Source organism: Dioscorea cayenensis, chromosome 15 (assembly GCF_009730915.1).
Source record: "Dioscorea cayenensis subsp. rotundata cultivar TDr96_F1 chromosome 15, TDr96_F1_v2_PseudoChromosome.rev07_lg8_w22 25.fasta, whole genome shotgun sequence".
Lineage (NCBI taxonomy): Eukaryota > Viridiplantae > Streptophyta > Magnoliopsida > Dioscoreales > Dioscoreaceae > Dioscorea > Dioscorea cayenensis.
In genome coordinates this window covers 17,952,226-18,096,404 of record NC_052485.1, presented here as the reverse complement: position 1 = coordinate 18,096,404, position 144,179 = coordinate 17,952,226, and the positions used below count along the sequence as shown (strand labels likewise).

At 34.2% G+C, this 144,179-nt stretch overlaps 9 protein-coding genes across 16 annotated transcripts; 7 read left to right on the top strand and 2 right to left on the bottom strand.

The window, feature by feature from the left end:
- Positions 1-11,383: 11,383 nt before the first annotated feature.
- LOC120277752 lies at positions 11,384-11,992 on the top strand. Its single transcript, XM_039284595.1, has one exon. The coding sequence runs from the start codon at positions 11,384-11,386 to the stop codon at positions 11,990-11,992; it is 609 nt and encodes a 202-aa protein (XP_039140529.1).
- A 2,174-nt stretch (positions 11,993-14,166) lies between these two features.
- On the top strand, positions 14,167-15,855 carry LOC120277749. The gene has a single exon (XM_039284594.1). The coding sequence runs from the start codon at positions 14,167-14,169 to the stop codon at positions 15,853-15,855; it is 1,689 nt and encodes a 562-aa protein (XP_039140528.1).
- An 18,468-nt stretch (positions 15,856-34,323) lies between these two features.
- On the top strand, positions 34,324-45,567 carry LOC120277489 (CBBY-like protein). 2 transcript variants are annotated; one of them, XR_005541514.1, is made up of 12 exons: positions 34,324-34,640; positions 35,167-35,216; positions 35,518-35,581; positions 35,653-35,701; positions 36,704-36,772; positions 39,160-39,221; positions 41,066-41,146; positions 42,654-42,808; positions 42,937-43,021; positions 43,840-43,983; positions 44,966-45,052; positions 45,227-45,307. XR_005541514.1 is itself a non-coding variant. In XM_039284353.1 (11 exons), the coding sequence occupies exons 1-11, from the start codon at positions 34,396-34,398 to the stop codon at positions 45,324-45,326; spliced, it is 1,104 nt and encodes a 367-aa protein (XP_039140287.1). In that variant the 5' UTR covers positions 34,326-34,395; the 3' UTR covers positions 45,327-45,567. The 2 variants fall into 2 exon arrangements, 1 of the variants encoding a protein (XP_039140287.1); XM_039284353.1 differs by lacking the exon at positions 44,966-45,052 and having other exon boundaries at positions 34,326-34,640; positions 45,227-45,567.
- A 7,430-nt stretch (positions 45,568-52,997) lies between these two features.
- LOC120277976 (proteasome subunit beta type-7-A-like) lies at positions 52,998-57,930 on the top strand. Its single transcript, XM_039284852.1, has 9 exons — positions 52,998-53,100; positions 53,706-53,850; positions 54,232-54,373; positions 54,525-54,621; positions 54,712-54,781; positions 54,878-54,982; positions 57,212-57,310; positions 57,401-57,491; positions 57,609-57,930. Exons 2-9 carry the CDS (start codon positions 53,707-53,709, stop codon positions 57,689-57,691), a joined length of 831 nt encoding a protein of 276 aa, XP_039140786.1. The 5' UTR covers positions 52,998-53,100; position 53,706; the 3' UTR covers positions 57,692-57,930.
- An 8,387-nt stretch (positions 57,931-66,317) lies between these two features.
- On the bottom strand, positions 66,318-72,787 carry LOC120277009 (protein JASON-like). Of its 2 annotated transcripts, none has more exons than XM_039283750.1 (7): positions 72,498-72,787; positions 72,366-72,414; positions 72,191-72,288; positions 68,297-68,535; positions 67,442-68,219; positions 67,223-67,308; positions 66,318-66,629 (listed from the first exon to the last, which is right to left on the bottom strand). In XM_039283750.1, exons 1-7 carry the CDS (start codon positions 72,585-72,587, stop codon positions 66,560-66,562), a joined length of 1,410 nt encoding a protein of 469 aa, XP_039139684.1. In that variant the 5' UTR covers positions 72,588-72,787; the 3' UTR covers positions 66,318-66,559. The 2 variants fall into 2 exon arrangements, with proteins under 2 accessions (XP_039139684.1, XP_039139685.1); XM_039283751.1 differs by having other exon boundaries at positions 66,320-66,629; positions 67,223-67,305.
- Positions 72,788-85,633: 12,846 nt separating this feature from the next.
- On the top strand, positions 85,634-101,944 carry LOC120277125. Its single transcript, XM_039283877.1, has 6 exons — positions 85,634-85,981; positions 90,118-90,269; positions 91,167-91,277; positions 91,374-91,524; positions 101,071-101,345; positions 101,483-101,944. The coding sequence occupies exons 1-6, from the start codon at positions 85,670-85,672 to the stop codon at positions 101,721-101,723; spliced, it is 1,242 nt and encodes a 413-aa protein (XP_039139811.1). The 5' UTR covers positions 85,634-85,669; the 3' UTR covers positions 101,724-101,944.
- LOC120277124 (probable phospholipid-transporting ATPase 4) lies at positions 101,726-108,885 on the top strand. 2 transcript variants are annotated; one of them, XM_039283876.1, is made up of 16 exons: positions 101,726-101,843; positions 101,953-102,099; positions 102,203-102,252; positions 102,390-102,449; positions 103,403-103,557; positions 103,808-104,283; positions 104,360-105,855; positions 105,938-106,048; positions 106,145-106,421; positions 106,501-106,589; positions 106,681-106,762; positions 106,849-107,058; positions 107,208-107,333; positions 107,552-107,650; positions 107,747-107,938; positions 108,124-108,885. In XM_039283876.1, exons 6-16 carry the CDS (start codon positions 103,879-103,881, stop codon positions 108,799-108,801), a joined length of 3,765 nt encoding a protein of 1,254 aa, XP_039139810.1. In that variant the 5' UTR covers positions 101,726-101,843; positions 101,953-102,099; positions 102,203-102,252; positions 102,390-102,449; positions 103,403-103,557; positions 103,808-103,878; the 3' UTR covers positions 108,802-108,885. The 2 variants fall into 2 exon arrangements, with proteins under 2 accessions (XP_039139810.1, XP_039139809.1); XM_039283875.1 differs by having other exon boundaries at positions 103,403-104,283.
- Positions 108,886-118,218: 9,333 nt separating this feature from the next.
- Positions 118,219-119,663, top strand: LOC120276797 (LOB domain-containing protein 4-like). Its single transcript, XM_039283506.1, has 2 exons — positions 118,219-118,489; positions 119,286-119,663. The coding sequence occupies exons 1-2, from the start codon at positions 118,310-118,312 to the stop codon at positions 119,634-119,636; spliced, it is 531 nt and encodes a 176-aa protein (XP_039139440.1). The 5' UTR covers positions 118,219-118,309; the 3' UTR covers positions 119,637-119,663.
- Positions 119,568-126,651, bottom strand: LOC120276796 (protein FAR1-RELATED SEQUENCE 5-like). 5 transcript variants are annotated; one of them, XM_039283505.1, is made up of 8 exons: positions 124,907-126,651; positions 124,591-124,668; positions 121,078-123,124; positions 120,840-120,967; positions 120,674-120,748; positions 120,537-120,590; positions 120,332-120,385; positions 119,568-119,672 (listed from the first exon to the last, which is right to left on the bottom strand). In XM_039283505.1, exons 1-8 carry the CDS (start codon positions 126,110-126,112, stop codon positions 119,637-119,639), a joined length of 3,678 nt encoding a protein of 1,225 aa, XP_039139439.1. In that variant the 5' UTR covers positions 126,113-126,651; the 3' UTR covers positions 119,568-119,636. The 5 variants fall into 5 exon arrangements, with proteins under 5 accessions (XP_039139439.1, XP_039139436.1, XP_039139437.1 ...); XM_039283502.1 differs by lacking the exon at positions 119,568-119,672 and having other exon boundaries at positions 119,748-120,385; positions 124,907-126,404; positions 126,499-126,651; XM_039283503.1 differs by lacking the exon at positions 119,568-119,672 and having other exon boundaries at positions 119,748-120,385; positions 124,907-126,334; positions 126,499-126,651.
- Positions 126,652-144,179: the final 17,528 nt, after the last annotated feature.

The following is a 144,179-nucleotide window of genomic DNA, read 5'->3' as shown; positions in this document are numbered from 1 at the left end:
AGGCACATAACTGAAATCTAGGTATGGATCTACTGCGTTAAATAACATCTTTGTCCCCTTGCAATTAGGGTTAATACTGGGGCTTAATGTTAGGGTTTTAGGTTAATCCTTCATGGTAGAAACTTAATGTTTATGCATAATTATGGATGATAATAACAATATTATAGGAACTTGGAGAACATTTCTTATTGAAATTCCCTTTCTAATGTATGAAGTGAACAATTAATTGGAATATGCTTTAATTGGTTGAAACATAGTTCACCTTTTACAACAAAATAAACTAAATGATTTAATTGAAACTCAGAGTTAAATAAAGGAATGAACAGCTCTTGATTGAAACAACTCTTGATCAATGCTTGAAGTTTGTTTGAAGTGCGTAACTATATTTTGTTTTCTACTAGGCTTCATAGAGGCATCAAGCCTTACTAATAAATGGGTGTAATTGGCCATCAAAAGAGCATTGTCAACTATTATAGCTATTCTTGCAAAAATTCATTTAAAATTAGGAGGGAGGAAAAGTCTTGTTTTTGGTTAATATATTGAGCGCCAATCATGTTTTTGAAAGATTAGCTTCATCAAAACAAATGTGACATATATAGCAAGTAAACTTACTCTTGTTGTATTGTATTGCATTGGAAGTAACAAATATGTCTCAAGATTTGACTCTTGCTAATAGGAATGAGCAAAAGCATAGCATATTTTTCAAGGAATATTATCTATGTACACTTGATTATGTTAACTAATAACTAATTTTTTGAAAATGATTATTCAAGTATTCAAGGGTTATTGTGTGGTGCCACCAGCGTTTTGGATTTATCATTACTCATTTATCCAAAGAAATAGATAGTGGATGTAAAAGATAGTTTGTTAATAAATTTTTGTGATCCTTATTGATTTAAACACATGGAAATGTGTTAGCAGTAACTAACTTTATGCATTTTGTCATGTTTTTGGCTTGGATCATAACTTAAGTACTCTTGCCTTTGTATCTTTTCAATGATATGATCATACTTAGGGCATTAAGTTTTTTTGTTGGTATAAATCATATCTGTAAGTGGTATAAATCATATCTATAAGTAGTATTTCTTTACTGATCCATATGATTTTGCAAAAATTTTTGTCTGATTTCTTCGAATTATATGTTGGTGATTTTTGTTTATGCAGGCTAGATATCAAAATATCAAGACGATAAATATAGAGTTTGCTGGTGATATCGAAGATGAACACTTTGTTCTCCTTAGAAATATGGTAAACATTTTGGTTTGAGTTTTCATGATTATTTTTTTTTTTTTCGTTGGTTATTTGAGAGTGAAATTATCTTTCAAAACTAAAATAAATTGCTATTGAGATTCTGATTAAATGATCTGGTGGAAATTTACATGCTTTCCAACTTGTTGTAAAAGCTCTTTTGAAACTTGTGGAATTATAAAGATTATCTTTTGAAAGTAATTTGACATGTTATGTGTTTTAAATCTAGAGTATCTCTTGGTACATGATTATAGACTAGTAACCTAAAGTTGATATTGATCATTGATTTCAAGTAACGGAGTAATTTCATGGTTTGGAGTCTTTGAATCTCAATGGTTGTCAGAAGATAACTAATAAGGGAGTTGAAGTGGTAACTATCTGTTGCCCTTATCTAAAGGGTTTCTCTATCTATTGGAATGTTAGGTGATTTTTTTTAAAAAAAAAAAAAATTATACCATTATTTTTTAAAAATATTAGATTCCAAGAAATGTTATTTATACTTGTTAATTTTAGGGATGTTTCAGGATAGCTGATTTGGGCATCAAGTAGTTGATTGCAAATTGCAGACATATAGTAGATTTGAACCGAAGTGGTTGTAAGGTGATGCAACAAGTTTAAGATAAAAAGAAATAATTCTTTAGTCATTCAGTATAAGCAAAAAAGGGCAAATGCATAACCATAAGAGTTGTGCTTGTTTCTATTCTTTAATTATTTGTTTGAACCTCTTGAATGATTTGAACTATGAATCATCATCTGCTATGTTCTCATTTTGAACCCTGTATCTCAAGTACACTATTGATCAAGATCATCTTGATCGGTGTTGATCTTTGATTGTAGAACATCTCTGATCGAAGTTTATAGATGATTACAGAGCGTTACTAGAAATTAAAAGTGTTTATTTGGATTAGGTATGTCATATATTTAAGCTTACTTGCTTTGTTCCTCTTTTTCTTAATTCAATTTATAATCTGACATGCAAGATAGTAATTTGGTTTTGGTCCATGGTTTCATCTATTGTTGACCTTGTATGCATCAAAAGTTTCAGTGGTTATGAAATGCCAAATGTAGCCTATATATATATATATATATATATATATATATATATATATATATATATATATTTATGTAAGAATAATTTAATAGGACTTGGCAATGTGAAATGCAAGCTTAGTGTTGTCAACTTGAAGATATGAAAAAAACCAGATAATTGATTTGTTACCTTGAAAAATTCTTGGTGAATAAGTGAAAATGACAATTCATGACTATCAAGATAATTTACTTGTTTTTAGGTTATTCTTGTCAATTTTATGAGGGTCATCTTTCATGCCATTTTATTACAAAATGTGTGTGAATTGACTAAAAACCATGAACATGAATTATAGGAAAGTGAAGCAGTAGAAATATACAACATAAATTTTCAGCAATTAATTCATTTAAATTTGATGCATTATTTCTCTCAAGAATGGGTTTACAACGTAATGACAAAAAATCAACAAGTCACTAGATTGATCACTAGAGATATTTTTAATTAGAACAACTAATTATTTTCTCTCACAAAGAGAAAAATGATTGGATTTAGCTTGGATGTTATATTACTACAAAAATTTAGATAACTGAGGTAGTATCATATCAATACCAATGCCTAGATTTGATGTTATTCCCATACATTTATATACTTTTATATTGTTGATCTGTAAAATTAGTAGACCTATTTGCTTAAATTAGTTTAACTTATTATGTGCTCTTAGGTGTTGATAATGGTTGTTTAACTTTAATGATTGTAACTTATAGTGCTTTGTCCTTGAATAAGTGCTTTCTTTTAGGTGATCATATAACTAAAGTTTACTGGTTAGAGACAAGCTTAGATGATCACTTGTTGTTATATATTAATGTGGTTGGTGGTAGTCGAACCTTTTGATTTTCATCACTTACTTATTTACTAGTCTTTTATTTAATATAAAGAGGCTTGGAAAAAGAAGTATGTGATATTTTAATATTTAATCTTTAACTTTTTTTACTTGAGCAATGAATCAGAAATTTATCTATCTCTAGATGAAAATAATGGCCACCTATTTGTCAATGATCATCTTTGCACATTTTGTTATTGCAAGATTCTATTCTAATCACAAAGATTTTATTCCAAGTATATAATGTTGATTTGAAATATTATAAATATAAACCAGTCACCATAAATAATTTGTTAGGTTTTCTGTTTACTATTGGTTATTAAGATAGTACAAAGAGACCAGCTTGTTGGCGTCCATGGGGACAAAGTTCTTTAACACTTAATAATAACGGTAAAGAGATTGATCCAAAGGAGATCACTTGTTGGCGTCCATGGGGACAAAGTTCTTCCATCACTAAAATGCTTTCTAAAGTCTATAGCTTCCTTTGCTTATTATTGTTATAACATAAATGCTTCACTGATTCAGTTATATCATTCTTGTAACTTAGTTTCTCTTCAAGTGTTTTCTAATAATACAAAAGCTGCACCTTGCCATCTTTTTTGCAAAATGTCCTAATTCATAAATAATGTGATAACACCATATAAATTGACATAAATAAAAAACTTTGCTAATTTAAGGCAAAAAATTCAGTTAAGCTAAATCAGTACTATGTCATGAATTATCACTCTATTGTATTTCATTATATATTGACATTATGCTTGATTAAGTAATTGCTATTAGGTTCAAATTGGAGGAATGAACAATTGTATCTCATTTGTTTCCACATTGGACAAAAAAAGTAGTCATGTCAACATCTAAACATGTTATCTTAAGTTAGTATTCATTAATTGTGAACTACACACATGGATATATTAGAAATTTATAATAGATTGCCATCCACTGAGGTTTTGAAAATGGCTGGCTTAAAAATGAAATTAGGTCTGAAAAGTGGGAAAATTATCATGTTGAATAAGTAGAGATATTGCTCATATTTATCTCATCCATTTTTTGGAGCTAGATTTATAAGTGTTGTGTATATATATACATCCAAATAAAATAAATAAATTCATCCAGTTTACAAATGCATCTCAAAATTCAATTTACTTATTTTGACACTGTCTTAAATTATTATTTATATTTATATCTTATTTATCTTTTGTAAATAAAATATTTTTTTATTGTGTAGGAACTTGCTGAAAGAAATAAAAGAAATGCAAAATGCAGATACATGTGGTCTTAAAAGTTATTTTCTTTTACAATTGATGTTAAAATCAAAATTGTTAAAGTTTTGATTGTTTTCTAGGAAAACAGAATAGGAAAAGAGCTAGATCGCTATACTCATAAAAAGAAAGATGGTAGTTATGTGAATAAAGAATTTAGAAAGAAATTAGTAAGTTCTTACCATATCTCATGTTGTTTTTTATATTATTACATTTTTCTCCTTTGGGAACTCATGAAATTATATCATGAAAAACTATTAAAATATTGAAACCTTGCTAGACAATATTTACTTTTAGAGTATTAAATCTAGTTTGTAATCTAATAATGTTTGGTGATTAGTACTACTATGAAATTTGTAGCTTTGAATGAATGTGGTATGCACGCATAAGAGAATATGTTTGGTAATAAATTTATTTAATTTTATATGATGTTAATGTTGCAATAGCAAGATGATATTTATGTTCAATTCTTATTGGTATCTTCATCATAAATTTTTTGCAACACAATGTGGTATGCGTGGATGAGAGAATATGTTACTCAATTTTTATTGGCATCTCCATAACAATTTTTTTAAATTAAGCTAAGTTTGGTTTTATGTTTGGATAAAGAAGTAGAGTGAAAAGCGGCAATTGTCTATTTTATTGCTTATGTTTTTTGTTTGTTTTATTTCTATTTCAATTGATGATATTATTTCTTTGTTTCCATTTTAAATAATATTTGGTTGAACTTACTGGAAGCAACATATGAGCTTCAAGCCAGTTACACAAGCTCAAATGTAAATTCTAAACAAAATAAAGTCAATGAGATGGTATGTGAAAAGATTCATGGAGCTGAACATAATGGTCAGGTGACTGGTTTAGGATTAAGACCTATGCCAAGTAGGCATTTTTGTTTCATATCAAAATTCACTAGCTTGAGTGCTTCAACTACTAAAAGTAATCAAGAAGCTAAGTGGGAAAATGTTAAATTGGAATTAGTTGAAATGAAGGATACCAACAACGGCCCTGCGTATGTCCCGCAAGTGCACGGGTTTGTCGAAGTAATAAAATCCCAGATGAGTGGGGTATCGTATCCACATGGAGTAGAGAATAAAAACTCTTAAATTGTTTCTTAACTAAGTGAAAGATGAATAGTGATATGTGTGACAAGATGTGAAATAACAAAAGTAAAAGAACAAGAAAGAGAGCACAAGTAAAGGAGAAGGTAAGGCAATCGATATAAATGGGGTACCTGGATATTGTTTCGCCTAGGACAATCGTTTCAAGTGCAAGAACCCTGTATTATACTTTCTAACTGATGCAATAATGAGTCATGGAGATTCTTAAATACATGGTCCCAAATCTAAGGTCAACCATGTCTAACTCTATACATGTCCCGGAGGAGAAATCGAATAACCTCTCAACCTCGCACTCGTATAGAATTGCAATGAGTTCTAGGGATTACAAGTGATAAATCCTCTTCCTAGATGTAGACCTAACCCTTTGGTCCAGGTGGAAGGTCCCTAGCCATAATTAAGCCCTAGGTGCTAAAATCACTTCAACACTTCACTCCGTTGCACCCGCAACTAAGCCCCAGCGGAAGGTCATCCTTTAGCCCATTCACTCTACTATGACCGCAAAGAACTTGAGGAAATGGAGGTAGAATAAATCACACAGGAGGAGAAAGGGGACGCTCGGCTACCTCTCGACTCACCCTCTCAACCCTCTCCAATCTATCTTTGTCTAACTCTCGTGGTGTGTCACTCACTCACAAGGGTTATTAACAAGAACTCTCAACCCTAGTGCACTCTAAGGGACTATTCATACAATCAAGAATTCAATATTGGAACTCAAATAAAACATCAATTAATTGAAAGCATAATAAAGAGGTTCAATGAAACGAATACATCCTATGGTTCACAAATACCCAAGTTGTAATACCTCGAACTCGTGGATAACTCATTGGAAAAATATATTCGTGGTATTACTACAGATTTGCGATGAAGATTTTTTTGTACGAGTAATTTTTGGTGAGAAACCCAAGTGAAAAGAACAAGGACTTAAATGTAAAAAGTTTTTTTAAAAAGATTTTTGGGTTAAAGAATAAATGAAAAGGATTGATATAAAATGTTTCGAAAACCAAGGACTGAAAAGGTAAGATGGAGGGATCTTTTTGAAATATTGTGTTATAATCCAGGGACCATTGGATAATTTGAAAGGACCTTTTGAGAATACTATTTCATAACTCAAGGACTATTGGGCGGTTTTTCAGGGACTGTTTTGTAAGAAGTTAAGTTTTGAGGGACTAAAAAGTGAATTTCGGCTGAAGAGTTAATTGAGAAAAAAATCTAGAGACTTGTGTTGTTCATCTTCTTCTCCACCATTTTTGCTACAGATGAACCCCGAGAGTTAAAATGAAGAAATGGGAGAAATTAGAGGTTTTTAAGGAGAAAGATTTGGAGATCGCCGGAGGGAGTTCGCCGGAGTGGCTACTTGCTTGGTAAGGGTCTTCTTTGGTGTTGTTTTTGTTTAATGTTTGTGTATGTTTAGATGTATGTATTTTGGGTGATTTTGGAGGAAATAATGAATTTGTTTTGAGGAAATTATGATGGAGTTGATGAGAGTGTTGTTGTGAAATTATTTTTGTGTTAAAAACCTTGTATTGGTGATGAAATTGCTTGGATTGGTGGAGATGTTTGCCGGATTTACTGTAGCATCACTGTAGCACCGAGATTAGGGTTTGGTTTAGTTAATTAAATTGATGATGATGATGATTAAGGTGTTAATGATGATGGTTAGATTGAACTGGTTGGGTTTAACCAAATTGAAATTGGTTGAGTTGAATTGGTTTTGTTGAGTTGGGTTTGATCAAATCAAGTTGAGATGGTTTGGGTTTGGTTCAATTGATTTGGGTTAAGGATTTTGGACTGAACCAAGTTGGTTCAATGGATTTTGTGTAAGAATTGAGTTGGTTCAAGGCTGGTTCAGTAAAATTAAGTTTGGTTCAGTGCAATTAAGATTGGTTCAGATTGATTCAGCAGTGTTTAGCCTAAACTGAGTTTGTTTAAATACAATTGAAAGCCAGTTGGATTATGCAAGGTCGGATTTTAACCGATTGGAGTGAGTGGGCCAATAGAGAGTCTATTATTATTTTTTTTGTATTTTATTTTGAGTTTAAATGTAGTATTTATTTTTGTTATATTATTCATCTAGGTGTTGTTCGGGAGCTTAGGAGAGAGTTCCGGGCCTAGGAAGGAACCCAAGGACACCAGGTGAGTTGGTAGTGGCTATTATTTTAAATAAATGATTAATTATTATTATTTTGAAATAATTGTTTAATGGCTAGTATTTTGGAAATAAATGTTTAAGTATTTCATTTTATCATGTTTAATTGCGTATAAGGTCGAAATATACTTATATTTATTTTCCTACAATGTGCCATGATAACCGTATTGATTCATCAGTTTTGTATAATTATACGTATTTGTGAATAGTAAAAATACATGTATATGTGATTTAATCATTCAATTCTTGTATTTATTTTTGATGGGTATATATGCTTTGATTTGGAGTGATTTGCGAAACCATGTGAGCATATTAAAGATGTTTTATCGGCATTGTTAATAGAATTGGTTTTCATTCCCGGTATAGGAATGGTATCGATGGATCCGGGCTTTACCCTGGTATTATGCATTATTATACGTTTGGCATTGGCTTTGTGGAAAAATAATGTTTATTTACGTGATGTGAATACTTGTCTCGAAAAGGATCCCGTGTTATGATTTATACGAGATGGTATTATTCACTGTATTTACTGATGGTTTTGATGGTGACGGGCTAGGCCCGACTACTGCGATGAGTGGGTCCCCACGGGCCGACCTTTAGAGGTGGCGTGGTGGACCCGGGTATTGATTACTACGAGGGCCGCTTCGGTGGGAGTGTAGAGCCACGACCGGATATTCATCGGGTGGCCGGGTCACCGACCGGTGAACCAGATGGGTCGACGTTAAGGACATGAGTTCCTTGACGGCTCGAACCTAGCTGGCCACCGCAGAAGGTTTAGAGAGTTTTTCTAGACCATGTTATCTTTGGGTGAGTGTTGGGTATTCTTTGTATTTTTGAATTTGAGATTTATGTTATTTTTGAATTGTGATGAGGCGGGTCTCTCACGAAATTTGTGTTTTCGAGAAAATCAAATTGATGTTGATCTATGTTGAATTTATGTTTCAAGAGTTCTTTAAAGATTGTATTTTTGCTAGAATTACGGTATTTTTGGAAAAGTTGGAAAAATTATTTGAGCAGGTTGGTATTTATATACTTTATATATACTTGTATTTAAATATTTGAAATTATTAAGCCACTACCGACCAACCCGAATGTCTCTGTAGCTGCAGGGAGGCGGGACCTTATATTACCCGATTGAGTATAGCGCTAGTCAGGGTTGAGTCCAGGATTGCAGTGGGTCCCTCTTTCTTTCTTTCTTGTTATTGGTGTGGTGATCTTGTAGCGGTTGTACCCGCAAATTTGAGTATTTGTATTTATTGTATTTCTGTATTTGAACCTGTATTTGGTGTGAAGTTGTAAATTGTGATTTGTAGGTCTGATTTTGTTTAAAGCAGGGTGTCAGTTTCCAGTTAAAAGGGAATTTTAACTGATGGGTGCCACATTTACCTCAGTAGAAGGGGTGGGTGTGACACAAGTACCCACTAGGGGGTTTAGCTCTCCATGGAGCTAATTACAATCAATGAAATCAAATGTAAAAGCAAAGAATCCATAGAAAATCCCCTCGATAGTCGTGGCGATGGTCTTGTGGACAGTCCTCTACTCATCCAAGGGTCTCTTTGTCCGGCCTAGGATACACCTCGCCGGATCGGTGCCGACGAAAGCTCTCCCACTAACCTTCTTCCAAACGGAGTGCAATGTCGGAGCCATAGAACCTCTCCAAATCCCTAGCCAATACCTCTCAAGACCCTAGCCGAAGCCCTTTCTCAAGTTGGGGAAAAGATGGAGAAAAGACTGCTGAAATAGGGGCTAAAATCGGCTATTAAAGGGCTGGAATCGGGAATCCACACGCCCCTGTAGGCGCCCCTATGGATTTTTCACACGGGCGTGTGGAATTAACGCACGCCCGTGTAGATTCTCTGTTTTCATCCTTCTTCGGTCGGCTGTGAACAATACTTGCTACAGTGTTTGCTACATTGCCCTTCTACAATACTGGCTCGAAACACTCCCGAATCCATGCTTTCATCGAGGTAACATAAACGGGCACACATTTACGTGGTAAATCGCTTTGTTTCTTCAATAACGGACATGGTGGTGGAGATCTTACTATACATGCACAAGCCGGAATGCTTGAATGTGACTGCCCTTGTGCCCCTCCAAATCGTTGTGCTAACTTGAATACGAGAAGGTTGGCACACATTCCCGCATTTTGAACCCTAGTTATGTCTTCATGTTTGAACCTTCTCAAGATTTCCTCCAAATGGTGCATTTATGATCCACATTGGCTTCTTTCTCTAATATTCAGCCTCACAACCCTATCTGCATGAAAGTAACATAAATATACACATATTAGCATTAAAACCCGATAAAAGTAATGCTCATAATAAGGAAAGAACACTTCGCATTCTTATTGCGCAAGCACTTATCAAATACATATACAAAATTAAGTGCAGATTTGGCTGACATGAAAGAAGTACTTTGAATGTTTATGTTTGAAAGAAGTTTTGTTGATAGGATGTCTAAAGCACCCAGTAAAGAATTAAATTATTTGTCCTTTTCTTCCCATTTTCTTTCATTCTTGAACAATAAAGTGAAACATCTTTCTTTAATTATGTGCATAGGTTGAAGATGTTGCATTCGTTGAGTAGATCGATGTCAATGGGAAAAATCTAAACATAATGTGCCTTAAGGGCTTGGTTGGATTACTAGCTTTCAAAGTAGATTTGCAATCATATCTGATGTGGACTAATTCAAACCCACGTAGCACTCCACTATCTCACATCACACCCACTACTCACATCACACCCACTATTCACATTACACCCACTATCTCCCTTTGCACCCACGATCTCGAACACGTAAAGTATTTACATAACTGTCAGTATACATCTATAAATAGCCTCCCTCATTTAAGCAAGGGGAGGACTTTTGGAGGAAGGGGGGAGCAAAGGAAGACAAGTGTTTTTCTCTACTGACTTAGCCATCGGAGTGTTTGTGGGGAACACTTCCCACACTGCTACAGGTCTCGGCATCTGAAAAAGGAAGAGACTCCAACTCCTTTTGTTCAATCTCCAAGTCCAAGTTCGAAGTTCTACAAGTTCGAGGTCCCCTACAAATTCACTGTTGTATTCTGGCAATAACAGTTGGCGTCGTCTGTGGGAACTGATCAAAAGGCCATCACACAAGCTTGCCTTCGTGTAGTCTCTTCAGTCTACGCTAATGCCACCAGAGAAGTCCCAGACATCACGCTCTCAAATGGCTACAACTCAAGATGAAATGATTCCTCAAAGTGCCAACCTTCAAGAACAATTAGAAGTTCCACCTGAGCCCTCAAAAGATACAATGCCAATGATTCCCTTAAGTGAATATCAAGCGCTTAAAAAGAAGTTCGATGAAAATAACAGAAAGTTGGGTGATTTAATGCACTTTGTCCAACAAGCTCTACCTCAAGCAACACTCCCATCCAACCTCTATCATAAGGGAACGCAAGCTATGGAACAACAAGAGCAAGGTGATCCACGTCCTCATAACCAAGAGAGGGTTAAACTTCCACTAGCAGGAAAAAACACAGAAAAAATCCAAGAGGTGGTAGAAAGCACCTACAAAGGAGAATCAAGAGCGTTTGAGAGAGATGCGGAGGAATCTACCTTTAGCATAAAGGAGACAGCTTATCTAAAAAAGATGATTGAACAGGTACTACAACAGAAGAAGTTGGTTCCTACTAAGGAAACACCATAGAGAAGTAAGGTACATTTCGTCAAAGAAATCATGGTAAAGCCACTACCCAAAAAGTTCAAGATGCCACAGCTAACAACTTATTCTGGGAAGGGGGACCCTTATGACCATATGCAAAACTCTGAGGCAGTGATGCTTCTCCATGGATGGGAGGACGCAATCATGTGCAGAGCATTTCCGCTTACTTTAACAGAGCATGCACGCATATGGTTTAATAATCTGAAGGAAGGATCAATTTCAAACTTCAATCAGTTGAGGAAGAAATTTATAGATGGGTTCCTCATTAATGCTAGAAGAAAGAAGGACGCTTCGTATCTTCTGACCATTAAACAAGAAGAGAAAGAGAGCCTGAAAGACTATGTTGAAAGATTTTGTGCCGCTACCTTAGAAGTACAGGATCTTCAAGCCACAGTGGTCGTATCAGGAATGCTTCAAAGGGCAAGGTCAAGAGATTTTCAAAAATCCCTTTCCCTAAATCAACCCCTCACTCTTGGAGATCTGTTCAGTCGAGCTAATAAGTTTATCCTTTCGGAAGATGTTATGAGGCACATCAATGCTGGAAAAAGAGATAAGAAAAGAAAAGATAGAGATGAAACGAACGATGAAGGGAGAAAGACTGGAAGAGGAAATGAACACAGATAAGTTCCAAAACTCAAATTTGAGAACTTCACACCATTAAGCCAACCACATTCTACCATCCTAGCAAGTATAGAAGGATCTGGGCTCCTTACCTTTCCTCCTAAGGCAAACAAGACAATGGGCAAATTTATAGACGCATACTGCAGGTTTCACAAAACCCATGGACACTCAACTGATAGATGCAGAGAACTGATGAATGAGATTGAATCTCTAGTGCGCCAAGGAAAGCTTAACAGATTTATCTACTCAGAAGCATGGAGAAACGAGAAACCGACTTACTCAAAAAAGGAAAGATCTAAAGATAACAGGGGGATGAAGGATAAAAAAGACTCCAAGACGAGGGAGAAAACCCCCACTTTAGATAACAACCCATCTCACCCAGCAATACATGTTATCATCGGGGGTGAAACCTTAGCAGGTGAGACCTCTTCATCAAGGAAAGCTTATGCAAGGCAAGCTTATGAAGTTAACAACATCATGAAAACACAAGAGAATGAAGAACCTATCACTTTTACTTCCGAAGATCAAGGAGATGTAGTCATGCCCCACGATGATGCAATGGTTATTTCCACAACCATTATGAAGTTCCCAGTAGAGAGAATTCTCATTGATAATGGGAGCTCTGTAAACCTTATCTATTGGAACTGCTTTGAGAAGATGAATTTATCGTGTGATAGATTGAAGAAGGTGTCATCCCCACTGTTTAGTTTCTCAGGAGAATCAGTTCCTATCATGGGATCAATCCAGTTGCCAATCACGCTAGGTGAGGAACCACGTCACATTACAAGAATGGCAAATTTTATGGTAATTAAGTCCGTGTCACCAGCTTACAATGCCATCTTAGGAAGACCTTTGCTTAATGACATGAGAGTCAGTGCTCTCTTCAAGCTATCTCGCTAATGAAGTTTCCAACCTCGGGAGGAATAGGGCAAGTAAGAGGAGATCAAAAGAAAAGCTCTGAGTCATGTATGTATCTTCCATCAAAGGAAAACAATTGTTAAGGGATGAAACCTTGGCAATCTTAGAAGACTCAACTGATAAGCGAAAGCCTATGGAAAAAGTAGAACCTGTGAGGTTAAAAGATGGTGACCCAGATAAGGTCACTTACTTGGGAAGTGGAATGACCAAGAAATAAAAAAAGAGAAGTGATCGCTTGCCTAAAAAAAGAACGTGGACGTATTTGCGTGGACACCATCCGATATGCTGTATTAGTTTGGAGGTGATTTCTCATCACTTGAATGTGGACCCGAGTATAAAGCCGATAAAGCAGAAAAGAAGAAACCTGCACCCGAAAAAGCAAGATGCTCTAGAAGAAGAGATAGATAAACTAATTCGAGCTGATTTCATTGAAGAGGTCCAATACCCAGAATGGCTTGCCAATGTTGTAATGGTAAAGAAATCAAATGGGAAATGGAGAGTATGCGTAGACTTCACTAATCTTAACAAAGCTTGCCCCAAAGATTCATATCCTTTACCAAGAATCGACAAGTTAGTGGATGAGACCTCAGGCTATGAGTTGCTAAGCTTCATGGATGCTTTCTCAGGATATCATCAGATAAAGATGAATCCCTCAGATAAAGAAAAGACTGCTTTCATCACTGAGAAAGGGACGTATTGTCACAAAGTAATGCCTTTTGGACTAAAAAATGCAGGAGCAACCTATCAAAGAATGGTGAACAAGGTATTCAAACACCTTTTGGGTAACACTATGGAAGCTTACGTCGATGATATGATCATCAAGAGTAAGATAGGTGAATCTCATACAGAAAAACTCAACCAAGTCTTTGAGGTATTAAGTAAATATGACATGAGGCTTAACCCCAACAAATGTATGTTTGGGGTTCAATCTGAGAAATTCCTTGGTTACATGATAACTCAAAGAGGGATAGAAGCTAATCCAGATAAGGTTCAAGCCATAATAGAGATGAGATCTCCATCATCTATGAAAGAGGTGCAACGCTTAACTGGAAGAATAGCCACCCTAAATAGGTTTCTTTCCAAGTCAGCTGAAAAGAGCCTTCCCTTCTTTAAGACTTTAAGAGGTGGGAAAAATTTTGAATGGACTTCAGACTGTGACCAGGCTTTTGAAGAGCTAAAAGAATACTTGAAGCAAATACCTCTTTTGACTAGACCTGAGCCTAAAGAGCCATTATTTGTATATTTGGAGAGTTAGCAAGATGGCTTTAAGTGCAGTCTTATTGAGGAGGGAAGAAAAAGTGGATAAACCAGTGTACTACGTCAGTAAAGTTCTTCAAGGTGCTGAATCTCGATACCCTTTTGCTGAAAGGGTAGCATTAGCACTTGTAATGGCTTCCAGAAAGTTAAGACCCTACTTTCAAGCTCATCCTATAGTGGTCTTAACAGATCAACCTTTACGTCAAATATTTCAAAGACCAGAATATTCTGGAAGACTAACAAAGTGGGCGATTGAACAAGGAGAGTATGATATTTGTTTTGAACCTAGACAAGCAATCAAAGGTCATGCTTTAGCTGATTTCATAGTAGAATGCACCGGAGATGAGGAGCTGAACAAAGCAGATAAATACATATGGAAGATGTTTGTGGACGGAGCATCAAGTTCATCATGGAACGGAGCTGGGGTAGTTCTGATCTCTCCTGAAGGAGATATACTAGAGTATTCATTACGTTTTGCCTATTTAAGCTCAAACAATACTGCAGAATATGAAGCACTTATAGCTGGAATGAGCTTAGCCAAGCAACTACAAGTGAAAAGATTGATAGCACATAGTGATTCACAACTAGTAGTTCAGCAGTTTCTAGGAGAATATGAAGTAAAAGAACTAATCATACGCCAATACCTTCACAAGGTTAAAACCTTGTCTAAGGAGTTTGAAGAATTTCAATTATTACAAGTTAATAGGAATTCAAATAGTCATGCAGATGCTTTGTCCAAATTGGCCTCATCGATGGAAACAAAGGGAAGGATTGTACATCTTGAAGAACTTCAAAGGCCAAGTATTGAAGAGAAGAACATAGCAAACATCGAAGATGGGAATGATTGGAGAATACCCTTTAAGAAATTCTTAACAGATGGGGAGCTACCTTCGAACACACTAGAAGCCAAAAAATTAAAGATGAGAGCAGCTCGTTTCACGTTGATAAATGATGTGCTCTATAAGAAGGTGTTTTCCATGCCACTTTTAAGGTGCCTCCATAAACAAGATGCAGAATATGCGTTAGCAGAAGTCCATGAAGGGATATGTGGACAACATATGGGTGCCAGAGCCTTAGCAGCCAAAGTCTTGCGTGCAGGATTTTATTGGCCTACCCTGAGAGATGATGCCTCAAAGAAGGTAAAGAAGTATGACAAATGCCAAAGGTTTGCACCTATCCAAAAAGTTCCTACCTCAATGTTCAAAAGTGATATTGAACCAACCCCATTTGCTAAATGGGGATTAGATCTCTTGGGACCTTTTCCCCAAGCAACTGGAGGAAGAAAATTCTTAATGGTGGCAACTGATTATTTTATCAAATGGGTAGAAGCAGAACCATTGGCAACAATAACCAGTAAAAAGATAGAAAGCATGGTTTGGAAAGACATCATCTATCGATTTGGACTTCCCAGAATATTAATCGCAGATCGAGGAAAGCAATTTGATTGTGACTCATATAAAGACTTTTGTGAAAGGCTCCATATCCAGCTTAGCTTTGCTTCTGTGGCATACCCCCAAGCTAATGGACAGGCAGAAAGAAGCAATCAAACTATCTTGGAAGGTCTAAAAATGCGTTTAGATAAGGCGAAAGGAGTATGGGCAGAAGAGCTTCCGTCAATCCTTTGGGCGTATAGGACAACAAGTAAGGTCTCAACAGGAGAAACACCTTTCAACCTTACTTACATAACATAAGCTTTAATCCCAGTAGAAATCGGGGCATCTTCTCCAAGAATGGTTGAATTTCATGAAGAAGATAACTCAGAAGCACTTAGAAATAATTTAGACCTTCTAGATGAAAAATGAGATCAAAGTTGTATACGTTTAGCAGCTTATCAACAAAGGGTAGCTCGTTACTACAACTCAAAGGTGAAAGAATGACCTATTATTGAAGGTGATCTCTTGTTGAGAAAAACGTCCATCACCAATACTCTTATAGAAGAAGGGAAGCTCCACCCAAATTGGGAAGGACCTTATCGAGTAAGAAGAATGATTGGTCCAGCAACATGCAAGCTAGAATCCTTGGAAGGAAAGAAGATTCAAAAGACTTGGAACACCAATCATTTGAAGCTCTATTTTCAGAGCATGTACATTCTGTAAATTGTATGTTATAAATCAATAAAAATAAATGGCACCGTAGTTACGGTCCCGTGGTTTTTTCCCCTTTATTGGGGGTTTCCACGTAATTATCGTGTGTTTTAATTTTTCATGCTAATAAGCTTTCAAGAACAAGATTGACATGGTCTCACTTCAAATCCTTAGCAATGAGAATACACATCTTAAGAACCTGATCTTCTATAAAGGAAGAGATGAACGGTTCGCACCTTAAATTTTCATTCTACGGGGGAATGAAAGTACACATCTTAAGAACCTGATCTTCTATAAAGGAAGAGATGAACGGTTCGCACCTTAAACTTTCATTCTATGGGGGAATGAAAGCACACATCTTAAGAGCTTGATCTTCTATAAAGGAAGAGATGAACGGTTCGCACCTTAAACTTTCATTCTACGGGGGTACACATCTTAAGACCCTGATCTTCTATAAAGGAAGAGATGAACGGTTCGCACCTTAAACTTTCATTCTACGGGGGAATGAAAGTACACATCTTAAGACCCTGATCTTCTATAAAGGAAGAGATGAACGGTTCGCACCTTAAACTTTCATTCTACGGGGAATGAAAGTACACATCTTAAGAACCTGATCTTCTATAAAGGAAGAGATGAACGGTTCGCACCTTAAACTTTCATTCTACGGGGGAATAAAAGCACACATCTTAAGAGCCCCGATCTTCTATAAAGGAAGAGATGAACGGTTCAGACCTTAAACTTTCATTCTACGGGGAATGAAAGTACACATCTTAAGAACCTGATCTTCTATAAAGGAAGAGATGAACGGTTCTCACCTTAAACTTTCATTCTACGGGGGAATGAAAGCACACATCTTAAGAGCCTGATCTTCTATAAAGGAAGAAATGAACGGTTCGCACCTTAAACTTTCATTCTACGGGGGAATGAAAGTACACATCTTAAGAACCTGATCTTCTATAAAGGAAGAGATGAACGGTTCGCACCTTAAACTTTCATCCTACGGGGGAATGAAAGCACACATCTTAAGAGCTTGATCTTTTATATGGGAAGAGATGAGCAAGAAAGGTCAACATATTCTTGGAAAAGGAAGTCGATAACAAATATTTTACACACATATGATATCGAGCTAAGAGTTAGTTGAAGTAATGACAAAATATTATGAAAGAAAACTATAAATAATCACTTTTATTGAAAAGTTCACGCATCATCACTAAGTCCCTAAATAAGGAAACTATAAATAATCATTACAAAAAGAAAAAAAGATTATCATGGAGCAGGGATGTACAGTGGCTCGGGGAAGGCATCTCATCAAAAACCCCGCTCCTCATCCAAACCCCTCGCAAAGTCGAGATCTCATCATCATGACTTTCGGAGGAGACACCATTTTTTTCCCAAAAAAACTCCCAAGGGCCAATAAGATCGCCTAAGTCATCGTGAAGGCCGGAGTTTAAAGAGATAGTAACATCCTCCCCGAGTGGGATCAAAAGCTCCTCCAAGGTAAAGGCTCAACAATGGAGCTAGTCTTTGAAAAGACTAACTCAGGGTAAGCACGGCCATATTCCTTCTCAAGAAGCTCTCGAGCAAGATAAAAGCCAGTCTTGCTGAAGGTAACACCGACTGCACATTTCCTTTGATAACAATTTAGAGACTCACGATATTCTCGGACAGCAGTAGCACAGATAGATTATCGCTCAGCGTCGAACGCCTGACAAAGAGAAGATATCTCATCCTTCAACGCATAAGTAGCTTGTCGTTCAGAAGCTAAATCTTTCTCAAGAGAAGTGATAGTCGAACATAAAGATGAAACCTTATCTCCGAGTCTCTTGTTCTCATCATTCAAGGTGGAACATTTGGATGCATACCCTCTCAAACTAGCAAGTTCCGCTTCTGAAGTTTAAAGGTAGATGGTAATCTCCTTGTTGTGTTTTCGAAGGTCCTCAACAGTCAACTGCAACTTCTTATGATGAATATTGGAATCTTCTACGCGTTGATTCAAGGACCTCATCAACCCAAACACCAAAGAAGAACGTTGAGCAGCCTATCCTCAATAAAGAAAAAGACGTCAAAATAATGTTATACGTAAGGAAAAGGTAAAACAAAAGAGATAAATACCTCAACCAAAAGACGTTCAGCAACATCTATATTCTCCAGCATATCGGCAAAATAGCATTCCTCATCTCGTGGAAGAATGGAAGAATATATCAATCTAGAAGCCACGCCAGGTCGAGTAATTCTGTCTGTATCAACTAAACCAGGATAAAACCTAAAAGGTTCCCCTTTTAGAGTACTCCTAAGATCAGCATGATCTTTATATACTCGATGAATTGCCTGAGGTGGTTCCATGGGTGGAAAAGTGAGATTGACAGCTAAAAGTGACTCAGAACACAGTTCCCTTCTTTCACGATGCGAAACCACAAGGTTTGTAGATGATAGTAAGGGGTTAGAACCCTTTGAAGCGTCATTATTGTCTTTTTTTGGAGGGTTAGAACCCTTGCAAGTGTCAAGGTTAGAACCCTTGAAAACATCAAGGTTCAAACCTTAGGGAGCATCAGGATTAGGGTCAGAACCCTTGGAGGAAGCCTTAACAACTTCAGAATCGACAAGGTTAGCACCTTTGGACGTAGGAGACTTCAATCTTTTTGGAGGAGGAGATGCACCTAACGTAAGAACCTGAGAAGATCCGGGTTGAGAACGTTTCGAGGTCTCATTGTCTCGAGCACGCTTTCGTTGACCCGTTTGGAGAGCAGCAAATGCAGAGTTTTTGGAGACCATATCTAAAAAAAATAATTAAATAAGAGCATGAAAACATATGATGAAGGTCATAGTCAAATATATTTCCTAAAAAAAAAATCACCATAGCTCGAATTAGTCTCTTTGCATGTATCATCAGCATGAGAGGATGAAAGATGAAAAGAAGAATAAGAGGACAACGAAGGAGAAGGTGCAAGAACGCCCCACCCTGCTGCCCTAAAGTTAGAAGGGGTCATTAGTGTACTGATATTATGGCAGGAACGCTCAATGACATGAATCTCAGGAGCAAATTTCTCTGAGTTGGGCATAAGGTTTTCTTGATACCCCCTTTCTGTTCCAACACCATTGGTAAGGACCTTTCCAAGAACCTTTTGGGGGGTAAACAAGAACCCATCTGTCTTCGTAGTTCTTTATAGGAAGGAGATCATCAATAAGGAAAGAAGAAGTCCCATGAAGGACATGACGACCAGACTTATCCTTACAAGGTTGAAGCTCGAAAAAGAGATGAAAAAGATCGACTGAGACCCTAAGCCCACTTATAAAACAAAAGATATGAAAGCCTATAAGAAACCTTCAAGAATTTGGATGAAGCTGAGCAGGAGATAGCTTGTTAAGCTTCAAGAATTCCATGATGAAGGAAGGCATAGGAAAGCGAATGCCCATATCAAGCAACGCCGCATGAATGGCAAAGGACATACCAGGGGCGAAACAAAAAGGACAGCTAGGATCACCGGGGAGACTAATTCTCCAATCTGAAGGAATCGAGTTCTTAGCCCTGAAACTTTGAACATCACCTTCATTAAGAGAGGTAGGAAAACATGCGCCTATCACGAAGTGAGACTGAGGTCCAAAAGATGTAATAGGTCTACTAGTTTGCTTCGTTCGAGCCATGACAAGGTGGTGCTAAATATATATATATATATATATATATATATATATATATATATAATCAATTATATATATATATATATATAATTAATTAATCAATAAAAAAAAAACTAATATGGCGGAAGCTTGGCGGAAGACAAATATATATATATATATATATATATATATATATATATATATATATATATATATATTATTAGTTAATTAATATATATATATATATATATATATACATATATTATTAATTAATTTATTACTTAATTTATACCCTTTAGTGCTGTCGGTTGATGAAAGTTAAAAGGTAATTAATTAATTAATTAATTAATTAATTTAATAATACCTTCAAACTTCAGAGAGACAAAGCAGTGCGTAAATCTTCGATGGTCACGGGAAGAATGCCGAAAATACTTTAACTCAGCTGCAATGCCAAAAGTCTTTAACCCAATAGAGGTTGTGCGATTCTAAAAATAGGGGTGGAGACTTCCTTATATAGAGATCGAAAGGTAAGAGTTCAAATTTGAGTTGAACTCAAGAGATAAATCTTTATCTAACAATAAAGATAAATTCAAATATATTAGAGCTTTATCCAATCGTGTTATCTAGATGTGGATAAATTTAAATTTAAATTATTTAAATTAGTTGTATCTTATCTGTAGATAAATTCAAATATTATTATCAGTTTAAGATAAGAAGAGAGAGAGTTTTAAGCAGATAAGCACCTACTTCCATCTTTAAGGTTCTAACCTAAAGATAGAAGTGGGGAGCAACTGATGTGGACTAATTCAAACCCACGTAGCACTCCACTATCTCACATCACACCCACTACTCACATCACACCCACTATTCACATTACACCCACTATCTCTCTTTGCACCCATGATCTCGAACACGTAAAGTATTTACATAACTGTAAGTATACATCTATAAATAGCCTCCCTCATTTAAGCAAGGGGAGGACTTTTGGAGGAAGGGGGGAGCAAAGGAAGACAAGTGTTTTTCTCTACTGACTTAGCCATCGGAGTGTTTGTGGGGAACACTTCCCACACTGCTACAGGTCTCGGCATCTGAAGAAGGAAGAGACTCCAACTCCTTTTGTTTGATCTCCAAGTCCAAGTTCGAAGTTCTACAAGTTCGAGGTCCCCTACAAATTCACTGTTGTATTCTGGCAACAACAATATCAAAAGTTACATATTTTATTGTCATTCAACCACATTTTCTTTTTTTCTTATTAGAAGAGCTTGTTAAAAAGCAATTTATGCAAATTGTAATTTGAGTAATCTAGACCTTCAAATAGTTCATAGGGCTTCGTATTTCATAAACATATTCCATGCTCCTCTTAATTTTTGAAATGTACTTAAGACTTTGCACATTAAGAATTTTATATTCAATATTTGATAGTTTTTTGAAAAATCTAAATGCTTCTTATGAGCATATTCTCTATTCTTCTCACTTCTAGAAAAAATATTTAAAACTTTGCATGCTATGAATTTTATATTTTAGCATTTAATAGTTATTTATTTGTCTCTATTTACAATTATAGTTCTTTATTTAACAATGTTTATTTACTTTTGTAGGATAACTCATAGTTGAGGATGAAGAACCTTGAAGATTAATTAGGAGGTTACAAAAAGCTTCATACTCTTTATAATTAAGCAAAAAAATACATTGTAATAGATGTACATTAAATGGTGTGAAGTTTATTACTTTGTGTAATTAAGCAAAATACATTGTACTTGAGATGCTAACGACTTGTCAAAAAAATCAATGAAATTGAATTTAGGATTGTTATGATTGTGTTCTAAGATTTGTCTTGTAGATTTGTGGTTCAAAATATTTTGTTTATAACAATTAAAGGAATACATTAAATTCAACTTAGCTAATGAGCAAGTTTTAGAGGGTCATAAAAAAGCAAAAAATATTAGTTTTTGAGACAGTTATACCCACCTCTAAAACTAAGAATTTAAAATATATATATATATATATATATATATATAAATTTTTAAGACGATTATAACCACCTCTAAAAATATGGAGAAAATTTTAAAAATTATTAACTTTGGAGGAGGTTGTTATTGTTAGAGGCCGTTATAACCGCCTCTAAAACTATGAAGAGAAGTTTGAAAATTATTAACTTTGGAGGTATTTATAACTTACTCTAAAACTAGTTGTTTGGGTTAGAATTGGGTTTAAAAATCTAGTATTAAAGCTATGGAGGCAGTTAAAACTGCCTCTAAAACCTTTTTCTAGAGTAGTTAGGGCTACATTTGAGCTGAGCCATTCGTGAGTGGCTCGATGTTATGCTCACTAAGAGCTCATTCGTGTTCAACTCATATTGAAAATGAGCCAAGCTTGAGCTTCATTTTCAAGCTCGATTAATAGATGAGCCAAGCTTAAGCAGCAAAAAGCTCGGCTCGTTTTGGCTAGCAATCATAGATCGTGAAACAAGCTCAAGAACACAGCTCGCAAACAAGCTTGTGAACAAACTCGTTTATAAGCTCGATTGTGAGCTCATTTATATATATATATATATATATGCATGTATATTAAAGTGAATATGTGACTATGTTGTTGTTGTCATTATTATTACTATTATTATCAATATTATTATATGAGTGTAATACTTGTAAATTGTAATATTTAATTAATAAGAAATGGATTTATTTTGTATAACAATATGTATATACATGTAATAATGAGTAACAACTTGAAATAATAAGTATGGATGTACAATATAAGACATAATACTCTAAACCAAAAAAGTAAATAATAAATAGAAAATTAAATAACTAAGGGATAACGCAAAATAATAAGCAGGAATGATTATTATAAGTGTAAACGTAAAACTAGTAATACTAAAGAGGAATAGATTAACGGTAACGTAAAATAATAACTAATAACTTATATGAATAACTTAAAACATATAGTAACAAGAACTGCATTTCTTAACTTTTGAATATATATATATATATATATATATATATATATATATTAATTCACAATGTTTATGGTTTATACAATATAAATCCATTTTTTATTAATTAAATATTACAATTTACAAGTATGTGAATCATATAATAATATTTCATTAATAAGAAATGGATTTATATTGTATAACAATATGTATAAACAAACAATAATGAGTAACAACTTAGAATAATAAGTATGAACGTACAATATAGGATGTAATACTCTAAACAGAAAATCCTAATAATAAACATAAACTTAAATAACTAAGCCACAACGCAAAATAATAAGTAGGAGTACTTATTATTAGCTTAAATTTAAAACGTATGGGCCATAAACATTGTGAATTAATATATATACATATATATAAAGGTTAAGAAATAAAGTTCTTGTTATTGTATGTTTTTAGTTATTAGTATAAATTATTAGTTATTATTTTACGTTACCCCTAATCTATTCCTCATTAGTATTATTGGTTTTATGTTTACGCTTATAATAATCATTCATGCTTATTATTTTGCATTGTCACTTAGTCATTCATCCTATATTCTACGTCCATACTTATTATTCTAAGTTGTTACTCATTATTTTATGTTTATACATATTGTTATAAGCTAGTATATATTACTGAATATCAAACAAAGAACAGCACAAACAGTTGTGCTATCCTATACTCACTTGTACTATGTTATCCATTTGTATTGTTCTTCTTTGCATATCAAACGGACCCATATAGTTATAAATTAATTAATTTTTGTAGACAATGAATATAGTGGATTAACAAATAGATCATATACCTGGTGAATAATAATGATGATGATGATGATGATGATGATGATGATGATGATGATGATGATGATGATGATGATGATGATAATTGACATTTGTACTGGATATCGTTATAATATTAAAGATTATTTAAATGAGATATGACTAACATATTGATTACGTGGAGTATGATGTATGCGCCTTGACGCTACATGACCGCATTGCATGCAAGAATCCGAGGGCACGAGTGCCTCGGCAAGGGAAAATTTTATTTAAGACCCAAGCTCATATGGGAATTTTTAATTTGTTTTACAAAAAACCCAAAAAAAATTCAAAAATAGAACAAACCCTAAAATCATTTCATTCTTTTCTTATCCCATTTCAACCTAAGCTACCGCCACACCACCCACCCACGACCAGCTTCTGTGTTCTTCATTGCAGGCTAGCCTTCATCCTCGGCTTGCTTTTGCTTCGGAGTGCACTGATGAGCTTCTCATTCAAAAAATAAAAAAATAATAAAAGGTAAGTCTACCTTCTTCATCCTCTTCTGTTTTAATCTCTCTTTTTCATCTCTCATTTTGATTTCAAATTTTTTTCAAGATGTCTACTCCTACATCAATTGATGAATTTTTTGCTAATCTTAGTCTCATTAGAATTGTGGGAAATTTTGATGATGTTATTAATGAGGCTAATAATGTTGAAGTTAATGAATCTCCCATCAATGTTGAAGATGATGAAGTATAAGAGAATCCATTTGTAGCCAAGAAGAGAAAGAGGACCTCTAAAGTTTGGGAAGAATTCAAAGAAGTTACTCTCTCAGATGAAACAAAGAAGGTAGAGTGTATTCATTGTAAGCATCAACTTGGCCTACTGAAGTTGGAAGCAACAACTTAGTTTATTCGGCATTTGAAAGTATGCTTGAGATGGCAATTGGTATTGAAGGGACAAAAGCAACTAACTTACTCAACAAATTTGGCAAAATCTGAAAGTGTGAATGCAATTCGAATATGGAAATATGACCAAACAAAGGTGTGGCAAGTCTATTCTCATATGATTGCAGTACATGACTTAACATTTTTATTTGCTAAGAATGAAGTTTTTAATCATTTTATGAGAACTGTTACCCTTAATTTGGGGGAAAAAGTAGAGGACTTTAAAAAAAAAGATTGTATATCTGATTATGACATTAAGAAAAAAAGAGTATCTTCATTATTAAAAGAAGTTAATTGAGTTAGTATCACTACTGGATTGTGGACATCTACAGTGCAAGATGTAGAGTATATGGTTGTTACTTGTCATTTTGTGGATTCTGATTGAAAATTACAAAAACTTATGTTATTATTTCATTTTATTGTCCCTCCATGCACTGGTGTTGTTATTTGTGATGAGTTAACAAGATGTGTAGCTGATTGGGGTCTTGAAAAAAAGTTGATGAGTGTGTCAGTTGATAATGCTAGTTTTAATGATCTTGTTGTAAATTTGTTGAAAGATAATCTAAATTTGAGCGATCAAAATGCACTTATACTTGATGAGAAATTATTTCATGTGAGGTGTTGTGCACATATTTTAAATCTCTTGGTTCAAGATGGTCTTGGTGAAATTAGTGATATAGTTTATAATGTGCGTGAAACTGTGAAGCATATTAGTAAAAGCGTGTATCATTTTACTATGTTTAATGACATTGCTAAGTAATTGAATCTGTTAAATAAGAAGCTCATTCTTGATGTTTGCACAAGATGGAATGTTACATATTACATGCTTCAAGCTGCTTTAAATTGAAAGATGTCTTTCTTAGATATAAACTAAGATATTCAAACTACCATTACTTGCCTCAGAGGAATATTGGAGTAAAGTCCAAAATGTTTGCACATTTCTTGAAGAATTTCATTATGTTACAAATGTCATTTTAGGTTTTGAGTGTCCTACTTTAAATTTGTTTCTCCTTGAACTCACCGCTGTGAAGGAAGTTTTGTCTAGAAATGTGGAAGGTGATGATGATTTTATGAAGAAAATGGCAGCAAGAATGATTAGAAAGTTAGATGAATATTGGGGGAACAATGATTTGTTGATATCAATTGCAACTATTTTAGATCCAAGGAACAAGATAACTTTGCTTAAATGGGTTTTCTCTTTTTTCTATTTAGTGGAGGATGTTCCAAACAAGTTTGATCATCACTTTACAAGGTTTATAGTGAGTATGTGAAAGATTTCAAGGCCAAGAATGACATAGAAACTCAAATTTAACTTTTTTCTCCTACAACTTCCTCTTCATCCAGTCCTAGTGTTGGTAGATCTAAAGAAAGGGCTGAATTTGATATTTTCATTAGAAATGTGGCTTTTCAATTGGTAATGTCAAAATTAGATGTGTACTTAGAAGAAGGTGTTCACATACACAATGAGAGCATTGATCCTCTATTTGATGTCTTAGAGTGGTGGAAAGCTAATTATTTGAAGTTTCTGGTTTTTTTCAAAGATGGCATATGATGTTCTATCCATATCAATAATCACAGTACCTTCTGAGTCTGCTTTTTAATATAGCCAAAAGAGTTATTGAGTCATATCGCGCTTCATTAGCACCGGCTACGGTTGAAGCATTAATGTGTGGTGGAGATTGGTTGAGAGCTTATTATGGATTTAAAGAAAAGCAAAAGTAAGTAAAAATAATTTATGTTTTCTATTCTTTAAGTTAATTACATGTAAGACCATTTTTAATGTTTTTTTTGCATTTTGTAAGAGAAGAAGGAAGCCCTTGAATTTCCTTTGAAATGAAGCCATCTTTGACAAGAAGAAAATTAGTAATCAATATTGGTAAGAGTACTAAATTTTGTTTTTAATTTTACATTTTTTATTTGTGAGTAACACTATTCTTGTCTTTTGTTTTTAGGTAATTATGTTTTTGTCAATATGCTTGGACTTGTGAGTTTGTTTGGAATATGACAAGTTTGTTTAGAAGGAAGGCTCAAGTGTTCTTATACTTTGTTCAGATTTGATTATGGACAAAATGCTTGTTATTTCAATATAGATGAATGATACTTTTGTTGTTGTTGCTTCATGACTTGTATTTGATAATATGTTGTTTATCTCAAGATTATGTTTGAATTTGTCATTTCAAAATTTCGGTTTCTTTATTGCAATTGATGATTTATATTAATGTAAAAATTGCATAGGTATAATATTTGTGAATATATAGGTTCTATTCTTTATAAACAAGCATTATAAACGAGCTTCCTTAATGAGCTTCAAATGAGCTTTAAAATGAACTTGAGGCAAACTCGAGCTCGAACGAGTTTATAAACGAGCATTTAAATGAACTTGAGCTCGAATAAGTCAACAAACAAGCTTTCCTGAGTCAAGCTCGAGTTTAGTAATTCCTCAAATGAGCTAAGCTCAAACAACATATTAGGCTTGATTCGAGCCACAAGCCAAGCTCGAGCTCTTCTTTTTAGTCATGAACCGAGCCTAAACACATGAAAGCTCGGCTCAAATGCATCCCTAAGTGTAGTGTATGTTTATGATATATAAACTATAAAATTTACTTTAAATATTAAAATTAATAATTCACATTAATTATTATAATTAATTATTAATTATTTAAATATTAATATTCATTTCATAAATAAACATATTAATATTTTTTTTACATTTTAATTCATTAATATGTTATTAAGGGTGTTATTGAAAATTTCTAACAAAGGAAATGGGCATTGCCCTAGTGGAGTGAATGATTCATCAAACATGGGTTAACATTTATGTTAGGAAACTTAATATATAATGGGCATTATATATTAAGGTTCCTTAATATATTATTAAGGAACATTATATAGATGTTAACCCAAACATGTGTTAACATTTATGTAAGGAATGATCCCTTCGGCCGGGATGTTTCTCCTATTCAAAAAGGCCCTCATTGAAACATTTGTTGAGCTTTTGAAGTTGTTTGTTAATGACAACACTGAATAAGTCAACTTGATAATGATGTAATTCTCATTTATTCTAGGAACCAAAATGCTATATTTTCATAAAAAGAAAAAAATCTATTTAGTAAAGGGCCCCATCCATTATCTCTTATCATTTGCAGCCTTTGTTTAGATATTTTAACTAACTCCATAGTATTAACTAAGTCTTAATCTTTTTTTCTATAAAGCCTTTGACAATTCATTTGTAATCCCTAGCACATTTCTCATGAAATGTAGGTTGAATATGAATTGAAATTAAAAAATTGAATCATTCACAATAAGAATTGTGCTTCCACTTTTTGCTCAGAATTCAAACCATCCTTAACAATATTTTTAAGAACATCAATCATTGAAGTGAACAAAACAATTAAGTTTAGTAACATAATGGAATGCGAGCCCCATCTAATATCACCAGAACGTTTAAAATATTAGTTACTTGGTTTAAGCCTCTTCCTTTCGCAAGTTCATCAATGTTCAGTGTCTCAGCAACTCTAGTAGTGTAACATTCTCTGATAATATCATATCTCTTTATGAAGCTCTAACAACATTAAGTAAACAATCGATATTGTGAAAAATTGAAACAACAAAAACTTCACTTTTTTTGCAACAGCTACAAGCATCCATTAAAATTGATGAGCAAAATAAGGAATATAAAAAGCAAACTCATTTTCTTTCGAACTCAAATTTTCAAACCACTAAATCCATCCTACATATTGCTAGCTCCATCATAACATTATCCATGTAATCTTGACAAACTTAGTTCGTGCTTGGAGAATAATAAATTAACTACTTTTTTTAGTGATAAAACAATAGTGTTAAAACATGAATAATAGCTAAAAAATGTTCAAGAATATAGCTTCTATTATTCATGTAGTTCAAGAAAAGAGCCATTTGTTCCTTATTTGAGACATTACAAGATTCATCTACAAGATTGTAAATAAATCATCTCCTAACTCATCAATGTTTGTCTTAAATATCTCCCTTGTTGTAGCACTTATAATGTCATTTGAATATCATGAATTATCAATTTTAGATTAAGAATGCTTCAAAACAACATTATTGATGACTTCATTGTAATCGACAAGAATATGCAAGAGTTTAAAAAAAATTCTTTGGTTGTTTGATTCCTCAAATTCATTATGCAACAAAAAAAGTAATTCAAATCAAAGGCAATCTACTTAAGTAGTCAGCCTTGTACAGTATTCACTTCAAACTTGGTTTACTTTCTTAATCAAAATAGATTTAATATTTTAATTTTAATTTATCAAGTCTTAACATTTTCTGAAAACTTCATTGTAGGCACTATTAAGATCACCACTATGATTTCCTAATGTATTTTTCTTATTTCAATTTGTATACCTTCAATGACAAATGTGCTTGTAGCTCTTACTTTCTAATATCCAATTTAAAAACATAATAATATAAATAGAAAGCAACGTCTTTAGCTATGCTATACTCCAACCAATTGCCAAACTCATCAAGCTAACGTAGATAAAATCGGCCCAACATGTTTCTAATGGTTGTTTGTTGAAAATTATGATTACATGGTTAACAAGGTCCCTTTTGCAAGTATTCTCTTCATACTTTATTTTGATGATTAGGACAACAAGTTGAAATTGGAAGATGAAGTCCTATAGGTAGATTAACTTCAATATGAGCTTTCTTTGAATATTGTTGAGTTACTTTGAGTATTATAATTACTCTCTAGAGTCAAACTTGATGTGCCAATTATTTTCTTTTAAAGTATTTTTAAAATTTAGTAAATTAAAAAAATCAATAAAAATTTAATGATGATTGATGGGATTATAATAAGATTATATATACTAACATGAAAATTTTGGCTATAAACATTTTGCTTACAAATGAAAAGCATATTTGATAAAAATGGAGCAAGATAATGATACCAATTATTAAGCATAGAAGAGCATAAAAAGATAGGAGAGAAAAAAAAAAAAAAATCTTAACGCAATTGTCAATTGACAAGCATAGCGATAAGAGACAAATAATTAATATTGTGACTTTTTTTTCTTTTGAAAAAGCCAAAGTTTTATTGCATCATAACTTACATGCAACAGAAGTTGCCACATGTTTACATAATAGCAAGATAATTTGATAACACTAGTTAAGTACATGCCACAATAAAAGAATTAGATTATTGCTATTGCACAAATATAAATATTTGACTTGTAAGTAATGGTTAATGCCCTCCTACAACAATGCTGGCCACAAATGCACAACATAATGTTTGCTTATCCTAATTATACTAAAAAATCAATTGAAATCTATCAAAATTAAGAAACTTCATTAAAGAATTTAGATTTTAAAAAATTACCTCAAAGGATTGAAAGTTGAAAACAATTTTAGAGTTTAATCAGATTTTTTTTATTTAGCATGAAAGGCATGAAAAAGGAAAAAACATGCCTTGGAATTTCAGTTTTTTTTTTTAGAAAAAAAAGAGTGTGAGGTGTCATGGTGGTTTTCTTCGTTTACTGGCAAAAAGTTGAAAAAGTGGCTATAAAATATTGAACTATAAAGACAAAATTTGGTTTTGCTATTAGGTTTTCTAAAGTTGTCAAAGAAGATAAAAGCTCAAAACTGAAGAATGTAGTCCTTTAAAAAACTTTTAATATTGTATAATGATCTATATGCTTCCCATAAAAATTTTCTAACATTGTATATCGACCATCATTTTTTCAATTTAGTGGAGTTAATTATAATAATTTTACCAAAAAATACATACATACTATTAATAGTTTTTTTAAAATTTAGTGGCCCCCCTAGTTTTAGTAAAAAAAAGAAATCCGTTATTTTTTGTCTTCATATATATATATATATATATATATATATATATATATATATAGAGTTATAATTTTCCCCAATTCTAAATTTAGGAATTATATGAAATCTTCTAAATTTTAATTATTTTGATAAAAAAAAATCTTCATAAAGACCTATTATTACATAGTGTAATCTTTTCTCCATAAAACTGCTGTCATTTTGTAGACTAGATTTTTTTTTCAAGCAGTAGATTATTAATATATTATTGGAGTATTAATTATTATTATTATTATATATTGTGCTTGTATATATCGTTAAAAGTTATTTCATAGTTTAAGTGTACTTTCACATTCATACACATTTATATATTCATAAAAATATTTATAAAATAGTTATCAAAACATATAACTTCAGGTGAAGTATTTACTAAAAAAAATATTCAAAAATCGTAAATGAAGTATTTCTTTTATAAGTGAATCCAACCGGTTTTAAAAGCAATTATTTTACTAACTTATAGTCGTTTTTTATCTGAACTACTAGGATTAAGTTATCTTAATATAAATTTGATTCATGTAAATAAATCATGTTATTAGCTTAATTATCTACATAATTTTAAGAAATTGCATAAATTTCTTTTTTTTTATATTAACAATATAAACAAATTACACTTTTTACACTATTCACACATGATCTACACAAATTTCTTCTTTATACTTTTTTACTTTCAATTGTATCTTTTTGTTTATATACTATTACAATTTTTAAACCATTATATATATATATATATATTAATAATTATTATCTATGAATTACTAACCCATATATTCCATAACTCTCATATAAGAAAATTATATATAGAATCACATATTGTTGGATATTTTTACTTCAATCATTTAATCCCTTAGAACTTTTTCTAGCACTTAGTTTTAAAATTTTTCTTCATTAGTCCCTATGGCTAAAATTTAGGTTTAGAGTACTTATAAAATTCTTAATATATCATCCTTATTTGTTTAGTTATTATTTTTCTTTATTACTACCAAAATTGTTATAAAATTTTCTAATCTAATTGAGGTAAATAATATTTAAATAATATTTAATTAATTAACTGTTGAGGATTAATCACATAAATACATGAATATATGTAATAGATCATAGTTCACAGAGATTTTACAAGTGCAAAATAGTCGAACAAGCATACATTGTTTTTGAACTTTTTCACCTTTGACCTTGATGAATTAATGATTATTTTCACTTCAAGCAATTAATGTGAATGCCAAGGTTTTTCTTCTAATCCTCTTTGAATAGTAATATTTGCTCATTTAAAAAACCTTAATCTCACATCATTAACTTGGGCATGTAGCATGAGACCCATTTGAGATGTTTTCATCTTTAGTAAATTAGTCTTTACTAATTTAAATAATTACATTCATAACCGTCAACAAATTACAATTTAATTCAAAGATTTAGATATTTATATTGAGACTCCAACGTAATATTTTACATATTAATTCTTCTATCAATGAATATTTAATATCAGTAGGTATGATTAGACTACCAACAACAATATATATCTCCTTATTATCTTAGGCATACAAATATTTCACAAAAGTATTTATAATAATTTATATTTTTATATAATAAAATACTTTTAAAAACAATCTAAATTATTCCCATCTATATAGAAACAATAGATTTCAACTGGAAAAATTACAAACCTTTATGTATTCATTATATAATCCAACATGTACATATACAACTCATAATTAAGCATCTCCTATTAACAATATTAAAGTAATGCAATTAAATAACACCTTTTCATAATAAAAACTTTATGTAAATAAAAAAAAACTCTTTTTCTCCATAATAATATTTGGTTAAGAGGTTTAAGCCTCGTTTGGATTGGCTTTTGAAAAAAGAGTTTTTTTAGTTTAATAGAAAGACTTCTAAAAAAAAGGTGTGTTTCTCAGAATAAGTTAAATACTTCTCTATATTTTGTGTTTGGATATGTTAATGTAGAATTACTTTTATATTTGTGACGTTGTTTGGATTTGCATTCGTTGAAGGACTTTTCAGTAGTAAATTACTAAAATGGGTATTCATTGAATAATAATAATAATAATATCCCAGTTGTTATGCATTTATCACATGGGGGTGGGGGGAGGAGGGAAAGAGAGGCTAGATGGGCATGTAAAAAGTTTGAAGAGAAACCTTAAAAATCTAGGTCATTTTTTTATTTCATACGGGTAGTTAAGCAATTGTATAACCCAAAATTGCTTCTGAAGAAGCATCACATTACCAACTTTTGACAAAAGCAATGTTTTTGTTTTTGTTTTTTGTAACTTTTGCTTTTGTGGAGAAGCTAATCTAAATAACATTAATTTTATATAAAAAAAAAAAATGTAATGAGCTTCCCAAAAGCTAATCTAAATAAGGCCTTATAGTAATTCAGTTCAATATTTTGTCAATTACAAATACCCACCTTATTACACCTGCACTTTCACTTGGCTTTGCTTTGATGAGGTGAATGAGGGTTTAGTAAAGTAGGGTAAAGTAGAGTAAGGTAAAGTTAAAGAAAATTTTAAGCAATACCTTGTTTGGGGTTAAGGAAAGGTAAATTGAGGTTATCAAACCTTCTAATGTTTGAATTGAAGGTAATAGAAGGTAATATTTTATATTAATATTACTAAAATACCCTTGAAGTTATAAATTGTATTTTATGCTAATTTTGCACATATAATGTTATTTATGTAAATTAAATGTTCTTATTTGACAATTTATTATATTTTATAATTTTTTGCAAAAAAGAACTATTTAAATTCAAAATCAAAACCTAAACTTTTCTATAGGGCATGGATGTAATTATTCAAATTCATCAAGGACATTTTGGTTTTGTAAAATATGAAAACCTCCGAAACACCCCATTTTGGAGGGCTGAGAATTGGGATTAAATGGAGGTTTGTCAACCCCCATTTAATCCTCGCATATCCTGACCCCCATTTAACCCTGGATCCTAATGTGATTATTCCAAAACTATACTTTACAAAACCCCCCATTTAATTACTATCTTTGTGAGGTATATCTTTTGTCATTTTTTTCCCAAGCAGTTTTAGTGGAATCATATATCAAAAGATATTTTAAAGAAGGGCTCAAAAGAAAAACCACAAAAAATTAGGGAGTTCTCATAAAACTAACAGAGGATTATCTGTCACTTTTCTCAATTTATAGGAGTGTATGGAAAATTATACATCTTGAACGGGTATATATGCAAATTTCTCATTTCTTTTTATTTAGGTCTAGTTTGATTTGTTAAAGAGAACAACACAAGTACAGTACAGTATAAATAGTTAAAGTACAACACAAGTGCTTGAGTTGTTCTATGTTTAATTTTATTGAACAGTATGAAACACAAAATAGTAAATTACGATAATAACTTTTTATTATTCTATATTTATTTTATAATAAAAAACATACAATAATATTTTATGAAAATCTTATCAAATTTTACAACGCCCAACAATAACAATAAGTTAAAAGAAATTTAACATAATTTTAAAAACATTTAATCCACAACAAACAAACTTTTATTAATATCTAAATCCTAAAATATAAATAAATAAATAAATAAAATTTTAAATAGATAAATAAATAGATAAATAAACAACTAAATTTTAAAAAGATAAATAAATAAAAAAATAAATAAATAAAACAAAATAAATCATGTTATCACTTCTTAATGAGTATATAATTTTTAATTTTAAATATGGACAATTTTCTCATAAATTGTCCTGTACTACACAAGAATTTTTGTACCGTGGTTTTAGCGGTACAAAAAAATTAAGAAGTTGTGCTATACCGATTAGGTAGTTTCTGCTGTTCTCCCGTCTCATTTGTAAATCAAACGCATAACAATAGAAGTTGTCATGTGTTGTTCCTCAAAATCTTGTGTATCAAACAGAGCCTTAGTTTTCAAAGCTTCTTTCTAAACCACAAAATAATCTTTTTCGATTCTTCTCTCCGGGCTCACTGGCTCGAAGCTCCGGTCATGGAGTCCGCCACGCCGTTCATGGCCTCTAGATCCCTCCTTCTCCCCCGCTCTGTCCCCATTTCGCGCTCTCCGGCGCCGGAAATTGCTAGGAATGGCGTTCATTCTTGCCCCTCAACCTCTTCCTCCGCTTCTCTGAAGTGCCATCGCAAATCCTCGAGAATCCTCCTTCCTTATTGCGCTGTTTCCGATCTCCAACCTTCCAAGACTTCGCCTGAACTAGGGCTTCTGCTTGAAGTCGAAGGGTTTGTCTGCTTTCATCTCTTTGTTTTTGGATTTATTTTTGTTTCTTGATTGATGCGTTTCTGTTATGTCTGAAGACCTTCCGAAATGTGCAAGATATGATCTCTTTTGCTTGTTGGTTTGATGTTTTGGTGGAAAGTTTGGAACTTAATAGGTGACACTGTGGCAGTGATTATTGATTTTGCTGAGGTTTCAGGTTCAGTAGTTGAATTGGAGTTTTCTGGTTATTGATACAAGCTCAAACAAGATGGATTTGATTGATTCTTGGCTTTCTTGAATCTGTTACAATTGATTTGATTGGATTGTGAATTTATTTCTTTGGCCTCACTTTGAGTTTATACTGTACCAGTATTCGTCAGTTTGAATCTAAGAAAGGGATTTGGTATATGAAATTGTGAATGTTAAATAGTACTCTGTTTAATACTATTTTGCTTTTACATTTTGTTCCCAACTATGATGATGCCATTGTTATAATTTTACTTTTGTTGTAGTACTTTGATTAGGCCTCATAGATATTCTTGTCTCCAGGGTTATTGCAGACATATATCGTTTAGGCAACCGACAAGCTTTCAATGTAGGTGCGGTTTTGTAATGGCTAAATAATTGGCAAGACAGGTTTTTTTTTCACATGTAGTTTATATTTTCTTGTGTTCTTTGAGCAAAATGTGAGCATTTATTTTGTTTACCTTTTGCCAAACATCTTAATTCTAAGATCATGTTGGAATGACCAATGTGTTTCTTTTCTCAAAATGCAAAATATATGTCCATTAGAAGATTACTTATGCATTTGATTCATGTAGTTAACATTTAAGAAACTGATATCTGATGTATCTGTAAATCATCTGGTCATATTTGTTTTGTTTGATTTTATGCCTTCAGCATTTCAGAAGCTTGGATTGGATTGTGCAAATTGGACAGAACCTGTATATGCAGACCTGACTAGGTGTGATAGCATTTTCTCTGCAAGGTTTATAATTTATTTAATTTACTTAATTTTTCAAATTAATCTTGTAGGAAAGCAAGTGGTGATGAAGAAAGGATGCTGGTGCTATTTTTCAATCGGGTATGCATTTTTTTAAAAGTTATAGCCTTTGATTGTATTCAAAACCTACCATGCATAAGGAATATCATGCTCTAATCAGTACGGATACATATTGTCATATTCCAGCCTCATCTAGTTATCATGATCTCAAACTGTTTATTCAGTTTCCTTCTCATCGCCTTTCTTATTGAACTGGAGGAAAAATTTTGGGTGGCGTTAGTGAAGTTCCAATTATCAATTTGTTCTCCGTGGTCTGCACTTTAGCTTGGTGACTTGGTTTGAATAAGAATGTGACCAATGAATTATGTAAAATGGTGTTGTTATAGCTTTTAGGCCTATCAACTTGAGAGTTCTATATCATTTTGTTGGGATCAATAGTCAAGTAAAAAAAATTCATGCTTATATTGATATTATGTTATGGTAGTGAAGTTTTTAATGAAGTGAATAATGTAAATACATGATCAAAACACTCATAGTATCACATATTCCAATATATATGTAACTAAATTTGGAATGTGGGGAATATGGCAAGGTAACTTTGTAGCCAGAGATGTATTTAGAAATAGACATCTATGTAGTGCTTGGACATCAATTTTAAAAATGAATTTCACTTTAAGCTTTATCTCTTTTTCCTCTTCAAATTTCCTCAAAGGAGCCCATTGCAGAGATTGCATGCTTTCTAAGAAGTTAGAATTAAAAAAGAAAAAAATGAAAATGAAAATTTCACTATCTTGTGTTGAGAGTTTTATGCTTTTATGCTTTTATGCTTGTTACTGGGAATCGCTCATCTATCATAGATGTGGCAATATTTTGAACAAAGTTCTTTCAAACATTGCATTTGATATTCCTTAAGATTTTGTTATGTAGCTCTTTCTGGCATATCTTGACTAATATCTCTTATTCCAAAATAAACAAGGGTACCTAACTTTTAATCTAATAATCTAATTATTAGAAAGGAAAATGGGACATGTGCCTGCGAGCTGATTTATTTTTCTCTTTCCTTTCTGATATAACATTTGGCAGATTGGTTGGCCCACTGCATTGCCTACTAATGAGAAAGGAACATTCACAAAAAGTGTTCTGCGGGAAAAGGTTATGTCTTGTACCATGCATTTTCATACAAGATTTCTGGCTAGAGATGTTGTGATTTTTAAAAGTTGTGCTCTGCTATTTCCTTATATGGTTTTCTGCGTAAAGTAAGACAACAAGGGATGCCATGTGAGCAAGTGCCAAAGAGCATAATTACTAGATGGAGGTTAAACATTTTTCTAATTGATGTCACAATTCTTCTAAGACACGGTTATCAGTAAATACTCCTGGCCCTCTATACTTTTTTTCACCAGCAACCAACTAAATTGCCCTTTGTCTATTCTAAAGAGCATATGGACCACATGGCCAACATGTATGATTTGCTACCTTGCTCTGATTAAGTGACCAGTTTTTACTATGGAAGTTGGTCTACACTCAACAGTCACCACTATCACTAGGTTGACATTTATTTAGACTAAAAAGCAGTGTTTCTTTTGTTAGATAATGATGCTGTTAATTCATGATGTATGGTTCTTAGGGGTGTAAACGAGCCGAGCTGAGCCGAGTATTAACATGCTCAAGCTCGGCTCGTAAGTAAAGCTCGAAGCTCGGCTCGAGCTCGTTCGAGCCTTAGTTTGCTTTGCTCAAGCTCGGCTTGTGTATTACTCGAGCTGCTCGAGCTCGGTTCGTGAAGCTCGACATCCTATTAGCTCTACTAGGCTCGAATCAAAGCTCGTAAATATAAGCTCGACTCGAGCTCGTTTAAGCTCATATATAAGATATATATAATGTACTTATATATAAAATTATGATATAAAAATTATAATATTATATATATATTTATTTAATTTATATTGAAAGCTCGATTAGGCTCGCGAGCTTATCGAGTTGGGTATTTTGAGGCTCGAGCTCGACTCGTAAAACTATTCGAGTAGCTCGAGCTCGAGCTCGGCTCGCAGAATTTCGAATCGAATTCGAATATTATCCGAGCCGATCTCGAATAGCTCACGAGTAGCTCTGCTCGCTTACACCCCTAATGGTTCTTAGGGAGTGTTTGGTTGTCAGGAGTGGATTGAAGGAGGAGTGGAATAGGAGTGAGATGAGAGGGAATGGAGTATGAGTGAGAATGAAGAATGTGTTTGGTTGATAAGGATTGAAGAGTGTAATTTATTGGGAATGGGAAAAGTAAAGAAGGTAAATATGATAAGATGACATTTATGCCCTTTATTCAAATGAATATTATGTAAATTAAAAAAAAATTAATTATTATAAATAAATATTTCAAATTTTTTTGTTAATATCATTAGTAATTAATTAACTATAATAAATAACTATATCAAATTGATAATTAATTATATTTTTTAAAATAATTAATTACTAATTAATTAACTATAATAAATAATTAATTAATGAAGAAATATAATTAATTATTATAAATAAGTATTTAACTATAATTATTAGTTATTATTATTTCATTTTAATTATTAATTATTATTAAATTATCAACTTAATTATTATATTTAATTAAATTATTATTATTTAACTAATAATTATTGTCAAAATTAATTAATTAATTATTATTTTAATTAAATTATTATTTTAATTATTAAATAAAAAGGGCAAAGTTGTCATTCTCCCCAAGGAGTGAGGGAGGAGTGGAGCAATCCCCCTATTTTGGGGGGATTGGTCACTCCCCACTCACTCATCATCCACTCCTCTCTCACTCCCATTCATGGCCATCCAAACAAAGACTTGGATTCACTCCCCTCCCACTCCCACTCCAATCATGTGAACCAAACACTCCCTTAAACTTTTTGGTGTTTGTAATTGATCTATTTCCCTTAGATTACAGTGAGCATGCATTTACCTGCACAAAATACTAATGTGAATTTAGAAAAAAGATACATCCCATCAAATGGCTGAAGGGAAATTTACATAGCTTTTTTGTTCCTTTTTTTTTTTTAATGGAGTTCAATAAATTATGCCAAAGCTTAGCATTTATGATAGTGAATTATTATGATTCAAAAGAAAAGGGTTTTGTCTCAGGGAAAGCACCCACCTCATGCTCTTCTGCCTTATACTAATTTCATTTATTCATTTATATAAACTTCTGTTGTAAAATTCTCTCTATGTTATGTTGGAATTCTGAGATGTTTTGGAATTATATTGGTTTTACATACATTTGAAAGCTATTGAGACTTATGCTCTGTGGCCTTGTCTATGTTCTAAAATTTAACACACCATTATTTATGCTTTAAACTTTAATGTAACCATCAGTGAAATGGTAAAGAATCTTAAACAATTTCCTTTGTGTTTATACTATTGGTTAATCATCTAATGCCAAGCTATGTATTTTCATGATTTGTGTCTTGTATGTATGGTAATTGTTCTCTTTTAGACCCCCCCCCACCCCTAAAAAAAAGGACTGAAAAATGGTTAGTTCATTGCAGTGGAAAGCTTTGGGGGAGTTTGCTGCATCAGCTAACCTTCTTTTGCGGCCTGGTGTTGAGATGTAAGTAGTTTGAATCCTCTAGCAAATTCTTTTTGAAGGTCTGATGCATGCCCTCTTTGAATAACCTGTCATTTGAATTTCTTTTCCTTCTAAAAGGTGTGATTAAGGTAGAAGTTTTGTTTGGCATGGTATTTTGTACCCCTGGGAATTTGGGAAGGACAGCAATTTGGCTATTGAATGGCTCTCTTGCTTAGCATCTTGCTTAACCTAAAAGGATTTATCTATGAAGTTTCTATCTGTTACATGGTCTATATTATATACTCTAAAGTGACTAATTCAAGTCTAAATTGAGGGATCGCTAGAGGTATTGTTTGTACTAGGATGCTTTTGTTGACATTATTTCACCAAGATAATTTGCTAGCATGAACATGAATGTGCCTTTGTTCATTATATCAATGTATATTAAACTATTGTATGTATCGCGGGTTTCTGTTGGATTATTGTCATCTGCCATTTCTATAAGTATTTCTTGTAATAAACCTATTTAGTATGACAGATCAATTTCTGTGAGACTAAATGTTTCTTATTTATGTTGCCACGTGCTCAGAAATGATGGTGTAAGAACATGCTATACCAGTTCCTTCACAAAAGTGGTTCTTATTCAAAACACTGTGAGGCCAACTTTCGAAGGGCATTAGAAGGTTAAAATTATGAACCAACTTGCCTTGACTTCACAAGATTGATGAGGCCAATCTTTATGTTTTTCTTTAGCATTGTCAAATTATGGATGTAGTAGGTCTCAGAAAACTCAGTTTGAAGGTTCATGAGGGCACCCCACTTGTTGGATTAGTTACATGAGAAAGAGAAGTATTCCTAACCTACTGCCTAGACTCCAGATGTGTTTGGTTGTGTAATATCAGGGATAACTTTCCAACCTCTCACACCAAATACCTTCCAAGTAATAGGGACTGTTTTGTTTACAAGATTTAATTACATAAATAATTGTAATTATTACTTTTTTAAAAAAAAAAAAAATTTATATGGTTGACAAATTTAAATCATTAATTTTTTAATATAAATTTCATAAAAACTGTATATTTTAAAATTTGTAATCAGATCAAACTTGGATTAATTTTGATTAAAGTGTTCTCTGAAACATATTCAAACTTCAAAATTATTAATCCAACTTATTCCAACTCAACCAGAAAAACCAAAATGAATGGGTGTTTAATTTTTATCCAATCTATGAAATCATCAAGTAATTGATTTGATCAAATGCTGGATTCCGTGAGCAATTGAAAAAACCACCTCTATTTTATTCTCCACCCTTGTCTCTAATTGGTGTAGAATATTTGTAATCACTAACTGATGTTTTTCTGGCGACCCAGTGTCCTAGCACCTAGGTGACATTTTTCTAAAGAAAACCATATTGCCTGTATGATTGAGACAACCAAAAAAAAATTTCTATTTGATAAATTTTCAGAATGGCAGGTGGAGATGGCTCATGGTGTTATCCCTTGCAATTATTGTTGAGCCTTATCAGTTTCCTCTCTGGAATACCCTTACTACTTTCCAAAAGGGGGCATGACCCCAAACTTTATCAAATGCATCATCACTTATTGCTTCAAAATGTAGTTTATATTCTGTTCTTTTTATCAAATATGCATTTGGTTTGGAATTTAATCTCCTTTCTCTCAAGGATATCTGGTACTTGACCAACTATAATGGGAATAATATGATTGATGAAACATGTGCAAATTTCTGTACATTGATCCTATAGTTTTTTTTTAATCCAATTTTAGTTTTGTAAATGGTCAGGGCATTCACCAAGTATTTTTGTTAATTGTATGCTGTCCTGTGTAGTTTTATTTTTCTGACGTTTTGCTTGGAATTTAACATGGCAGATTTATTGATGATGCGCTTAAGGAAGGTATACCTGTAGTTGTGCTGACCGCCTATAGCAAAAATGGGGACAAAATATCAAGGTTTGTTTTTCGAGTGATTTTCATTTTTTTTTCTATGTGCTGTGGGCTATGTAATTTCTTTCTTTTTTTTTCAGTAGTGCCAATATTCAATAAACTCTGGCTTAGTTGTAAGCAGGTCTAACTAATTTCATTAGTTTTGTTCTTAATGTCAAGTAGGAGTTTGGTTGGGAATATCCTAAGTTATTCTTGAATAGACAATCAAATGAATGGAATAGGGATACAACCAGAATACCTTTTCTTCAGCAATATGAATAATTAGAAATTTAGAATAATATAGCCATTAATTACTATTAACCAAATCATCAACCATTAACTTAGTCAAATCTCACGGTTAACTTTGTGAATAATTGTGATATAAGTTTTCCCTTCAAGATAAATTGAAATTCTGCACTCTTATTTTAACTTAGCATAGCTTATTCCAATTACAACCAAATGTCAAGTGTTGATTTGCAGGTTTTGTTGATGATTAATTCACCCTTTGGCCTTTTAGTTTGAAAACCAAAGAAAGGCAGCTGTGATGAGTAATGGATCAAATCCACTCTGTTCTCTTGTCTTGCCCCATATGCTTTTTGAAACCTTAATCAGTTTAAACCTCCCAATATGTGGTTGCTGTACAACTTTCAAAAAAGCAGTGCATTTTTTTTTTTCTTTTTAAATTGTTGTAGAAACACGGTTAAAAAGCCATTAAATATTTTTATGGGTAGACTAAGAGAAGATCTTGTTATTAGGTTTTTCCCATGACAAATTAGGATGTGTATGCTTGAGTTGAATGGGAGCATATTTGAAGGTTGAGAGTTGAGACTGACTAAAAATATTGCTCCCCATAATGGGTCCTGGTTCATGTCCTCGTGTATTGCAGCTTTTTATAATTGTCAACAAAGTGCCAGAAATAGGTTTGACAATGCAGGCCATCATTGATGACACCTAGGAAGTATGGGAAGACCAATGTGACACAATAGTGCATAGATTTTTAAACTAAAAGAAAGTCAAATTTATGTGATTTTGGGAGGGTTCATTGTTGTCAACATATCACTTAGGAATCTTGCCATGTGACATAGCTAGAAGCGTGGGAACAGGGCTAGTGCTCAACTGTGCCTTTTAGATAAGCTTCCAACATAAAAACTAAAGCACAAGGTTAAAATAAACGGTCTATTTCTTATTCAATTGCCTCCAAAGAGAACAAAACCTTATTTTAAAGTGATGGCAGCCTTTAATAGGACTTTAACTAAACAAAGAAAATACTAAAAATTAAAGGTAATACCAAGTGTCTTGTGATAATGAACAGTATGTTCCATGATTTTTATTCATAATTTATTTTAAGATGGGCTATGTTTTTTTGTTTCTGATGCTAAGCCTGTTCCAATAACTCATCTGCATGACATTCTACACTACTTTGCTGTCTATTGTAATTGTTTCCTTTTCATGCATTTTTCGTTCTTTTTAATATATGTTACTCCTTGCAGCTTGCAATTAGGCTAAAGTGGTTTTGATTACTCATATATTCCAGGTCCATTATTGAAAAACTTGGCCATGATAGAATATCAAAAATCAAAATTGTTGGAAAAGAGGAAGTGGAAGGTAGCTTCTATGGGCAACTTGTTTTAGGCAAAGGGGTCTCCTCAAGTTTGGAGGAGCAACTAGCTAAAGAAGCGCGCAAAGCTGGTAAGTTTATACAGGGACAACATGACCTATCTAAAAATCTGGCAGTTTTCTTTTCTATGCTTTTTTGTCAACCTTTCTTTTTTTTCTTTTTTCTTTTTTTTTTTTTAATTTTGGGTGTGGAATCCTAGTTTCCATGGAAAAACAAAAGGTCGCTGAGGAGGTTGCATCAACTCTAAAGCTTAGCGTTAACCTTGATACCACAGCACCAGAAAGGTCTGCAGCCCTTCCACTTCCAATCTTAGTCAGATTTGGATGCTTTTCTTTATTCTATGTTTTCTAATGTCAAATTAATTAGGCAATACTTTTCCGTGTTAGCAGCAGCTATTTGTATAGTTTTCCTTTTGATTCCTTATTCATCAAGAAATTGTCACCTTAAATGGTTGGTGTCCCCCTTGACTTGCAGAGTTAGCTCCAAGTATTGTAATATAGGACTTCTCCGAGTTACAGAGTTGGCTTCAAGTATTTTAATATAGAAATTGTGATTGAGCTATGGATTCAGATAGTTTCAGCCTAAATATAGTCCATTTAGATTATTGCAAGTTAATATGGTCATCTATTCTTATTAAGCCAAATAACCCAGTGGAATGTGATTCAACCCCTAGTTGAGCCAGATTTTACTCGGTTTGCGTGGATTTGATCTTCATTGTTCCCATCCTATTTAATTAGGGTGAGATTTGCCCTAATCTGAGTGTCTTTAGATATATCAGTGTTTAGAGCGCCATAGGGGAAAGGATGGGACACAGTTAAAAATAAAATGGTTGTAACTTACTAGGTTTGGTTTATCTAGTATTTGCATCAACTTTTCATCTCACCTTGTCTTATTAATTCACAACGTTGCTCATTTCTCACTGGAAAGTGTGTCTTGGCATGTCACACAGACCTCTTTATGCATGGTTTAAGTATGTTAGATAAGTTTAATAAGTACGCTTTCCGGGACCTTGTTTGAAGCTGCCTGCTTTAATGTAACTGAGCAATTTATTTGAACTATTTGGGTTTTTAGAGTATCTTAAAAAATCCGTATGGTCCTGCAGCTTTGACAATATTGTGATCACATTGCGAGCCGGAGCTGAATGCGCAGGCCTGCCAGTGGACAAGTGTATTCTGATTGCAGGCAGCCAATCAGGTGTACTTGGAGCTGATCACATAAGCATGCCTTGTGTGGTCTTAAGAAGCAGGTATGAATCCATCCATTTGATCCTGAGCTTCATTTCATAAGGCAAATGCTCAGAGACTCTTTCAGGGTGACTTTAATGATTTGCATTTCGGCATTTTATGTTCCAAATACACAATTAAAAAAAAAATAGAACAAGAAAAAGAAAATACACAAGAATATGAAAAAAATACGTATTAATTAGATCTGTTTCATTATATCTCTTTCTGTGATATCAGTATGTCTGTTGCCTATTATGAGGACTGTGGAAGTGAACTCATCTGGTCATGCATACATCCTGAGAGCTAGTAATAAAAAATTGAATCATGTGGACGGTTACTAAAGAGACTAGTGTTAGATGCATATTGTCAATGGTTGATTTAACTCAAAAGCTTAAGATGATAGGATAAGAAGCTTAGGCTTATATTTATTCAAGTTCATATTTTCGTGTGGCAGTATTAGGTACTCTAAACAAGGGTAGTTTGATATGTGTTAGTTTTATTTTAACAAGTCACGTTGCAAATAAATTAAACAAACCAACCTTTGATACCATGTAAAATGCAAACCAAACATTATTTGGGCTTGATTCAACTCAAAAGCTTAAAATAATAGGATGAGAAACCTAAGCTTATAATTATTGAAATCCATATTTTCCAAATTAACTAATGTGGCACTATTGGTTACTCTAAAAAAAAGCATTTTGATATGTGTTAGATTTATTTTAACAAGTCACATTGCAAACAAACTAAACAAATCAACCTTTGATACCATGTGAAATGCATACTAAATATTATCCGGGCCCAATTCAACCCAAATAGGTTGAGAAACACAGGCTTACATATTTAAATCTATATTTTTCCAAATTAACTGATGTGGGACTATTAGTCACTCTAACAACAGGTAATGCATGAGTTCTCAATATATTTATAAATTTATTCATGTCTTTAACTTGTGTTAACATCGACAATGATAAAAATTCTGAGAATAGAACTTTATAAATGTCACAGGGGATATTCATCAGAAGTTCATGTCTGGGAATAAAAGCTATTATATTTGCACCTTATTTCATATTTACAAACTGGGTGAACAAACAAGTGAGCATGCGATTCACAAATTCATTAGATTAAGTGAAAATATCCATACGACTTTATCTTCTTGCGTGAATTCAATTTTTTTTTTTTTCTCTGAGATGATTTTTTATTTTCTCAATTTAAATTCATCTCAATGAACCCGAGGTTAACGAGTGTTAATTCGTTCATGATGTGTAGCCTCACAGCAAGGGCAGAGTTTCGTACTGCTAAGGCTGTTATGGATGGTTTTGGCGGGGCCGATTTAACAATCTCTAAACTCCAAAGCAAGAGATGGTAGAGGAGGTCACTGATGATTACTCTGTGAATTTGTTAGTCAATAACAATCTCTATACTGTTGTCATCAATACAACTTTTGACCTCACCAAAGTCGATAATGACTCCGAAGTTGCACTTGTTCCTGATTACTCTGTGAATTTGTTAGTCAATAACGGATCCGAAGTCGTACTTGTTGTTCCATGGTTATCACCTTATTAAGGAAAGACAGGAGAAAGAAATACTGATGAATGACACTTGTATCATTTTAGCTGTTGTTACCACTCCCTGAATTGTGTTCTTTCCGGTAAAACATACTACTGACAGAAACACTGTATGCCTTTGCAGGGCTAATAATTTATAGCTTGTCTTGTTATCAAATCAAATAAAATTATTAATTTTGTTAATAAAAAACTCATTAGGTTTTTATGATTATTTGTAATACCATTTGCATCTATTTTTTTAAAAAAAAATGCCCACAGAAATCCCTGTTAACTGATAATTCCATTTTTTTCCCTTTATTATCAATTTTTTTTCTACTTTTTCTTTATCCGGCGTGAATTTACTTGGGTGGCCATGCATTAAAATTAAAAGACTAGGGGTGCTAATGGCGTTATGGGATTCGATGCATGGGGACGAGGGGAAGTCAGTCGCGATGGATGCAGGTGTTTCTCATCTAATTATGACAAACACTTCTTTTACGGTGGCTCATCGATTTACGCTTGAAATCTCGCGAGAGGAGAAAGGGAAGCACCAAGTGCAGGGGTTGGTGGAGCTAGGCTCAAGCTATCGTGGTCGACTGGACTCTCCGACATGGAGAGCTGACGGATTTCGTGTGGGGAGGACTATTCTTCTCCAGGGAGTAGAGAAAAATGTAGACAAAGGATGGTCGTTGAGTGAGATACCGGCTGTGGTTAAGCCTCGCTCCCATTGCAGGTTGGGTATCTCTTTCGGTGAGCCTCAGGCGATGGTTGAGCCTTACTTCCACGACGGACAGGGTACCCCGTTGTTGCTAATGGTGGTCGATCTTTACCCCAGTGGAAGACTAAGAATAGATCCACCGGTGCTGCAGTTTGATGGTGACGGAACTGAGACGGAAGAAAGCCCGGCAAGGGTTGATCCTCGCTCCCATACCAAAGGGCAAGGTGGTCTATCGGAGGAAAACCCGGCATTGGTGGACCTTAGCTCCCACGCTGGCGATGATGAGACGCAGCCGTGCCCGCAGCTGGCCGTGCAAAGAACTGATGGTCAAATCGAAACTCGGGGAGTGACCGAGGGTCGGGAGGAGGCTCAATCTGTCAAGCAAGGACGGTCAGTGCATGATGGGGAGTGCCTTATGCATGGATTGAGGGAGTGTTGAGCGGTGGTAGGCCCGACCGATGGTCTCGAATAACACGTCTGCAGGGACACGTGGAGTCCATAGAATTGTTGAGGTTGTTGTGTCGTCCAAGATTCTGATGTCTGCGTTGATGGACAAGTGTTCGGTTATTTGAGGGTCACATGAGGTAAAGGAGTTAGTGGATCCTGTGGCTATGAAGATCCTTTGGTGTTGTGCAAGGTGAGCCACAATATGGGCCATACTAGCAGTTCTTTGTTCCAGGATGGAGAGGAAGCACTTGGGTTGAAGATTGGGCCAGATTTACTTTATGTTGAGGAGAAGTTTAGTGGGCCGGTGGAGGGAACCTTCTGAGGAGGAAGTGGGGATACTAGTTGAGGGAGTCGATTTCCCGACATCTAATATAGACACCCAGGAGGATGGAGATGCATTGGATGATTCGATGCCAAAGTTTGTGAGAAATCTCAAGGTTCTAATGCTAGGGCTACAAGAAGAAATTGTGACGGTGGGCACTGTGCTTTCCAAGGGGACTAAAAGGAGCGAGCGTCAAAAGATACAGTCATCCAAGTGGAAGGTGGATGCAAGTTTCCTTGTTGAACCGCCATGGTCGGCTAAAAAGAAGGTAGAATGTGGGGACGCTACAGAAGCATCCGATGGTACAAGATCGAAGATAGAAGTTTCCATGTGTGCCTTCCAATACAATTTGGAGTTCATTGGACCTTATTCTAAGGGGCTAGTGGGGCACCCACGAGTGAGGAGGTTTAGGACCAGATCGTGGGCTAGTTTTATTTTATTTGATGGGGTTGGAAGATGCCCGTTGTTCCTCTCATTTTGCTTTCTGTTTGCGCGTTCCACAGCTAGTGGATGGTGTTTTGTTCAGTTTTGTCTCTGCTCGCTGGCAGAGAGTTGTTGTGGCCTCTGGTTCTTTCTATTAAATGTGGTTTATCCACCTTTTCGAGAAAAAAAAGTAAAAGATTGACGGTATTAGAAAAAAATATTATATGGATATTATAAGTATTTAAAATTTGTTGAGGAGTTTATTCATTCAACTAAATTTAATGTTTTTTTTAGAAAAAAATAGATAAACCACTTTCATTCTAAATAGAAGTGATTAAAAAATAAAAAATAAGATTTTTATAAAATGTTTAATCCCTAAAATGGTCCCAATAATTTTCTCTTTCTTCCCTTTTGTCTCTACACTTGAAATTCTGCTTTTTTTTTTCCATCCCTACACTTTTAAAAGGGGCCACCGGTTAAGTTAGTTGATCTTTTTTTTCTAGAATAAAAAATTAATAAATAATTAGAAAAATAAATAAAATAATGATAATAAATTATTGCCTAAGTTTTGGATTTGAATTGGATCTGATTCTGAATTCGAAACTTAAGTTCCCCTCTATTACTTTATTTTCTTTCTCTCCCGCACCCTCATTGGCTACTCACTCTCAGCCACCGTCTCAACCACCACCATCCTCTGTTGCCGCCACCATCACCTCCTCCTTCGTCACTGTTTTATGATGACATTCATATGCAAGGGTAGCATGCCTACAGACAACTATAAAGCAGCTCTCGAAATCTCAATGGCTAAGTAGCCGATTTACCTAGGGTTTTGTAGAAAATTACCAAATCATGTTGATTTCATCCATCGGAAGCAAAAACCTAATTTTGTTCTCAATTTTTAAAATATATTGTAAATCCTGAAAGTTTTCATAGAAATGTTTGATGTTTTGTAACTTTTGGTCATAATACTTTTGTGTAATTTAACTATTGATGCAGCAGTAAAGAAATAAGTCATGTGGAAATTTCTTGGATATATGTGTTTGATGACCTACTTATTTGTTGAAGAATCAATGATGGTGTAAGGCCTTGTTTGGATTGGCTTATCAAAAGAGTGCTTTTTTTTAGTTTAGTAGAAGTGCTTCTGAAAAAAAGTGCTTCTCCAGAGTAAGTTAAGCACTTTTTTGTATTTTCTGTTTGGATTAGTTTTTATGTAAAAGTAGAAGCTATAAAAATAAGCTAAAAACAGTTTTTTTCATAAGTTGGTCATGACTAGCTTTTGAAAAAAGCTATTTTTCAGTTTTTTTTACAGCTTCTGTTTTTCAGAAAAGCTAATACAAACAACATTTTTGGAACCCAGAAGTGCTTAACTTATAAAAAAACACTTCTGGATTTTCCAAAAGCCAATCCAAACAAGGCCAAGTATTAGTTGTTTTGATTAATGAAAAATATCATGGCCTAATCCATGCGGCATCATTTTTTATGTATTAAAATTAAAACATTTTCCATAGTGAAAACTCTAAAAGCTAAGTAATGAACAATTTTATGGAATATTTACAGGTTCAATGCTGTATGTAGCAGGTTCATAGATGTCATACCATTCTGTATTATACGTACAAATTTTGAAAACTGTGAATTGCATTGACAAATAATATGTTCCCAGTTGGCAAACAATACAATTTGTCCAAATTCAAATAGCTGACAATAGCCACAAACAATGCAAAATTGTTTTAGTATTCAGCAATCAAATATGCCCAAATTCAATGAGAAGAATTTCATAACTCCAAAAAGCAAACAGTTAAATAACTTAAAACATCATTAATCACTTAATCTTGGCAATTGTACACATAACATGTTCAACATTTTTGTTGCCCATATCTGCAAAACATAAATTTTACAGTGACATCATACCATGCAATTGACAAAAAAAAAATACAAAACATTCCATGCATAAATTTCCATATTTTACCTTTGAAGTTTGAAAACAAACCACCAAAAAAAAGGAACTACACCTGCCAACAAAAAAAACTTTTTTGCAAAACTATTTTTTTAGCTTCACAAAGCAGGATTTTGCTATCTACAGCATCTGCTATGCTACCTTGTGTTGAAAAGGTTGGGATGTCCACAGTAGTAGATGTTTGCTATCCTGATTTAGTGTTCTATGCTACATTTTCTCCCAGCCTCATGTTTCTTAGTTCTTGATTAGCAAAACCAACATAAGACACATATGAGTAATCAAAGCACAATAACTATTGTGCAAATGCTAGTTTACAATAACAATATTAAAACACCTATAGTTCACTGCTAGTAATGAATGAAGATCTATGCATTACTTTTCTTCCAACAATTTATTACCACTATAAGTTTGCATCATATGAGATAATTGGTTTCATAATTTGCAACCTAAACATTTAATCAAATTCAAAGTGAATAGATGATTAGTTAATCAATTAAGAAGTATCTCTTACGTTGAAGGTGCCCATTGGGCCATATGATGCAAACCAGCATATCACTGATGAGTGCTCACCCAAGACCATCCCTAATTATAGATCACATTTGAATAAACCAATCCCAGCTTTAAGTTGTCTCTTTTTCAACAAAAACCCAGGCAATGGAGAACATCTGGTTGTTCCCATCCCTCTCCATTGCCATTAGAATCTATCTCTTCATGAAGCCTTTCAAGAAACAACCATCAAGGCCTATAATTCTCCTACAATTAGCACAAAAACCTTCTTTAATTGCTAACAAGAAAATGTATATCCTCTTGGAGACAAGGAATTCCATACTATTCTTTCTTTCAGCCATAATAAAAACAGTGCTCCTAAGATTTGCTTTTTTCAACTCTAGAACATAGTTGTTTAGCACTATGATAAATCAAGTAATTCAAGTATTATAATGAATGCCTAATTAAAAACATGGTTTCTATATCTCAATGGATGATGTACTCAAACAAAAGATGGATGCCTTAATTTAAGTATTAATCATTTTTTGTCAAAAGAAAGCAATTCAAATATTCTAATGAAGGACTAATTAAGAACATGGTTTCTACATCATAATGCTTAATGTACTCAAGAAAAAGATGGATGACTTAATTTAAGTATTAATCATTTTTTGCCAAAAGCAAGTAATTCAGATATTCTAATGAAGGACTAATTAAGACATGGTTTCTGTGTCTCAATGCCAATGTACTCAAGCAAAAGATGGATGTCTTAATTTAAGTATAAATCATCATTACCAAAAACAAGTAATTAAAGTGTAAGAAAATCAAGCGGAAATGAAGACACAAACTAATCTCATGCTATTGTTGCACATCATTCTCTCAAGTTCACAAAGATACACACTCATATATACATTGATCACTAGTGATTAACAATTTATAAATACATCTATGACTCAATTCTTCATGTATTAATTCAACCAGAACATGACAACCTTAATTCAAGTATTACTCATATATGCTAAAAACAATTAATTTAGACATTAGAAAATCAGGCATGAATGAAAACACAAAATAATCTTATGCAAGTCCTCCCTTTTTTTACCATTTCCCTTTTTCTTAAATGACAATCTGTCTCATACCATATTCCCAAGTTCACGGTCGTGGCCTACTAATTATATGTGTGTAAGATTAACATTCATTACAAGATGGAAGTTCACTTTCATTACAATAATGCTTGACAAATGTATTTAATTAAAAATTTATATTAAATTCAATAGAAAAGCAAAGTATGGTTGGTTTTTAAGTAATTTAGTTGGCTTTTAAGTAATTTGTTACTGACTTAGGTATGGCCATATTAAAAATTCATCATTTTGTGTTTTGCTTAAGTATGCAATCAGTGCTCATAAAATGGTCTCCGATAAGAAGAGAATTAACCTTTCTATGCTAGGACACATCAATGAATGGAGAAATAACAAAAAGGGTAGAAGGCATATGCCAAAGAAAGCATTTCAGAAATATTTCTCCATAAAACCTACACAACTCAAACTATAATTATAATTAGGAACCGTAATCTATAACATGCATATAAATTTTTGTGTTTATGGCAATGATTAAGCATTCACGGCAGAAAATGACTAACTTGAAAATAGGGAATGTACTTTGTCTAAGATTTTGAACAAGATGGGCTCCATATTTAATTACTCAAATATATGCTTTCTATCCCAATAAAGAACAAGTTCAATAAATTGAAACTAAGAAAGATGGAGAAGGTATTACCAAGACAAACCCTAAAATGTATTTCATATGTACACACTAAAAAAGCCATAATATGTTCAATATCAAACTCAAAAGTAAAGAATTGAAACTTAATGGTAAATAATCAACCTGACCTTGCTGATGCACACTAAAGTCCACTAAGGTAGATTCCTAGGCCAAGCTTTATGATGCCCCCGTGGCGCAAGAGAATGGTGGAGAAGGAGGGAATGCTGGTTGTTGATGAAGGCCAACAATGGTCGTGGTGATTGCAATGTCAGAGAGCAGTGTCTTTGATTTGAAACTACAAGGACGAAGAGGAAAGACAAGGGGAAAGAGGGCTCGAGGGATTTTCATTCTGATCTAGTATTCAGGATCTGAATATGAAATATAAAGAGATTGTTTTCACCTTTTTATTGTTTTCATTAATTTCTTTTAATAATATTTTATTCTGGAGAAAGCCACGTCATATAAAATAGATGGTAAAACTAACATCAAATAATGGGATGGATCTCTATAGCCCATATTAAAAATACAAGGATGAAAAAAAGTAAAATATCGAGTGTAAGGACCAAAATAGAAGAGAAAGAGAAGCATAGAGACTATTGTAGTGATTAAACATTTTAAAATTTAAATCCTGTGATAGTATTATGAAAATTATTATATGGATTTTTTGGTAGCTAAAATATATTAGGTAGTTTATTCTTCCGCTAAATTCAATATTTTTTTTAAAAAAAAATTGAATAAACTACACTTACTGAAAATAAAATTAGGTAAGCTTCAGCACAACGAAGTAAAACATATTAGGCTATTAAAGGTGGAAATGGATTACAACAAAGAGAACATAAAATTTAGAAGACTAACTTTACGAAATCAATACAAACAAAAACACGAACGATTAAAAAAAAAAACCTCAAAGGCCTAAGGAAATGGACTGAACCCGGTCTACTAGACTAATTCTTATTGCAGTGTCCTTCCATCATGATAAGTTGAAGCAGTGTTGTGTCTCAAGAAGTTACGGGTTTGAAAAAATAAACTTGGGCAAAGAAAATAAACTTAATGTTTTATTTAAATTAAATAAAAGAAAATAAAAACCCCACACGAATGCATCCATTGCTACTTGGGGAAGAAGAAAACTAATTTGACCCTGGCCCACGTCTCGCGGGTTTGAAACAAGAAAACGGGCTTGCATCCAATAACCCGTAAAGAAAACATATTTCCTTCGTGGCAACTCCAGAGCCTGGCACGTCATACATTAAGATTCCCTCTTCCTGATACATGGAAAATCCGACGGTCCTCAGTTCACAGATCACACAAACCCAAACGGATCGGATTTGTTTCATTTCAGCTACCAAACCCGAATCCGATATGATAGGTTTCGTTTTAAAAACACTGTTTTTTTTTTTCTCCCCTTTTTCTATCGCTCTCTCACTTCTCTCTTGCTCCTTCGAAGAATCGAAACCCTTGGCCAAGCTCTCGTCAATCTTCTCCAGATCGGTGAGGTTTCCTTTTAGTATTACACCTCTCAATCGATTCAGTGGTTGTTTTGATTCTGGTGGTGTTCTCTTTCTGTGAGATTTGTTCGCATTTTTGGAATCTTTTAGTGTCTTTTAGGGTTAGGGTTCTTGATCTCATTTGAGTTCTTGTTTTTTTGTTTTTTTAGTTTTTCTGTGGCGTGGTTTTTTATCGGATGTATGATTTTGGGTTGATCGAGTAGGTTTCTTCATCTGAGATCCTACTCTTGTATTATTAGAATGATTTCTATGTGTTTTGATGAGTATGTAGCTTCTTTTTTCTGGATTTTTTTATCAATTTTTGGTGCATTTTGTGCGATTATGATTCTTTTTATGAGAGAATTTGGCTTTTTTTTTATTAAATTCAAAATTTTTCCTCAACCCATGTGATTTGAATGTTTGATATGTGCTTTTGTTGCGTTTACTGGTCATTGAATGTTTATAATTTTATTGGGCCTGATGCCCACTTGATTGAAATTTTGTTTGGAGCTACTGTATTTGTTTGAAATGATAAATTGGGTGCTATTATGATAGTTGAATTAGATATGGGTTGTTTAGGCTGCCATAACTTTTTAGTTTGTACTGCAGAATGGCAAAAGTTGATGCAGATCTCCCGCCGAAGGGTGGGTTCAGCTTCGATTTGTGTCGGAGGAATGAAATGCTTGTGAAGAAAGGAGTCACTCTCCCAGGCTTCAGGAAGACTGGAACTACCATTGTGGGTTTGGTTTTTCAGGTAAAATTTTGAGAACTCATTGAGTGCATTCTTGGGGCTCTGGAAGCTCAAAATCATCAATTATAAGGTGAAATTATTTTTAAATTTATTTTTCAGATTTTAGATTAATTTCTGGGAGCAATGTAGTACATCTCTTATACAATTGATGCATGGTTTTTAGTTTAAGTTAATGCATTCACAAGTGAATTTATTCTTCCAAGGCCCAAATTGCTAGAATCTCTAGGTTTAGTGTCAAAGCAATGCCATGATCATATTTTAGTTAAATTTAGAATATGTTCAAATGTAAAGATCGACTCCGGTTAGAAGACAGATTGTTCACTGTTGAACCAAAGTTGCTGTCCGGCTCCTCATTGCCTCATCATTTTTTATTATTATTTATAGGATGGTGTTGTTCTTGGAGCCGATACTAGGGCAACTGAAGGACCAATAGTTGCTGATAAGAATTGTGAGAAGATTCACTATATGGCACCAAATATATATTGTTGTGGTGCAGGAACTGCTGCTGACACTGAGGCAGTAACAGGTACGATCTTTGGCTATGCAAGATGTGAATGGCGATGGTCTGGTTTGACATAGGAAAATGATTTCATTGCTTAACTTTGTAGAGGCATTTAATTTCCACTTTTCATTTCAGCAACTTCTATTGTGTTGATATATGGTTAGTTTCACCGCAGATATGGTCAGCTCTCAGCTACAGCTGCACCGCTATTCAACAGGACGAGAATCAAGGGTTGTTACTGCCCTTACCCTTTTGAAGTCTCACCTTTTCAGGTAGATGAATTAGGTTTTCATAATTATATTGGTTGGGATCATGCCAGATTCTCGTTTTAAAAATTTTTGTAAGCTTTGCTATCTGGCCAGCTATCAAGGTTACGTAAGTGCTGCACTGGTCCTTGGTGGAGTTGATGTTACAGGACCTCATCTTCATACAGTGAGTTGAAAACTTTTTGACACTTTGAAATTTGTTGTTCTATGGCATGCTGGTTTTTTATTTTCTTTTGTTTTTGGCTGAATAATTAACCTGCAGGTCTATCCTCATGGTTCCACTGATACACTTCCATTTGCAACAATGGGCTCTGGATCTCTAGCCGCGATGGCAGTATTTGAGTCAAAATACAGAGAAGGGCTTACTGTAAGTTCATTGCATTTGATTTTTAACTATTGTTATGCGATGTACATCCAAGAAGAACCTTTACTTGATTAACCCAATTTCTTTGAAGCATCAGATCTGATCTACCAAAAAAAATGTTAAACTGTACTCTGTACTATTTAATTTAATGGGTCATTCTGCTGCACAGTCTGTCACTTTCTGATTGATGTGTTGCATAATAACTTCATAGCATTTGTTCTATTTGTGTGCATCATAATATTGATCTTATTGTTTTAAAATTCTTGTTTTTTTACATTTTGTTTATCTTCCTGAATTATTTTGATGTGTAGGAAATCTATTGAGTGTGTAACGCTTGAATACTTGCCACTGCCAGTGTTGTAAAGTGAATTCATTTCTGGACCAGTTCTTCTGGTTTTAAGAAGTCATATAGGGTAGATTACTTATGAACAAAGGGGCTCAACAAAACACTTAAGTAGTCCTATGAGGCTAAACCATGTTCTTGGTCTTTTTTTCAATTAGGACAGTTAAATTATTAAATAATTGTTAGAATGTAAATGCTGGTTGAATCAGTTCTTCTTATTATCTTGTTTCTCTTTCCTGTTCTCCAGCTGCTAGTATTAGCTTATGACAAATCTACCTTTCCAAGTTTTGCTTGGTGTATCACCATGTTTGTATGGAAGTTATTAAACCTTTTGGCATGAGTAGTCACGTATTTTTCAGGCAATGTTGTCAATCCAATGAATGTCTAGTAAATTGCAACCTGCACCTATTTATTAGAATGCATGTTGCATCTATGGCGTGAGCCTTGAAGACGGGTAAATTTACTCAAATATAGTCAGATTCTTTGGCAGAGCAATTTTCTACACCCTTTTTACCATATTTGATAGTTACAATAGTGGTAACAAAATAGCATTGTAACTGCTCATAGATGAAAATAAGCAGCTGATATATGGAAGCAGTTTATGTATGTCTAATGAGCAAACTTAAGCTGTGTACTGTATGTAGATGCTCAGTTGTCTATTAGTTCACTAGTTTACTTCGCATAACTTCCTGGACTGTTGTTTTTAGTCCAGTAACTTGAGCCTCGTAGCACTTTAGACGATGTAAGATTCCTCACCAATTGCTAGTTGTAGGGAATTTAGTTCTATTAAGATGCCCCTCTCTTCTAAAATAGGTCATGTCCTTAACCTGTTATGCTTCTGAAATTAATCCTCTGCACCTTGTGATTGATCTTCATTTATTTTTTGTTAATTCATATGATTAGTCATCTCATTTCTTTTTCTAGTTGGAATTTGCATTGTTTGCCTGAGAGCAATTTTGCTTGACCTTTTCTTTTATACTATCATAATTCATTCAAGTGAAAAAAATATATTAGGGCCATGGTTACATTCCCCGTGTCATTATTCTTGATAGAAACAACATAGGCCTTAGGCTAGTCCCTTGCCGCTATGAGGTCTGGCATGCAGATGACTCATGAGTCATGACTGTATTCCAAAGCATGCAAGTTACTAGCAGGAGAACCATGCAAATCCAACAATTAATTACAACATTATGGATCTAATAACATTAATGACATAACAATTTGATTCTATCCTTCATTTAAGTTGCCTCTTGAATTGGGGTTGTGTTTGGATGCTTGCAGAACCATAGAGACAGGTATATCAAGTGATTGGAAACCTGAATTTGTGTTTATTTTGTTTAGTTGGAGGGATGAGGGATGGAAAATTAACTCAATAGAGGCATTATGACATCTGTCTGTCAAGATCCAAGGGTTTAGAATGGACCTAATCCCATCCATCTGCACATCATGGAACCAAACAATTAAGAACAACCTGTCAACCACCACTGTATTCCAACCAATCCCTGTAAATCCTGGTATTCAAACACTACCTGTGTGATTTCTTGTGATTTTCTTAAATGGGCTGTGTAGTGAAAGAGAAATGCAATATTTGAATTTTTCCAGAATTCTACCTAGAGGAACAAGTTTTGTTGTTTGCATCTTTGGGCAACTAGGATATGATTTCGTTCCCTATAAAATAATACCTCTCATTTTTATTAAATTTCAAAGAACAAACATTTGAACATTATTGATTTACACAACATTTACCTAGATCTTCAAGCATTATTAACTTTGTTTGTGGGTACTGTGGTCAGTTACTAGAGGAACACTGCTTCTGGTTTACAGGACTGCTTTTGCTACTGTGTTAGCAATAGATAGACACTGAAAAATATATATTTATATTTTCCCAGAGAGAGGAGGGAATAAACCTGGTGGCTGAGGCAATATGCTCCGGCATATTCAATGATTTAGGCAGTGGCAGCAATGTTGATGTTTGTGTGATAACAAAGGTATGTGTACCACTGACTTACCATGTTTTTTTTGCCTCTTAATACTCCTTTATATTTTTTATTCATGCCTGTGGTTTGTTTACAAAAAAGGGCAAAACCGAGTATTTGAGGAATCATCTTTTACCAAATCCAAGGACCTATGTGAGTTCAAAAGGCTACTCATTTGTCAAGGGGCACACTGGTAAGTAGCTTTACAGGAATCATTTGTGTTTGTTCTACTGAAAGTGATTGTGTTATTAAGATGTTTCAGTGATAAGCTGATTTATATATGATGCAAATTATACAATCACAATTGCAGAGGTTCTGTCCACCAAGATCATTCCACTGACAGAGAAGGAGAAGGTGGAAGTAGCAGCAGAAGGTGATGCCATGGAAGAGTGAGGAAATCTCTGTATGGAAAAGCAGCCAGGCCGGTTGGTTCTTACACTTCTCAACTTGAAAAAACTGTCGAATTTAGAATTTCATCATTCCTGTCTTGTTACATCTCAAACAAGCTCCGAAAGAACATCATATTATTGATTTAAGGTCTCTGATCTGTGTGACTTGGCCATCTATTCTGTTTTGAGATGCTAAAAATTGATTTCTTTGAGGAATTATAATGAGTGTTTTTATTGGTTTTATGCTGTTTAATGACACTGGTAGGTTGTGCAGAAATCCTGTCTGCAAAATTTCAGAAGCATAATGTTACTTTAAGTATCTATCTTGTTAGTCTAGACTTGTTGTATTTTTGGTGTTTGAATATGAGTACCAAGGCTTGACTTAATCCATATCAAATTGGTGCAATACTGATAATTATCCTCTTTATGTCTAAAGAAATGTAATCACTGTTTGCCAGGTGTAAGTTTTTGAAATTTTTTTTACAATTAAGGAGAGTAACTTAACACTTAACAGGTCATGTTCTAGCGAGTTTCTGAAATCCATAGTATCCTTTTTATTTTATTTTGCTTTATTTTTTCTCATTTGGCACCAAATATTTTTTTTTTTTTGCAAAACAAGGGCGAAAGTGAGATTTCAAACCTTGTTTTCTTTTTTTTTTTTCCTAGGAAATATCTTATAGGGCACATTTTAATTTTATTTACCCCTACGGTGACTTCTATATTTTAAGTTGGATTGTAATATTTTTGAAAATTTCATGTATATATATATAATTTTTAAATTTTTATGAGATGCATCATTTAATAATATACATAAATTACCACCTCTATGATAGGATAGTAGTAACTCAATTTTTTTTTATTTTTAAATAAGCTATTATTTGCAGTTCAATTTTTTTATAATAATGGATGAGGATTGTGTTTTATCCATATTTATCAAAAATAAAAAAAATTATAAACATAAATTACTCTTGTAATGAAGATATCACTTGTTTTATTATTAAAAAATATCTGTATATCGTGTATCTTAATTTAAATTAAAACCATAAAAATTATTTTAAAGATTAAAATTAATTAAAAAAGAGGCTATGAAGTATTTCTTCAAAAATACAAAGGCAATAAAAAAACAATTTCATTTTTTTTCAAGGGATGGTAAGTAAAAGAAAAAAAAGCCTTAATATAACGAAAGATTATAATTTGAATTTAAAAGTATCTCAACAATTTTTTTTTTTTACAAATTTATATAAATAAATAAATAAATAAATAGATTTATACAAAACAGTTGTTAATGCTTAAAGAATACTTATTAATTTAAAATATAATTTACGTTTTGTTTATAGAGGAAAAAAAAGGAGTTTTAATTTGAATAAAATTTCAATCATTATCTTTACTTTCATAAAAATTAAATTTGAGTTTAAATAAAATTCAATGGATAGGGTTTATGGAGAAATTTTTTTTGAGTTTCAAATAAAATTTGATTGAATAATTATAAAAAATAATAAATAAATAAATAATAAAATATAAATATATGAAAAAAAAGATGTGCATCGGATGAAGGGTAAGGATTAAATACTTCAAAATTTTAAAATCAAATTTCAAATTTTAAACTGGAAATGAACAAAATATCCCTCCAAAGTTTATGTATTCACAAAAAAACCCCAAAAGATCCTTCTTTTTTCTGACAGGTTATTTTTCAGACCTTTCTGACATAAAGGTGATTGACGTTGACATAAAGGTAACATATATTAACTGGGTTGACTCTCAGTTTTTAAGCGAAAATACCAAATTTTAAGCGGAAACCCATAATTTTAAGCGGAAAAGTCAAATTTTAAACGCAAACATGTTATATGTTAAGTGAAAACTTATGTAGTTAAGCAAAAACACCAAATTTTAAGCGGAAACTAATAATTTTAAGCGGGAAGTACATGTTGTAAAATAGAATAAACTAACAGAGTAAGCTGCATTAATTGAAAAGTACACTGTCAGAATTGAAAAATAAGCTGTCAAAAAAAGGAGGAACTGTCTGGCAAATTCAAATGTCAGAGGGTCTGTCTGTGATGTTTTGAAACTTTCAGGAACTAAAAAATAATTTTCCTAATTTTAAATCTCGGATATTGGGAACAACAAAATAAAAAAAGTCAGAGGAAATGGATTAAAAAAAAATCATAAACACATTGACATGCATAAGTAAGAGGTTCTTTTTTGATGGTGGGACCCGGGGAAGGGAATTGGTTTTGATGCTAGCTATGCATGAAGAGGAAGTTAACGTTGATCAGGCTATCCAAAGTTGTGATGTGGATGTTTATGGTTGATGGAGTATGGATCCAGGTAGTGGAGGGTTCAGTGCTGCCGTCCTTGCCGTCTAGATCTAATGAGTCGTCCATGGATGGAGCTTGAAGAAAAGAGAGAGAGGGAGAGACTAGCTTGATATGATAAACATGCTTTTCCTTTCATGCATAGCTAGCATCAAAACCAATTCCCTTGCCCCGGATCCCACCATCAAAAGAGAACCTCTTATCCATGCATGCCAATTAGGGATGTAAGTGGGGCGGGGCGGGGAATGGGATCCTCGTCCCCATCCCCGCTTCCCACTGGGCGGGATTCCCCGCCTCCAAATTCCAGCGGGGGAGAAATTATCCCCACTCACTCCCCCGCGGGGTCGGGAATCCCCGCCCCCCGCCAATTTTTTTTATTACATAAAATTCTAATAATATTATATATCAATATATATATATATATATATATATATATATATTAAAGTAGAAAACCTATTTGACACTTGTCAATTTCTCATAGAAATTTTACCAATATTATTTTAATAATATTAAAATATTTATAACATATTATATTTTTGAAGTTGATAAATAGCTTATTTTATCTAATCTTAATTTTACCTTAATTTCTATAGAAAATAAAAAAAATTTCATATAAATATTCGTACATCACACGGGAGTAATACTAGTATTACTTAAAGTGTAAAAGTCTAAAACATTATTAATAAATACTAGAAATATATTTTTTTTGAAACCCACATATTTGGTCCTTATAATCTTATATTCATATTGAATTATTTTAAAAAAATAAATAACTAACAAGAGGAATTTCGTGCTTCTATCCTCCCTATCTCCTGATCGAGCTTGTGTATGAGTTATTTTCAATATATATATATATAATATTATATTATTAAAAATGAGGGAATCCCCGCGGGGCGGGGAATGCCGCCCCCGCCCCCGCCCGAGGCAGGGAGGGGTTTTCCCCGTTCCTCGCGGGGTTATTTCGAAGAATCCCTGCCTCATCGGGACGGGTCCCCACGGGGAACAGGGATTCTCCGTCCCATTTACATCCCTAATGCCAATGTGTTGATGATATCCCAACCGGTCCAACCATCCAAAGAGATGGTCCATTTATGAGCCTTCTTCTTCTTTTTTGTCTTTCTTCTTCTTTTTTTTTTTTCCATTTCTTTTTAATCCATTTTCCCTGATTATTTTTGTTTTGTTGCCTAATATCCGTGATTTGAAATTTGAATTTTGATTTTAAAATTTTGAATTACTTAATCCTTACCCCTCATCCGGTGCACATCCTTGTTTTCATATTTTTTATTTTTTATTTTTTTATTATTTATTTATTATTATTATTATTTTATTATTATTCAATCAAATTTTATTTGAAACTCAAAAAAAAAAATTCCCAAGCATGGATAAGCCCTAAAATTTGTATATATCTGGATCATTATCTATCAAATTTTATTTAAACTCAAATTTAATTTTTATCCCAATAGAGATAATTATTGAAATTTTATTCAAATTAAAACTCCCTTTTTTCTATATAAACAAAGTGCCCCCTCGTAGTTTCCTCAAGCATGCTTGTTTATGTTTATTCTCCCTTTTGTTTTTTAAGATTTGTATGCATGTAATACCACAAACCTTAGCTTCACCTTTTTTAATTGCATCTTGAACATCATGTGTATATATTTTATTATTTTACACTTAAAGCATCTTGGGTGCCACGTCTTTTCTCTAATTTGCCATGCCTTTTAACTTTCTTGTTATTTTTTCCTTCTTTTTTCTTCTTTTTTTTCATGAACGTCATATCTTTTATTTTTCTTATTTTATTATTATTTTTTAATTTTCCTTCATCCGTGAATACTATACCCTTTTTTCTTTATTTTATTATTATTATTTTTTCTTTTTCTTCATCCGTGAATACCATGCTTTTTTCCCCTTATTTTTTTCCTTAAAAAAATGCCTCTTTTCCTTCCTTTTTTATTTTATTATTATTATTTTTTCCCTGTGCAGTGCCTGAAAATCATTTTATTATTATTTTTTTTGGCATCCGAACACCATCTTCATATCTCTTTCTTTTTTTATTTTTATTTTTATTTTTTCATCCAAACACCATATCATTTTTTTTTAGCTAATTTTTTTTTCATAATACAATAATTTGTTAATTTTTATTTTATTATTATTTTTATTTATATTTTATTTATAACTTTTCCAATGGCTCCCACCACAAAAGACAAACTAATAGAGTTTTTTTTTCAAACAAAATAAAGCTCCATATGGAATATCAATTCCGAGACATTATCCCATCGATTACAAAAACTCAGGAAGACCAATCCACTATTTGGGAAGTGATTTCAACGAGTGGATCAATATACCAACCGCCTTCTGTGATATAGGTGTATTAACACCTAATTATTTTCACAAGGGAAGAGCGTAGCAGGTTATATTATTGAACAATCCACTCCGTCAGATCTCAATTTAGTTCACTTGGCCATCGGGTAAACATCGATCCCGCAACTGACCTATGGACTGGGAGGACCCTTTTCATTAGTATACTCCCTACCCACCCGTGTATAAAACATGGGCTTCTTTAGTGATGAAGAGATCATCTGAAACACCAGGCATTCTTGGGGTTGTCCCAATATCAACAAGGGCATACGTATTTGATTCATCAGTTGTGGGAAATATTACTGAAACATGGTATTCGAGGACCAACACATTTGTGACTCCTTTTAGAGAGATTGGAGTTTCTCTATGGGACCTCAGGTGCATCGGAGGCTTACTAGGAGAATTTTATGAAGAGTATGTCCTTCCAAACCACATGCTCTATTCCAAAGAGGCATATCCCTCTGTTTTGAAAAACTTGTTCAACATCTACCAATGGATTAGTGACGCTACGTCAACAAAAACAAGCAAAGTTACTCATGTTCAATGGGTAAATTTTTTCTTCAGGGATCAACACAAGAAAATGAAACTCGCAATAGATGATAATGCTCATCCTGCTCCTCAAGTTTCAGAAGAGTGCAGACTAGCTGCCTTCCTATTCATATGGCTTTGTCGTTTTGTCTTGCCTTGTAGAAGTTCTTTCATTCGTCCTGAAGTATTTGTAATGGTAGCTAAACTAGCCAAAGGGACAAGGCTATCTCTAGCCCCAACTATGTTGGCATGTATCTATACCAACCTAGATATCAAATCTTTACAGCGTAAAGGGTCATCCAACACTTCTGTTCCTTTCCCATGTTATTACTTATGGTTCAATCGAATCCCACTTTCCATGAACCTACTCTCGTATGTCGGCACCAAGTGACAGCCTCAGAAATACTTCAAGATGAATGAAAGAACTTCTACAAGGCAGGACGAAACGACAAAGCCATATACATAGGAAGGCAGCCAGGCTGCACTCTTTTGAAACTTGAGGAGCAGGATGAGCATTATCATCTACTATGAGTTTCATTTTCTTGTGTTGATTCTTAAGGAAAAAATTTGCCCATTGAACATGAGTAACTTTGCTTGTTTTTGTTGAAGTAGCGTCACTAATCCACTGGTAGATGTTGAACAAGTTTTTCAAAACAGAGGGATATGCCTCTTTGGAATAGAGCATGTGGTTTGGAGGGACATACTCTTCATAAAATTCTCCTAGTAAGCCTCCGATGCACCTGAGGTCCCATAGAGAAACTCCAATCTCTCCAAAAGGAGTCACAAATGTGTTGGTCCTCAAATACCATGTTTCAGTAATACTATTCACAACTGATGAATCGAATCTGTATGTCCCTATTAATATTGCGATAACACCAAGAATGCCTGCCCTTTTAAGTGTTTCAAATGATCTCTTCATCACTAAAGAAGCTCATGTTTTGTACACTGGTGGGTATGGAGTATAGTAATGGAAAGGGGTCCTCTCCAAGTCCATAGGTTAGCTGCAGGATCGATGTTTACCCGATGGCCAAGTGTACTAAATTGATATCTGACAGAGTGGATCCGTATGAGTTCAGTAATATAACCTGTTGCGCCCTTCCCTTGTGAAAATAACTAGGTGTTAATTCACCTATATCACGGAAGGCGGTTGGTATATTGGTCCACTCGTTGAAGTCACTTCCCAAATAGCGGATTGGTCTTCCTAAGTTTTTGGAATTAATGGGATAATGTCTCGGAATTGATATCCCATCTAGAGTATTATCTTGATCATCATACGGTTTGAAAAAAAACTCTATTAGCTTGTTTTTTTGTGGTGGGAGCCATTGGAAAAACTATAAAAAAATATAATAAAAAACATATAAATAAAAAATAATAAAAAAACAAAAAAATGAATAAATTATTGTATTATGAAAAAGAATTGGCTGCAAAAATTGATATGATGTTCGGATGCAAAAAAAAGAAGAAAAAAAAAAGAGATATGAAGATGGTGTTCGGATACCAAAAAAATAATAATAATAAAATATATATAAAGAAGATGACTTTCAGGCACCCAAATGAAAAAATAATGATAATAAAATAAAGAAGTAAGAAGGAAAAAAATAAGGGAAAAAAACATGGTACTCACGGATGAAGGGAAAAAATATATATATAATAATAAAATAAAGAAAAAGGGCATAGTATTCACGGATGAAGAAAAAGAAAAAAAAAATAATAATAAAATAAAGAAAAAAAGGAAAATAAAGGGCATGCCATTCACAGAAAAAAAGAAAGGAAAAAAATAATAAGAAAGTCAAAGGCATGACATTCAAGATTCAAAAAGCAACAAAACAAACAAGGAAAATGGGATGTCCCATGTGCATGAAGAAAAAAATAATAATAATCACGGAAAAAACGTGGCACTCAAGATGCTTGAAGGGAAAAATAATGAAATATACATACATATGTTCAAGATGCAATTAAAAAAAAGGTGAAGCTAGGGTTTGTGGTGTTGCAAAATACATGCATATAAATCTTCAAAAAAAAAAAAAAGAAAGAGAATAAACATAAATAACAGAGTTTAAATTCTTACCTTGATGTTGGGATGAAGACTAAAGACTCTACGGTTTGAGAATACTCGTGTCTTCCTCTCTTTATCACTCATCGTATTCTCTCCGTCTCTCTCTCCGAGAATCTATGAAGAGAACCGGTGTGGTGATGACTGTGGAGTTGTCGGCGACCTTGCTTGCTACCTCAACATGCTCCTCCTTGTCGACACCTCTTTGCATGCATGTAGGTTAGCACATATGCATGCTATTCATGTTTGCGATTCATCAATGCAAAGACTCTACAACTTGAAATCCAAAATCAAATCTAAGATGAAAACTTAAAATGTCCGAGACTCAAGTTTTAAACAAATCAACAAATGAGTCCACAACCTTAAGGCTAAAGTGTTGAAAAGTTCACAAGTTGCAAAAAAAAACTTTACAAACATGAAAGTCGAAGCTTATGAAAAATCAAATCATGTTCCAAACAAAAAAATGCAAAATCAAATATCCAAGATTTAAACGAATCAACAAATGAGCTCAACAACCTCAAGGTGAGAGTAGTGAAGAGTTCACAAGTTGAAAAAAAGTTTCACAAGTATGAAAACCGAAGCTTATGAAAAGACAAATGAAGTTCTAAATCAAGTCTAAAACACAAATTCAAATATCCAAGACACAAGTTCACAAGTTTCTAAACAATGTTCAAGATGTATATTTTAACCGTTGACGAAGATCAAAAGTTAACAAAGTTAAAACACGTTTTTCGGCGAAATAGTCGAAAGGAGATAAAAGGCTACAATCATTGTTGCGTCAAGATGATTAAATTTCAAACTTCTTGTACTTTCAATGAAGTCAATGAATTCATGTTTATTGAAATGAATAAAATTTATTTGTCACAATTTGTTTTCCCGTTCACACTTATTTCTTAATCGGAAGTTCCTGCGACCATATCCAGAGTAATTAACATTAGGGGCTTACCCCTAATGGAAGTCATGAACTCACAATCCCTTGAAGTCTATAAAAAATTAAAATTTGATTTGTGATCCATGATTTTTAACCAGTCAATCTTAATTAAAAGCCAGGTAAAAAACCCACAAGTTTCTTTAATATTTTTTAAATAACATTAATTGGTTTCATTTAAAAATTCCCTCCCAAAAACCCATTCAAACATCCCAAAAGACCCAAACATAACCAGCTATATTATAACACCAACCAAGCACCACTAATCTCCACCAGCAAATGCATGCTCAAATTCACTTAGCAGCCTGTATAGGATTGTAAATGTCAATGAATAGCATGTTTATTGCAAAAATAAATACCCATGCCAGAAGGCATCTAGATAGATCATTTGCATGCCATGTCAACACAAATTTAATCAAATCACATAACAAAAGATACTGTTAAAAAAACTTGGGAGGTATATCAAAATCATTAAAAGATAGGAAACATATGAATAATTCTCATATATACACAATGCCTGCAGAATCATAAGCAATTCTGAAGGATGAACTCAGTCACATAAGTCATCACTATTGATCAAAATCTTGGAAATTATTCTCACATGAAATTGCATGCAAAGGGCACATTTTTTTTTTTTTTTAATTCAGCGGCTTAAGAAGCATATAAACCAGTCTCATGCAGACTGTTTGGACCTTCTTAAGATGCTGCAGTATCACTTTCCTCACCTTCATAGTCGAATTCCATGATCTTTGCTTCAAGATTTTCCCTGTTATTCACTTACAAGTCAGTACATTTTTCTCATGAAGCTACAAATAGATTCTATATATATACAAATAATGTCACAAAACTTTGTTGAGTACATAAATATGTAGAGGCATATATATATATACCATGCCATGATTCTCATTAACTTTCCATTTAAAACAGAGATTCTCATAGAAATGCATTTATGATTATCATGTGTGTTCTATAAGAATGAAAGAGAAAAAAATAAAAAATTCCCCAATAATGATGTGGGAATAAAAACAAATTTGAATCAGAAAAATGACATGTGATGGTTAAAGGTTAGTTAAACCTCAAATTAATGATTAAAATACATGTTCGTATTCTTCTCAAAATATTCTAATCACACTAATTCTTGCAAAAAATATTAACAAGGGAAAAGAGGAAATACAGCATGTTGCCAATTAATCTAATATTAATACATAATCTGGCAATATATCTCGTTAACAAGGCAAGATACTATAGCATATGGCTGATACCCTACCATAATGCTTAACAGTAAGCAATGGCATAATAAAATGGAAGTTCAGAAAAGACGCAAACATAGAACCAGTAGAAGGCTAAATGGCAATATACCTTGGTGGGAAAAGTTTTTCCTCCGATAGAGCTTTTTCTAATCTTTCCTCAAAAGGGGTGGCATGCCACTTCACTTTCTGATCCTGCTAAATAGCAACATTGCATTTAGTATAGTTATGCAAAACATTAAGCTTAATATGATGAATGAAATTCTTCTAGTCAGACCATATATTTTTAGTTTTCAATCTAAACACAGCCTAAAAGAAATTGGAAGTTTACCTCCTTGTACTTATTTGTAGAATTTGGAATCCCATTTCCATCCCACCATTTGGGTGAGATATGAGAAGGTTCATCTTCATTCCAGTGTGCAGCAACAGTTCCAAGGATAGGCCTATCACCGCTGGGACTCTTTCCAGAGTGAGAATTTTCATTGATAGTGTCATGATCCTTACCTCTTTCAGCATTCGCAGGCAGAGGCTTCAGCCACTGAGATAAGCTTGATACTACTAGCTGCTCATCATTCGGTCTTAGGAACACTTTCTCTCTGTTATCCAACAATGGAATGACACTGCTTGGACTGTTACAAGAAACATATTTATCATCATAACTCATCTCAATATTCTGATTTCCCTTGGCAATTGGAGATGCGATGCCGGGAGAAAGTGATGATTTGGAGTCTTTTGGTGTTAGAGTGTGCATTTTATTTAGCTGCTGTTTGTTCTCTCCAGCATCAGGACCTCTTCCTTGAACAATGATTTCACTTGATTGAACTTGCAGGTGAGAACCTCCACTAAGCGCTTTCCATTGAGATGTGTTCTCCACTGGATTTAAGACTGGGTAAAGGTACTGTGTTCTAATTCTCACATTCTTCCCAGTTCCAAAGTTCTCTAGTTTAGTTGGATAAACTGTTCCAGGAGTCTGCATTTCATCATTCAATTTTAATGGAGTAGGATATGGTGAGGGCAATGGCTTTGGACCAACTTGTTTGGCCTGGCTCTCAGGATGTGAGGGGGATGCACTTCCAGACATTTGCTTTTTATCTTCAAAATTGACTGATCTGCATGAAGAAATCAAACATCATCAGTGCACCAATTTGAGTTAAACTATAAATTTAACTTGAATTTGGAACCCTACCTTCCATAAACTTTCCCTGGAGACTGAGAATCTTCATATACATGCTTCTTGGGAGATGAAGAATGATGATCAAGTGGCTCATCCCAGAGAAGTTTATTCAATGAAGTGCCAGGAAGCCATGAATGAAAGTTGGAGGATGACTTCTCTTCATGAGGATTGTGAGAAACTGTTCTTTGAGACGCTTTTCGAATTTCTCCTGGAGTCTCCAACAGAGCACCACAAGACTTGAGGAATTTAGCCTGCCCAAGGAAAATCCATAACTTTAAAATCCAAACAATTGGTGAATTCCACCAGTACAAGAGTGAAAAGTAGTATTTTGCTGGATGACTACAAAGCTCAGGCCACAGCATAATATGAAAAATAAGATAACTTCGAAGGCACATAACAGATGCACAGACAATCAATTTACAAGTCATATAACAAAACCACTTACTAAAAAGCACCATTACCACCATAGATTTTTCTCAACAAGTCATCATTTTACAAGAAAAAAAGTACTTGAGACAAAAGTTCAATCAGATATGAAGCAGCAAGAAATCTAATTCAGATTGATTACTTCAAATTAATCAAAAGAGAAACCCATTCACTCCAGAATGTTCACAAGAAACAATCACCTTGGTTTCCCAGAATCAATCTAAAAAGTAAATGAAGGTGACACTCTGAGAAGAAACCACCACAGTAAAATGAAGGTTGAAAAAAATGTAAAATGTTTGATTACTGAATACATAATAACCAGAATGCCCATAAAAATAAATAAATAAATATTTCAGCTAGAAGAATGCATGCTCTTACATCAACAAGGATGCATGTATTCACAACCTGACCAATAAAGACTGATGATTGGATCAATGGGAAGTCATACCACAAATGAAGAAATAAATAAAAGATGCACATTTATGACCCATAATTTATGTGATCGTCTATGTAAAAAAATTTTAAGCTATTGAAGCAAACTTTGAGTGAAACAGCTTTGAAACCTGAAGCAACCCAAAGCAAATCACAAGCCAAACATCATAGGTTCATTTTAAATTATTGTTTCTATTGAACGGTGCAAAATGTAAAACATAAAACATATAATAATGCAACAACTTCAAGTAAATGATTAATTAACCAGAAGTAAGCATGGGCAGATAACCCACTCAATCACCGTACCATTGTTCAAAACAGTAATAAGATCCAAAAGAAATAGTCAAGACAAGAAAATTAAGAGTTCAGCATAAACATAGAGTCATACATGCTAAGGTGATGACAAGTCGATGATCAATGAATTAATGAACCGCAATGTCAATGAATAATCAGAATTTATTGATAACATAAGCCAATCAAGCTAATAACATTGTACGGATTAGTTCACCTTGAAATAGTGAAACCAATTGATACAATATGAACTATAGAAGTAATGCAGAATAATCTGTCAAATAGTCAAGCTTTACACAATGAATTTCATCTTAATATAAACAACTAGACCATGAAATCATAATAATAATGCAGTGAGGTAAAAGAAGCAAAACAGAACAAACAAGTGAGTACTTTCCTCCATGACACCATGAATCGTTTCGTGACAAGGACCTGGCAAGCAGCTAAATATTCAAGATTGTTTCTATTGATGGTTAGATTTATCAATTCATGCTCCATATGAAACTGCAAAGGGATTTTTCTTACTTAGGGGGCACATGAGAACTTTTGAAAATGCAAAGCTAACACATGAGGAAAAAAAAAGTCTCAAAATGAGAATTTCTGTTATTTCATCAGTATGATAAAATATCTTGGCCACACACAAATGGCAAAACCAATGAAATTTAGATGAGAAAAGTGATATGAACCTGAAATCTTGCTTTACAAGCAAAAGTTTTCATTATAAAAGTCATCTTTATGTCATTCTGATCACATTTCTCACTAGCTAGAAGGCAACTGAGTGAAATTTATTTCTGCCTCTAAAAGATCTCGAGACAGATCAACTTAATCAGTTATCTAAGATAAAAATCAGAGGACTCAAGCAGAACACATGGACACAATGCACTATTCCTTTCCTTTTCTATATCACTTTGTGCATGCATGGTAAACATTAAAGATCATTTTATCTGCAAGCTTATTTTACTCTGAAATCTAAAAATTGATATGATAATGATGGCAACATTATAATAATGTTCTCAATACATTTCTAACCCCCATTAGACAAAGTATGCTTGGCCCATTTCAATTTTGAGAAGAGAGAGAAATGTTCAGCAATGGATCACCCAAATTGACAAACTAAGGGTTTAATTTTATTCCCTGATCTTTATATCAACATAGATGCATGCTAGAAGTAACTCAATTTTGTTCTAATTGAACTGGCCTGGTTCAGATCCAATGGATTGAATTTATTTTGCTTTCATGTAGGGCCTATCAATGTACTTCACAGCCTACATTCATACGAAAGTGAAACTTAGGAGGAAATGCCAAGGTACACAATCAAGGAAGACAATACTTTGAAAAGTCATGTAAGAAATGTGCATGCACTAGTTCATTATAAGATCAAGGACTGCTGGAAGAATATGAAAAGATGGAAAGAAACTGGATGTGTTAACTTCCTGACCAAACAAAACAGTTATGTATTATTTTCTTTTCTACTCTGTTTTCATCAACTGTTTTTTCTCACTTCAACCCATACGTAACACATGCCAAAAAAACTTATTTGAAGTAATTTTACCATAAACGCATTAATTCAAGTAAAAAACAGATAAAAAATAGAGTAAGCACCAGAAGTTAAGAATTAAGTATCTAATTGACTTACTATTGGACAAACCATTTTGGAGTTTCATAGCAAATGGAAATTTTACATAATTATGCAATCATTAATTAAAAGATGATACTAAAGCTAGGTTTATCGTATGCATAAGCACCTTCAAGAAATGAAGAAAAAGCATCACCTCACCATATTACAACAATAAGGTGGCTTGGCCAATGAATCTAATGTATCTGACGCATTTATTGCCCAACTATAATATTGGTAAATTAATTAACCAACATAACCTAACTTCTGTCAAAATATCATAACCAAAGGTCACATTAAGCAATTTTATTTATTTGGCGGAGAGTAGTTGTTTGGTGTTGCTTTCATTCTTGTATTGCCTAGATAATTTAACAATAATAAAATGTGTGCATGTTATAGTTATAGGCTTCAAAAAAACTGAAAACTAGCAACTCGCTTTACAACTGGTTACTTACCATAAAACAAATCTTCTGGATGGAAAGATTATATACACCCTGACATTAAGCTTCTCCATCTTATTAATAAACTTCAGGGCATCTTCATGTAAGCAATATGCACATGTGTGTCATACCATACTAGTTGTTTCCATGCAGTCATCCTCCATTGCCATGTTATTCTAGACATTCTGTGCATCCGCTCCATGATATTGTTCAGTTGTACATCTGTCCTCAAGCCCATGTTATTTCTCTCATTACCCTCAACTTTACCCCCTTGAGACCCTCCATTGGCTTATTTTTCTTTGATGATAGGCTTCTCTGTTAACTCCCTCCACTGACCAATATTTTGCATTGGCCACATAATTTTAGACGTACAGGGAAATGGCTTGTTCAGTTTGGCGCTAGTTGAATTCAACTATTTGTGGAAAATTCCCAAAAACATAAATGGGAAACGGGACAAGTTTCCATTTGTTTTGCCAACCAAGTTATATTTCCCATTATAAAAAACAGTTTTAAATCTCAGCATTCTATTTTTCAATTTTTTTAGTCTTAATTTTCAGACATTTCAAAGTGATGCTAACCACCTAAGTCCTTAAGATCAAAATAAGAATACGAAAAAGAAAAAAAGTAGTGAATGTTACAACAGTTAAAAAAATCCACAAATAAGACATAAAAAATCAGAATTTCAAAAGACAATTCAAATACCTCATTCTTAAGTTCATTGTCGATCAGATCTTCTTTCTGGAAGCTGTCACGCAAGTTTGAACGCTCTACTCGCTCGCAAGAAGAGCCATTTTCTTTTTCTTTTTTTTCCAAGAAAAACCAGAAAATTAAAATCACTAAGAATATCTCCAAAACAAAGATGAATCCAAGGCTATACCTTCAGCAAGAAACACCGATCCAAGCTGATGCCTCGACACCAAAGGATCCTAACAATTCCACCAAATTCCCCTTAAAATCAACAAAAAGAAAAAAAAATGAAAACGAAAAAGCAAATATATGACAACCATACTCTGTTCTTAGTGGAGATCGATTGAGAAACCATCTGATTCGTCCTCTGATTCTCATCTTTCATACGAAAGCAAGCGAAGAAGCAACCCATTTCTCACTCAAAACTCTTGATGAAAAACCCTAAATCCCCAATCCCTTTTTTGAACAAAGAGATCAAGAAACAGCGATTTCGAGAGGAGATCACCTCGATGATCAATTTGGTCACAGATCAAGGGCTTTTGGCTTCGAATTGCTGGTCTAGGGTTTGGAGATTTGGGGGATTCTTCGAATTCATTGGGCTTTGAAATTTGAATTGGGGGCGGAGGAGGGAACTATGGAAATGGAAAAATGATTTAAAACTGTTGACCGTTGAATGCTTAATTTATAATGCCCAAAATGACCTCAGACTTGCAATAATAATGTGCATTGCACATGGGCAAAACGGGAAATTCATTTTTGAATTTTGTTCAGAAAAAATTTGCAACAATTTTTTTGTCCATATTTTTTTGTCTTGATATTATTTCTGTAATTTATTTTTCAAAATATTAATTATAGTAGTCAAATTATTTTATTTATTTATCCAATATTTTCAAAATTTTAATTGGGTTTTGTTATGTTAGTATATAATAATTCTATTTAAAAACTACAAATAATAATAATAATGATAATAATAATAATAATAACACATTATTATTATTATATTGAATAATTTTGAAAGTATATAATAAAAATAAATAAAAAAGTATAAAGACTATATCAAACATTTTGAAATTACATTAATGAAAATAGACAATAAATAAAGTAGAAGGGCAAGAAATAATTTTATCACAAAAAGGAAAAAAAAAAGTTTAGATTCAGAAAGCATATTTTTCTCTCTTAAAAATAGATTTATGATTAAATTAAATTTTGGAAAATACCTTTATTTAGGAGAAGTGAGTAGAGAGAAATGTTTTTAAATTTTTCTAAATTTGTAAAAATTTTATGTTGATAGAGTTAATTTGATATATTAATTATATTTAAATATCCAAAAACCCACCCATTTAAATCTTATTTTACCCCCACAAATTTTGGTGAGATTGTTTATGCTTGTAATGAGAAAAGATGTTTATCTAGTAAAAAAAAATGCTTTTGTTTAGCAAACTTCTTCTTGTAATAAAAACTTGTTTTTGGTTATTAAAAAAAATTACATATTTTATTTTATTTCCCCCGCATTGGATTAAATTATAAGTTTATTGGTAAACCCCTTTAAAATTTCATTGCTCATTTTTTTATAATTTGAAATTATTGTAGTTCTGATTGTATGATACTCTCTTATATTACAGTACTTTCCATAATTTACTGTATTTTTGGTAAAATATTTAATTTTCACAATCTCAAGAGTTTAATTACATGATTTTTATAATAAACTGTGCTAAATTATTTAAGTGACATAATATTTCAATTTTTATATAAGAAACAATATTAAACCACCCCTTCACTGGCTACTAGCTAGGTTAGTTTAGTTACCCCATTCATCTTCATATTCAAAAGTCAATAATCCGAATTCCACTTATAACTTATCCACATTTATTTTCAAAAATAAAAATAAAAAAATTGTTTTCTATATTTATTTATCTCGTCCAACATGTAACAATTTCTTTTTAATAATTTTTTACAGTGGCACTTTATTTTCCTTTTTACTTGAAATGCTGAGATTTAGAATATTATTTATACCTTGTTTATAATTATATATAACCTTCTTCTCCCCCTAAGCTTCTCTCATTCTCTTATTCATGTATTTCAATTTTTTTAAGGAAAAATTACTGTTTACCCCTCATGAATTTCAAAAATTTCCAAACAACCATTCCAATTTTGGCAAACCCCGGACAACCCTTCCATTATTGTTTAACTTCCCTTTTACCCCCTACCATTCACTTGAAATGCGACCATGTTATGAAATTCCATTTTTGCCTTTGAAAATAGCGGGGAAAAACGGCCACTCACATTATGTCCAATCTTTATACATACAATTTTGCATTTTTTTTGTTGCCTTTTGTCTAACAAAGTTTAGAAGACTCATCACATCTTCTTCTTCTTCTTTTTCTTATTCTCCTCATTTGGTTTGTTATATTTGAATTCTGCCGATTTCTTGATAAGGTTAGAATTTCTTCGATTCGAGGGCTATTGTTCACGGCGTTGACTTCTTGGGAATTGGTGTTAGCTTAGCTGAGATACGTGAGCGATTGGGTCTTGATGTTCCCCATGTCAGGGTGAAGTTTATCACACCCGATGGATATAAAACGGTTTGTCCAATAGAAAACGAGGTTGACTTCCAGTGGATGTGCCATTGTCGATCTTGTCGAGACAGGCTCTGTGGCATTGTCGAATCTTACTAAAAATGAGTTTTTCTCATTGTAAGATTCTTCTCATTCATGTTTATATAGTTGTATAAGTTGATTACTGTTTAACGTCGCCTATCTCTGTTTAAATACATTATTTTTATATTTAAAATTTGTCTTCTTCGTTTTATTTATATGTCAGTATTTAAATATTTGCATTACCATTTAACATTGTAATGTATCATTTAAACATTTTATGTCTCTGCTTAAAATATTTTCTATTCCGTTTAAACTGAAATGTTGCCAGGTGGCCAATGGCAAATTTATGGTATCCCGTTAGAGCAGTCAAAACGGGCTGGCGGGGCGGGCGGCCCATGCTCGCCAAAAACCCGCCATTTAGCGGGCGGGTGGCAAAATGCCAACCCAACCCAACCCGCTTTTGGGTTAGTGGGTTGGGCCAGCCCGACTCAAAAAAATCAAAAATAATTAATTAATTTTTATTTTTTTATAAATGTTGTAATATATGAAACATTGAAACATTCATTATAAATTCATAAAAAAAACTAAATTAAAAATTAAAACATGCACTAATTAGCAAAATGAAAACATCCATTATAATATTCAAAACCTAACAAAATCAACAATAATTACAAAATCTCTAAATAAAAACACTATTATAAATTTACAATCAATAAAATTTAAAAAAAAAATAACAACAAACCACAAGATAAAACATCTATTACAATTATAACATTCATCCATTACAATCAACAAAAATTTAGCAAAAAATTAACAAAAGCACAAAATAAAAAAACATCCATTACAATCATAATATTCACTCAAAAATCAACAAATCATTAAAATGTTTTGTTATCTCCATATTTCTTTTAAAACATAATTAAATGCATATTAAACTTCATTAAAAATTATTTATTTATTTTTTAATTTAAATCCTTAACAATATTTCAATATCAATATATATATATATATATATATATATATATATATTATATAAAATATATTATATATAAATTAGAGGCGGGTCAGGGGCCGACCCGCCCCTAAACCCACTGCCTCGGCCCAGCTGGGTTGGCCCATTTAGGCCCGCCTCCAGGTGGCCTATAAAATCCAACCCGACCCGCCCATTTTTTATTAGGTGGCGGCTGGCTCAGGGCCAAGCCCGAATTGACAGCTCTATATCCCGTGCACAAGAATTAATGACGGCATTAAATTCTATCTCGTTAATGAGAAAAGCTCGGTCCCCCGTGCGTTTCCATTTTTTTTCTCGGAACTGAAGCGTCAACCGGCTTACGGACTTCACACCATAAATGAGAAGGAAGACCACTTCCCCTGAACACCCCCTCCTCCTCATCATTTGCTTCTTCTCGGATAAGTTTTATCTTCATGTGTTCAGGATATTCGTTTAAAGGATTTGTCGTGATCATCCTCTTCTGGAGAATCGATCAAGCAACAAGTTAAACTTTCTTTTCCTGTTCAAGTCAGAAAGCTCACCTAATTGCCTGAATGCGGAGGATGATGGGCAAACAATTAAGCGGGCATTTTGACTTGATCAGGACAAGAAAGTTTTCACGCATTGCTTGATTACGAAGGATTCTCCGGAGAGGGTGACCACAACACATAACTTTAAAACGAAATTGATATTTATCACTTGAGAATTATTCTCATCGTTTAAAAAAAATTTTCTTAGTGTGCAAATATTATTGTCTTTATTTAACTGTTTAACAACCTTTTTTAACTGTTCGTGTTCTACGTTGTACAGGTTCAAGTTGATGCACATATTATGCAACCGCCGTAAGCATTCGAAGGTACAGATACTTGTTGAAGAAAGCCGAAATCTTAATAGACGAACTAGGATAGACTCGCAAGTGTCCGATGTCCATGAAGACATTGTAAATGTTGTGGATGTTGTAAATGTTGTAAATATTTTATTTGAAATGAAGCAAACGTATCTGAGTGTGAACTTTTGATATTTAATCAGAGTCCATTGTAAATGTTTAAATATTATAAATGAAACAAACTTATTTGAGTGTCAACTTTTGATATTTAAACATTTTTAGAAACAAAAAACGGCATTGTAAACAAACAAAATGTTAAACAAAATCGCCTTACAACTTAAAAGTGACAACGTTGTTTAAACAAAAAATAAATATGTTTAAACAGTGACAACGGTTTAAACAAAAATAATAATAATGTTTAAACGATATATAAATTATTTAAACAGTGAACCGATAGTTTAAAGAATATATATAATTGTTTAAACGTAAAAAGGTTGACGTTTAAACAAAGACCCATGAGGTACCCAAGAGGATTGATGGAATGTCTGTAACACAATGTTTTGGAAAAAAATCCATCTTCAACATGATGTCGTAGAAAGCATTCAATTTAAACAATCACATATATTTTAAAATATTTAAATCAAAATATTTAAACGGTTTACATATTGGTTTAAACGACATAATATCAGTAACAACATTCAATTTAAACAGTGAACAAGCAAGCTGCTCAAGTGTTCTCTTCATGGAGGCTCTGTCAGTGAACACAATGTTAGTAAAAGCATTCAATTTAAACAATAACATATATTGTTAAACAGTCAAATGATAATATTTAAACGGTTTACATATTTGTTTAAACTATATAAAAAGATTTTAAATAGTGAACCAATATGTTAAGCACTGAATCATATTTGTTAAACATTAAAGATTGATATTTAAACAGAGAGAATCATGATAAGTGGAGACTTTCCTTTGAGTGATGACAGGTTGGCTTCTATCGTCACTTGCTTACTTCCCACCGCTTCTCGCTTGCAGTCGACCGGTCGCTTGCAAGGACTTCACACTACAGCATCGTCCTTACAAGCGAAGAAAAACTTCGAGACAATGGTGGAAAGCGGCAATGGTGGAAAACGAAGAAGAACTACGAGCCAAGGAGCCAGTAATGATTGTCTCTAGGGATTAATCCTTGTCGGTCACTTTAAGTGGGCCCATGTAATGAAATACCTTTTTTGCCCTTTAAAATGGTGGTAAAAATACCGCCCAATCACATCATGTCTGATTTAATGCATACAGCTGCGTACTTTTTTGTGAAACACATTTTAGAAGGCTTTTTTACATCATCTACTTCTTCTTCTTTTTCTTATTCTTCTTCTCATTTGGTTTGTTCAATTTAAGTTCAGTAGTTATATTATGGATAGTTTTTGTGGTATTGCTAGATACAACGGGGAAGGAATAGTACTAATGTTCACGGCGCTGACTTCTTAGGAGTCGGTGTTAGCTGAGATATGTGAGCATGGGGTCTCGATGTTTCCCATGTGAGGGTGAAGTTTATCACACCAGACGGGTATAAAACGGCTTGTCCAATAGAAAACGATGTCGACTTCCAGCGGATGTGTCACGTTCACTCGATCTTCAAATGCTCTGTAGTCGATCTTGTTGTGGAGAAAGATGATGTGGCATTGTCGAATCCTACTAAAAACGAGTTTTTCTCGTTGTAAGATTATTCTCTTTTATGTTTATCTAGTTGTATAAGTTCATTATGATTTAAGTTTGACAGGCTCTGCTTAAAAAAATTCTGTTTGCAATTAAATTTTATCTTCATCGTGTAACTCTTTGACTTAACGTTTAAATTATGATTTTATCATTTAAGCACGTTATGTCTCTGTTTAACTTATGGATGGTTTCGTTTAAATTGAAGTGTTGGCAGGAATTCGGATTCTGCGAGCGCTCCCGGTCAACCCCATATCGAACCTGATGGTGTGGGATGCCTTCATTCCTCGTCAAATCATTCTGAAGTGTTGTCATTGGATATCGGACAACATTTTGAAGGCGTTGAACATTTCAGGGACGCACTTCAAAATTTTGCAATCAAACGGAATTTTGACTTCAAATTCATAAAGAACGAGAAACACTGGGTGACTGTGGAATGCGCTGACGTTCGTTGTCAATGGGGCCTTCATGCATCAAAAAAATATAATAAAAATACTTTCAAAATAAAGATAATGAACCCGTCACACACTTTGTGGTGGTGGAGTGGGATCGGCCTCACACCCGAAAGGGTCCAACAAATGGGTAAGCACACGGGTGATTCAGAAACTCAAAGACCGGCCCTTGTACAAAGCCATCGACATTTAGAAGGACATGTTGCGGTAACATGGTGTCCACATTCCATACAAGCAGACTTGGTTGGGAAAAGAGCATACCCAGGTGGTGCTCGACGGCAGCGACATCTCCAGCTACGATTTGTTGCTTTGGTACGTGATAAGGTGGTTGAGACAAACCCTAGCAGCATTGCGATTGTGGAAAGAGACGGTGAGCAGTTTAAACATGCATTCTTTTCTTTCAGAGCGTGTATTGTCAGATTCAAGAAGGCTTGCAGGCCGTTGTTGTTTGTCAATGGTACCCGCCTCCTTGGAAAGTATCGGGGTACTCTACTGGGTGCTTCAGGCAAAGATGGAAACAATGATTTTTTCCACGTCACCTTCGGTATTGTCGACAACAAAACCGATGCCAATTGGACTTGGTTCATATCCAAGTTAGGTGATGCTTTATACGAGGAAGGAGATTATCATGAGATAATTACATTCGTCTCGGACAGGTCCAAGGGCCTTGTGAACGCTATTGCAAGAGTCTTCCCTTCTTCCCCACATGCATACTGTCTTCGACACTTGGAGGCCAATTTCATGAAAGCCAACGTCAGACTAGGGAAGGCATTGACAGAGGAGTGTTGGTCTATATACTTTTGTATTACGTGGGGATCCACGGCTAAAGATTTCGATGATACCGTGAATGAACTACAGGCCACATCACCCGAATCCCATCACTGGTTGATTAATAAATTGGATATGACACATTGGTCGAATTATCTGTTCAGAGGTGAACGGTGAGGTGAGATGTATTCCAATGTCGCGGAGTCGTTCAATGCTTGGATCAAAGAAGCTCAGCATTTGCCGGTAACGAAGATGATAGACTCCATAAGGTATTCGAATGTTCATTTTCACTTAAGAATTTGTATTATCCTTTAAAATAGTTTATAAATATTCAAATATATTTCTCTGCGTTTAACCATATACATCATTATTTAATTTATGATAATACTGTGTAATAAAGTGTGTTTTTGTTTAACTATCAATGTCTTTGCTTAACCTTGTCTGAGATTTGTGTTGTACGCTGTACAGGTTCAAGTTGATACGCATGTTATGCAACCCCCATGAGCAAGCGAACAAATGGGAGACCTACTTGTGACTGGACATACATTCGAAGGTGGAGATACTTGTGGAGGATAACCGAAATCTTCGTGTTGGTCGTTGTGTCGATGATCATTATGAAGTGATTGACCAGTTCAGCTACTCTATAGATCTTGCCATCAGAACATGCTCATATCACAGGTGGTAAGTTTATGGTATCCCGTGCAAACACGCTTGCGCTGCAATAATGCAGACAAACACCAACGTTCATCGATTTATTAGCGGCTACTTCACCGTCGACAATTACAAACTAGCGTATAAGGAAGCTATATTCCCCATGCCCGACGATGACAAGCCTACGGACGGAAATCGTGAACTGCGTCTGCGACCGCCTGTGACGAGAAGGCAACCTGGGTGTCCTAGGCAAAAGAGGATCGAGTCACAAGCCTTTGAGGTCCGCGAGTTACATTGCAGTCGCTGCCACGACTCCGGTCACAATCGCAAATCTTGCAATGAAACTGTCGCCGACTAACCATTTTAAAACAGCTGATTTTTAAAAAGAAACAAACTTAATTGTGTGCCAACTTTTCATTTTTAAACAGAGAAAACCTTATTCTTACAGAGTCACTTGTAAAAATAACTATTTGTCTCTATTTAAATACATGTAACATGGATATTTAAACAATGACATTGATAGTTAAACAATTAAACTTAAAATTAAACAATGAAAGTGCAAGTTAAACAATGATACTGGAAGGTTAAAAAAAAAGTCAAGTATATAAGTATAGATACATGTAAATTTACATTGACAAAATTTGTCATGTTCTTCGAAAACAATGAATTGAATTTAAACTGGTTTATATTTGAAACTAAGACAACGTATTCTATGAACCCGCTTTCAAACACTCCCCTTTGGCAGTGATATCGGCTGCCCTCCCCTCCTTAAGTATGCGGGAAACATACTTTAATCGCAGATAAGGGACATCCGTCTGCGGTAGCCATAGCTTCTCATCTGCGAGTAACTGCTCGATAAACCACATCACATAGACGGCGCAGTCGACACTTCCTTGTTTTTGTCATGGGGTTTCAGTGTCATGAACAAGTGGGTACTTTGTGGTCGCTGACTCGCCGAACTCCATGTCGATACAAAGGTCGAATAGGTTCCACTGTGGAGGTATACAAGTTGATATTAGAATACCGATTATTTACCAAACACAAATTATTAAAGCACTTACCATGTCTACCGTGTCTTTATCGTATTCCTTGCTTTGACATGAAGAATAATGCCTGTATTCTTGTTTGTCATTATCAAGGACGACGACATGGAAGTGACCATTTATAATTATCGGGAGGATGACAATTTCAACTTCATGCAAGTTGCGAGCGGGATCTCCGATCATAGCCATAGTGGTATCATGTGAGTCTTCATGCATTGACATAAACAGCGCTAGTGGTCGTGTGATGGAGGCATGCTTCTTATAACAATATGGCACTATTGTCAGTGAATTTTGGATTATACACACGAAAGCGTCCATCACATCGTCTGCGACCATTTCCTTTCCCTCAAGCAGATCGAATAACCTGGACCGTGTGAGGCTGACAGAGTCATTCTTCCACACGACAGTGCTGCGGTTAAACAGTAACAGAGATACGTAAACAATATTATAAATATTTAACTGATACATCAACCGTTTAAATTCTATGTCGAATATTTAAACGTTAACTATATAAATTAAATGGTAAAATATAATAGTTTAAATTCTATCTGGAATAGTTAAACGTTAAATATATAACTTAAAGGGTAACATGTAATAGTTTAAACAATACCATAAAAACTTCAAACTTACTTGTCCATAGGACAGTTGAGGAAGATCCTTACCAACTCATGTTCGTACTTGTTGAGGCGCGATTGGCAAACGTATTTTTTCTTCTTCAGAATAAAGACTTTCTGAACTTCTTCTAATTTTTGATTGGTACTGATCTTCTCTTTCGTCGTCATTTCGGCGGCGTTCCTTTGACCCTCGTTAACAGCTGTTTTGGGATCATCATGCGGCACTGTTGTTGACGGTTGTCGGTGTTTAGCACCAGCATCATCTTCCTTCGATGCAGGCACGACGGCAGCTTCAAGCGAAGACATATCCTTATATGCTTCTTGTTGTTGTGGGATTGTGTCTGCCTTCAATGCGGCATTGTCAGCCGTTGGTTCCACCGTGACTATGATTTCGTTGACAATAGAGTAAACGACCTTCTCAATCGTGGCCACGACAACAGCATCAATGGGAGACACAATGTTAGCTGGTTTTTGTTCTTCAGGGATTGTGTCCATCTTTGATGCCGCACTGTCAGCCTCCTGTTCCACCAGGTTCATTACAGAGTCATTGATCTTATCAATCGCGGCAGTGGCAACATCATCTGTGATCTCCTCCACCATGACGGCCATGTCATCAACGGTAACACCATCAGCCACCGATGGTGCTGCTATTGTTTCGTCATCAGCTGGCGGTAGAGACGGATGCATTATTGTTTTCCTTTTTTTCGCAAGCCTCTTCGAATGAGGCCGTTTTCGAATGGGCTCCCCAATGATGTCGTCGTCATCGTCGAATTCTGACGCTGCGTTTGTCCCGGATGCTTCATTTGTTCGGAGGGACGACGCAGTCGATTGTGACCGGCCTTCTAATGCCTCAACCCGAGCGACAAGCCGAGGAAACTCGGTCATCAATATCTGGCAAGCTTGTAGAAGAGTTGCAGTGATATCCTCGCCTAGTGCCGTCTGGGGTACTGCCACGGTCGGGGGGGCTGCCATGATTGGGGGGACTGTCGATGTCGTCGTGGGTGGGGGTGTTGCAATCTGGCAGGGTAAGGGAGGGCTTCTCTGGCGTTGAGGAATGCGTGCGCGTTTTGGGCTGGAAGTAGGAGAACGGCGTCAAGTGCGCACTGAAGAGGTTGCCCTCTCATCTTGCCTTCGAGCAAGTAGTTCCGGAGCAATAGCATCGAACCGACGGTTGGCCCGAACAAATATATCTTCATCAGCATTCACCAGAACCAGTTCAGGAAACAAACATGTGTAAACCAAACAATTTAGCGAAATCATTCAGTTTAAACAATAAAAACTATAGTTAAACATTGAACTTATATATTTAAACATTATAGCATAAACGTAAACAGAGAACAAAAGTTTTAAACATTGAAGAATACTTTTTAAACGGTAAATGAACAAAGTTAAACGATAAATAATATGTTTAAACATTAATGTGTACTGTTAAACACATTATTTATGATTTATTACCTCTTTTCCTTCAAGAGATGACAAACTGGTTTCTATCGTCGCTTGCTTCCGGTAAGTATTTTCACCGTAGCACAGCATCCTTGGGATCTTGCAGAAACGGACTTTCTTTTCGGTTCCGATCAGCTCGTAAAACCAGATGTTAATCACGACCCTGCAACCCTTGATATACCCTATGTTGGTCTTCTTCCCCGCGCATCTAGCTTGCACTCGAGCGGCTGCTTGTGGAATGTCCTCCATAAGCCACTTGTGCCTCGCTTGCGCCCATGTGTATCGGCCCATGCCAGGTAGATCATCGACATAATCAATGATCCAGTTAGGAACCGAGCAGGAGGTATTTGGGATGAGGATTGTACCCATGAGGTACACCATCAGTTGTTTCACAAAATTTTCTTCTTCTCCCCTCTGTCCAACGAGTTACTGAAGAGTGCTCCTGATGGAGTTTCTGTGTCTCTCGTAGGTTTTGGATAAATACCTCTTCGAAAGCTGAGTGTGTTTTCTTTTTCTGAAACACGACTGCGTCTCCATCGCAACGCAGACCAAGAACGAGGGCCACATCTTTAAGCCTGAAAGTTAGCATGCTTTCCCCGATCCTGAAATTATTGGTGCGGCTATCGTACCTTTGCAATAGAGAATCAAGAAGGGTCCACTCTTGGAATACAGCTTCTAACTCAGTAAATGCTGCAAACAGTGTCCTTCGGATGATCTCCCAGTGTCGAGGGATCATGTGAACTTTCAATTCAGCCACGGTCTCCACTACCGGTGTCAAGTAGCATCTCCCATTAACTAGATTGACTGCCATAATCACAAGCCTGCGACAATAACAACACATTCAGCCAGCTATATTCACAAATTGTTAAGCGGAAATATAAGTTGTTAAACGGTAACTTGTTAAACAGAGACCTATATTATTAAATAGGGATGCCAATATTTAAACGGAGACGACAAAACTTAAATGGTAAAAGCTCATTCTTTAAACGGAGACATCATTTGTACAACTGCAACCATATCAATTGAAAGGGGAAACGTACATTATAAACATTACACAAATCACAACAATCGAAAAACTATTTCGATCGTGTACACAGACGAAAATGTAAAACAAAACAAAACCCTAGCCGAGAAATCTCCTTGCAGACTAACAAAACCCCATCCGATAAATCCCCCTGCAGGCTTCAATGTCTTCCAATAAAAACAAAATCACAAAACAAAACCGAAAAATGTTTCTTTGTAACAGAATAGTGAACATAAAACCTTAATCAATACCTTAGATTGTAAACTGATGAAATGCCGAATACTTACGCAAGACTTCTCCTTCGAGACACCAGTGGAAAGGGAAAAACTGAATTTTACAGAGGATGTGCAAAAATGGCTGGAGACGCGAGTTGAGAGAAGACAAGCAAACGACTCAAATGGTTGTAGCCCTAAGAAAAAACCCCCCACTTCCTCTCACACCGCCGAAATGGCTGCAGCCACGACTTCCCGTGTAAGGGCATTTTTGTCCATAAAATTTAAAAATCACTCCGTTAACCACCGTTACATACTTTGGGAGTTTCAAAATCATGGAGTGTAAAAGGAAGGGGTGTTGGGGATTGCAAAATTAGAGGGATTTTTTTGGCAATATGACAAACTTAGGGTTTTTTTTTTTTTTGGGCAATTTTCACTTTTTTTAATTCATTAATCACTTTATTCTATCTCGATCGATTTTCTCTAATTTTCTCTCTTAGCACAACGAGCTTGCTTTGGAACCCAATGAATATATTTGGGTGATAACGAATTAGTTCTTTTTCTCGACAAAGTGAATACATTTGAAATTTGACCTCTCAACTTTTTACATAGGACAACAATATTTTACGATTAGATTATACCAACATTATCATTTTTACCAGTCACGCTCAACCATAGTGAGAACCCATCTTAATGTCAACCCAACTAATTTTAATGAGCTTGCTTGACCACATGTAAAGTTGTGCTCAACTAAAAATCTCACCCCAAAAAAGGAGAAAAAAACTAATTTTTAAATATATATATATATTTTCAGAAAAAGGACATTGGGTATTTTAAAGATCAACATGCATCTGCAAATTCTTCTTCCCATTTTTTACATAAATACAGAGAAGAACTCTTTATTCTCATGAGACAAGAAATCATCAATTTTTTCAGGCATAAAACCTTATACAATGGAAATGTTCCAACTTATTTTAGGCCTTTTTTTTCTAATTATAAAAGATTAAGGGTGTTTTCTGCATATGTCTTGCTTTGTTCGCGAATCTTAATGCAAGGAGTCAACCTGCACGAAGTCAACGGTTTGACCCCGTCAGGCTCAGCGATACAAAACCCCGCGAAAGAGAGAAACAAAGAGTGAGAGGGAAAAGAGCTCAAGAAGAGGAACCATGGCCACTGCCTCGCCGGAGCAGGGCTCGTCGGCGTCGGCGTCGGCGTCGGCATCCTTCTCCGCTCCGGGGTCTGGCCTTTCGAGGAGAGTGGTAAGCTCAACGACGTCTCACAACCCTCCGATCAACCGCCCGCCCATCCATCCCGACGTCGATCCGCCACCAAGACCTCGCCCCGGCTTCCAATTCCTTGCCTTCGCTCTCGTCGTCTTCTTGGCGTCCCTCCAGTTCCTTCCTGCCACCCACTTCCGTGATCCCTCTGATCCTCACCGTACTTGGATCCCCTTCGACCCCAATCGGACTGCCTCAGCGGTGAGCTCTCTGTCTCCCTCTTTTTCTCTTGCAATTTATAGCATTAGGGTTTGTTTGATGTGGATGATGTTTTCCAATTATTATATGAATTGAATGAATGGTATAATGTTCGAACTTTAGATTTATTTTGGAATTTATGCTTAATTTGAACTTTATATACAAAGGAGAGATTCATATCTCACATTAATACATAGTCTAAGCAGAGATTCATATCTCACACTAAAACACAGTTTAGACAAAAGGATCATGTAGTTTTGGAGTAGAATTTGGAATTACGGGGAAAATGCTGATGCTGAGATTGGTGCTTTATTATGTAGTCAAGATTCAGGATGATTTAGAAGCAACCACCACCTTCACAATAGGAGGATGGCAACTCTCTTATTTGCCGAGTAAGAGGTTGAGGGATCAACTCCTTCTCACAACGGTTGAGATGAGTGGCTTATTCACTTTGTCAAACTGAGTGCAAGCCCCCTCTCTGACAATTACATTGGGCAACAAGTTCCTACTTTTAGTTATAATTTATCCGTCAAATATTTAATTTCTGCAACACCAAAACTGCCCTTATTTATTTTTTCTCCTTTTGTTTTCATTCATGTTCTTCTTTTTCATTTATTTATTTTTGTATATTTTCCTCTTATTGTTGTTATTCTCCTCATGTTCTTTTTTGGTCTTCCTCTTTTTTCTTCTCTCTTCTTCGTGTTTTTCCTTCATCTTTATTCTTTTTTTATCTTATATTGTTCTTTTGAAACTTGATTAACAATGCCCATTCTTTTTACATGAATTAGGATAGTGGTGAGGAAATAAAAGGAAGATAAAGGAGAATGTTTCTAGTATAGCTTGGTGGTTAATAGATTGGGTAAAAAAAGGAAGATAACTGCGAGTCAGCCTAGAATAGCTTGATGTTTAAGATATTGGAGAGAAAGCATGAGTAATTATCTACTTAGAGATGTCTACTATTAGCTCAAATTGCAAGTCTATTTGCTTTGAATCCTGTTCTACTTGTTCAAAAGCTAGGAAAAATAGGTAAGCATTGCCTGCTCAAATTACAGGTGTACCCACTTTAATTCTCAAGCTACTTGCTCAGAGACGTCAACTACCCGCTCAGATGGCAGCTACATTTATTTTAATTTTCAGGCTACTTGTTTAAAGGCATCCATTACCCTCTTGGATTGCAGTTGTACTCTTTTGAATTCTCACACTACTAGTTCAGAGACATCCATGACCTGCTCAATTTGCAAGTATAATAGGCCAAAATCATGGTTAGATCTTCAAAAGGAAAGAATAATAGGTTCAAATATATAAAAATTTAACTTTAACTATAATAACTATATTAGTTTAATGGTTAAGATGTTGAGATGTCAACCATCCAACCATTGTTCAAATCTCCATGCTTACAAAAGCTACTAAAATAGGTTTTAGAAGGAAAAAAACAAAAGAGATGGTTAATGGCTTTAACTGAATAGCTAAAGAAGAAAAATTAGCAACTAAATTGTTAGCATAAGCTGTAAGGGTTAGATTAGTGTCATTTTGTTTTGGTAAAATACATAGATGGTCACCTAACTATTCGAGTCTTTCTATTTTGATCACTCAACTATGAAAAATTACAATTAGGTCACTTGCATTTTAAAATTTGTCTTTTTTTGGTCATTAACACTAGCAGTGTTAATAAAAATATGATGTGGCTTGCCACATCCTTCTTCAGTCTCCATCCTAGCACTGCCATGTGAAGATAAAAGCCATGTGAAGATAAAAGCGACATGAGGTGCTAACATGGTAACTTAAAACAAAATAAAAGAAAATACAAATAAAATGTGTAGGTAAAAGCAAGGACAATTTGGGAGGAAAAATTCTCATCCAGAATGTCCATTTTTGAGACATGAAAGGATGGTATGAAGAAGGTAATAGGAGAAAAACTGAGCAAACAATAAAGAAAGGAGGAAGAAGAAAAACAAGAGAATGAAAGGGAAAATCAAGCAAAGATTGATGGACTTACCACATGTTGAAAATGCAATTTGTCGTTGTGCATAAGCAGCTGAAATGAGGATCTCTTAGTCAAATAACAATCTTGGAAGGAGATTTTTTTTTTGGATGCAAGAATTGTGGGGCTGCTATTGCTTGTCGTTTCTTCAGCTGGTATGACCCACCTCTGAGTCCTTGTGCAAGAATAGTGATTATTGGGCTATTAAGAAAAGTAAAACCAATAGAGACTCAAAGTAAAAAAGGGTGGAGCATTTGGGTAGTTTACCTGGTTTGTTGCTTAATATATGCTTGGATGAAATGAAGAAAATTGTGTTAGCTTTTGATACTGATATAGAGTTTTTGTATTGAAGTTGGTTGTTTTTGTTTAGGGTTTTAATCTGGTTTGAGGGTTTTCATATTGATTTTGGGGTTTTTGCAAACTTGTATTGATGGGTACAAGTATGTATTGACCAAAACTTAAGATTAAGGGATGCAGTTTTCCTTATGAATGCATTTATCCTTAATTTATTGTTGATATATTAGGTAGGTACTTAAGCATTTGTCCTTATCAGTTTAGCCCTATGAGTATCATTAGCACTGGTTTCATGATTAATGCAAATTATCAAAAAGACGAGCATAAAAGAGAAGAATAGTTTGATATAACGAATACTGCAAAGAGGAATTGACATGACATAATCACATTCATATTTGATACACTTGTACAAAAATAATAGCAATATCGGTATGACTGTTTAATTGGTTAAAGTACAAAATGATTTACATGTCATTTGTTTCCAAAACAAAAATTCATATGTACTTTGCTATTTTAATCCCCAATAATAGTTTCTATAGCAATATGAACTATGCTATTCTAATCTCTAGAAACAAATTCAGCCAATGTTTGTGCATTTTGAACAAAATTCCAAACAACAAAACAATAAAGGAGGAAATTCTCAACAATAAAAATGAAAACTCTATTTGGCAACTATCATTTCTTGTGCATCCGTGGATGGTCGCATCTTGTTTTGTTGTTGAGCATTTCCAGCAGATTGAGGTAACTTTCTTTTTCCTTGGGCCACATTTCAAGCTTGAGGTTTTCTCCAATATACCTTGATGGCATTTGACTTCCTTGTTGTGCCTGCTATTGCCTAGGTGAATTTGCAAAGGCAGCTTCAATCATAGAACTTTGATGTGTGTAAAAAACTTGACTAGAACCATATAAAGCAATACTAATTACTAAATAACACAAATCACCAAGACAGAAAATCATTAAGATAAAAATAGAGGGGTTAGGATTAATTAACTTACATCAAGCATCCACCTAAGAGTCATTGCAGGTGGTTCAATTGATAAGCCAGTTTGACTACTTTGAATGGATCTCTGAAAAAAAAAGGTTAATATATTACAAAGGGTAAAGTCTCTATGAAACAAATTTAGAAATAGTGAAAAATAATTTTTAGCTTTTTATTGCAGCCACTTTTATCCTTTCAGTTCTAGCTTAAGTTCCAACTTGAGTTCCAGGTTAAGTTTCAGCTTGATTTTTAGCTTGCCTTTGTTGAATGGGTCTCTAGGAAAAGAATTAAATTATGTTTTCATTTCAATTCAGTGGCAGAAATTAAATAATACATATGTTATGTTTACCTTGGGTGTTGAAGCTTGCCTTTGAGTGATTCCACTAGTTTTCCTAACTTAAAAAATATAAAACAATATATTAGAGTGTGCCAAGTAATGAACTACAATATATATTAGATTTGCGAAGCAAAATACATGGGAAGTCCTTATAGCCAATTTAGGCAATCTTGATGTTGTTACTGCAATTGGATTCAATCTGCTGTTACCATCAACCTCTCCCTTACATGTCCTGACATTGTGCTCTAACTTCCTACATTTACTACAGTTGAGTTGCACGTCTTTTTTGTGGACCTTGAATTGATTTCCAATTGTTTTTCCTGGTTCTTCCTCTTATTCTTATGTGGTTTGCCTGGAGGCTTTCTCAACATCGAAGGTAGGATTGGCTCCATATTTTCTACATGACACCACTGTTTTGCACCTAAGATGGGTTGAATAAAATGTGAATATATATCTTCAGCTGTGTCTTGTGGTAGCATGGGTTGACATAATGTTCAAGATTGTGTCTAAGATGCGTCTTCGTGAATCTAATATATCTTTGATCACAGTCTGCTGACTCTGGGGCTTCTCGTGAACATGCATCTGAAATTATCACCGAGCCTGATTTTGGAGTTGAAGCAATCAATATATTTTCCTGGATAGACTGTTTGGATCTTCAAATGCTTGCTGTACTTCAGAACTCAACTTTATCTAACTCAAGGTTCTCCCTAAGGATCATCTTTAACTGTTTCTTATTAAGGCTGTGTTTGAATGTGATTTGATGATTTGAGATTATGTATTATGCTTTACTTTGAATCTAAATCAGTAAATTGAAAAGCAGAATTTTGAGTTAAAGTTGTTTGGTTGTTATTAGCATTAAGTTAATTTTTACTGGACCAGGAAAAGAAAGGTTATGCAACTTGGAATTTACCTTCAAATTTGAATTTCTAAATTGTAATTTTGTGATGCCATTTGTTCTATGCACTTACCTAAAACACATCTTCTTTTAGAAAAATCGTCACTCTAAATTTAAAACCATACATAACAAGCAAAATTGTCATGATTTTCGTGCATGTTGGAATTCGCCTTAGTATTCCAAAATTTATGTACCTACTTGAAGCCACTCATATAAAGAGAATTAATTCTTATGGTCATCCTAGTGAGACTAAGGGAATTGTGGTAACTTCTGTACTTTAGTGAGTCAGGCAATTAGGTTTAGCTTAGAGTAGCATTTGCTTGTTCATTGTCGACCATAATTACCTACCAACTTTTTATTCTGCTTTTAGAATTTTATCCTTGACTGGGAACAAATCAGCGTGATCCCTTCTATGACCAGGATGAAAATATTGCTACTGTTGGAAATATAGTACCACATCGGTTGTGTGATAGAAGTATAATGGGTTTATATATAGGTATAGGGCTTGAGCCACTAAGTCTTGAGACTTTTTTGGTGTAAGACCCCTAAGCCCATATAGAGCCCATATAGGGCCCACTAGTACCAAAATATAAAATTTAACAGCTGCAAATGCCCATGTGCGGCTTTTGTACCTACTCAATTTATTGTACTAGATTATTGAGTTGTTCACTTGACTTAAGCATTTATTGGTTTTTGCATCAGATTTGCAGAACATATTCATTTCCATTTCATCATACCTGAAGATGAAGACACAAAACTACCCTTCTATAAGCTCAAAGTATTATTTCCACATGCTAACCTTAACATCATTGGGTAAGCATTTTTTATATGATAATTAGACAGTCTGTCAGATTCACATCAAAATGTATGTTTTTTTTCTCATATTCTCATTGTGTTTGCATTTGTTAGGCAAAAAGAGGTTAATGATAAATTCAGGATTGCAATGCCTGATGAGAGAATTATTTGGCCTCCGCTTCACGAAATAGCACCCCTTGTTATTTCAATCATCGATCCTTCTCTGGGCAGATTCTTATATGTTTCACCGGATACAATAATGAGGGTACTGTTCTTATATTATAGATAAGTTGAAGTCTTGAATTATCTCAATCATCAATTATCTTGTTGCTACCTGAAGAAATTCAATAGTTATCTCACTGTGACATCATGCGTATCTTTCTGAATTGCTGGCCTAAATCTTGCACTTGATTGACAATATCAGTTGATCATATTTCTAGAAACTACACAGTTTATTTACCTTCATTGAATAACCAGCTTGCTAATTCTGCAGGGCTTGTTTATTTTAACAGTTTGAAAATTTTCTCTAATAGAGTAAAAAGTTTCAAATGATCCATCATGAATATTCCATTTTATATACATTTTTCTTGAAAGACATTTGCTTAATGCATTGCTAAGATTACCTATTGATAGCTGGAAAGCACTTTATGGTACATTGCTATATAAATTAGGCAATAACCCTTCTTACATGTATGCAGAATTAGATTTTTGTAAAAGTTTATGGCATGTAATATTTCTAGGGGATGAGTAGGATTGTATTTCCAGTAGTTTAATGGTATGTAATTTCATAGTTATATCCCTAAGAAACCCCAAAGTGTATAGATATGTGTGTTGTTGGATCTAGGTCGGCTCAAGCCCAGTATAGGAATTGGGCTAGACCCAGAAGCCAACTATACATCCAAACCTAAGTCTTGTGAGTTCCTAGTTCAAAATTTAGTCACACATCGGGAAAAGAGAAAGTTGCCCTTCAGTCTTGATTTACATTACACCTTGTATAATATGTCTAAAGGATAATCCGGCATCCTGTGTAGCCGGCCGAATTTGATGGGAAGATAAACTTTAGGAGATGGAAGAACTAAGCTGAATTTTGGCTTTTCACTTTAGGACTTCATTGGGTTCTTAGAAACCTTTTTGAATCTGAATTTTCTGACTTTGGTCCTGATGGACTTTGCCAGTTGTTCATCTCGACTATCGACCAACCTCAAGCATCAGCATGTACAAGTAAAACTTTTGAGGATATTAATTTTTTATTGGAGGCATAGGATTCATACCAATCTCTTTGATCATCTCTATGACAAGTAGTTTGATTTTAAAACTGCTAGTGACATTTGGGCTGCCTCATAAAGGAAATACGGATCCAATAATGCCATTAGGATCAATCACTTTAGCATAGATGAAGTTGATATGGGTAAACAGATTCATACCTTTCAAGATTATTTAAGTGTTGTGGAGAAGAGTGGCACAGTGTGCAATCAAAGCTACATCATCTTTATCCTCCTAAATAAGCTTTCACCATCTTGGATTAGCTTTGCTAGTACCCTTAGGCACAAGATTAATTCTCTGAACCTTATGGGAGTTTATAAAACTATTAGAATTAAGGAGGAAACTAAATCTTTTCTAAAATTGTAAATTCTCACTAGAGACGAGCTTATTGGTTTGAACATAGGGACATCCCTAGGAGCTCTCATTTCTTCCTTAGAGGCTGCTAGTTCTCTTTTAAAGAAAAATCCTTAAAACCTTAGAACAAATACTCACACTCGTTCTTATCCTGCTTCTCACCCTTAACCTTCTGCTCTTAAATCTTCAGAGAAAAATCTTGAGCATTGTCTTGTTTGTGGTAGGACAAATCTCATTATTCAAGATTGCTTCTCTCGAAAGACTGATCCTGTGAAGGAAAATGCTGGTCCTTACAGACGATAAGTTAGTGTGCTCGAAATGGACGCACCTTCCATTTAGATGCACTTTAGATCAGCTTCCTTTACCATTTTTTGTCATTCTAGCTTACCAGAACCTAGAATGATGGTTAGACTTTGGTGCATGTCTGTGTTTTCTAGTTCTCCACCTACCAAATTGCAAATGGAGGATGTGTAACATTGGGAAATGGGTCAGTAGCTTGTTTATTAGGGAAATGATGCATTGACATGAAGATGACATCCAAAACAAGTCCTATCCTTTTTAGACCTTCAGTATGTGCCAGATATTAGGAAGAATTTGATTAGTCGATCACTTCTCATCCAGAGTGGCTATAAGATTGTGTTAGAATTCAATCTTCTTGTAACCACTATCTATTTGTAGGAAAAAGTTTTGCATCTAGTTGTCTTTTCAAACTTAATGTTTGTGAACATCCTATTTTACCTTTCAATGAAAGTTTTTCATGTTCTTTTTTATTTGTTGTGTTGAATGTTGAATCTTGTGAAACCTATCATGGAAGATTAGAATATGTGAATTTTGGAACCATTAGAAGGTTAATGAGCTTTAATTTGATTCCAAAATCCAATATTGACCAAGGTTCCAAATGCCAAATCTATGGCCAAGCCAATATCCTCAAGAAATCTTTCCAACACATCAATAGAAACTCAAATTTGCTTGAATTGATTCATGGTGATATTTGTGATTCCAGCAGGACTCCCGCTAGAGCTAGAAACCGTTATTTTATTACCTTTATAGGTAATTTCTCTAGATATTGCTACACTTACCTCATTAGATCCAAAAATGAAGCCCTTAACAAGTTCGTGATCTTCAAAGATGAAGCTAAAAATCAATTAGTGAAAAATATTAAGATTCTTAGGTCTGATAAAAGCGGTGAGTATAACACCAATGACATGTTTCAATTTTGTGAAGAGAACTGTATTATTGATGAGTTTATTGCCCCATATATGCTTGAATCAAATGGAGTTGTTGAAATGAAAAACAGAACGTTCATGGATATGGTGAATGCCATGTTGCTAAGTTTTGGAGTACCTGAGAACTTGTGGGTGGGAGGCATTGCTCTTAGCCTACTTTATTGTTGGAAGGATTTCTTCTAATGACCAAAGCACCACACCTTATGAACTTTAGGAAAGAAGGGCTGCACTGCTCAACTACTTCAAAGTGTAGGGGTGTCTAGCAAAGGTTAAAATTCCTAATCTTAGAACTAGGAAGATTGGTTCTAAAACCCTTGACACTATATGCGTGGGCTATGCTCTAAATAGTAATGTTGGAAGGTTCTAAGTGATTCACTCAGAAGTGAGTGAAACAGCTAGGAACCATCATTAAGGCTAGAGTCTCACTCTACTTTGAGAACATCTTTACTTGAAGGCAGTTGTGCATCCCTCACCTTATGTGCCTCCATATTGTTAGATGTATGTTAGATGTATATATGTATGTTTGTATATATATACAGTGTTGTTGGGTATACTTATACCATTATCTTCTATATGTACCCAAGGTCATACTTGTTTACAATCATTGAATGAGAATCTATGCTTCCCTATCTTCTATCTTCTAACATAGTATCAGACTAGGTTAGATTTCTCCGGCCATCTTCAGGCCATCCTCTTTGGGCCTCTCTCCGGTCATCCTCTTCATCTACTTTCTTCTTCCTTCTCCATTCATTCACCCGGCCCAGCATCATCCCATCATCAACATCACCACTATCATCCTCACAGCCGCCATAATCACTACAGCCTCATCACCACACCATTATCATCATCCCATCATCACCATCAACCTATCCTCATCACAGCCATCCACACCATCATCATCATCCCATCATCACCATCAACTTATCCTCATCACAGCCACCATTATCATCATCCCATCATCACTATCAACATATCCTCATCATAGCCACCATTATCATCATCCCATCATCGCCATCAACACCCTCATCCTCACAGACACCATTATCATCATACCATCATTGCCATTTTCCTCACTACCACCGGCTGCCTCCACCAATTCATTCTCACAAGACCCAATGCATTCTCACAAGATCCAATGCATTCTCACATGTGAATTTCTGTCTGGCCAACACCAAGACATGAGTGGTGTTACTATTACCTTGTGAACTTTTGTTTGGTAAAAGAAAAGCATTGATAAAAAAAAATAATAATAAAATAAAAAAAATGGAATATGGGCTCAGTGGTCCCCGCAATCTCCACCATTCTGACGTGGTGCTTGATGGCACTAATTACATTCCTTGGCCACTTATTGTCAAGCGAATTCTCGATGGCGCTCGTGTTCTTCGCCATGTTGATGGCACCGGTACTGCCCCTACTGCACCTTCCTTACCTGACACCCTCGCTTCTTCGGAGGCCTGCATTGCTTCTCACGGCATTTAAGCGACAACTGACAAGTGAGGTCTCGAGGAATCTGACGAAGATGATGATTTGTTAGGGTTTGTCGTTCTTGATTCGTGCCAGTTGCCGATCTTCCCACTTGCTCGTGAGATGTGGGAATATCTTGAAAGCGTCGCTACTATGGTTCGATCGAGCGCAACTTTATACCCTATACGAGGCCCTCGCTGGTCTCCGGCGAGGCGAGGACCGCGATTGATCGATTCTACGCTCGGATGTGTGCCCTATGGCGTCAGATTGATGCCCCACCGCCGTATTGTCTCTGTTCATGTTGCCCGATTCTCACTGATTACGAGTCTTGCTCTCGTCGCCAGTAGCCATGATGAGACACAGCGTATGTATGAGATTCATTATGCGCCTTACGCCGAGTTTGAGCGACTCGAGCTCGATTTACTTCATGCTCCGTCGGCTTATTCTTTGGATGAGGGCCTTGACTCTTGTTCGTCTTGAGGAGACCCGCCTCAGAGCTTCCTTTCGAGGGAGGTAATGCTCTTCTTGTCTCTCGCCCTTCCTACGGCTCTTGACTTCCTTATCTACTCGACCTCCTGCTCCTCTCTCTGTCTCATCCCGGTCGTTCTCACGGACCCGAAAGCAGATTGTGACTTGTCGCTCTTGTGGCATACTTGAGTCGTCTCGGCGTGATTGCCGGAAGAAGCAACGTGGGCTTCCGCGTACTTCTTCCTATGGTTCTTCTTCACTAGCTCCACTCTACTTCCACTGCCTCACTCTCCCCAGGCACGTTACGTGCGGACATCATCCCTACTCCGCGTCTCCTACTCCGTCGTCTCACGCTCCGATGCTGCTGGCGATCGGCGATTAGTGGCGATGTTGCCCGGCAGTTCAGCGGTCCACTTAGCGGACTCTCTCGGACATGCGCGGTCGGCTTAGGTTCCTTCCTCCGCTTGAGTAGTTCACATCTCTCTCGGCTTCTTGATTCTGGTGCTTCTCTTCATATGACTCCTGATTCCACTTATCTGTATCATTCCCGCCCATCACTGCATATTACTCGTGTTTGCACTGCTGATGGCACACTCCTGCCTATTTCATCCACTGGTCATCTTTCCTCCAATGCCTTCTCTGTCCCTTCTGTCTCCTATGTCCCTCGTTTATCCATGAACCTTATGTCTGTTAGTCAACTTACCGATTATGACTGTCAGGTTATTTTTGACCGTACATCGTGTCGTGTGCAGGATCACAGTGGGAAGGTGATTGGAGCTGGCCGCCGCCATAGTGGAGTTTATGTGTTGGATACCCTTCACCTCTCATCTTTTGCTAGGCCAACTCATCAATGTCATGCTACAGTTTTGTCTCATCTGTGGCACCATTGTCTTGGTTATTTGTGTCCGTCTCGTTTGTCGTCTCTTATTCGTCGTGGTGTTTTAGGAGCTGTCTCTCCTTCTTCTAATGTTGTCTGTATTGGTTGTAAGCTTGGTAAACAGCTACAACGTCCTTATCCTATGAGTGTATCTCAGACCACTGCTCCTTTTGAGCTTATTCATTCTGATGTTTGGGGTCCCGCTCCCTTTGTTTCCAAAGGAGGTAACCGTTATTATGTTATTTTTATTGATGACTACACTCGCTATACTTGGATTTATTTCATGCATCGTCGTGAGTCGATTATTGTCGATCTATCGATCTTTTTACAACTATGATTCACACACATTTTCTTTGCCTCGGTCTAGAACTTTCGATCTGACTCTGGTGGTGAATACACTTTTCAGGCCTTTCGTGCTTTTTTATCTTCTGAGGGCACCTTGCCTCGATTATCTTGTCTGAGGGCTCATCCTCGGAATGGGGTTCTTTGAGCATAAGCATCGTCATATTTTAGAGCGGCTCGTGCTCTTTCTTCTTGGTGCTTTTTCTTCCTCCTCGTTTACGGGTTGATCTTTGTTAGTACCGATGTTTATCTCACTAACCTTCAACCTTCGTCTCATCTTCGTGAGTCGCAGCCCTGGAGAGTGTCTTCATGGGACACCTCCTCGTTATGATCATCTTTGTGTTTTTGGTTGTCGTTGTTTTGTTTTGCTTGCATCTCGGGAGCGAACCAAACTCACCGCCCAGTCTGTTTCTTGTGTTTTCATGGGATATATCCTTGAGCATAAAGGTTATCGTTGCTATGATCCAGTTCCTCGTCGTATACGTATCTCTCGTGATGTCACGTTTGATGAGACCACCCCCTTTTATGCTTCTCCTTCTTCTACTGAGTCTCCCTCTCCATCAGTTCCTCTATCTTTCCTTTTTCCCTACCAATTCTCTTAGGATGCTTCCCTTGTACCTTCCCTTTCCTCCGTTCCTTGCTCGTCCCGGAGCTTATTAGTCACTCTTCTCTTGATCCCCCCTTCTCGCTTTATTTTATTGAGTCTCTCTACAGTGTCTTCCCCTTTTTCTTCACTTCCTCCGCTCGCTCCCACGGTTCGTCTATTTTACCATCGTCGGGATCACTGTGACTCCACAGGCGGTACTCTCGGCACTCTCCTCCTGCTCTGATCCAGCTCATGAGGTATCCTCTCATTCTTACTCCTTACGTGATTGCTCCACTTTACATCCACTTGTTCGTTACGCTTCTACTAGCACCAGTGTCTCAGATGTCTTTGAGTCAGGTACCTACAGGGAAGCGGTTCTATCACCTGAGTGGCGAGCCGCCATGGGTCGAGGAGCTTGATGCTTTGTCTCGGACTCACACATGGGATATAGTCCCTCTTCCCATTCATGCCATTCCCATCAGCTGTCGTTGGATCTCAGGGTAAAGACCCGTTTTGATGGGTCTCTTGAGCGCTATAAAGCGTGTCTTGTTGCTCGCGATTTTTCGTCGGGGAGTATGGCTGGGACTATGAGGAGACCTTTTCCCCAGTGGCTCACATGCACACTGTGTGTACATTAGTTGCTATCGCGGCTGTTCGTCGATGGGTTCTTCATCGACGATGTGAAGACGCCTTTTCTTCATAGGGGACCTAAAGGAGGAGGTTTACATGACTCGCTCCCACAGCCTCGAGTGCCACCGGGGAGTCGTTTGTCGTCTTCGCCAAGCTCTCTATGGTCTCAAACAAGCCCCACGTGCCTGGTTTGAGAGGTTCGCCACGATCATTGAGGGCTGCTTTGGGTTTACTCCCGAGCATACATGATCCCGGCGATCTTCATTCGTTTCTTCACCTTGTGGCGGACCATCCTTCTTACGTATGTGGATGATATGATCCTTCTTGGTGATGATTACGCTCATATTATCTTTGTAGGCGAAGCGTGCTGAGACTTTCTTGATGGTGATCTCGGTCCGCCCGTTACTTTACGGGTATCGAGATCACATCTCATCTGATGGCTATCGATTATCTCGGGAGCGTTACACTTTAGATCTACTTGCTCGCTCGGTTTGGCGGATACCCGTCTTTGCCGCTACACCGATGGAGTTACATCTGTAGCTTCGCGCTTCTGATGGGATTCCCTTATCTGATCCTTGTCGCTATCGACATCTTGTTGGTAGCTTGGTATATTTGGCCGTCACACGCCCTGACATCTCTCATGCTGTGCATATTCTCAGTCAGTTCATTGCGGCCCCCACCTCTATTCATTATGGGCATCTTCGTGGCACTACCTCACGTGGCTTGTTCTACTCTCACCAGTCCACACTTCAGTTACAGGCCTATTCTGATGCTACTTGGGCCAGCTCTCCTGATGATCGGGTCTCATCGGTAGCTCTTGTATCTTTCTTGGGTCTTCACTTGTTGTTTGGAAGACTAAGAAACAACGGGCTATTGCCAAGTCTAGTGCTGAGGCTGAGGTTCGTGCTCTAGCTTCTATAGTACAGGAGGTACTTTGGATTCGTTCGATTTTACAGGATTTTGGTGTACCACTTCCTTCTCCCATTCCTATTCAGCTGCGGCGATGCAGGGAGCCCTTCGATTCTTCTTGATCCGGTCAAGCATGGTGACCAAACACATTAGTGTGGATGCTCATTTCACCCAGCTGTCATATGCGTGCCCATACAGTGTCCCTTCATTATCTTCTTACGAGTGCAGGTGGCTGATTTTTTTACTAAAAGCGCGAGACACGTGATCAGCATCTATTCATGTTATCCAAACTCAAGACGCATGATCCGCCTTGAGTTTGAGGGGGGGTGTTAGATGTATGTTAGATGTATGCTAGATGTATATATGTATGTCTGTATATATATACAGTGTTGTTGGGTATACTTATACCATTATCTTCTATATGTACCCAAGGTCATACTTGTTTACAATCATTGAATGAGAATCTATGCTTCCCTATCTTCTATCTTCTAACACATATGATTTGAGTTAACAAAAAAAAAAAAATCTTCCTACACTCCTTGCTGGAGAATCATATTGTTGAGTCGTGAAGTAGCTCATCATGTTGTTGGATTGGGGAATGGGGAAATAACCAAAATTATGTGACGGCAATTGAATAATTCACAATTGCTATCGTCTCATAAATACAGTACAACCGTTCTTTTCATTTGCCTTCGTGCTCTAAATCTGCAGAATTGAAATTTAGGTCACTTGTTTTGCATAATTTGATGTTTGTAGTTGCTTATTTATTTCCCAGATGGGTCAGACACCTCCAATGGATGTTGGCATGAGTTTGATAGAATCTATCTTAAATACCAATTATGTTGCTTTTGTTTTATAAATTGGCACCAGAGACCAATAAAAACATGCGGCATTGTGCTACGCCTGCATGCTCACTTCCTTTCCAAGTTCTTTTTAGAAACAAACCTAGAATATTGCGTCCTTTATTATAGCTATGGTTCTAGTGAGCTGTATTACTAAATTCTGACTTTCATCTTAGTGCTAGAAATTTAAGAGGAACCTCTAGGGATGGCCAAATGGAGAGATTTTCATCTCAGTTCAAAATCTGCGAATCTCCAGCTGCTTTAAGAAGAAACCTTGCTAATGCAACAATGATATCTGTTTCAGAAAAAAAAAAACAAAGAATGATGTGCCTTCTCTTTGACCTTTCAGTCTCTCCTTGTTTTTATGACACAAATATATCGTGCCTAACATCTTCTCCACCAATGCCACCATGAGCCCTTTTTTTACTATTGAACACACTTTTATTTCAAACTTGAGAACCATCATTACTGTTGTCTTCTTCCTACCACTTTTGCCACCTTAATCATTCACTCTAGCTATTGTCATGACTGCAACATATGCTCATCATCATTGCTATAATAATAAATTTCATTATTCCCATAAACACTGATACCTCCCCCTCCAATTACTGACCTCGTGTTTGTCTTTAATTTTTCGGTATTTTAGTTGGGGATTTTAAAGTTTTGGCGTGAGTCCTCTCCATTAGAATATTGTACATAGGTTGGTTATAAGTTTTCTTTCATTGACTTTGGTTTGAACATTTGAATATCTTTAATTTATTTCCACCACATTGGGAGCATTGTGTCTTTCTGCTGAATAATCTTCTTTGTCATAGTAAATAATTTTAATTTTCTTGGATCTGTGTCCCAGGGAGACATTAAAGATCTCTTTAATGTAGATTTGGGCCAGTATTCCATTGCTGCCGCTGAGGATTGCAGCACAAGATTGGGTGACCATGTTAACATGGACGTTGTAAATGCTATTCAAAGAACATCTGCAAAAAGTTGGGTGTTGGCTGAACCTTATGACAAGAATGCTTGCACACCTGACCTCAGTTTGCTTTTACTTGATTCAAGTAGGCTGGACAAAAATCTGATTGAGAGTGTTTCATGGTGGTGCAAAGTTCTTGATTTGGGAAAACAAAGGTATAATCTTCATTCTCTGAGTTTGCATTTCCTACTTCTACACCATTTTTAAGTTCATATTGCATGATCTTTGTCAGTTTTGATTGGACTGCAGACATTATTTTCTAATGGCTTTGGTTGCATTATTCTGTTCATAGGAGCAAATGGATTTATCCAGTGATTCCATTGGTGTTTTACAACAAATATCTCAAGCTTTCATCTTCTTGGAAGTCCCTCAATTCCATCCTTTCTGTAACATATAATGAAACAAGAGTTCTCCGTTTTGATGGGCCCAGAAGGACTTGCTCAGAAGATGAGAATGTGAATAAAGGATTTGATTTTGGCAATAATTGGAAGCAATATCTTCATCCAAAGTCAGATGCTGTCTTGCATAGTTGAAATTATGACATTATTGATCATCTTGGTGGTATATACCAGGAACAAGGAAGTACAGTATCTGGACATTTGCCCACCATCAAATAACTATAAATTTTGTAAATCAAGTCTTGAAGTATCTCAGTTAAGTCCAGTGGTCATTTGCTCAGTATTCCATGAATTTTGTAATAGTTCGGTTGACATCTGTTTATATTTTTAATTAATTATACAAAATTTGCTCTCCATTCTTCAGTCGTTTGCACTGAATCTAGAGGCAGAGTTGGGCAAAATTTTTCAGAATTTTGGTTCAGTACCAGAGTTAACTCAGCCTTACATTGGATTTTCTGTTTACCGTGTGTGAAATTTATGTTGGAAAGAATGACTACATTCAGAAAAGGAGGTAACCATAATCTTCCGACATGTCTTATTAAGGAAATCTGTGTTGAAATTTTTCATGCTGTGTATTTGAGACATGCTGGTGAAAATGTTCTCATTGCCTGCAGGGACTTGTGTTGACCTGTGCCTGCCTGTTATTTGTGGGAAAACTAAACAGGTATTTTTTTCTCTAGTTATGGTTCTTCAGCATATACGAATCAGTATAAAATATCTGGAGGATTATATATATATATATATATTCTGGTTGACTTGTACCCTGTTTTAATAGTACAGTATTTAATAATCTTACAACAGAGACTTCAATCATTGAGATGAAAGTTTGATTCAGACAGTACCTGCCCCAGGGGATAAAAGGTGCTCTTTTTAATCAGCTTTGAATCTGGCATTTCGATTCTAGGAACAAACATGTGGGGTTTCTGTCTGTCTGTCCTGAAAGTTGATGAACTGATTTTTCTTTGCAGATGTCTAGTTGTAAACTCTTACAATTTTATATAAACCCTGAAAAGTTTGTATTGCATGTAGATAGTTACATATATATACCCTTGTATGCATAATTGTGTCAGTTATATTATGATATTAATGTTCTCATGTATACAGCATACCCCTTAAGGGTATAAATGTAAAATTTTTGTTTTTGCAATCACAAATTTTGTAATGGTATGCTGCTATGATGTGTTTTTGTAGGGGGTTTATATATGCAAAGAGAAAAAATGAAAAAGAAAAACAGCAGTAATTAATCAAGTGTACGGGCAACTCTTGTGAGCTTTTTATGTATGCATTTTCTAATTGTCTTCATTTGATATGGTGTGGTTCAGAAGTTTGTCAATCTCTGTTATTAGTGTAAATTAGAGAAAAGTTTTGGCAAACCTGGTTGACTTGCATGACAAAATAAGTATTGCTGCATTTGGTGGTTCCCATGATCTATATCTATTTTTTAATACTCATTGACTGGGTTTGCTGCCCTTGTATAAGAGAATATAATAAAAGGATAAACATTACTTATTTCTCTCCAATTGGCTGCCGTCCCTAATCCCTGGGCTCTCTTCTGTGTGTGCTGCCGGCTTCTTTTGTATTCTTGCAATTGTAAGGTCTTTCAAGGCTTCATTTGCAATAAATTTCAAAGGTTTCTGCAAATAGTTTCTTGCAATGTGTCATTTAAATAAAATTCAAAGGTTGTTGCACGTTTACTAATGAATTGGAGTTTATTTACAACTTAATAAAAACAAAACCTTAACTTCAAATTATAATAACTTTTGACCTTATTTTCTACAGTGCTTCAAATGTCAAGGTTTTGTTTTTCTTTGCAGACGATGATATTGAGGAGCATTGGAGCATTCCATATGGACTCATCTAATGAATTAATTCTTCTTATCTTGTGAATTAACATCTCATTTCTGTGTTCTCATTTGTTTAAGCTTTGATTTGCCAGCAATGGAGGCAAGTTTCAAGGTCTCTCATTGAGGTCATCATTCTTTTCCTTTTTGTTTCTGGGTGGTAATTGAGATATTACATTTTGGAGATTTCTTTGCCCTTCTTCTCCTAGGAAAACCTGAAAAGTTCTGTCTTTTGGTAGCTTCTTTTGGTGATGATTGTGTGATATCAGTTCACAGTTATGTTTGTTGTTTACTTAACTGAAGTTCATCTTATTTTTAGTTTTTCTTCAAAGTAGATTCAAAGCTAAAACATGTGTTCTTGTTCTGGATTGTAACTAGTTTGGAGAAGAGAAGCAGCAGCAAAAGACACTGCTTTTGTGTTATCAATTTTTATTTGTTTAGTTTCAAGAATGTCAAGTGAGTCGAGGAAAAGGAAATCCAGAGTTAAATGGAGTAAGATTTACTCGTTCAGGTGTTTCCAGCCTGAGGTCATAGAATCTCCTCGTCAGCAATTCGGTGGCCCTGGTTTCACTAGAACAGTATTCTGTAACCAATCTTATCTTCATAGAAAGAGGCCATTTAGATACTCAAACAACTCAATTTCCACAACCAAGTACAATTTCGCCACTTTCCTCCCCAAAGCACTCTTTGAACAGTTTCGCCGTGTGGCAAACCTTTACTTTCTTTTGGCTGCAATCCTATCACTCACTCCATTGACTCCATTTTCTCCAATTACTGCTATTGCTCCCTTGGTGCTTGTTGTGGGGATTAGCATGGCCAAAGAAGCTTTAGAGGACTGGCATAGATTCATGCAGGTAACTTCATTTTTCGAAATCAAACAATTGGCTTCTTTGTTTCTGTTAATGCTTGTATGAACATTATGCTTTGCAGGACTTGAGGGTGAATTCCCGGTTAGTAAAAGTGCATACTGGAGATGGACATTTCATTCAGAAAACTTGGAAAGAAGTTCTTGTAGGGGATATTGTGAAAGTAGAGAAAAACCAATATTTTCCTTGTGATCTCCTTCTGCTATCCTCTGGTTTCGAGGATGGGGTGTGTTATGTTGAGACCATGAATTTAGATGGAGAAACAAATTTGAAACTCAAGAGATGCTTAGAAGCTACTCTTAGCTTGGATCATGACTCGAAATTGACTGAATTCAAAGGTACAATCAAATGTGAAGATCCAAATCCACAGTTGTACTCTTTCATTGGAAATTTCGAGCATGAAGAGCAATTGTATGCATTGACTCCTAGCCAGGTACTTCTCAGGGATTCAAAGCTCCGAAACACTGACTACATTTACGGAGCTGTGATCTTCACCAGCCATGATACAAAAGCAATTCAAAACTCAACTAGATCACCTTCCAAGCGGAGCCGCATCGAGAGAAAGATGGACTATATCATATACCTTCTTTTCGCATTGCTTGTCATCATATCGCTGACCAGTTCCATTGGCGCTTATATCTCCATTAAGTTCCAAATCATAAATTGGTGGTACGTAGAGCCTAATGAAGATGACTCATCCTTCAACATCAAGACACCGAGTACATCAGGTTTCTTACAATTCATAAGAGCTCTTATACTCTATGGTTATCTTATCCCTATATCTCTTTATGTCTCCATTGAAGTAGTCAAAGTACTCCAAGCCATGCTGATAAACAAGGACATGCTAATGTATGATGAAGATTCATGCAAGTCTGTTGAAGCCCGAACATCGAATCTTAATGAAGAGCTTGGTCAGGTTGAGATGATTCTATCTGACAAAACAGGTACTCTTACATGTAATCAGATGGAATTCAGGAAGTGCTCAATTGCAGGGATTTCTTATGGTGGTGAAATAAATGACGTTGATATTGCTGTATCTAAAAGAATGAATTTAGACATTGAGAAAATCCGAACCGCATCCATGCGAGTGGATACTGAACTTGAGAAGTATAGATTAAGTATTCGCAGGGCTGATTCCATTAGCAAAAGCATCGATACGATTGAATTTTCCACTGCTGAGTTTATGTCAGCAAATGAAGTTTTTAATGCAGAAATTATTACTGAGAAATTGGACGCCAAGAAAGAAAAAAGTCCCTTGCTGTCCAGCGAATACCAAGTTAAAGGATTCAATTTTGTGGATGGCAGGCTTATGAATAAGAATTGGGTAAGTGTGCCACAGGCTAGGGAGATTGTGATGTTCTTCCGGGTCTTGACCTTGTGCCATACTGGCATACCCGTTGAAGAAGACAAAACCGGGAAGTTCAAGTATGAGGCAGAGTCACCTGAAGAAGTGGCTTTTCTGATTGCGTCACAGGAGTTCGGATTCAAGTTTTGCCGGAGAACACAGTCTACCTTGATTGTTAAGGAGCTCAATCCATCTTATGGTGAAGAGGTTGAGAGGTAATTACACAAGAGAGCTCAGGAAAGTTATTCTTTGCAAAAAAGTGATGATCATCAAAATGACAAGCAGTTCATTTTTCAGGCAATACAAGCTCTTGAATCTTCTTGAGTTTAACAGTTCACGCAAACGTATGTCGGTCATAGTCTCTGATGAGGACGGTCAGATATTTCTTCTATGTAAAGGAGCTGACAGGTTTTGTACTTCTACCTATATATAAATAATACAGTGGTTAAATTCATAACACCACTTGAATTACTTACAGATTTCATGATAATTTCTATATTTCAGTATAATTTTTGAGCTTCTATCAAGTCAAGGAAGGTTTCATCTAGAGGCAACTACGGCACACCTTTCGGATTATGCAGAAGATGGTTTACGAACGCTAGCAATTGCATATAGGAGAATTGAACATGATCAATATCAGAAGTGGAATGCCATCTTTACTCAGGCAAAGACTAATATAGGACCTGAAAGAGAAGAAATGTTGGCATCGGCAAGTGAAATGATTGAAAAAGATTTGATTCTTTTGGGAGCTGTCGCCGTGGAAGACAAGTTGCAGAAAGGGGTTGATTAACCTTAATTTTTAATTTGAAATGTTTGATTTAGATATTAGTCGCCTCTCAGACTTTGTAATTTAAATGCAGGTTCCAGAGTGTATTGATAGACTTGCTCAAGCAGGTTTCAAGATCTGGCTACTTACAGGAGATAAGAAGGAGACTGCAATTAACATTGGGTAATGGATCTGATTGAAGTCATTAAAATATGAAAAAAGAATAATGTTATCCGCCTTGTGTTTCTTACCAATAACTGTTTTTTTTTATCAGATTCGCTTGCAGTCTATTGAGACATGACATGAAGCAGCTACATCTAAGTAGTGTCGCAAAATCTAAATCAAACAATGACAAGGTGTGGACTACTGAATTTGAAAAATTTCTTCCTCTTTCTTAAGAGTGTGAATCAAAAACTTGTAGGTTCACTTTCTTGGATATTAGGCTTTGCACGACGATATTCTTCTTCAAATTGAATCTGCTTTGCATGTAACTACTCGAGAAAGTGATGAGAGCACACCCTTTGCATTAATAGTTGATGGAGGTGCTCTTGAGCTTGCTCTTCAGCCTGATCTAAGAAGCAGTTTCTTACACTTGGCTGTGACTTGCGCTTCGGTCATATGCTGCCGTGTTTCGCCTAAACAGAAGGCATTGGTATGGTCGTTTATTACCATTTTCCGATATTTCGGTCATAATTATAGCAGAAATTCAATGATAGGATATAGAATGTGATATTAGGCTCACAAAATTTACCTCTCTATTTCAAGAGCTATATTATTTTCTCACCCTTATTGGATTTGCAGATTACAGAGTTAGTCAAAAAACATACAAACATGACGACGTTAGCAATTGGAGATGGTGCCAATGATGTTGGCATGATTCAAGCCGCAGACATTGGAGTGGGTATTAGTGGAATGGAGGGAATGCAGGTATAACTTTTGTTTCATTTTCTGTCAGATTTATTCTTACGTAAAATTCCTTTTATCATATCAGAATCGACACTATCTGAAATTCCAGAATTCTTGATAAGCAAGAAATGCAGTTTTAAATTATATAGTTCAGCCAAGTGTATCTTATTTCAAAAAATTCTTTCTTCTAATCAGCCTGCCGAAAAACTTACAATGCTATTTTATCTTTGCAAGTTCAGGCGGTCATGGCAAGTGACTTTTCATTGCCTCAGTTCCACCTATTAGAGCGTCTACTTTTGGTTCATGGACATTGGTGTTATAAGAGAATTGCGAAGATGGTAAGTTCTTTGCACTCATAAAATAGTTACAAACATAATGCTTAACCCATGACAACCGTTTCCTAACTTCGATCTTTTTTTTTTTGTTTCTTGTAGATACTCTATTTTGTATACAAGAATGTGGCATTTGGAATGACTCTGTTTTACTATGACACTTCCACCAGATTCTCGGGGCAACTCTTATACGACAATTGGTACATGGTACTATTTAATGTGCTATTAACTTCCTTACCTGTGATAGCACTTGGTGTACTCGAACAGGATGTTTCGCCTGATGTCTGTCTTCAGGTATTAATCAACATATCTTTCTTCATATCTATTAGTCGAACTACAATTTCATTTCTGATTGCTAGATATGTTTCGATGCTACCTCATTTAGATATATATAAATATAGTACAAGAGTTATTGTTTTGTTTTGTCTGTGTTCTTAATAATGGTTCATTTTTGCATGCAATTTGTTTTCATGCTGAAGTTTCCAGCACTCTATCAACAAGGCCAAAGAAACATATACTTCACATGGTTTCGAATTCTCGGTTGGATCATGAACGGCTTATATGCATCAATTGTTATCTTCATCCTAAACGCATTCATCTTCATACCTTTTGCTTTCCGATCAGACGGAGAAGTAGCTGATGTCGTGCACCTCGGAACCATAGTATACACATGCATCATAGTCACAGTGAATTGCCAGATTTCTCTGATCATCAACCACTTCACTTGGATACAACATTTGTTCATTTGGGGCAGCATTGCATTATGGTACATTGTTTTACTGCTGTATGGTGCATTGCCTGCAAAATTCTCAGGAGGAGCATTTCAAGTACTCTCGGAAGCTCTCGGGCCTTCGCCGATGTTTTGGTTATCTATTTTGATCATTGTGATTGTTGCTCTTCTCCCGTATTTCACACACATTGCGATACAGAGACTGTTCTATCCAATGGATGATCATGTTATACAAGAAATGAAGTATTTCGGGGACGATGAAAATAACAGTGTAATGTGGATGAAAGAGCAGATGAAATCTAGGAAACATACACAAGTTGGTTTTTCGGCAAGGGTTGATGCAAGAGTGAAATATTGGAAAGAACAGTTGAATCAGAAGAAGATTTCTTTTTATAATTCAGTGACAAGCAGTCCATTGTTCAGATGATTATTAGTGGCATTATTTACATTTTACACAAATGTATGTATTTATGTCATCAAATTTGTCTTGTATTCTTTGATTTAAGGATTGATTTTTGCAAATAGCACCCTCTGTTATCAGTGTATTATGAAGAGAAAGCCTTCTTGTAATGTCAAAATTTAATAAATAAAATTTCAAATTTTTTCTTATTGTTTTTAAGAAAGTTGTAAGTGTATTCTCAATTTAATATTTATAATTTAGCGTTTTATCTCGTATATATATATATATATATATTAAATCATTTTTTTTTATTTTAACAAATGGATCAACTCATTTATAACTCAAAATCATTATACCCAATCCAAGCCCTTGCATGGGCCTGTTTGGATTTTCTTTAAGAAAGCCAACAAGAGTATTTCATCCTTTTTATATTTTATTTTTTTTAAATTCAAGGGACTTGTTGGTGTTGTATATTTGTTGGATCAGCTTCTCCTTTCTGATGCTAGAATTTGTAGTTTCTGAAAAACTCATTTACAGGAGTTTGGATTATTTTGATTACCATTATTTTTTAAAATAAATATGAATAAATCACGTGTCAAGATAGGCACATATGAAAAGCTTTACTTTACAATACATATGCTAGGATTTGAATTCGTTTCTTTAACGGTATAAACATCTTATACAACGACTAAATACCGATAAACTAAACTGCAATTAGCAATTACTAAATTATGCTTCCAAAAATATATAAATGATTTTTTCAATCCTAAAACCCTATTTCATGTGAGTTTTAGTGTTTTTGGTTTTCATTTTTGGCGGTTGCCCATCCTACGTCCATCCTAGTCATTCATCTTCTTTGCAAACCTTACTGCCTTCAAAGTTAGTTCATGACATTGTTCATGGTGTCCATTCTATATTTATATAGATGTTGTTTATTCTCCAATATTAATATATGCTATTTGTGAAATTCTTCAATCAACTTTGTGAAGTTCACAAGCTAACAATAAAATTATTGTGACTGAAAATCATCTTTCATGATACATGCCATCAAAATATTTTCTATATTAATGTGTGGTGACTCAAATTTTTCAATAGAATATGCAATTTAATTATCATCTCCATCATTGTTATATTATTTCTCAATTCAATTTCAGAAAATTTTCTTTTCAATAAACATCCAAACAACTTAAATTCTCAACTGTAAAAGCACTTCTAAATAAATTTATTAAAAAAAAAACCCCCTTTAACTCACCCACAAAAACTCTTATAAAAAAAATCCTTTTATCAAATTTTTTTTTTTTAAAAAATCACTTAAAAGACAATGCAAACAAGTCCTGTATCATTCCAGTTTCATAAACCATGTCAAGTATTTATTCAACAATATATATACTTTAAAGTAATAAAAGAAGTACTGTTGTCTGCCTTGGTATGGACAAGCATGGGTATGCACAGGACACTTTATGATTGAGACTCTTCAACATTTTTATTTTATTTTTGGTTAAATTTTTTTAATTAATTAATTATTTTTTTAAAAAAAAAAAAAAAAAAGTGAAATTGAAGCCATGCACACAAGTTGATTCCTATGGAGGCAACAAAAGAAAGGAGCCAACTTTGGCAAAATAGTGATGTGCCCACAAAATGAAAGATGTATCTAATCATATGCCTTATGCATGCCTCACTTTCACAAAAGAACCAAACACTATCAAACCAATCAAACCACTCCTTCCATAATCCTTTTTCTTTTCCTTTTATTTCTTTATATGTATAATTAATAATTAATTCTTTTCTCTTTTTTTCTCTCTCTAAGTTTATTTGTAGTTCATTTGATTTTCTTCTTTAGACAAAAGGAAAGCAACTTTTGGGCAACAATTTGTCTCCAAGTTTTTGAATCATTTCAGGTATGTGGTGGAACATGTTTATTGACTCAAAAAGTGCAAGAATGTATTGCATGGAGGAGATAGGGATGTTCTTCATACTCACTTCATGTTTTCTTTTTTATTTCATGGTAAACATATGTCAATTCCCTAATAATAATAATAATAATAATAATAATAAGTTAAATTTTGTTTTTTTGTTTTTTAAATTTTCAAAATAGTTAACATATTGTTTTTACATGAAAAAGGTTTTTAATTGTGTACTATTTGATATTTTGATTAAAATTTGGTTTACCTTAAATTTTTAATTTTATTTAGTTCTAATTCATTTATTAAACAGTATTATTCTTTTTATTTTTTTAATTTTATAAAGTTGATACTTACGCACATGGAAAAAAAAAACTTGGTTTTACTGTTTTAGTCCGTGATGCTAACTCAATATTAAAAAAAAAAGGAGTATATTAAATATTTTGAAAATGTTAAAATAAAATAAAATAATGTATTCGTATATAGACTAGTAGGCAAAAAAAAAAAAATACTTTTTATCTTTTAAAAAATTTAAACTAATAGAAAAAGAAGTAAATATTTTGTTTAAAGCATCTAAAATCATAAACAACTAAATATTATGATTTATATTCAACTTAAAATATAGTGAATAAACCAATTCAATCTGAACTATTTGCTTGAAATAATTAATTTTAAAATTATGTTCAAACTCCAATCACAAGTAAAATAAGCAAATTTATCATAAATCAAGAGTGTTTTATTTTAAGTAAATGGAAACATTACAATCAGAAGTTGATTACTTACGTATAGCTCATGATATTTGTTTTACAAAACCAGTGTTATAAATTAGAAATAAAACTTTTGAAATTTTTTTTTTTCAAGTTTGAATTTAGGCAAAAATTATTAATTAATCATCATTCAATATAATATTTTCAAACATTTTTATGGACATTTTTTTTATTAAAATTATACTTTCAATTAAAATCTTAATATAATTTGGATAATCTAACCCCTTAAACTATGATACTAATCAAAGCCCACTTTTCTACAACATTTTCTTCTTCTAATCAAGAAATTGTGATGGAAGTGTTTCTTTTATTTTCTCAAATTTTTAATTTACTAAACAATCAACAGCCACACATTAAGTAATTGCTTATCAACCCTAATTAATTAGATTTTCTACTTGAGTTTCTTTCTAGTCATTAGGGTTTAAGATCCCATGTAAACAAGCTCCACTTTCAAAAAGTAGGGTTTGGGATTCTTTCTAGTGCCTTTACCAAAGTCATCAAAATCAAACCTTGTGATACCATGTAAACAAGCTCCACTTTCATTAGCACTCAACTTGTTGATAGTTCTTAAATAAGAGTTTTGATTTAAAATAATAAATAAATAAATAAATAAAAAGTAAGTTCACAAACATGCACCAAATAATGATGATGCTCCCTCAAAGAAGAAAAAGTTGTTTATCATCTTCCATGGACCAAAATAATGTGACCTTTCTCATCAATCAAAAACATGTTAAGCATACTCTTAATGCTCATTATCATGATTAATACTCATGAGTTCATGGAGTACCTGCTATTTTTCAAGAGATTTTATTTTCTCATATATATATATATATATAGACATATTAAAATATTTTGGTTTAGAGCTTTTTTACAATGATGGATTGGTGTTTCATTAATAATAATCATTAAGATAAGGCACTAGGATTTAAAATTAATAATCAAACTTAAAATAGTCAATCATATAAGAGGCTTGTTAAGTTTAATATTAGCATCCAAGTTATAGCCTTTTTAGTTTTTATAAAAATAATATTCTTTTAAATAAATATTAATAGATATTGAATTATTGATTGTCAACCAAGTGATACTTTTCACAATGAGTGGCCGAAATTCTTCTAAACGTTTCTATTTAAAGAACTTTACATTTCAAAAAATAAATGAACAAATAACAATAACACATATAATAATTATATTTTTTATTGGGAAACAAATTAAAGAAGTGTATATTAACTATTTAAATTGTAGATTTTTCATTTTTGTAAAATTAAATTTTCTCGAGGGGTTTTTAGTGTATTTGTGTAAAAAAATTGACTTGTCATAATTTTTCAAAAATAAAATTAAATAATAATAATAATAATAAATAATAACAACAATAACAAAAATTATTGAGAGTCAAAAGATTTATAATCCAGTGACATAGACCCACTGCAAAAGACATGGTGTGAAAATTTAAGAGTCTCGAGTTTAAATTTCATTTTATACAGTGACGATAATAGGTCATAAATTATGGGTTTAGGCTTGCTGTTCAAAACCTCGCATCGCCGGTGAAAACATATGAACTGGACAGTTAATTCCCAGGCTATTTGCACACCCCTCGATTAACTTAAGCTTTTGTCAAATAAAAATAAATAAATAAAATTTACAAATGGGAGAATATTAGCTTGATTTTTGTGAAATCTAAATGTAAGAGACCATTGAAAGAAGAGTTTTCCACGTTGATCACTGTTTTAAGTTGGATGATTTTAAGTGTTACAGCTAACTATTAAAAAAATTAAAAACAATAATAATCGAAAATCAATTCGCGTTTAATCTATGAAATTTGAATTTTATCAATTAAATCATATACTTTATTATTAATTGCAATATGCATTCCCTATCTATTTTCTTGCATTACTTGTGACAATTCAAATGGAGTTGATATGAGCAAAATTTTAATTAATTATTTATTTATTAAAATATATTAATTAGAAAGGTGTAAATATATAATCATTTTTTTATTTATATGGGGGTTTTCTCTCTTTACTGTATGTTCATCGGTTTTTTTTCTCTCTTATATAATTTTTTAATAAAAATGGACAAACCACATCACTTTACATGGGCACCTGGTAATAAACATCTCAACCCACATCGAACTCATCAAAGATCTATGTACATACGCAGCTCAAGATTCGATCCCTGTCACCTACAAGACAAGAGATCCTATGTACCAATAAACCAAGGGGCCATTGGTCCTTTCTTATACTATTAAATCACATGTTTGTAGTGTTTTTTAGAAAAAAAAAATCTTGTATAATATGAAATATATTGTATATGTTACACATACAACTCTTCTATGTTTAAGAATATAATATTATTACTGGGAAATAGAATTACTAGATTATAGCTCAACCGTATCTATCTAGCGTTAGGTTTAAAAGATCTTGAGTTTAACCCCCTCAACTCGTAATGCACAAGGCTCCCTATGGGAGGTTTATGTGAGGAGCATTTTTTCTTTTCTCAAGATTCCATAGTAAAGGGGTTTATTTCTAGAAAGTCCATAACTGATGCATCCTGATAACTGCTTGTCTCTTGACTAACAATACTTCATCAATATATATATATATATATATATATTCTTCTTTGTATGTTATGAGCAAAAAAAAAAAAAATTTAAAATAATAAAATTAATTAACTAGGCAAGATGGAAAAAGCATGCCAAAGAAAAATGTTAAACTAATGATAGTTTTCATATATTCTTAATTAATTTTATTTTATATTTCAATAGTATTGTTACACTGCTCTCCTCAATCAAAGATCATTAATATTAATTAATTTATTATCTAATTTTTTGACAAAAGTACCATTGTCACCACATTTATTATATATATATATATATATATATATATAAAAGTGTGTGCGCACACCCACACAATTAATTTATTATCTAATTTGTTTATAAAAGCTCCATTTTCACCACATGTATTATATATATATATATATATTATATATATATATATATATATATATATATATATATATATATATAACATGTGTATGTGCACACCCACACACAAGCATACGATCATTTTGTGCAACATGTTCCGCAATGATGCTAAAAGCCTAAAACATACTACAAAGTATGGTTCAATAAAATTTAAAAAAAAAACAAGAAAGTAATAATAATAGAAAATTAAAATTTGAAATTTGAAATTTGAATAAAATAAATAAAATAAAAAAAAGAACAAGGTACGATATAATATAGAGAGTACAAAGAAATTCTCTAGTAGTAGGAGTAAGAGGATACTTGCATAATGCCATTCCCCTATCAACAAGACTCAAGACTCAAGAATCAAGAGGACAAAGCTATGTAAACAGCAGGAGAATCCATCAATTGGCATATTTTGTGTACCCTCTTGTTTTGTCCTTAATCACTATATATCTTTCCTTTTGACTCACTTTTCATTAACCTCATACCATTTATTCAAAATGCTGATTATTATGTGCGTGTGAGCGTGATATTTCCGTACATAATCTATGAATATATATATATATATATATTATTCCTAAGTCCGTCTTTAGTTTTTAAAAAATTAAGTTTAATTACAACCGTTAAATCATAACATAATAGCTGTTATTTGTAAAAATGATGTACAAAATTAATGTTGATTGCTATGCTTTGATTTGCTATCAAATACCATTAAATATTATTAAATATTGTATATAAATAAATAACAACTATTAAATTTCCATCTAATTTCTATTGTGACCATCTCTAGAAAACGTTAAAAAAAATATCATAATTGTGGGTGTACATATGTTTGTAATGTACTGAAAATAATTGCATATATATTTTAATAAAATAATAAATATGATTGCAATGGAGAAATAATGTTGATTTTGTCTATAAAATTATATATATGGGAATTTGTCAACTGCAGGAAAAGATAGAGATAGAAAGATATAGAAATAAATTAGTACAGTAACAATAATATAAATAGTACCAAATTGTATAATTGCATGTAAAATAGGTGGTTGGACTTTATTGGTTTTTTAAAAAAAATTTTTTTTTGGAAGATGTTAGTAAAAATCATGTTATATGATATTGTGCATCTCACTTTTGTACTATTTATTTCACTGTTGAAGTTACTGTGCATAGCCACCATTCATAAGGAGAGACACTTCAATCCAATGGTTGAGTACAAACATCTTTAGAATTCAATTCTACAAACATTCGTACAAGATGTGACCATATACATTTTGCTACATAGAATGTTTTACTTATATACCCCTGCAAAAGTAATATTTGCATATATATATATATACCCACACAAATCATTCTGATATATTTATATACCAAGTCAAGTGTTCAACCAAAAGTTAATTAAAAAATTTTATTAAGAAAATAAAAATTAATCAATACTTTTATAAAAATTATAAATTAATTTTCAACTATAAGAATATATAAAGAAATAAAAGATATTTTGTACTAGTACATAAACAAATACTATTTTTATAAAAATACTATGAAGCCACACCCATCTCATATGGAAGACTAGGAAATCCAATCCTTATATAAATAGTGATTTGTCGATCTTGTGAATATATATATATATATATATATAGGATCCATTATCTCTAGGAACTCTTATAGATTTGAAATTTAGAGATGTTAATACTAGTCATTGAATTATTATCCAATGACTATGATCTATTTATAAATAATTTAAATAGTATTTAAACAACGTTATACAATATAACATAGTATATGCATAATATTATTATTTATATGAACAATAGCCGCCGTGCCGTATGGATATCATTTAACAGTTGTATATGTTTTTTTAATGAATAGTCACCTGCATCACAGATGACATAAACCTATATATATATATATATATTAATAATTATTTTATTATGTAAAGACATGCAAGCAAAATTTTCAAAATATAAATAGTGTTAAAAAGACCTTTTGTTGTGTTACGAAGCACAACCCCTTGTGTAAATCTCAATTTATATAGATAGCTATAATATAGAGCTCTATCAATGGGGTCTACATTAAAGAGAGACTTACAAATGTCATCAATCATGTCCTCTTCCTATATGTATATATATACACACTTAACTGTTAACTGTTAACTGTTTGGCCATCACATCTACAGTGAAGGCAGTTGACCGTTTCCTTTCTCTCTTTCTTTTCTTTATAGACCGACATCACAACGTGCCTCTCAGTCTCTACTTTCATAATAAAACCAAAAAAAATATAAATATTTGTTTTACATACAGCCCCTTATTAAAATTCTATATTACATATATATTCCTTCATGGGTTAATTAGAAAATTTACCCGATTTTAAGGTACATGTAATTGAAAGGGACTTTTTATTTTTTATTTTTTACATATCCGACAAAGTTGCGGCAAGTGTTATTACTGAGTAAAAAGTTAACAATTGGCTATGAAGTATGTTTATCTTTTCTTTTAAGTATATATATTTTTACTTTGATTTTTGAAGTAGACTCACTTTGATTCTCATTGTAAGATCTCAATTATATTAAAAATTAAATTAATTTACTAAGTAGGTGAGATATCAACTCGACTTGAATAATTTTTTTATGAAATAAAAACTAAAATAATATATTTTAGTGTTCAAAGCATGAAATGAACATGAAGGCATAGTTTAAAGAACTATTGTTGATATTTAAAAGTTATGCATATAATTTAGAGATCAAAATATCAATTAAAACATCATACAATACTTTCTCATTCATTTCTCAGGTAAAAAATATAAGCAATTTTTTTAATAAGATTTTTAAATAAATAATAATATTTAATTTTAAAATAATGATAAATTCCTTTGCTTTGATGCAAGCAAGTTCAAATTTATATCTTAATTTTAAAACTATAAAATATTTTTTATAACTAATTGTAAGTGATAACTGCCAATGTTTTAGTGCTGATATGATAAAACATTTGCTCTCTCTTTAGCATCTTTTTGCATGTGTAACATGTCTAATCTAGATCACCTTTTAATTTTTGAGAAAATGCTTCAACATGAAGAGTAGAACAATTAAGACGGTCAATGTCTTCATGTGAAGAAAAGGGTGGTTGGTTTTGGCTTGGCTTGCTTTAGGTGAGAGACACCCACTCTATGTCCATCCATGTCACCCATTAATAACTCATCTAAACCTTTTCCTCAACAAACCAACATGCATGCATTCACCTCTCTTAACATTTAACATTTCATACAAAATAAGTTTCCCAACATATATATATATATATATATTTATACACTACCCAAGTACAAATAAATAAGTTGCATCAAAGCCAAGAATAATAAGAAAGAAAAGTAAAAGGTAAGGAAAGCATGGTGAGGGGATAGAGACATACACACACACACACATACATCATGAGTGATGACATTGAAGGGAACAAGCCAAGAACAAGTAAGGAAGAAAATGAACCTCTCAAAACAAACACACTCTACATGTCATGTATCAAAAGATATAGTAAGAGAAATTATTAAAACCAAGTAAAGGAGTGTCCAACATCTTGTCAACTAAAGAAGTAGTAGCAGTAGTAGTTGTTGTTAGTCATATAGACCCAAAATGAGTGGGCCCCTCTAAACCTTGTAGAATATCCACCCCCCTTGCTTTATTGTCCCCTACCACCACACTCTACCTTTCATTGTCCTTGCCTCTTAACCTTACTTCCTATTTATTATATATATATATATATTATTATATATCTTATGAAAAAAAAAAAATATATATATATAATATATATATATATATCATGGTGTTCCTTGAACTTTATTTACACAAGGCTTAAATAAATGTGGAGGAAAGGCTAAAGCAAAAGAGAAGAGGCAGTGTTAGAAGTTTGTAGAAGGTGGTGATGAGAGAGGTGGCAGGGAAGAGGCAGGGAGGAGGGTCGCCGTGTGCGGCGTGCAAGCTGCTGCGCCGGCGGTGTGCTGAGGACTGTGTGTTTGCACCATACTTTCCGGCTGACCAGCCTCACAAGTTTGCTAGTGTGCATAAGGTCTTTGGTGCTAGTAATGTTAACAAGCTCTTGCAGGTAAATTAACTACCTTAGTATCTTAGTTCATTGAATTGTCCATCTTACTATTTTTCTCTCTTGAACATGATATAATGAATATCATCAATGTGTTACTAGACTCTTAGTTCACTGAATTCTTGGTCTCTATCTTGACTTTGTAAGCTTAGTTGAAACTCTCTTTCTATCTATCTATCTCTAGAAAACTTGATCTAACCTTAGTGCAACCTAAAACTTGATAAAATGAGAATTTATCAATTTCTAAGCTAATTCAATTCATCCTTGTTCTCTCTCTTGGTAATGTGAACTTACTTAAAAGCCTTGACTAAAAGAACAAGAACAATGAGGAAGCATTCCTCTAAAAAGTCTCTGTTTACTACTCTAAAAAGGTGCAGCATAGACTCTGTACTCTATCAATCTAAGGATAAATACACACACACTTGGAAATCACATTGTTGCAGAGTTTTTGCAATTTTTTTTTTCTTTGAAGTTTGAGTTATGGATATAAATAATTGAGCTTTTAAGTGATTGGGTAGCCGTGCAGTCAAATGTCACATATCATAAGCAGTAGAACTGAACATGTGAAGACTGAAGACCTTGAAGGCACATGGGAGTTCATGTTGGGATCAGTGAAACAACAAACTAAAATTTTGTCCTTTCTACTGTCTAAATTTCTGCATCTCCATCAAAAAAAAAACCAAACGAGCATGAGAGAATATTGATATGAACCTAGATGAACATGCACTCACATTTTAAAATGAATTCCACGAAGTATGATATAAGCTGCATAATTAAAGAGTGTATGTGACTTACACAGGAACTCCCGGTGCACCACCGGAGTGACGCGGTGAGCAGCTTGGTGTATGAGGCGAATGCGAGGGTTCGAGATCCCGTCTATGGCTGTGTTGGCGCCATCTCTTCGCTGCAACAACAGGTTGATGCTTTACAAACACAATTAGCAATCGCGCAAGCGGAGATGTTACACATAAGGATGAGCCACACTGCATACCTTGCCCGTCTTGGCTTGACACCGGCAATGAGCGGGAGTGGCGGTAGCTCATCGGGGACGTCTTCGCCTAAGTTGATGGAGATCAATGAGAAGCCTACATATGGCTTAGAGATGGTGGTAGATCAGAGCACCTTGGATGAACCACTCTGGCCTTGTTGATCAGATTGATGTATTCGCCTTTTCGATCTTCAATCTCTATCCAATATCAAAAACATTACAAAAGTTAGTTTACCAATAGCTTGCGTGCATTTAGTGATAAAACTAAACACCTGAAGTAAATTAACATAAATAAGGAACAATCACAATGTACTGCAAGAAAACATTAAAGAAAAGGAGGAATTTGACCAGATGGCCGGTATATTAGCCTGATAAACAAAAAACAAGCAGTATACAGCAAGTGAAAATGAAATGAAGACAAGAGGTTACAATATGACCCACTGATTTGATGTACAGATTATCTGCGAAAAATTACAAAGGTTGGCTAGTTGGCTTGTACATGTTTTTTTTTTTTTTCTTCCAATAAACACGGACTGTCTATATCGATGAATCAGAATTCTGAGTCACTTACTGTACAAACTCAGTCACATGTTAAAGTCTAGTAGTCAGATGGAGATAGATTCCAGGTGATAAAGAGCTCCTGACATGGAAAACGGTCACGATGCACAAATTTAAGTGGTGTTTCACAGGTTGAAAGAGAAAAAGGGGCTTATTTACGGGACATGACGGACTAAGTTCTGATACCGGAAATCACAATCTTATTGGAAGAAGCGGCCAGGTTTGTAGAGAACAATGGAACATGTACTTCACAGGAAATCCCACACTGGAATACTTTGCGGGTCCATTTGGGTACTAACCCCAACAAATTGCAGAGAGGTGACATCCGGAGATGGAGAACCCTGCACAACATTCTGAAAAGATGTTCCTGAGTTAATATGATATAAGTTTCTCGCTCAGAATACTAGCATTTTCATCTTACATTAATATTGAAATTTTCATTTCTCATGAAAGTAAATGAACCATCGGCAAGTGAAGCATTTCAACAAGCACAATATGGATTACCTGGTTTAACTGGCCATGGAATGGCTGTTGCTGCAATGCAGCAGCTGAAGATTCCTGCACTTGCAAAGGATGACATCTACTTCATTTATATAACCATAAAAAAATGTAAAAAACTTTTGCTTTAATTAATAAAGTACCTGACCAAACTGAGTCGTTCCATGAAAACCTTGCATTGAACCATGCCCATACTGATGAGAAGGAACATATGTTCCCTGCACAATATGAAGACAAAAACTTACGATATGTAGAAATTAATAGAACAATCAATGCAATTTTGCTCAAATAGTTGATAATGAAAGCCACCTGCATGAACTGATTGGGAACAAAAAATTGATTAGCAGCGTTTCTCAGCTGAGGTGGAATATTTTCTGATCCTACTGGAGGTGGGTGTTCATTATCTCTCACTGTAATTTCCACATCATCAGCTTGACCTGCAATTGAGTGTAACAAAGAATTAAAAGTAAATTTTGTTGATGTTAAAAACAAGCATACAAGTCTTTTATATCATGAATTGGCAAAAACAGAGATTTTTCTGACAAACCTTTTCTTCCCTTGAGCTTCTTACTCGCCTCCAGCCTGGTTTGATTATTCTTCTTGCTTGTACTTCCATCTTTTTTCTTTTTTCCACCTAGCCTTGGAATTTCACCACTGTCATCATTTTCCATCTGAACTGTAGTCTGTGTTTGACCCTTTGAGACATTGCTAGGAGAAGGTTTCTCAAGAAGTCTTGTTTGCAATATTCTCTCAACTTGCTCTAAGAGCTGATCGGATTGGTTTTCCAAGAAGGCATATGCCTCCACATTTTCTGCAGCCCTTGCTGCAATTCTATACAATGTACGGCATAATGAGTTATACCGTTTTGGCAGAGATGACTCCAGATTATAATCAAATGTAGAAGCATGATTCTCTCTAATAGATCCTGTCTTTGCATCTTTTCTCCACCTTTTCAATATGTATTGTGGGGGAAGCTCTTTGATGTTTCTAAAATCAAGGACTTTTAAGGCATGACAGCATTGGATACCAATGAAATCAAACTTTTTACAACCGCAGGTCATTGTTCCATCAGATGAATCAAATCTGACATAGTGTCCTTTAGTTTTTTCCTTGGCTGTAACCTCATACTCAGATATTGGTCCAACCTCACCACGAGCATAAATTGTACAATTCATGAATAATTCAAATTCTACTCTAAAACGATCAAAAATTGCAGGTGTAAAAGCATTTTCAGCTTGCCACATCCACAAAAGAGGAAATCTAGGATTAGCTTGACCTGCATGGTAATCAGCTTGACGCTCTGCATACCGACCCTCTTCCACTAATTTGTCATACTGCTTAAAAAATTCACGAAGATCTTTGTCTAGACTCAATGATTCTTTGAGAAGAGTAGTATAGCTTTCCCTTCTCAAAGCATCACCAATATCTGCACAAAAGATTTCTCGATCATAAGCCAAAGCCCATTTATCTCGATCTTCATATTGTTTGGTCAGCCATTCATCATCTTTCAGATCATATTTTTCTATCATTGATTCCCAAGCTGATAGGAACTCATCTTCATCTTCCATGTCAAATATACATCTTCCAAGATCATGTGAGAAGGTTCCTAAATCTTGGAGGAGATGACTAAAATGATTTGCAGCACTCTGATATACATGCCAAGCACAAAAGCGATGCACTGTGCCAGCCCATACAGCGCCTACTGCATCACGTATTGTTGGGCACTGATCAATCAAAATAGTCTTTGGTTGTTTACCACACATTGCTGCCTTGAAAGTCTCAAACAACCATTTATAAGATTCAACAGTTTCATCATATAGCAATGCCGCAGCAAATATAACAATTTGCTTGTGATGATTCACACCAAGGAATAGTGCAAGAGGTCTGCCGTAATCATTTACTCTATATGTGGTGTCAAAACAGACTACATCTCCAAAGTAATAGTAGTCCAACTGCGAGTTTGCATCAGACCAGAAAATATTACTCATTTGGTCATCTACGTCGACTTGTATGGCATAGAAAAATGATGGGTTCTCACCTTTCATCTTTTGTAAGTACTCCATCATTGCTCCAGCATCTCCCAATTTCATCTCCTTCATTCGTTTTGACCTGAGATAATTTTTATATTCAGCAGGGATTAAGTGTCCATTCTGCAGGCCAGTTGATTGGGTCTTTGCTAGCAACCTCTGTGACCTTAACATTTGAATATCTAATGGAGCTGCAAGCTCATGGTTATGATCTGGTATAAACTCTGTTACCTCATATTTACCAATAGGTGTGATTCTTATAGTCATTCGGGCTTGGCAACCAGTTCTTGTTTCTGGCCGTGGTTTTTTCCCATCATTGACTGCATTCTTGGGGCGGAACCCCTCCCTTGAGCAGACATAAACTCTGGATCTGGTAACATTTCTAGCAGATTTATCCCACCAACCTTTACGCACACTAAAACCAACATTTCCTGCATATCTAATGTAAAACTCATATGCCTTGTCTTCATTTTTGAACACCATGCCTACTTTCAGCTCTCCAGAGTGTGCAGCCTCCACTGTAGTATCTGAATCTGCCGTGGCAGTTTCTCCTTGTGCACTGGAAGTCTAGAAAAATCATGGAGTTCAGAAGCAAGTCCAACATATCATACAGATAAACATTAGAAAAGTATGAACTCCCACAGTAGGAGTAATGCAGCTTGATATACAGTGAAAATTTTCCTGTAGATATGGATGCAATAATTTAACTGCAGATGATTGTTGGCCTCCTTTTTTTGCTCACAAAAACCAAGTTAACAACAAATCCAATTTCAAGCTTATAAAAAGATAGAAAACCAAAAGGAAGCTGACAATTAGATAACAATGTCCATTAGTCTCGCAACTACTAATTCAAACATCATGGAAGTAGGTACAACTTAGATAGTCATGCGAAGTTCTTTCCAGTGTGAATATGTGTGAGAAACAGTTCAAACCTTTTCCCTTATTGTTACCACTGGAATGTAATGCTCAAGATTTGTGTTATTATAATATAGATATGAATTTATGTTATCGTCCATTCCCCTAGGTTATAATATGCATTAAAACAGCGTAAATTGGTCCTGAATTAGTAAGAGGTCTTAACGCTCACTGATTAAAATCAGGACAAAGTTCATCTGAACAATCAGGCTTCTGATAAATATGTTTCCTTGATTTAATTTTCAGCACCAATGGTTTTCTGATTAAATCAAGGTCACAACTAGAATATTGTGATAAGCTAATCAAGCACATAACAGCCAAAATAAAGACAAGTGATTGAAAATATTAACATACTAAAAGAAAGTAATCTTTTGTCTCATGTTGTCTCGAATTGTTTTAGTGAAAGAAAGTAATCTGCGCCTCCATATTGTCTCATGTCAAAAGATGTTTAAATCAAAGGAGCAATTTGGATTTCAGAACAGAACTACCACTACTGTGAACCTGGTATGAAATAAATAACTTGAAAGATCAGAAAAAGACAAAAAAAGACAAAAAAAGCTCTTCAAGTTTTATTAGCAATGCATTTGCATTCAAAACAAAGTTTGACAATTTTTCTGTTTTCTGTAGATACAAAACAGATTGTGTGAAAGTAAGCTCATACATCCTTTCTCCCAAATAACATTGCAAGTATATGATAATCCAGAAAATTTTTCATTCCATTATTATTCTCCCAGCATTTCTTCAAAGCAACCTTCTGCAAACTGCTCACCGCATATGGTACCCTTTTAGTTAGAGGAGGTGGTGACAGATGTCAACTACCTGAACAGATATATATTAAGGGATTACTAAAAGATCACAGATACATGATTTCCAGCAAGACCTATTTATTTGGTCAAACCAGGTGGCCCGGCTCTTTAAGACAACATGACAACTTAAGTCATGATATCGATCCATATCATCATTCTTACATATTCAATGTGAACATAAATATCAACTCAAGATATTGGCCAAATCAACTAGGTCAGTTTCTCTCCTGCACTCAATAATCGCATAAATTGTTGTCTTACTAATATTCAGAAGGCACTACATGAAATTATCTAAAGGGATGTAGCAATTACCTGCATTTCATGCTTACTAAGAAACTTGCCTCCAGTGCCTCGTTGGCGGCTTTCTGCAAGAGCTTGCCGTGATGATAACTACAACATATACAACAAAAATGAAAGGCCTATGAACAAATTATTAATATCCCAAGAAAAACATAGACAAGCCAGTACAAATCCCTCATATACACCTCCATCAACCGATGGATTATAACCATTATTAAATCACAGAAATAATCTTCATCATGTCAAAAGTTGCATGAGAATCAGAATCTTCATCATGTCAAAAGTTGCACGAGAATCATGCAGAGATAAATAGAAGTTCGAAGTTCACCTTTGCAGGCTTCTCTGAAACTTGTCTATTATTCCTCTTCATCATGTACTTCAGAATGATGTCCCTCCTTTCTTCATTTGTGTAGCGATACACTCTTACACCAAGTTCTCTCAGCAATTTAGATGTTGTGGTGCTTGCAACTTGCGATGCCTTCTCAGTACTCTTTCCCTTCCCATCATCGGCACCCCAGAGCATTGTCCCAATAATTGGAGGAGATCCAATTTGCACAGCGTCCATTTCTAGAGGTGCAGCTTCTTTAATTGGTGGGCTGCTCCCAACTTCAACGGTACCATGATCTTCACCAGCCACAGCAGTCTTCTCACTTGAACTGTCAACTTCAATTAAATCCACAATATCACCACCCTTCATTTCAACCTCCTCATAGGGCTTGCCACCTCGACTCTTGTATGGACCACGCTTCCGCTTCTTTGTATTGGTGTCAGAGGGCTTACGATACATGAGATAATTCCCCCTCCAACACAAGAACCTTTGCATGATCAAAGCCCCACTGCTTGAAGACCTTCTGTTAGAACCCGTGCGGGGTTTATATCCATTCTGCTCACTGAAAGTATAGTAGAAGGTCTTGGCAGCCTCTACTGATTCGAATTCCATGCCCATGACAGGTAATTGGAGCACGTCACAACAAGGTTGTTGAGGTGGTGTCACAGGATGATTGTGCTCCAAAATAAGCTTTGAGACAACCCACTTGCCATGTTCTTTCCGGACAACTTCCATCATAGCCTTACATCGGTCCTGCAATGGAAGTTCCTCCGAAGAGGATTGCTGAGGCAATATTGTGGCTGTAATTGGATAGATGGAAGTAGGGTCATACCCAGTCACAGTGCCAGTCGAGGTGCTGGTGTCAGTTCCAACAGCAGCTGTTTGTTGCATATGAAGGTAACTACGCATGATGTCTGCAATGCGAAGAGCGTCCTCATTGTAACACTCCTTCCCTGCTGCTGCTGCATCCACTGCAGAGGACTCAGGCAGCAGTGCAGAGGTAAGGTTCTCAACAGGGCTTTCATTCACCTCAGAGGGTTTCTCAATGGTAGAATGTTTGTCCTCAGCAGAACAATTAGTGAATTCTTTCAAATTACACAGGCTCTTCTCAATATCATCACTCGATGTTGTAAGTACTATTTCCCCTCCCAGCTTCTTCTCTTCCTCATTTACAGCCCCATCTATTATCTCCGAAATCAACACCATTTCCAGAGTTTCTATCAAGAAATCCAATCCAAAAACAGGAAGTCTCCTTGAATGATAACTCGTCAGCACTTACTAACAACCTAACACCATAAAAACTTCAACTTTTTCACAAGCAATAGCCACAACAAACCCTAAAACCAGAACATTCCACCTTTGCAAACAGTAGCAACCAGAACGACACCATTTTTCTTGTTTTCCGATGAATTTTGTCAGAAAAAAACCCTAACCCCATCAGCAATCAATCAGTGAATCACAAGACTCCAATCATTCAAAAACTCGCAACAAACAGAGTCTCAAAAACCAGAAACCAATCCAAATTAAAATCATCACTAGAAACCCTAAAGGCTCCAAATTCAAAATAGAGCGGGATCAAACCGATCACTCACCGCGCATTCCGATCAAATCGATGGTGAGCTTAGCACAATCCAGCAAATGGGGATTGGATCATCCGCGAGGAAGCAATGCGCGAAGGCGAGCTCTCGGAGAAAGAGAGGGGAACGGCGGCGGAGGAGGAGGAGGAGGAGTGGGCGGGGGAGAAGTTGGGACGGTGACACGGACAAGCTCTCTTTGGGGCGGGTCACGTGATGTTTGCGTCGTGGCATCACGTGAGAAACGCTTACGTGGCGTGTTTTGGTTTGCTTGTGTTGCGTGTTTTGGGTTGCGTCTGGATCTGGTGTGGGGGTGTTTTCTTTTTTAATAAAAAAGAGAGTTTTGGAAATTTTGACAGGTGGGTGACACATCAGCAAAGAAGATAAGGATTGAATCAGCCGAGGGTGGACCTCTTTTAGTTCACTTTTTTTGATAGATATATATTCTTGTACCAATTTTTTAATTTATATTTTTCACATAAATTAGTTTATTTCAAGAAAATTTTAGATTTTATCACATGCTAATGCTACTCCATATTCATATTCTTTTTCTCTCTTAAAAATTTGATTAGATTAAGGAAAAATTATAATATGAATAATAAACTTTGCAAATCTATTTTCAAAATAATCGGCAATGTTTGTTTGGAAGAATTTAGAGTTACATGTAACTTGAATTACTTGATTTTTAAAAATTTAAGGCATGTTTGGATGCATAGTAAATTTTTCCACAGGAATATTATTCCATATGATTCAAAAATGATTCCTGTGAAATTTTCTATAGAAAAAATTCCTACATAATGTTGTTTGGATGTGCACAGGAATTTTTCCATAAGAATTTTTACTTTTGAAAATAAAATTAGCCATTAGAGTTTAAAAAAATACTAGCCATTGGAGTTTTTGAAAAACTAACCTTTAACAATTTCCCTCTATTTAAAGCCAACATCATGCAATATGTAAACTCACCTCTCTTCATCTCAAATTTTTACGCTCAAAGTCTTTTGTTTTAATATAGATTTGGATCAATGGAGAAAAATTAATTAAGATGATGATGAATTAATGCTCACCATTTTACCAAGTCTATTTCCTGTAAGTTCATAAACTAGGCCTTGTCATACATCAATATTAATAGGTGATGCATATGTACAAGAAATTCTTGAAGGTCATGAGGCACATTGTAAGAGTGAACTTCGTATGGAGCCTCGTATATTTGAAACACTTGCTAATTGTTTAAGGGGAAGATCTCTTCTTCGCAACTTGAAAAGAATTATAATCGAGGAACAACTAGCAATGTTTGTGTACACTCTTGCGCACAACGCTAGTAATCATGACGTGCAAGAGCGCTTTCAACATTTGACAAAAATAGTTAACCGTTATTTTGGTAAAGTGCTTAAAGCTATTACTACTCTTGCTAGTACATACATTGAATTGCCACCAACAACAACATCACTCGTTATCCAAAATAACAGACTTTTTTTTTCCATATTTCAAAGTTAGAAATGTTTATACTGTCTTTTTATTTATTATTTATGTTTTTTTAATTTTTTTCTTAACAAATGTTATGGGTTTATTATTTTAGAATTGTATTGGTGTTATTGATGGAACACATATTTCAATCACTATTTCTCTAGCCTTGCAAGATCCATATAGAAATAGAAAACAAACATTGTCCCAAAATGTTATGGTCACATCCGATTTTAACATACGCTGTGTATACGTTCGAGATGGTTGGGAAGATTCTACTTCTGATGCTAGAGTACTTTAACATTCAATCGACCAAGGCTTCCATGTCCCGCCCAGTAAATATTATCTAGTGGATGCAGGTGTGACTGGTATGCTGGAACATTATAATCACCTAATAATTTCACTAGATGAGCACTATGATTTTTATTCCATTTGGCCCTTGTGTCAGTCTTCTCTTGATTTGCCATCTATAATACAAAATTAATGGTATTAGTTGTATGTCACAAACACACACAGAGAGAGAAAAAGATTTAATTATACTCACTGATAAGTGATAACAAAGCCTTCATTCATCGAGCATGCGTGTGTATATATATAAGTACATCTTATCTTAATATAATGAGCCTTAAAAGCAATCAAACATGCAAGATATTTATAGGTTTTAAGGACATGTTAACACTGACAATTATAAAAAGGAACGGCTCAATAATGCATGCAATAGTTATATATAAGATAAATTAATATCTGGCTGTATGTCATATATAAAAATGAACGGCTTAATGATGTATGTCATATATAAGATTGATGACAACAATCAAATCCAATTCTCACATCATACATGCTGACCAATTCACAACATAGTTCTAGTATATAGAGGCCAGGTATGCTGACCATTATAGAAGAATTTATTTTATACTCCAAAACCAAAAAAGTGCACTCAAATATATATATATATATATATATATATATATATATATATATATATATATATATATATATATATCACAATTCATTAATGTTGGTGGTGAGGTGAACCCTTGGGTTTGCTTGGCTGGGAGGGTTTGGAAGGGTTGAGGAGGGTTTATAAAGTAAGGGTTCTTTGAACCCATGCTTGGGGGAAGGGTTGAGGAGGGTTTATAAGGGTTTGTAAGGTTTTTGGGGGGTTGAAAACCTCCCCTTTCCCTCCATTCATCAACCCACCAAAATGGTGGGTTGGGGAGGGTTAAAATTTTTTTTTGACAATTTTGCCCTTATATAATTCTTATAATTACTAGCTTTTGCCCTTTATATTAGGTTTTAGTCCATGTTAGCTTCCCATCACTCCTCAACCGCTTGTGCTTCCTCGACCGCCAACCCTCGATTGTAGAGGTGATTTTTCCCAGCTTTTTATCTATGCGATTTGGTTTTTAGTAGATTCAAATTGCATGCTTGATGATGGTTGCTTGATGTTGATTTTCTTCATGCGGTTTGTATGTGGTTTGTGGAGTGATTCGTTTGGTTCAACGAATTATAATTTTGATTTTTTTTTTTTTGTTTGAAACTGAATGGTTGGTTGTTTTCTTGAAGAGATTTTATCTGAAATTATATATATTGTTCCAACAACCAAACTGTTATTAAGATCTCAAAATCTAGTATTTATAATCTTAACAATAAAGATTATGCCTGGAAAGCTTAAGATTGAATTGAGACAAGGTTGATTTCTTTTCTTCATTTTAATTGAGATTTTTATGTCCGGACATGTTTAAGTTTAATGTGATCGTCAATTAGCATCCATCTTTATCTCATCTTTATTTTTAGTGGTTAGATCTCTAATTTGTATTCAAAGATGATAGGGTTTTATGATTTAGTGTTTGTTTGCTTCGGAAGATAGATGTTTTGATCTAAAAGGTTGAACCTGGTGAAGTGATTGAATACATGCTTATTTTCTCTTATATAAAATTATCACCTTTTTGAGATATAATTGATTTTTTATGAGTTCCTGTTGTGGTTTGAAGTTCCAGTATTGACTTCCATTGAAGTTTGTAGATTCTGTTAGTTTTGGGTGTAATAGTTGTTTGACTAAGAATTCATAACTGTGATGTAAGCATGTTGTGATCATAAGTTCATAATGTGGTGGTGGCGTGGTGGCTCTATTATTATGTGTTCCTTTCTTATTTTGCCTACATTATTTTTTATTTTTTGGTCTCAAAGGTTCCTCATGTTACTCGTACCGATTATCAGCTGATTAATATAGCTAAGGATGGATTTGTATGTTCTGTTCTTTCTTTTTTCACCCCACTGTTTGTCATCTCATTTCTTGTATATATTGTTGAAAAACAATTGTATCCTGCAGCTTAGCCTGCTGACTGAAAGTGGTGGCACCAAAGATGATCTGAAGCTTCCTACTGATGAAACCCTGCTGACTCAGGTGAGTTTGCAAGATACATCTTCTTGGCTACTTTTGTTATTTTTTTCTCTCTCGTGCCTCATTTGTGTGTAATATAACTTAATGTAGTATTTCACTTTCCATCTTTGGACTCTTTGGCAATGGAAAATTTCCAACTAATTTCATGGGTGAATTTTTGCATTACACTATGTATATACCTGTGCAGAAACTTTCAAGATGTTTCATTTTTTATTTTTATTTTATTTTATTTTATCTTATCTTATTTTTGGTGAGTATTTTGCTAAATCTTGCTATAGTTTATTTAGCACAATCTAGATTTTCCAATCAATTGCACTATGTATGTGTTATGTGATCAAACATTTTATGTAATGAACCATTTCGCACGTAGTACACTTTTGAAGTACTAATTTTGCTTGGTTTCAAACATTTGTTAGTACAATTGTTAGTGATGTATTTGTGCTTATTAATTAATGGTGTAGTTCATTTTTAAAGTACTAATTTTATGTAATGATGTTTTCAATAAAACTTTTGTTTTGTGTTGTTGATGTAGTTACTAAAATATGTCAAAGAGAAAAGCAACTCATGATGGAAATGCCACATTGATATGGAATGCTACTATGGATGATGCTTTGATCGAGGCTTACTTGCATCAACATATAGTGGGGAATAGAGTAGGAGGAACATTTACAACACATGCATTAGAGAATATAGTTATTGAATTGAAGAGTAAATTTCCAGATAAGCCAATTGACAAGGAAAAAGCACAAAACCGTATGAAAAATATTAAAAAAAAAATTACCCGATGTTATGACATATTCAAGAATGGAATGAGTGGATTTGCTTGGAATCCAACTACAGAAACTTGGGATGCAGAACTCAAGTATGGCGAGCACCTAATTGAGGTTAATTTTTCTAACTTTTTTTAATTACATGAGATACAAAAATTATATTCATAGATGTTATGTTCCTAATATTGTTTTTATATATACAGAGCAAAACCCGAGAGGCCGAGTGAATGGATGAACAAAAAGTGTTCGAAATTATGAGAAGCTCGTTCAACTATATGGAAAGGATAGAGCAAGCTGGACAACAAAGTCTGAAAGCGCATCGAAATGAGACGGAGAAGAGCTCAGAATCGAGCTTCATCAATGGTCTGCACAAAAATGAGCAAGATACAATTGATGAAATTGACTTTTATGGTTTCACTAAAAATATGGCAAATTTGGAAAATTTGGATGGGGATGAGAATGTGGATACACAACCAAATGAGATTGATGATGAAGCCTCACCGATGGCTACAAATCAACAATCACGCTTTGAAGGTCAAAGTTCTTCTAAGTCTAAAAAAGTCAAAGTCCCCGATATTAATGAGAATCTTAACAAATTGGGAGTGGCCGTTGAATCAATCGCCGCTTCTATTGTTCAATCAACCACCGTAATGGTTGAAGCATCTCATTCGAGCACGAATGTTATAAGGGAATGTTTATCAAACCCAAATCCATACAAAGATTATGATATATGGGGCATGCTTTCCGATTTAGGACTCTCACACCCAATTCTAACCGATGCTTATTTATTACTTGCAAAAGATGTGCCATTGTTGGAAGCTTTGATTAAATGCCCGAGTCACCATCGAAAGAGTCTATTGTTGAGGTCGATGGGCCATGATCATGAACCAGAAAATTAAAATAGAAGGTTAGTATTACTTGGCAACATGAAATGATCTTTGGTGTATTAATGTAAGATATAGTTACTAAAATCCTAATTTCATTCTTCCTATTTTTGTAGGGATTGGTGGATGATTGTGACAAATGGTGGTTCAACATTGAATGATTTTGAAGAACATTTTGTATTTTGATATATCTTGCCAAATCAACATTGACTTGACTTTATTTTGATGAGCAATGTGATTTGATTTCATGCAAGAAAAACAATGTGTTATGGTTTATGTAGGTGTTGGAGCAACTTATATGTTGCTTAATTTGAGAACAATGTGTTTATTTAGATGTTGGTGTAATGTGCATGTTACTTAATTTAAATACAATGTGTTATGGTTTATTTAGATGTTGAAGCAATGGATAATGGAAGGAAACAATGTTGTCATTTATTTTGATGAAAAATTTAGGTTACAATGTTAAAGCAATTCGTATGATTATGCGTGGTTTATTTTGTGGGTTTATGAAAATTGTTGTACTCATTTGTGTAGTATTTTTGGTGCTACATAAATTTTATTATGTATTTGGGTGCTACAGTAATTTTATTATATTTGTCGATTTTTTTAAAAAAAATTTGATGAAATTTTATATTGGAATAACAAAGGCCAACCCAAAAATCTTGATTAGTTGTGCAACCACAAAATTAAAAATAATCTAAATGATTATGCTTTTAGCAATATAAGGGCATTTTGGTAATAATAACACAAAACCTTACTTTCCTTTACTTCCAAACCAAACACAAAATGATAGTAACCCTTACTTTACTTTCCCTCCCCCCCAAACAAAGGATGTATTCAACCCTTCCTTTTCCTTCCCTTCCCTTCCTTTCCATTACTTTATGAACCCACCCCACACCCCATCCAAGCAAAGCCTTAAAGCCGTGTGTGGTAGTACACTAGTAAGGATTAGGAAGAACAAGAATAATTAATTTTAAAAATAAATTATCTAGAAAGAACATTAACTTGTTCATTAATGAAATCCCTTAATTCACAAAAGAAAGCTTGCCAAGATTAAAAAAAGAAATTGGACATTTACACATTATTCCTTGATTAAGTTTGCAAATATGTTTCTCAAAACTTTATCATAAACATTATCATTTATATAATATAATATATAATATAATCTACACTTTTTTATTTTTCAAAATTGGTCAAAATTTTAAATTAAAAATCAGTGTGTGTACTTTGCTAAGAGAATCAAGATGCTGGTGCTTTTGTTTTACTATTTAAGAAAGTGTTTAGAGCAATTTCTAAATACAAGTATTATTCATCTAAATTCATTCTCTACTCCATGATCCATGCTATCTTGGTGTTAAAATTTTCAATTGATAAAAAATTAGAGATCTACCTGGCTAAGATTTATCAGAAATATATAGAAAAGTACTTGAACAATAACAGTAAAAAAAGGGTATGAGTTTCATTCATGTACATGAAAAACATCTAAATTATAAAAAAGGCAGAAAGGAGTAAGCATCTTGATTTTATTTTATAAAAAAAATGATTTTCTTTCAAGGGGGATAGAATTTACTTTCTTGGATGGTAAAACATAAGCACCAACCTCTTTATTTGGAACACTTCATAAGTGTTTCTTTTCTTCATTCCCAGTGAAACAACTTCAAGTATCATCAGTCCAACAATTCATGCAGACAAGAGGAAAAGAAAAGGACAAATAATTTTATTTCATCAAGTTTTTCAAGTGTGTTTAATGAATCCAAAAGAGTCTGAGAGGTTTCACTGTAAACAATCAGAATAAAAAATAGGAGGATAACTACAACTTGTCATTCTCTTTCTTTTCCATATAAACTCCATTTGCATCAAAGAAAAAAAGGGCCTGTGAGAACTCCCTTTGTCTACAATTATTTACCCTCAAATCAGTTACAATTACAGTATATATATAATTACCATCAAGCAAGAAGTAATCAGATAATCAAAATTCAAGCAATTGGAGTGAAATAAAAAGAAAAAAATTAAATATTTAAGTAGTCGAAATCATGGTTAGAAGAACAATCGCTCTTCATATGAAAAGCACATGGTAGACTGATAAAGAAATCACTCTCAAAAGACATAAAACCATAGACCTCATGGAATCTTCAGCATCCACAATTAGAAATGAAAAATAAAAAAAAAACTGGTGAATACTAATACAAGCTTCAAGAGATTATCTCCAAACATCCATAATTACAAGAACTGATATATGTTCAGTACCTGAGTCTCTTATTTAATAATCGAAAGGACAAAGATGAATCACAAATATCTAAAGAATAGTGCATTGCATATACCACTGAACAAATCTTCAAAACTTTAAAGCAACAAAAATCCAGACCACCAGGATATGAAGCTCTTTGACAGCATACAATCAAACATGTATATATATGCAAAACATCTTCATCTTCACAAAAAAAAAAAAAACCTCCTCATCACACCAAACTATGAAACCTAATTCAAAAGATAAGGATGAAGCTCTTTATAACAAGAAAATGCATACCATTGGAGAAGAAGGGTCATATAAGAAGGGTAAGAGCGTATACAAGGGTAAGAGCTCGACTGGAGGGACTCTTGTTTCACCAGAACCGGTTGCCATCATTGCAGCGTTAATAGACGCACCACTGCCCTTGATGTTGCTCCCACCTCCATTTCCACCCATGATCCTTTGAGAAACCTTGAGATCCCTTCACAATTCCTAGTCTAAACTCAAATAAACTCAAAAAAACCTTGAAATCCCTTAAGAAACCAGAGAAGTAAGCTCGATACCTAGGATCTGAAGCAAGAATGGGAGCAAGGAAAGGTAAAGCTTCGCACTGCCGTGAGCTCGAGAAATGAGAGAGAGAGAACGAGAGAGAGAGAGAGAGAGAAAATTGAGACGATGAGCCCTTCTTGGGCGGTCAGCCAAACAACAATGGCAAGTGGCAGCCGTGAAGAATGAAGATGGTGGAGAATGATGAAGGCCTTTATATTTCCCAATCTCAAACTCGCACAACCAAAAATGTACAGGGAAAAAAAAATTTGGGGTCACCTCTTTTACAAATTCCTATGGAATCATGTGATTCCATAGGAATTTATTACTATCAAAATAGTATCCAAACACCGTTTTATTTGATTTTCTACATAATACTAAACTCCATAGGAATGACCACCATTCCTATAGAATCTAGTGGCACCCAAACTAGGCCTCAGTGTTTGTTTTACAGGATTTTAAAAATTAATGTAACTCTGAATACATCCAATGAGGGATTTGGTTTTACGCCCAAATTGGGCGTAAGTCAAAATCCCGGGAGTTGAAAATCCTTATGCGATATATATATATGTGTGTATATATACATATATACACATGCACATATACATTTACTGAAACATATACACATACACATATGCATATGTGTATATACACACATACATATACTTATACACATATATATACATATACATGTATATATATATATCTTTTATAAACATACATAGATATGTTTACATATACATACATACATATATGTATATACACTTCTCTATATATACATATATACATATGCATGTATGCATATATTTATATGTACATACATATACATATACTTATATATATATATACTAATATAAATGTACATAGATGTGCATATACACACCTATACATATACTTATACACATATGTTTTTCAATTCTAGATTAACAAATCCTTCCAAACAAATAAAAAAAATCTTATAATATAGTAATTCCAGTTGCATCCAACCAAACACAAGATTTGATTACACTGTATTCTGAAAATCAAGTATTTTGAGTTACATTATAATTGGAAAATCACTGCATTTACAATTACATCCAACCAAACGCCATCTAAGAAAATTAGTCACAGAAGACAAAAAAAAAAATTAAAAACTTCTCTCAAAGAATTTTCAAAAAAATTTTAAGTAATTAAATTATTTTTGAAAAATAAAATGAAAATAATTGTGATCATCTCTCATCTTAACTCAAAGACTAAAAACATCTCCTAGACTAAAAAACACTATATAAATTAATATTAAATTCAAATTATTCATATTCTTAAATCATTATCTTTTATTTTTGCGTATTTATATTAAATTAGTATCATTATCGAGTACAATTACATAAAGAAGAAATGACTAATTAAGCGAACAAACTCTTTGGCCTATGTGGTGAAGATGCTAAATTGAAGACGGATCAACATTTTGAGATTTATTGAAAAAGGGTTGTTAAAGCAACTCTTTAGGTTGTGTGGCTTCATGGGGGCTTTTGTTCTCCTCTAATAAGTTGTGTTGAACTTGCAACCTAAATAGAATTTTGAATTAATTGTTAACCAAGTTTAATTTTGTTTATCATGTATAAAAAGCTAGATGATTTCATGTTACAAAGCACAGTACCATATGTAATGTCATTAAAATTAAAAATCCTAACTAAATTTTCAATTAAAAATTTTTACTATTGTCCATATTTATATTAAAATAATATAATTATTGAGTAAAGAAATTTTAATAGTCATTAATTAGTTATAGTGTTGAAACATAATTCAAGTATAAGGGTCATATAAAACTAAATGGGGCTAATATAGAATTAAAGAAAATCCAAACTTTCTCTCCCCTTGCCTTAATCCTTCGAAATTCCCGAATTCTTTTCAATTTAAATGTTAGATCAGATTCTAAAGGGCTATTGGCGTTCAATTTAGGTTAAGAAATGAGCAAAATAAGGGTGAAGTAGAGGATGTACAAATTTTGGTTTAGTGTTGGGCAAGAGGTAAATACTTTATTTATGCTTATATGAGACTGTACGTTTGATTGTGTTAATTTATATATTTAATTGAATTATTGGATTGTGTCATTGTTTTAAATGCTTTGTATATAGATTTATGCTTCATCATGTGAATATATATATATATATATATTAAGTACAATGTTGTTGCTCTTGGATTGATGACATGCTAGAATTTATGTTGTCATTAAAAAGAATAAATAATTTTGCTTGAGATATAGATGTGTGGGGTGCTTGTCCAAATATATAGGGGATGATAGCCCATGCTTGGGGAGAGATATGGCCATTAATAGACCATGAGACATACTTATTTAAGTTATGTAATTAAGGCTTAAATAAGTTAAATGGAATAATTAATGATAGCATAGAATGAATAATGATTTGTGAATTTTAGATTGGTATAATTGATTATGTGTAATATTTGATCATTTATATTTCTTATTATGAGAATTTAATTAATATGGTTGATTGCCTGTTATTAATTATATATCATTTTATAATTTTATATATAATTGTATAAATATTGTACCTACTGAGCTCACATCTCAACCCTTACCACTAAATTTTCAGGAATAAACGATTGAGGTATCTTTTGGCTAGAAGAAAAGAAGGGGATGGGGGGTTATATTGTCCCTTTCATGACAAGCAACTCTAACCAAGACAAAAATTGAACCCTAAAATCTATAAAGAAATAAAAATGAAAACAAAAAAGGGAAATGAAATAATGAAGCGGTTAATGTTCATGGAGTGAATAAGTTCTTAATCTCCAATAATAACTATATGTTTGTTTCCTTTTTGAATTAATTGAAAATCAACAATAAACAACAAGAATAAACACTAAGAAACAATAAATCAAAATCAAAACAAAAAAAAAGGTATTACAAAGTTGTTTTTCATATTGGTTTAGTTAATGATCTCTGTAACATCTCCTAGACTAAAAACCCTACATAAATTTATATTAGATTTAAATTGTGCATATTGTTACACCATTATCTTTTATTTTTACATATTTGCATTAAAATGTATCATTATCGAGTGCAATGGCATAACGAAAAAATGATTAACTATGTGATGGAGATGCTAAATCGAAGTTAATAATGAGGAAATATTTACAATGTAGAGAGATCAACATTTCAAGATTGATTTAGAAATGATTGCTTTTATGGGTGTGGCTTCATGCCACCTTGATATGGAGAATTGCTAATATATTTAGGAAAAGAACAAGAAATAAGAAAGATGAACACAAGAAGAGCAAGAGAGAGAAGAGAAAACAAGAAGAATCATAACATTCACTAAGTTCTTCATTACAAAGCCATTAGTTTTTATAACATTCCACCAATGGTCCAGATTAAATCCTAATCCTAGACCCCACCAACTTAAAGATATCTAAAGGCTATGCTGAGTTATATAACATTGCTCCAACTCAGCTTCTACACCCAATATAATATTGCCACATCAATAACTAACTTCCTACTCAACCTTAACTACTTGCCTACCCATTTAAACTTCCCTCCTTTCTCTTATTCCTTCAATAGCACCCTTCTCTGACCCTCAACTTCACAACCACAACACTCATATCACTCCTACCTACTACAGCCTCACACTAAGGCTTCACAACATAACACTTCATATCACCACTCCCCTCTTTCAAATTCTCTTGTTCACAAGTGAAAATTTAGAGAACCATAGTTGCAAATCTTCAGCAAATTCCCAAGTTGCATCAACCAGAGAAGAATTTGACCAATGAATAAGTCATTGTGTTGTAGTCGTGTTTCCTTTCTTCACTGACTAGACCTTCAATCTAGGTTGCCAAAGGCTTCAACCATGAAGTTGGAAGAGCTGAAGGAGCTTAGTATAGCTAGTGCCTCTTGTTCTATTGTTAAAGCAACCTTTAACAGAGACACATGAAACACTGAATGTATATCAGAATTAGCTGGAAGGTCCACTTTATAAGCACACTTGCCAAATTTGTTTATTATCTTGTATGGGCCATAATATCTTGTTGCCAATTTTGGAAACTCCCTTGCAACTACTGAATATTGACTGCAAGGATGAAGTTTAATAAATACCATGTCACCAATTTGAAAGTTTCTGTCAGTGCTATGCTTGTTTGCTTGTAAGGTCATTCTTTGTTGTGCCTTGGAAAATGATTGTCTGAGTAATTTAAATTGTGCATATTTTTGCATCAATATCTTTTATTTTTGCATATTTGCATTAAAATAGTATTATTGTCTAGTGTAATTGCGAAAAGAAGAAGTGACTGACTGGGCGGGATATTGTCCGGTTGTACGTGATGTAGATGATCCTTCGATGAGAAAACATAGAAAATATTTATAATATAGTGGGTTCAACATTTCAAGATTGATTGGAAAAGGGTTGCTTTAATGGATGTGGCCTTATATCTCATTTTAGCCATTTTTGGTAAGTTGGATTTAAGTTGCAATTTGAACAAGTAAACAAATCATTGGTTAATCAAGTTTGACTTTGTTGTGTGGTTACAATACTCCGGATGATTTCATGTTACCAACCACTGTATCTCTTACATCTGCAAAGTTTGTTTAATCAAAAGTAGTCGTTGATTTCCTAAGGTAGTGTTTGGTTAGATGTAGTTGAAAATGCCATGAATTTTCAATTACAGTGTATTTGTAAATCCTTGGGTTTAAAAATACAGGAGAATCAAATTTGATGTTTGGTTAGCTGTATTTGAAAATATTGGATTTCAATATTTTGTGTTTGTTTGGAAGGATTTGTAAATATGGATTTTGAAAACATGTGTTTGACTGGATATATTTTTAGGATATAAAAATCTTTAGTTAGGTTACCCTCACTTTAAGTTATCATTAAGTTTAATTAATAATAAATACACAATTAAATTTTATTAATAATTACAAAAATAATTATAGATATAATTACTTAATTTAAAATATAATTATGTTTTTAATTATAATTTACTTTTATTTTTAATAATTATATTAAAAATGCCCCACTTTGGTGATCAATAGTCTATTGATTATAAATATCATTATTGATTTTAATTAATATAATTAAATATTTAAAATAATATCTAAATTTAATAATTTACTGATTTAATTAATATATTAAGTAAATAATCTTTTTAAGTTATGTTTAGGGTTTTTTTTTATTTTCTTTTTTTAATAACCGGGTTCTTAACCCCCAGCATCTGGGTTAGAATTTAGTTTTTTTTTTTAATAACAAGGTTCCAACCTGTTAGAATTTTAGTATTTTTAATAACGGGATTCTTGACCCCAGCTTAGAGTTTAGGTTCTAATAATTAAAACAGAATAATTAATTGATTTAGTTATGATAATTAAAACACATAATTAAACAACTAATTACAAGATCTTTGTGTGTTCCTTCATACATAAATGGCATAAATTCTGTTAGGGAAAAACAATGAACAAGAAAGAAAAATACCTTTCCCCAAGTAAAGCTCACCCTGTATTAAGGAAGGAAAAATTTGCAAGTTCATATGCTTTAAACAAGATTCATGTAAGAAGGATCTCAAGTTGTACCTAATACTTGCAACAAGCAAACCATCATAAATAATTATATCATCATTCAATAATTTAAGCATTACCAACTTCATAGTTTCAAGCTTTAAAATATTCACAAATGAACAAGAGTCTAGTATGAGTACACAAACACAAAAAATCGCATTCAAAAGCAAAGGGACAACCATTTCACAATCAATCCCATCAAACTTCAAGCACTTAAGTTTACAATTCAATGCAATGAGCCTTCAATACTCAAAAACCTGCATATATGAAAAAACCAATTTTTATTATCATGAGCTAATTAACAATAACAATATACAAATAATGATATTAATATTATTAGTTACCTGTTGCATTCTTCATTGTCACACTGGTAAACTCATTGGGATATCCTATAGTCTGCAACATCCTATTAAAAAAATTACTATAATATACTGCATACATAATAATCATCATAATATACACACAAAAAAATTAAATAAATAAAAACCAACCTAAGTGGGCCTTGGAAAAAAGTCTCCTTGATTGTGAAGTGATTGAAAGAAGTCCTCCGCCCAATACTTCCTTAACTCTTCATCTTTTGCCAAGAAACCCATAGCTCTATTATCGTCAGCCATTAACCAATCATAGGCCTTATTGATTTCACGGCCAGAGTATCCAAATGATTTGAGCTTCATGCATTCGCCAATCAATTCCTTTACAAATTCTAAATCTCGAGTAGACTTCTTTCCACTAAAAGCCTTCTTAAGGGTGTTATATATCTCTTATATTGCTTCAACTTCTGAGGGCATTTTGCGTTTTCCTTTTTCTTTTCTTGATTGAGTGGAGGATGCTCCCCTAGGTTCTGTACTCTTTGATTGGTTGTGGATGGGTTGTGGCGTGTTGTAATGATACTCAATCTCTTCCAAGAACATGCCATCAAGACCATCAATTTGAGATGGATGGCGGGAGTAAACATTATCATCTATATGTGCCAATATCATCCCCAAATTGAACAGTACGACTTCCAGTTGCTTGATCATTATTGCTTATACGCTCAAGCAAGTCATGGTCCTCAATTGGTTTATTTAAATATCGTTCATCTTGTGGATGAGCCTAACATATAAACAAACAATTAGCCATTGTCATTCAAAATAAATAATTGGACAACATAAATAGGAATAAATAAGAAATATATTTATACTTGTACATAGTTCCTGAATTCTGATTCCCCCATAATAATCTTCAATCTATTATCCCATCCCATTCCACTTAGCTCTTTCAGTTTTTTTATTTTTGCCCATCATCTTTGAATTGTTCTCATGTGGTTAGTTACATTTGCTTTAGTAACTGTAACTCCAAACTCATTCCTCATTGCAATAATTACAACATGGAATGCTTGGGGTTTAAATTCCTTGTCGACTTTGAAACCTTATTCCACTTGAGACGCCATGAATCTTACGAAAAATCGGCTTTCCACAGTGGTCCATCTTTTATTACCACCAGATCTTTTAACAGGAATTCTCATTGATGACATTTCATTGTCTTCTGACATTCCTATGTTGTTCATTCTATAACTGGCACATACACAAGTAATTTACTTAAGTAATGAACAAAATGAAGTTTCACAATAGTCATATGATAAATGATAACAAATGTAAAACCTATTCAAAGAATTCAAAAATTAATAAACAAGTCCAAGCCATGACATGAAACAAACAAGCAAAAAGTAGCATCATTGGTCTTCATAAAAACAATTAGCCATTGTCTATTTGTTAGCCCACATATCACATGCAATCCGTTCTCGACATGCCACCCATTCGTGGGCCTTCTACCTTTGTTCTCTCATGTTACTTTCTGATGGTGGCCATTGTGGTCTCCATTTTTTCTCAGAAGGTATGAAAATATCTTCTCCTCTACTTATAATATAACTATGTAAAATACATGCAGCTAACACAAGTTCAGCTTGAGTTTTAAATGAAAAGAATTGTCTCAATGAGAATATTTTGAAGCTCCCCTTAAGAGAACCAAAAGCTCATTCAATGGTGGTACGGGCTGATGAATGACGAAGATTAAAATGTTCTTTAAGGTTTGCCAGTATCCGTGAGCCAAATTCTTTAAGATGGTATCTAACACCTCTATAGGGAGATATGAAGCCCGACCTCATTGCATATCCAGCATCAACCAAGTACTATGACCCTAAAAATATACAAAGTTGGTGGTTAACACAACTATCATGTATGATAAACTATATATCAATAAACTAAACAAAAATGTATACCTTTAGGGACTGATAGCCCATTTGGTCTTTCAAGTGCATCACGTAAAATTAAAGCATCATGTGTTGAACCTTCTCATCTAACAAGAACATAGGTAAAATGTAAGTCGAAATCAACAGTAGCAAGAACATTTTGTGTGGGGTTTGGTTTTCTCCCATGAAATGCTGCAATTTTAGATACAAGAACAAAAGCATGGATATCGGTCCCATCTAAAGCTCCAATACAATCCTACCATAAATACATTGTAACTAAGAACTAGTTTTGGAATAATTAATTTATGTGAGTAGATCGATAATTTAATACCTTGAAATAAGGATATAGTGTAGACCTCGATGCTATATACACTGGTGTTTGTGTACTAGGTGGACGCACATATTCATCACGCAATTGTTCGATTGCGTATAGAACATGATTAAAATACCTGCTAGCAGTCTCACTAGATCTGAGGAAATTATGTGCGATGACACGATTACGCTGGTTATGTCTTATGGTGTGGAGAAACATCAATAGTTGCTCTTCAATGTTAATGTGCAATGTATCTCTCATGAGGCTCTTTCGCCTCATTATCGAGCAAAGATTGAAGAAGGTTGATTTGTTCATACGGACCATATTGATACTAGTTGTGTCATTTCCATCTATTAGTCTTGATAAATATTGTTCTCTAATTTCCAACCGAGCACGAGAGGGCTTTCTACAAATTTTCATCATTTACTATGCAAAAGTAATGTGACAGCAAAAGCCGCAGCAATAATTGCAATACGAGCAGCATAAAAGTCATCCTTTATGTTATGTTCATCCATCTACAAGTTATAAAAAAAAAATCTAACATCATGATAATAGCATAAAATTTCAGACTCATGAAAATTTGTACATCCATATAAAAACAATACATCATCCACAAGTCTATTTCTCATTTATATATGCTCACAAAAGAAATTGATAATATTTTTTTCTCCTTACTTATAGAGCAAAAGCAGGCTAGCACCTTGATACTCTCAACAATGAGATATAGAGCCAATGGATGGAGTAAACAATCTGCTTCACCATGTGATTAGAAGGAATGGAGGATTTGATGGAATAGATTAATCATTCCAATTATTAAATCTCAGTTAACCAAATCTGTTGCATAGCTTATTTTGCCACTAATAATGTTCATTGTATATAATACAATAATTTTGTGTAAGTGATCCAAGCACCCTCAATTTCATGAATAGAAAGAATGTATCTAATACTTATCAACTCCATGCCCAAAACAAACCGCAATAAAAAGTAAGAATTTTGTAAATTGTTCATATAAACAAGGGTTTAGAGTAGGAGGAAGATTGACCAAAGATCACTTTGCAGTTAAGAAAGGGATAATAATATTTTTAAATAAATTTTTTAGTGAAATATTTCTATAAACTTATGTCTCAAGAATTTAGAAAGTAAATAATGTAATAATATAGAATTATAGAAAGTTCTATTTCTGTAAACCACCACCAAAACATAAAATATTAATTAGATTTGTGCTTATTATTTAACAATGATTAATTATCTTTGAGTCCCTCCTTTTATCTTTTGTTCGATCTTTCATTCCTAAATATTATTAATTCCCTTTTCGTTATGCATTT

Coding starts and splice junctions, on each gene's coding strand:
- LOC120277752 (XM_039284595.1), top strand. CDS start 11,384: ATGGTAAAGCCACTACCCAAAAAGTTCAAGATGCCACAGCTAACAACT.
- LOC120277749 (XM_039284594.1), top strand. CDS start 14,167: ATGGCTTTAAGTGCAGTCTTATTGAGGAGGGAAGAAAAAGTGGATAAA.
- LOC120277489 (XM_039284353.1), top strand. CDS start 34,396: ATGGAGTCCGCCACGCCGTTCATGGCCTCTAGATCCCTCCTTCTCCCC. Junction 39,222..41,065: donor TTGCGGCCTGGTGTTGAGAT/GTAAGTAGTTTG, acceptor TTAACATGGCAG/ATTTATTGATGATGCGCTTA. Junction 43,022..43,839: donor GATACCACAGCACCAGAAAG/GTCTGCAGCCCT, acceptor ATGGTCCTGCAG/CTTTGACAATATTGTGATCA.
- LOC120277976 (XM_039284852.1), top strand. CDS start 53,707: ATGGCAAAAGTTGATGCAGATCTCCCGCCGAAGGGTGGGTTCAGCTTC. Junction 54,782..54,877: donor CAGGACCTCATCTTCATACA/GTGAGTTGAAAA, acceptor ATTAACCTGCAG/GTCTATCCTCATGGTTCCAC. Junction 57,492..57,608: donor ATTTGTCAAGGGGCACACTG/GTAAGTAGCTTT, acceptor TCACAATTGCAG/AGGTTCTGTCCACCAAGATC.
- LOC120277009 (XM_039283750.1), bottom strand. CDS start 72,587: ATGGGTTGCTTCTTCGCTTGCTTTCGTATGAAAGATGAGAATCAGAGG. Junction 72,289..72,365: donor ATCGGTGTTTCTTGCTGAAG/GTATAGCCTTGG, acceptor TGGAAAAAAAAG/AAAAAGAAAATGGCTCTTCT. Junction 67,309..67,441: donor CTACAAATAAGTACAAGGAG/GTAAACTTCCAA, acceptor GTTGCTATTTAG/CAGGATCAGAAAGTGAAGTG.
- LOC120277125 (XM_039283877.1), top strand. CDS start 85,670: ATGGCCACTGCCTCGCCGGAGCAGGGCTCGTCGGCGTCGGCGTCGGCG. Junction 85,982..90,117: donor CCAATCGGACTGCCTCAGCG/GTGAGCTCTCTG, acceptor CTTTGATCACAG/TCTGCTGACTCTGGGGCTTC. Junction 91,278..91,373: donor GCTAACCTTAACATCATTGG/GTAAGCATTTTT, acceptor TGCATTTGTTAG/GCAAAAAGAGGTTAATGATA.
- LOC120277124 (XM_039283876.1), top strand. CDS start 103,879: ATGTCAAGTGAGTCGAGGAAAAGGAAATCCAGAGTTAAATGGAGTAAG. Junction 106,049..106,144: donor CTATGTAAAGGAGCTGACAG/GTTTTGTACTTC, acceptor TCTATATTTCAG/TATAATTTTTGAGCTTCTAT. Junction 107,939..108,123: donor CGCCTGATGTCTGTCTTCAG/GTATTAATCAAC, acceptor TTCATGCTGAAG/TTTCCAGCACTCTATCAACA.
- LOC120276797 (XM_039283506.1), top strand. CDS start 118,310: ATGAGAGAGGTGGCAGGGAAGAGGCAGGGAGGAGGGTCGCCGTGTGCG. Junction 118,490..119,285: donor ATGTTAACAAGCTCTTGCAG/GTAAATTAACTA, acceptor TGACTTACACAG/GAACTCCCGGTGCACCACCG.
- LOC120276796 (XM_039283501.1), bottom strand. CDS start 126,112: ATGGTGTTGATTTCGGAGATAATAGATGGGGCTGTAAATGAGGAAGAG. Junction 120,968..121,077: donor GAAGCTCAAGGGAAGAAAAG/GTTTGTCAGAAA, acceptor ACTCAATTGCAG/GTCAAGCTGATGATGTGGAA. Junction 120,591..120,673: donor GAACGACTCAGTTTGGTCAG/GTACTTTATTAA, acceptor TTGCAAGTGCAG/GAATCTTCAGCTGCTGCATT.